Source organism: Lemur catta, chromosome 4, assembly GCF_020740605.2.
Source record: "Lemur catta isolate mLemCat1 chromosome 4, mLemCat1.pri, whole genome shotgun sequence".
In the NCBI taxonomy this organism is placed as follows: domain Eukaryota; kingdom Metazoa; phylum Chordata; class Mammalia; order Primates; family Lemuridae; genus Lemur; species Lemur catta.
The window spans coordinates 57,916,218-58,059,481 of NC_059131.1; the positions used below are offsets into that span (position 1 = coordinate 57,916,218).

The 143,264-nt window shown below is 45.0% G+C and overlaps 2 protein-coding genes across 4 annotated transcripts; both read left to right on the forward strand.

The window, feature by feature from the left end:
* The first annotated feature begins 12,476 nt into the window (after nt 1-12,476).
* On the forward strand, nt 12,477-76,436 carry HK2 (hexokinase 2). Of its 2 annotated transcripts, XR_006734745.1 has the most exons (19): nt 12,477-13,003; nt 35,032-35,194; nt 50,419-50,567; nt 54,843-54,962; nt 55,952-56,047; nt 56,640-56,739; nt 57,031-57,214; nt 59,738-59,893; nt 61,249-61,482; nt 63,126-63,430; nt 64,653-64,801; nt 65,045-65,164; nt 68,338-68,433; nt 68,906-69,005; nt 69,099-69,282; nt 70,443-70,598; nt 71,808-72,041; nt 73,888-74,238; nt 74,358-76,436. XR_006734745.1 is itself a non-coding variant. In XM_045549937.1 (18 exons), the coding sequence occupies exons 1-18, from the start codon at nt 12,941-12,943 to the stop codon at nt 74,030-74,032; spliced, it is 2,754 nt and encodes a 917-aa protein (XP_045405893.1). In that variant the 5' UTR covers nt 12,477-12,940; the 3' UTR covers nt 74,033-76,436. The 2 variants fall into 2 exon arrangements, 1 of the variants encoding a protein (XP_045405893.1); XM_045549937.1 differs by having other exon boundaries at nt 73,888-76,436.
* A 48,431-nt stretch (nt 76,437-124,867) lies between these two features.
* On the forward strand, nt 124,868-132,663 carry POLE4 (DNA polymerase epsilon 4, accessory subunit). Of its 2 annotated transcripts, XM_045549939.1 has the most exons (4): nt 124,871-125,135; nt 125,605-125,689; nt 126,354-126,395; nt 132,340-132,663. In XM_045549939.1, exons 1-4 carry the CDS (start codon nt 124,923-124,925, stop codon nt 132,351-132,353), a joined length of 354 nt encoding a protein of 117 aa, XP_045405895.1. In that variant the 5' UTR covers nt 124,871-124,922; the 3' UTR covers nt 132,354-132,663. The 2 variants fall into 2 exon arrangements, with proteins under 2 accessions (XP_045405896.1, XP_045405895.1); XM_045549940.1 differs by lacking the exon at nt 126,354-126,395 and having other exon boundaries at nt 124,868-125,135.
* Nucleotides 132,664-143,264: the final 10,601 nt, after the last annotated feature.

Genomic DNA, 143,264 nt, shown 5'->3' on the forward strand with positions numbered 1-143,264 from the left:
ACATTTTTTCCTCGAAGCATGTATCACAACTTGTAGCACACATTTATTTGGGTTTTTACTTTTTTAATGTCTGTCTCCTCTGTAGACTATACACTCCATGCAGGTAAGGATCATACTTTACATGTTAATTACTGTATCTCTGGGCTTGATACAATGCTTGGCATTAGAGATACTCCATAAATTCTCGTTGACTGACTGAATGACTGACTGAATGAAAGAAAACCTACAGGGCAAGGGGAACAGGGTCTTACAGGCCTAGATAGGAATGAATTAAGCAGTGATATGACACTAATTCTGAGAGAGCTCCAGGCTTGCGGGCATGGCACACAGGTGCTTCTCTGGGAGGCCCATCTGTTAAAGCTCTTAGAACTGTGTGCTGATGGTTCTTTAAGTGGGGATAAATATTAACACACTATAATTATCCTGACTGTGAACTCAACCTGTGTGGTCCTTGTTGAAGGTCTTATCTCTGGATATAATCACCAGACACACAAAGTGAAGACAGATCAGAATTTTCTGCCTTTCTCCTTCCTCCGACACTCCTGCTCCTCACCCTGGTATTTTTTGCCCTTTCAAGCGTCTGTGCTCTGGCTTCACTATTTATTTTTTTGTTTCTTCCTTCTCTGTGCCCAGAAGACTGCCCTTTCCTTTTGGCCCTGGTGTTCCAGAGAGGTCTTAGGCATTCTGGCACTTGACTTGGGATGTGACTGCTGAATCAACCACCCATGTGTTCTTGTCTTTCTTCCTGGTCTTTGGACATCTCACCTAGAGAGCCCTACTGCCTGCCTGCTCCTGCTGACAGGCACAGGTGTCCACCGCCCAGCATGTCACCAATGCCCACTCTCTGAGGCTGCATGTAGCTCTCTCTCAAGAGGGAGGGAGAGCCATTTCTCATGCTCCGATGGATAAAGACAGAACCCTTTCTCCGTAATCTCTTTCTACTTTTGTTTTAAACTTTTATGTATACAGTCAACAGAAATTAAAGCCACAACTCAGGGGACACCACAGTTACTGCTGGAAAAACTATACTTAATATATTAATACACATTTATTTATTATTATTCAAAATTTCATTACATTTTATCATGATGAACATACTATAAAATTCAATGAGTATGAAAGGTAAACATGAAATCTTAAGTTTCCCATGCCCATGCCACCCCACTTCCCCTCTGAGTTCCTCGAATAACTTTCTGCAGATCTTCTGTGCATTTAAAAACATGCATATAGCTGCACTCTCCTCCTCCCTCTACTTTTCCATTGTTCTGCACGTTGCTCTGTTCTCTGAACCATATGTTCTGCATCAGTAATCCAAAAGTGTTCTACCTTTTTATAGCTACATAGTATTTCATTATTTGGAAAAATCATAATTTGAATGAATAAGATGGCATATGTAATTTTACACAAAGCATATTTGAGAGTAAATTCCTAGAAATCAAAGGATATATTCATTTTTAATATGATAGAGGTTGTCAAATTGTCCTCTGAAGTAACTTACGAGAATGCCTGTTTCCATACATCTATACCAACACAGTTTACACTTTTTTTTTATTTTGCCAATCTATAAACCGAAAAATGCATTTTCATTGTAATTTTAATTTGCGTTTCAAATTTGATCTGAAGCATATATTCATATGCTTAGAGCATTTAAATTTCCTTTTCTATGAACTCTTCATATTCTCGCCCATTTTTTCAAATGGTATTTTCTTAATTTGTAAAAGTTATTTATATTTTAAAGAAGTTTGTTTATGGTGGGTTTATCTTGAGGAATTAAAATAGTTTTTAATGTAGCTCAATTCAGCTTTCTTTGAAGACATCTGGGTATTTGTGTGAAGCTTCTGAAAGCATTAATTGGAGGTTATTACAAAAATTCTCCCATGAATTTTTCTAATTATTTTTTTACATATAAATCTTTGTTCCATCTGGAATTTATTTTGTTATAAGCAGTAAGATAAGAATCCAAATTAATTTTTCTTCCCAGATGGTCACCCTGATGTTCCAACACCATTTATTGGTTAATCCCTCTTTCCCCTGCTGATTTGAAAAACCAGAACTTTATCATATACTGAATGCCTCCATGTCTCTCGGGCTGTTTCTGGGCTTTTTATTCTGTCCATTGGTCTGTCTAGGCATATCTGGCATCGTGCTTTAAACTCTTTAATTCTGTTATTGTGTCAAAGGGGTGACAACAGTTTTTTAGGCTAGTGTTTGGGCTGGTGTTGGCAGCTGGCAAAGCTCACTGGGCCATATGGAGGCTGAATCCTTAACTCTGGCCTGAATAACTCTTCCTTCAGTCCAGAGCCAACTATTCCAAAACGGGTTCTGATACTTTTAAGGAGCACTGGGCTGGGGACATCTAGACACCACATCCTGCTCCCATTTAGGCCCCACAACCACCCTGTGAGGTACTGTGTTATTTGGATTATTTTGGTTTTAAGAAAAAGAGACTCAGTGAGGCTCACAAATATAGGAATACATATCCCTATGGGAGACATGAGTCTTAGCCATTTCATCAGGAGAAGCCACACCACAAGGCCTCATAGAAAGATCTCTAATTTTTTTTAATTGCACATGATTTATTTAATTTAAAAACATAAGCATGCAAAACTGATTTTACAAGCTTGAAGACATGTGCATTTAAGGACCTATATCAAATATATTAGAATGCTGGCCTAGGACGAAGGCTGGGAAGGGGAAGGGTACAGGTACAAGGGTTGGAGGGTAAAAAATGAAAATGAAAAGAAATCAACTACAAATAGAGGGGCTTTGCCTGGGCCAATGAGAGTGTGCTTAGGCATTGGAGAATAGCGAACCACTTACATCTGAGGCTCTTTAAAAAATTAAACGTCAAAATGTAAGACTCCAGATATGGGGATGTGAAAGAGAAGCAGGAAGTTAGATGGAAGAGAGCAAACCCGGGACGCCATGGGGAGGAGGTGGAGGAGGAGGCAGACGGCTGGAGGAGCCCCAGCACTGCAGTATTGTATCAGTCAGGACAAGACAGCTCATACTGAAAGAACAGTGGCTTAAAACTAAAAAGGTTTCTTGTGTATACTACTTGATGGAGACTCTGCTCCATGTTGTCCTCCCTTAGAGATCCAGGCTGACAGAGGCTCTATCTCGGTGCTTCCACGATAGCCAGAGCTCAATTTCTTTGTGTGCACTTACTGAATTTTTCACTGGCCAAAGCAAGTCACATGACCACATCTAACTTTAAATAGGATTGTGTCATCTTACCATGAACTTAGAGGGAGGACTGGAAATATTTGGTGAATAGAACTACTGATCACCACAGGTAGTGACTACAGCTTATAGGGATATGAGCCATAGGATTAATTAACCTGATTTTCAGTGTTAGAAGAGAACTCTAGGACAGAGTCATGTTGGCTCACAAATCAGCTGATGTCTGTCTACAGGGGTGGGGCGGGGTGGCTGGGTGTCTGAGTCCTGATGACACCAGCTGTCTGCACCTGTTCTGTAGGCATGAGTTAGTCCTCAAGACCTTTCCAAAGGTGTAGCAATCAGAAATATATACATACATACACAATCCCTAGGAGGGCACGTCAACCCTGATCTTTGCCCGAGAAAGCTGGCTTTTGTAATTACTGATTCTGTTTCAGTCCAAAGAGACATTGGATAAATAACTGTCTCAGCAAAAAACAAAGAACAGGGATATATTGTTCCCTTGGATGTTTTAGTGGATACTTTAATCTCAACTCCCAGAAGTCCCATGTCTCCTGGAGATATCAACCAGTGTTGCACATGTGAGCAGCTGACCCCACATTTTCCCTGACGGCTAAAATTCTACCAATAGTGATGTCATATTTTCCTCTCTGATAAGATTTAGAGAAGCAATTTTGCAATGTTCTTGGACCAATGACCAATAAGTAAGTGTCCTGTGGCTATTTTGAGTGCCAGCCTACTAGTTAGGAAGAAATATAAATATTTGCAGAAATATTATGCAGAAATATAAATATTAAATAAAGAATGTTAGCCTCACTGGCTAACATGGAATTGTAGATCCATATATTCTGCTATGATTAGACCACCAATTTGTAAACTGTCCGTCTGGGTTACCCTATGTGTCACCCTATGTGACAATTTGGCTAAGGAGATTATGGGGAAAGAACACTGCTGAGGGGTTTCAGGAAAAGTTTTTCCTCATAAAAAGAAATACAGGAGGAGACAGTTCCATTCTCTTTCTCTGGATCTTGTTTGTGGTGGAAACCTGGGCACTGTGCAGTCGTCTGGCCACCAGTTTTAAGATGACGCCAACTCAGGGAGTGAGGCAGAGCCAAGAGGTTCTCAGAGAAGTAGGGCCAGAGCTCTGACGCATCAGCCTGGAGCCTGGCCCGCTGCCGGGCAGCTTTTTATTTGAAACAACAAATACCCCTATTGTTGGAGGCAGGGTGTTCTGTTACTTGCATCTTGCATCTGAAGCCATCCTAACTAAAGTCATTGGGAAGACAGTGGCACAGAGAGAGGAGCTTCAGTCTGCTGGAGCTGCCACAAACGGCCTGGCTCATTCCTGCTGGGACAAGTACCTTCCTAATTAAAAGCAATACGTTGCTCATCAATAAAGGGACCAGGAGGTGAGGAAGTTTACTTGGGTTTTTGGCAAGTTCATAAGAAGGAAACTGAGCTCCCGCTGCCTGCATGAGGCAGGAGATGCTGCTGGTGCAGGAAAAGATACAGGATCAGAGAAATGCACAGGATTAAACTGGTGCTTAGAGGGTGGAGGAGTCAGATTTAGATGCTAAGACAGATTCAACCGATCTCCCAAGCCCTGGAACCAAAACACCCAGAGATGCTAGAGTCCTGGTATTTACCATCGGCTGAACATTGGAATCACCTGGGGACCTTTAAAAAATACTGATGCCTGAGTCTGCGACCCCCAGAGATTCTGCTGTAGTTGGACTAAGATGTGGCCTGGGCAATATTTTTTTTTATTTTTAAATTTAAATTTTTGGTGTATTCAGGTGTCTTTACTCCCAACTCTTTGCGCTTTCTGCTCTATTGTGCTGCCTTCATGCTAGTAGATTCTTTTCTTAATTTAATTGCATTTTTCTTGAGAATAGATAATACTTGCACCTGTTACAAGACTGTACATTAAAGTCTCTCTCCATGCCTGTCTCTCAGTTCCCCAGTTCCTCTACCTAGAGGATAGTTTATGGCTATGCACAAGTATACATTTATTTTATTTTAAGTTACTTTTTATACACCAGTGGTTACTTTCTATGCACATGATTCTACAACCTGCTTTTTGACTTAACTGTATCTTGCAGACCATTCTATATTAATACTGAGAGCTTCTTTGTTTCTTTTTATATGGTGGCCAAGTAACTGTGTGGATGTGTCCTACTCTACCTAACCAGTCCCCAGAGGATAGAATTGAGGTTGGTTCCAATCTTTCTGTGGCAAAGGATGTTGCAGTGGGTATACCTAGCATATGTGGGTATACCTGTAAGAAAAATGGGATCACTGGGTCAAGGGGCAGGTGTACTTGTAATTGATAGAGAGTGCGGAATTGACCTCATGGAGGCTGAATTCTCCCACCTGCAATGTATTTGTCCATTATAATAGTGAACAAAAAGACAAAATGCCTAGGAACTCAAACTGTACAAGGAAATCAGGAGACTAGGATAAGTAAAGATGCTTAACAGTTCGTCATGAATTTCATTTCCTCTCAGGGAAATCTATTCATTTTAAAGAGTGCCTCTTTCCCCATGGTAGGGTGTATCATTATTTGATTTTTGTCCAGCTAAGGGGCAAAAAGTGGTATGTCAGTGTATTTTAAATTTGCATCTTCATTATTCTGGGTGATGTTAGTCATCTTTTTATATATCAAATAGCCATTTGTTCTTTTCCTGTTAACTGTCTATCTGTGTCCTTTATCCATGGGTTGGATTTCTTTTTCCTAACAATTTGAAGAATCTCCTACAGTAGGAAAATGAGCCTTTTGTATTTGATATATATATTTTTGTCTATTTCTGTCTTTTGACTTTGCTCAATAAAGACTCTTATGAATCTTTTCTCTTAAGGCATTTAGGTTTTTAGTCTTTTTTAGAAATGACATTACCAATCAAATATTCAAAAAGCAAATGAACAAGGTTTTTGTCATGGTTTGCAGGAATTTGAGGGTTAGCCCTACTTGTTTGCTTTTCCATATCAATATTAGAATCAACCTGTTTATTTTTTTAAAATCCATTATCTTTAGGTGGATTGCATTGACAATTTACAGATTAACCTAAAAGGAAGTGATATTCGTGAAGCACTGTAGGCCTCCCTACTTTTTCTAGTTTTCTTCTGAGTTCCTTGACCAGTCAAAGTTCCCAGGAATTTTATCTTTTTGTTCACTGTCATAATGGCAGAAAATATGCCATTAACGTCTATTGATTTTTAATTCGGCATCAGGATTGTTAAAGGCTATTTAGGTGGTTCTAACAGAGTGAGTCTCCAAGAAGCAGGAAGGGAGGGGTACCCTGGGCGCAGGTGGCTGTAATCCAGCAAGGAACATTTTGTCATTGATATTGTTTAGAATTGCCAACCTATGGTAATTTTAAAAAAAATAGACTGACTAAAGGTTCTGCTATTGTTTATAAGTTCTCTACAGCAAGGCACACCTCACTGCCTGTACCAAGGCTAACTGCCCCCGCCCCTTGGTACACCCTGTTCCGAAGAGCAGCAAGGTTGAGAAGCATTGTCTTGGAGTCTTCCGCCTCTCTCTACCCATCATATTCAATAACTTCTCATGTTCCATTCAGGCTACTTCTTATATTTTTCTCACTTCTTTCCCCTCTTCTCTGCCCTTCTGCTGTAAGGCTAGTGGAGGCCTTCAGCATCCTTTCTCAGGACTCCGGTTTCACTCCCCACCAATCTGCCCTCCAAATTGCTTCCAGCCCAGGCGCTGTGTCTTTAAGCCCTGATGGGATCCTGTTACCTACCTCTCTTTCAGCTGAGCTCTGTCTACGTGCCCAGCCTCCTCCCTGCTGAAATCATCTCTCTAAACCAGAGCACTGTGTTTCCATTTGGAACAAACCAGTCTCTCCCATGTCCTGGAGACTCCACATTTGCCGTTCCTGCCACTTGGAACTTTTTTGAATCCCTGAGTTCTTATTGCACAGAGGACTTGATATTATGGGCAATGGGTTTAGAAAACTGGTATTCAGGATCTCCCAGGTACCAGGCTCTGAACTAAAAGTTTTGCACATGCCATCCCATGATCTCCACTTTGTTGAAGAGGAAATCAGGGTTCAGAAAGGCACAGGACCACGCTGTGTTCCCATGCGAGCCTCAGCATGCCATCATGTCCTTCTCAGGCAAACTGTTCAAGGGAAATACATATGGCCCCATGCCCATCAGGATGAGAGGGTCAGACACATCAGCCCTCATATTTGGGATGGCCTGGGAGGGAACCCCTGGCGATATTCCATAGTGGTCTTTTCCTTATCTACTGCGACACTGAATGCATCTGTGGACAGGTGCTAGGTTATAGTTTGTGTGTGAAGAGGATGAACTATTCAGTTCCATGTCAATTCATTTCTAGTCAGTTTTCCTGCCATCGATTTGCTTACTGACTGCTTTCCCCCTAATTTAACTCCCATTGAGTACAGATGTCCTATTTTTCAATCTTTTTTGATGTATTTTGGATTTTAGAAAGCCAGTTTGTTCAAGGACATTCTTAACTTCGCAGTGTAACACATTCAATGACTGTTAAATGTAGTCGATGTTTATCAAGCTTTGGGATTTTCCAGTCCCTTTGAACATCTTTCTTATGATCTGGGATGTTTCTACCTTATGAATCCTCATTCTCAGAGCTCAATTTCCCAGCTTTCCTTGCAGCTAAGACATGGGCATGTGATCCAAGTTCTGACAACCAGCTACAAAATGTCAGTTTGGAAGTAGACAGCATAAAGATGGAGGTGCTATGCAGAATTCTGTCTATTCAAGAGTGCTGAGAGACAGACATCCAGCTGTCAAAGGTGGCTGTGGCCTGTCCTGGCTGTAGCATCCCATGCCCAGCTTCAGAAGTATAGTCAGAGATGCCAACCCAGTGGCCATAGCAATAGCATTTCCACTGGCAGAGTTTGATGGTAGAACTTGGGCATGATTTCTGGTCAGCTGATCTCTGGCCATCCTGAAGATCCTGCAAGTGACTTAATATTCTTCAATGAACTTTTTTATTCTGGGTAAACTAGCTTGAATGGATTCTGTTTGCAACTTGGACAGATAAAAGGAGGTTGTTGTGTAAACTCGTGGCTTCCATTTTTCTATTTTAGCTGCTGTTCAAACGCCTTTCTTTCCCAATCCCTCAAATTCATACATTAGAATTGAACTATGAGACAAAAGGGATTATCCAGACCATTAGGACCCAATTTTAAAGATAACACGATGTAAGGAGTCATAAGTATTTACACTCAGAGCAGACCTACCCTCAGTCTTAATCTTTTCTGTGTAATCCCATCACTTATGATAATGCTGCAAACTTGGTAAATCCTAATTAGAAAAAGGAATATTTGGCAGCTGGAGGTCATTTGGCAAAGTGGTCTCTTCCCAGGACAGCTTCCTGAAGCCCGGTGGCCAGGCTCAGATCAGTCCTATGTGAGACCAGCGCCAGCACCAGCCTGGCGTAAGATCAGAAACCTGGCATTTGCATCTGTCAGACCACCCGTGGCCGACTCTGGCCTGTGGCTCTGCCTCTTCCTCCTCCACAACTCCATCATGTATAGAGATGCAGACACGCTGGCTCTTATTGATACACTTTTCTATACCGTAATATTGTTTTATGTGTTAGCTTTACATCTCTGACTAAACAGTTAATCCCCCAGGGGCAAGAACCACATCTTGCATTTCTTTTTGTATTTTACTCTGAGCAGAATGTCCTGAACATTGTAAGAGTTTAATAAATACTTGCTGATTGATTTCCTTCCTGAAGTGGTGGAGTATGAAGTACATGGCCATCTCTTCACTCTTCAATATGTGTGTGTGTGAGAGAGAGAGGAAGAGGGAGAGAGATATCTGAAAATTAATAAATAATAAATTCCAGACATGGAGTTTAGAGCCAGAAAAGTCAAAGAAACAAGCCACAGCCTGTGTGGGTATCTCCCGTTGGTTTGTCGTGTATGAATTGGAGTCTGGAATACCTACTCCAACCACCTCCCCGGATTATTGAGAACTTCCTAAGAGATAATATGTACTTAAGGCACCTTGTGATTATTCTCTAGTCTGCATGAAATAGGACCAGAGAGGGGAGTGGAGAAGAGGTACTAAAAGTATGGTGTTGAGAGGGAATCATAGCTGACCTGACCCTTCTGGCTTTGGTCCCACCTGCCTGGGGATGACGGGTTTTGTAGCACTGGGCTATTGAATTTCCAAGTGTTTCTAGGCAGCAGGCATCCCTCGCTCCTAGCCAAAGTCATCAATTCTATCTCAGACTTCACAACATCTAAATCTATATAACCCTGCTTCACCCTCATCTTGGCTTGGGACCTAGTCTTATCTCACGAGTTCTGCCTCTTCCTGCCTCTGGTCCCTGATCTCTTGTTCCCCAACCACATGGAGGGCAGCTATTGCCCCACAAAAGCAAATCGGATTACACCACTTTCTGCTTTCAGAATCTCTGTTGGATATCTAACACCGATGGTGTCTCTATATCCAAAGAGGGAAGCCCAGTTATGAGGCTGTGGCAACCAGGTGAGAGATACTCAGTTTGTGAACTAGGGTAGACAAAGAGGTGGGAAAAGATTTGGGAAATAATATACACTCCCTTTCTATATGCACATGTATTGCTATACAAAATGTGAACAATAGTTATCTCTAAAATTTATTCTATTAATTCATGTAATAAATATTTATTGCATGCCTGCCATGTGACAAGCACCATTTTAGATACAGAAAATATGAGAGAACAACATAGACACAGACCCTGCCTTCATGTGGCTGACATTCTACTGAAGAGAGAAGGAACATATAGAGCATAAATAGGAACTCTATCAGTGCCAAGTGATATTGACTTGGGGAATACTTGAGATAAATTGGTGAGAGGAAAGCCCTTTGAGGAGGTGACATCTGAACTGAACCTCAATGAGAGAGTCAGCTGGAGCCAGGTCTGGAGAAGAATATTCCAGATAGAAGCAAAAGGATGAGCAAAGGCCCTTGGTTGGGAAAGAGTCTGGTGTTTTTGAGGAAAGCATGCCAGTGGGAATGCCGAGCAGTACTGGGGAAAGTCCTGTGGGACAGAGTGGAGAGGGAGGCAAAAGACTTAGTGGTCACACCCAGGATTTTGAATTTTCTTCTAAGATTGGAGGCCATCAAATGCCTTCGAGCCAGGGAAAGACATAGACTGGTTTACATTTTAAACAGGTCAGTTGGCTTCTGAGTGAAGAGATTGTAGGGGTCCAGGGGAAGGGAGGCAAGCATGGAAACAGGGGCCCAAGGTAGGACACTGTGGCCTGGGCTGTGGCTGAGTTGTTGGTGGCATGGATAGGAGGTGTCCAAGGACAGGAGAGAAGTGGGCAGGTACAGGGTCTATGTTATAGGCAGAGGAGATCGCTTGCTGATGGAGTGACTGGATGTGATGGGGAGGGGCAGGAAGGAATCAAGGATGATTTAGGGTGGATGGTGATGCCATTTGCTGAGACAACTGGGAAGGAAAAGATTTTGGAAGAAAAGTTGTGTTCAGCTTTCGACATATTAAGTGTGCAATGCTAATCACTTCAGTGGAGGTGACAAATGGCAGTTGGAGAAACAGGTCTGCAGCTCTGGGAGAGGTCCTCACTGTACATTTACTTTTGTGAGTCATCAGTGTGTAGATGATATAACAGTCACAGGGCTGGGAGGGATCACCCAGGGACAGAATGTAATCAGTTCAGCCCGGAATACCCCTGCACTTACGAATAGAGAAAACAGGGTCTGAGGAGCCTGGGGAGCGAGGGTAGCCAGAGACCAGCAGAGCGCACCATCCCTGCTCTGACTGAGGAAGGTGTGTCCAGGTGGAGGAGGTGATCGACTGTCCCCAACATCCCTGACAGGCAGAGTAAGACAAGGGCAGGGAAGAGAAGTGAACACAAGATTTGTCAACATGTAGGTCCTTGTGGTGACTACGGCAAAAGCAATTTGGACCCAGTCCTGAGAAGTACAGAGGAGGAGGGGTGAGGATGTGTATCTGGCAAGGGTACATAGCTTTCAAGAAGTTTGCTGAGAGCCTGTTTTTGTTTGGTTTTTCCTGTTTATCCGTACATTATTATTTTTCAACAACAAGCATTTATTACTTGTATAATAAGTGTACACACATTGTGGATAGTACCTGCTGTTTGTGAGAAAGAGAAACTCCTCAGTAGAATGAGGCAGACCTTCACCTTCCCTCCATTGTGACCTGTTCAATGACCAGGCTTATCATTCTCCGCTGGCATCAATCTTGTGTCTGCCAAAGCCAGTATTTCATTCTTGCCATCTATCTATCTATCTATCTATCTATCTATCTATCTATCTATCTATCTATCTATCATCTATCTATCTGTCATCTATCTGTCTATCTACCTACCTATCCATCCATCTATCTATGGAGCCTGGTGCCAGGCATTGCTGTGGCTGGGGCTCCCAGTCGTCTCAGCATTTGTAAGCCTCACCCCACCCCATCCCACACACATCCAGGCTGAGCCAGTTACACACTTACGATCCACCCCGTTTCACCCAGGCGTCAGTCCCAGAGCTGCAGACAATGCTTCTCTCCTGTCTTCTTCCCTGGCTCTTAGAGCGGCGGGATAGAAAAATGGAGAAGACAATAGAGCCTTAAAGTCAGACGGACATGGTTCTTTTTTCCCAATCTGCCACTTATTAGCTGTGTGACCTTGGGCACGTTTTTTTAACGGCCCGGTGCCTCAGTTTCCTCACTGTAAAACGGGGTTAGTAAAACCCACATCCTATCAGTGCTGTGTAAGTTAAATGGGCCACTTTCGTATTGCCTGGTACAGAGTAAGCAGCAGCTAAGGCGTTCACTTTGCACGAGCGTTGCACGGACGCGTTGTGCCACAACAGGTAAGAACTAGGATGCTTCAGACTTGTGACCGGGCAGTGGGAGCCCCTCACATGATCCCAAGGTGCCACATGGTGTCTCTCCTCACAGGGCGTGTGCTGGTCCAGTGACCAGTTTTTCCAGTCACCTCACACCCCGGGTCCGCGATCACGCACCCCCTACCCGTGGCAGAACCTGACGAGGCGGTGGCTCATGCGCCTTTCCGCCCCAGCCTCTTGCCACGGACCACACGTCCCATCCCTGGCGCCCGGCCCCGCCCCCCGCCCCGGCGCGCCTCCCCAGCCGGCCGGCTCGGGTGTCTGAGCGGCCGCGCCTGCGGGCCGTGCGCGCTGATTGGCTGCACGGCGGCGGCGGGCGGCCCGCGGGTGCACACACCCTCCCCGCGCAGCCAATGGGCGTGCGCACGTCACTGACCCAGCGGCCCGCGAGCCGGCAGCCCCTCAATAAGCCACATTGTTGCACCAAACTCCAGCGCAGGAGTCCCGGGCCGCCGCTAGCAACGCTGTGTCACCCAGCTAAGAAGATCTGCCGGCCGGAGCATCGCGCGTGGGCGCTCCAGAGGTCCGACCGCCCTAGTGGAGCCAGGCTGCGATTCTTCTCAAGTTGAGCCTTAGTGATCCCGTGGCTGAAGTTAGCGTCTTGACGTGGGACAACCGGACACGTCGCCGGTAGTGATACTTAGGAGCCTTCTAGCAGTTGTGACTCCAAAAACCTGTCTCTAGAGATTCGAGACCCTCTCCAGCCGGGCGCGCCGTCGCCGTTAGCCTTCTTTGTGTGCCGCCCGGACTCTCGGCTCCCGGCCCGGCCGCCAAGCGCGGATACAAAGCGGTCGCACCGTGCCGCCCGCCTCCCCCGCACACACTCCAGCCTCCGTTTCCCAACTCGGCGCCGTCGGGCCGCGACAAGATGATCGCCTCGCATCTGCTCGCCTACTTCTTCACGGAGCTCAACCATGACCAAGTGCAGAAGGTAAGTCAGCGCGGGCGGGGGCAGTTGGCCTGCTTCCGATAAAAGTTGAGTGGTCTCCGGGACTCCCCTCCTCTACCCTGCGGGGACCCCCTTCCTCCCCATTCCGGGCCGAGGACGCGGAAAAAGTCTGGGTAGCCGGGAAACTCGTGGGCGCGAAGAGCCACGTCTGCTAGGCACCCGCCGGGCGTGTGTGCGCGTCTGAGGCGCCGGGGCTCGCGCGCCGCCCGCTCTCCCGCTGCCTGCCATCCTGCGCGCTCGCGCTCTCTCCCCCTCCCCCTTTTTCTCTGGTTTCTAGAGGGGCGGGTCACCCGGCACGTAGTCCGAGATCGCTGGGTCCACGTGGGAGCAGCCCCCCTTCTGCAGCCGGAGTTCCGGCGAGAGCACGTGGGGAGAATCGTGGCCGGGGAGAAGGCTCTGCTGCCGCGTGGAGCTGCCGGGCAGCTCCTGCGCGCTTAAGGACCACGTTTAGGGGACAAACCGTTCCCCTTCTCGTCCCTTGCGGCCCTGGGGGGGTGGGCTTGAGGAGAAGCCGACAGGGGAAGAAGGAAAGGGGGCAGAGGAACTCCTCCCGCCGCGCCCCCTTCCCGGAACTGCGGCGCCCGGAACTGAGGGGCGTTTATCCATCCGCCCACCCCAGATCTGCTCCGGGACCTCCCCGCCTCGCGTCCCCAGGGCCAGCCTCCGGGTCGGGGAGGATTTTGTTACTTTATAGTTTGCTGCTAAGTTACTCAGAGAGGGTCAGCACCTCATTCCCAGATTCCTTGAGAGTTTTGTCGTTCGGAAAGCGCGCTTCTTCCCTGCCCTAGGCCCCGACCTGTCGGTGCCCACCTAGCTCTCCGCAGCTCCCGACACCGGAGCTCTCGCCCCGCCGGGTCATTTACATAAGAAAGCGCCTAGGGCTCCGCGGGGAACTTCACTCTCCCTGCCTCGGGGAATGGGGGTGGGGATGGGGCCGGGCCGGGCCGGGGCCGGGCCTGGGCCTGGGGCGCTCTCAGAATTCAGTTTCTGAAATGCCCAGGATTAAGGGATTGGCTCACGGCCTGAGCCTCAGCTAGGATTTGAGGGAGAGGGATGAGCTGGGGAGGGGCGGTGGGGTTGTTTTAGAGCTGTGAGGCAATGACTGAGCGTTGCTCAATTACATGCTTGAAATTTCAGTGTCTGGTGGGAACACATTTTTAGGAAAATGTCTTGACATTATCGTTGTGTGGGGCAACCTGCCCGTATTCCCATTCTGGCGGTCCTGAGGGCAAAGGAGAGGATGACGGTTACCATCTTGATATAGTGATGGCAGATGAGCCTCCAAATAAAACATTGCCCAGCCTCAGAATGGAGGAGGGAGCAGAGGGCGGCTGGTTGACTTGAGGTTTGCCATGTTTGTCAACGGGCTGTTACTCTCACTCATTCCTGGGATGTGGCTCCACACTTTAATTCAGTTTATTTAAAAACGTGTCATTGAGCTAGCAGAGTCTTGGCAACTTCTCAACTTCCAAGATTAACTCTTAGGGAAGGCTATCATATCTTGGCAAGTCCCAAAATACAAGGTGGAGGATCCATCGGGTAATCTTAGCAAGGTCTTCTCAGTTGTATATCACCCCCAGGACATTTGAATTCTTGTATAAACTTACTGTTCCCCACCCACAGGAAGACACTAGGACTGGAAACTCCGTGGAGGTTTATCACTCTCTGTCTTGGAATGGGGGTCATCTCTTTGGTCCCAGAGTGGAAAGAGAATTAGCCAAGGTATCTGGAAATGAGTTCTAATCCCTGTCTGTGGTTCATTAACCCCAGACCCCTTAGTCTCTTTGGACAACCCATATCTTTTTGTAAAATTGGGATGATAACAGCAGTCTTGTCCACTTATGGGCTTGTGATGATTAAGCACAACAATGTGAAATCATTGCTCCTGTCAGCTTCTTTTCTCTACCCTTGCAGCCACCTTTCAGCCTGTGGCATGTCCCTGAGACACGTGGTTGTATTTCTTCTAAGTTACCAATGGGGGCAGAATTGAATCAGGCCTTTAACTCACTAGGTGTCAGAACCTGTAACTTACTTAGGCTCTCGGCTTTGGTGAGCAAAGCTGCTGGATTCCAGCTGCAATTAGATAGTAAATGAGAATCAGAATATCTTGAAAGCATCTTTCTGAGTTGCTGCTGGAGGGAAGATTTAGGAGAGAATGATGAAGACTGAGTTTAATTTTACAGTCTCTTGAAAAGGCCTTTTGATTTGGACTCTTCTGAAATCCATTTGTGAAAACATCACCTCATATATTCTGGGTTATGGTCTGAGGACATAGAAGGCTTAGGTTTAGCTGTCCAGTGGGACCACTTGTCTCCTGATGGACAAGCACAGTGTTTCGTGGCATGAGAGATGAGAATACGGGGTTATTTGCTCACCTTTTGGCAACTGACACTTTGGAATTCAAGAGCAAACACAGCATCTACTGTGTACCTGGCTCTTAGCCCTTTACATGTATTAGCTTATTTGCATTCACAACAACCCCACGAGGTGAGTAGGATTGTTATCAGCATCTGTGTTTTACTGGTGAAGAACTGAGGCCTAGAGTAACTTGCCCAGGGTCACTAGCTTTTTTTGTAAGAGCTGGGGGTTTGAAGCCATGCAGTTGGCTCCAGAGAGCACTGTGCTCTTGACCACATGCTGGGGAACATTAGTGGGCTCTTAGGCTCTGCCTGTGTCCACTCATGGATGCTGGCAGCACCCCCACCCATTATATGCCCACAAATGGAACTAGCTGTCCTGCTGGTTTGATCAATGGCACTAGTTAGTACCCTCTGGCTATTCCAGCTGAGAGCCCTGGATTCATTTTCACCAACTGTCCCTTCTGACTTGGTTGACTGGTCTCTGTGCTACTTCAGAGACCTCTTAAGGATTTCCCTGTTTCTAGTCTTTCTTGAGCCAGACTGGGTCATTTCAGAAGGCTTCTACAACTCCGCATTGGCCACTGAATGCCCCCTGATGCTACCCTCATCTTAGCCTCACCTTCCTCTCCAGACTTGCATTCCCCAGAGACGTTAATTGCCCTTCCTCTGTCATGCCTGCTCACACTAGGTTCTTTATCCCTTGCCCTTTCTGCAGACCTCAACACTGCCTGGCTTTTCCCCACTTAACCCTTTCCAGCTCAAATGCTATCTCCTTTCTCAACCTTCTTTCTACCTCCTTCTGCCCTTCCTGTGTGTCCACATTAGTGCACTTGAACCATGCACGGCATTTGTTTCATTCCGTCATACATTAGAGTTGGTAGTTCTCAGTTTGGGTTCCTTCCCTAGGACAAGGAGTATCCTGGCTTTTTGCTTTTGTCACCACAGTTCCTGGCCTCTGGCGAGTTGCTTTGTGATTGCAAGAATGAAGGAGCGAGGGCTGCAGGAGGTGGAGGAGGCTGATTGGCACCTGGGGGGAGGCTGGTCCTGGGCTAAAGGGATGGGGTGGGTGGGTGGACATTAGAGGGAAAGGCAGTTCTCAGGGCGCTTCCTTCATCCGAAGCATGGTCTGAGGCTGATCCTGAGGGGCAGAGCGAGGGAGAAGAGTTTCTTGTCCTCCAGCAATCGAGGCTCAAGTCCTGCCTGAAGAGATAGAAGATTTTTTTTTATTAATTGAGGTAAATTAATATACAAGATACAGGATTTTGTCTCTTAAGAATGAGGATCAGGGTTAACCACAGAAGTGAAATGAGGTGTGTACCCCTTCCTTTAGCCATTGACCAAATTGTTTTAACACAAGTAGGCTGGTGACATTTTTACTGGAATCTTGTAACATAGATAGCTCACTTACGTCTTCAACTCTGGACTTGAGGGGAATATCTTGGAAGCCAAGATTCAACAGAACCCCCAACAGTCAAGGTAGCCAATAATTTTAATGTTTTTCTGAGAGCCTACTATAGAGGCAGGGCCCTCTGGGTGCTATGCAAGAAACAGAAACTAATAAAACTTTTTGTTGTCTGGAGAGAGATAAGACTCCAGGAACAGATAATTTATGGCCACTAAGTCAAAAGAAGGTGTATTACCATGGGTGAGTGGGGAGTTAGTGACCTCAGAGAACATTTTGGACACCTATTGTGTGTCATTAATCTCTAGATACAAGATTAAAGTGTCAAGAGTAAGCTACAGATTAAAGCCTTAATAAGACTATTTTTATCTAGGTTAATTTTCACTGGGGAAACTGACATTGACAGGGACAAGTACAATTTTGTCTCATTTGTTCAACTTATAAAGTGTTAGTATCCTTATTATACTGTCCCTTGCCCTGCTCAGAAGACAACTGATAGTAGTAGGAATACCTTATAGCTTTTGCTAACCATCCATTTTTTTTATATTGCTAAACTTCTGTTTCAGAGAGTGCTAAGAAGCACTTTTTTCTTTACCTTTGAATGAATTGAAATTCCCTCTGAAGCTGCCTAGCCAAAGCTAACGTTTTATTTTAAACATCACTTTTCAAAGTTGAACTTTTCCAGCACCCTGGGGAGTTTGGGGTTAGTTGGGAGTCCTTTTCCAGGGGGCATCAGAACAGCACAGACCAGAAAGTCACAATGTGACAACTGTAGTAAGGAGATCTGATGTACTGAAAGAATTTGGGAGGCCTAGAAAACTGGCTTCCTTTGTTCAGATACTTAGGTTTAAAAGACCAGCTCTTGATAAGAGGTTCCTCATTATCATTGTTGAGTTTGGAAGTCAGCAAGTTTGGTTTGTTTTCCAACACTGTATGTTGTCTGCTTTTGCCTTTTCAAAGCAGTGGGGGTGAGGGGCAAGTCAAATCCCAGAGTTTGCTGGATGCGTCTTAATAGCAGTCTTAATAGCATGCTCACGCTTTCTTGCACTGGAGTGGCTGTTTCTGCTTATTTCTAAAGCAATTTTCTCCAGCTTTGGTGCTATTGACATTTTGGGCCAGATTTTTTTTTTTTTTTTTTTTTTGAGAGGCTGTCCCAGCCTTTCAGAAACAGCAAGAATTTGCACCGTATCCAAATTTACAGGGGCAAAGTCTGTGTTTTTAAACTCTTCCTTTAGGGCAGTAGTTTTCAACTAGGAGTGATTTTTGTCCCCCAGTGGAATTTGGCAGTGTCTAGAGATATTTTTGGTTGTCACAGGCAGGTGAGATGCTAGTAAGTAGAGGCTAGGGATAATGCTGAACATCCCACAATGCTCAGGATAGCGCCCCCCACCTCGCCCCCAAACAAGGAGTTAGCTGACCCAAAATGTCTATAGTGTCGAGGTTGAGAAACTGTTTTAGAAGACATGGTCCATCCATCCATCCCCTACCCCCTTCAGTTTTCAATTGTATCTCTTGGCCAGGCACGGTGGCTCACGCCTATAATCCTAGCATTTTGGGAGGCCAAGGCAGGAGGATTGCTTGAGCTCAGGAGTTTGAGACCAGCCTGAGCAAGAGCAAGACCCCGTCTCTACTAAAAAATAGAAAAATTAGCCGGGTGTGGTAGTGCACGCCTATAGTCCCAGCTACTCAGGAGGCTGAGGCGGGAGGATCACTTGAGCCCAGGAGTTTGAGGTTGCAGTGAACTACGATGACACCACTGTACTCTACTCAGGGCGACAGAGTGAGACTCTGTCTTAAAAAAAAAAAAAAAGTGTATCTCTCATGGTCAGACAGCTAGTTAGGAGCCCCAGGTGGGACCAGAGCCCTCAGTCTCAACAGTGTGCACGGCAGGGGACAGTCGTGGTGGGAAATGGGCTTTACAAATGATGATTAAAGGGGAGGTCTTCAGTCCATTGCAGTCTCTCACTGAAGGGCCAGTTTCCAGGGGTCAGGAGCCAGTTGCTGTTTCTCTGGTCTCAGCCAAAAAAATGGGCAGTGCAAGTGCTCCAGGAAACCAACGGGAAAGAAGTCTGCTCAGTTGTCCTCAGGAGATGGCACCCTGGCTGTGCTGGAGTTTCCATGGATGCTGGGCATCCGCTAGGCTTCCAAACAAGGCAGGCATGTGAACTGGCAGAACCTGAGCTCAGAAGCTGCCCTGGCTAGGGAGCAAAAGAGAGGGGCCAATGACACCCACTGAGGGACAGTCCAGCAGTTATTGAGACAGGCTTCTCGGTGAGATGGGGTCAGGCTCCCTGGAGTTGAATCCTGGCTTGCTGCATAACAAGCAGTGTGAGCTTGGGCCAGTTATTAAACCTCTTTAGGCCTCAGTTTCTTCCTCTTGTAAAATGGAGAGATTGTTTAGATAATACTTTAATAGGGTAGTTGTAGTGATTAACGAGAAAGAGAGTTAATATATGTGAAGCTCTTAGAACTGTGTCTGACATATAGTCAACACTTTATGTATTAAATATTGCTACAGATGGTTCCCAACTTATGAGTGTTCAACTTAATGGTTTTTTGACTTTATGATGGCGTGGAAGTGATAGAAATTCAGTAGAAACCATACTTTGGGTACCCATACAACCATTCTGTTTTTCACTTTCAGTACAGTATTCAATAAATTACATGAGATATTCAACACTGTATTATAACATAGATTTTGTGTTAAATGATTTTGTCCAACTGTAGGCTAATGTAAGTGTTCTGAACACGTTTAAGGTAGGCCAGGCTAAGGTATGATGTTTGGTAAATTAGGTGTAGTTAATGCATTTTTGACTTATTCTTTGGGATGTATCCCCACTGTGAGTCGAAGAGCATCTGTCCATAAAGAAAGACACACTCTTAGATGCCCTCCTTCCTTGTCCATCTGGACAGGAGCAAAAAGAGACCCTACTTTGACTTGGATAATTCCCAAGGACTCCTTTTAGGGTGTGTGGGTTCAGGCTCATTTGTGCTGTCTGTCTGATGTTGGATTGGATCAGAGGACAGAAGGCAGAAGGCTGGGAAGTTCCTGAAGCCAAGGAAGAAGGAAGTGTCCTCGCTGCCCCTTTCAACTTGTAAAACCTCCTTTCTGGGCATAGGAGACTCATCCTCGAGCTCTTCCTCTAACTTGCTTTTGCTTTCCTTCTGGTCCTCTGGGAAGTGCGGCCCGGCCCCCCCCACATTCGAGGGTCTCTGGGACACCTTGCATATGGGTAGACCTTGGGTTGAAGCATCCTCTTTGAGATGCCATGAGAGAGACAGCAGTGCTGAGTGATCACAGCATTGAAACTCCTCGCCAGAGAAACCTAACCCAGCCTCCCCTCAGTAACTTCCCCGAGGAGGGCAGAGGCTTCAAAGGGCAGTTGCTGGGCTGCCTACTAGGGAATTTTTCTTCTGCTGTGGAGTTTGCCACTTAGGTACTTGCTCCTCCATCTTCACCTCTGCCCCACACTGTGGCTTCCCACTGGAGAAACCGTTCATGGTGCCCTGTGCTGCGGTCACAGGACCAGGCCATGGTGAGTTTGGCTCCATTGATCCCTGGAGTGTCACTGAAGGGAAGAGCCACTCTCACCTTTTTTTGGCACATGGGGTGAGGTTCCCTGAGCCTCTTGGGCCTGAGCAGAGAGCTCTTTGCTGCTTATATATACAGACTCTGGGCTGTTGAGTGTGTCCCCTCCTGCTGACACCGGGGTGCCCTGGGTTCTGGGCAAGGCCTAAGGGATTGTCTGTGTGGGACCCCACACTCTCTACTCCTTGAACAGCCTTTGTCTTACCCGAGTCAGGAGGCTTGGCCCTTTTTCCTGTGAGTAGAGAATCTCATTTTCCCTGATGTGCCATCTTCTTCTAGGGGTGGTCATACATTTTGTGCTTTTGTCTGTGGATCCGGTAAGCATTTCCTAGACATTCCTTCCCTGGACAGACATTGGGCAAACCTCATTTCAGAGTTAACCAGCAGAGTAAGGAGCCCTGAGGCCCACCCACCTCCCACCCACCCAGCCTTCCCACCCCTCCTCAGCATTCCTGCCCTGGAGGCCTGGAGGTGGTCCCTGTTCTTAAAAGGCCTTATTCCCAGCCTCTGCCTTCTGGCATCTCTGTATTTTCTGATAAAGGAATGAAGCCAGATAAACTATCTAGTAGCTTTAATTAGGGTTAAATGAGGACATTTGAAGGTGCCACTTTTCCTTCTTTCCTATTTGAAGGACCTCCTCTTCCTGCTGCCTTTCAAGTTTTCCTGTCTCTGGCCGGTCGGACTCAGGGACGCGGGGAGGAGGCTCTGGCGCGGGGTGCAGGACTGAGCTGATCCTGCAGCCCGGGGTCTTGCGGGGGAGGCTGAGCGGGGTGGCTGTGGTCCTCCGGAGCTCTAGGCTGATTTGGACGCCGTGAAGCTGCTGCACCCAGCCTTCCACAGTAGCCTCCTGCTGGCCCTTCTCAGCTTAGGGAGAGCTGCTCCTGAGACTCGGGGTTCGCGCTGCCAGCTACCAGCGCCTCCGCGTTCCTGCAGGATCTGGTGCATCCTATGGCGTGGCTGACAGTCTCACGCTGCAGCCCTGCTCAGCCACCTGCATGTGGGAGTGGGCCGGAAGATTGTCACCCAGCCTGTGCATGGCCAGAAGAACCTCTCGCCGTGCTTTGGTTCCGGAGACTTCTTTGCTGCCCACAATTTCAGTGACTGGTCGCGGATCAGGAGGAGTGAGTTCCAGGAGTTCCGCGCCCCCCCGTCCCCCCATCCTTCAGCAACTGGACTCCCAGGCCTGTACCTCTAAGAACCAGACAAATGAGGAGAAGGAGCAGATGGAAGAGGGGAGGCTGAGCGCAGTGGAAGTGTGGGGATACAGTCCCCTCTGTATGTCATCTCCCTCAGCTCTCTCATGGGGGCCAGCGTGCTGCCCCTGGGGAAGTCGACCTTTTACAAGAGACTGCTGCTCTACTTCCTAGCTCTGGTGATTGGAACCCTCTACTCCAGCGCCCTCTTCCAGTTCATCCCTGAGGCTTTTGGTTTCAACCCTCTGGAAGATTATTATGTCTCCAAGTCTCCAGTGCTGTTTGGTTGCTTTTATCTTTCCTTTTTCACAGAGAAGATCTTGAGGATGCTTCTTAAGCAGAAAAATGAGCATCACCACAGACATAGCCATTATGCCTCTGCTGCCTTCCAAGAAGGACCAGGAGGAGGGCATGACGGAGAAGCTGCAGAGTAGGGGTCTGGACCACACAGTTCCTCAACTCTGCAACAGGGAGCTGGATGGCAAAGCCCCATGATGGATGAGAAAGTCATAGTCATAGTCTCTCTGTGCAGGGCCTGCAGGCTTCCCAGAGCACCTGTTACTGGCTAAAAGGTGTCTGCTACTCTCCCATTGGCACTGTGGCCTGGATGATGACCCTAAGTAATGGCCTCCACAATTTCATTGATGGCCTGGCCATTAGTACCTCCTTCACCGTGTCATTTTTCCAAGGCATCAGCATCCTCTGTGAGGACTTCTTGCATGAGCTGGGACACTTTGTCATCCTGCTCAATGCTGGGATGAGCATGCAGCAAGCTCTCCACCTTCCTTTCTGCTGCTGCCATGTGGATTTGGCCTTTGGCATTCTGGCCGGTAGCCACTTCTCTGCCAAATGGATTTTTGCGCTGGCTGGAGGAACGTTTTTGTGTATATCTGTGGCTGATATGTTCTCTGAGATGGATGAGGTCTGCCAAGAGAATGAAAGGAAGGGCAGCATCTTGATCTGTTCATCATGCAGAACCTGGGCCCTCTCCTCAGAACTCTGGCTTCAAGGGCAGCTAATCTCCAGGTTCAATGGGTGAATTGATTTATTATCACACTGATCATGTGAGATTCTTTAGCCACTTTGGGGAGCCAATCTCTCCAGAAGCCTTTCTCAGTGGTGCCCACAGCTGCAGCCGAGGGGCCATGTTCGCAGACTGATTTGTGTGCATGACTGACAAGAGTACTGGTTCATTGCCAACACCTGTCTTGCACAGAAAAACTGTCCACTGTCAGTAATTAAAAACAGCATCTGTTTTGTTTTTTCTTCTTGGGAAGCATCCCTCAAATCAGGAATATTCTTGAAAAGAACATGAGCAGGAAAACTGCTCTATAAGTTTTTTTCCTTATCTTGCCTATTGACTTGGATAGATTCAAGAGTAGGTTGAAGAAGGAAGAAAACCTCAGTGATCAAGACTCTAGACTAAATATCAGGACTGATATTTAATCCTGATAGGATTATGGTCCAGTTTTAGCAAAGAACCAATTCCTTAAATGTTGGAATCTAACTTTTTATATTATTATTATCATCATTATTGTTTCAGAATGATTCTTCATCTTTTCTGTTTTATTTTTCTCAAACTGCTTTCAGGAACTCCAGAAAATAACACTCAAAGCTTAAGACTCTGGAAAGTTTTGCTTTACTGAACTCACATTGATGTATTAAATTGATAATTTTAGCATTCCCTATAGATCCTGTCATTCCCTAAAAATACCCGTTGTCTGGGAGTAGAATAAGTTAGAGTTTCAAGTGTAGGAGATGAGCTCAAAAATTTAATCTTTAATACATTGAAAAATAAAATATGAAATAGCAGCCTGCTTACCCTGTTTGTGCACACCTATATTAACTTGAGAAATTTCCTTTCATAGACAGCTGCCTCAAAAAGAAACTGTCTTTAAACTGTAATTGGAGCAGAGGTCAGTCCCAGTCAGAGTTTAGGAGGGGTGGAGACACTCAGATCGCCAGACTGATTGTAAGTTGCCACTGGCAACAGATTTGCCTTATGATTTGGAAATGTGGCAATTTCTTTTTGATTTTTAAGTGTTTGTACGTATTAGAAGTCTAAGTCAAGTCCCGAGTTGTTCTGAGGAATTTTTTCACCCCTGGCTTTTTCTGGATGGCCCAACTCCTACTAATGTTTGCAAGGAAAGTATGTCCCATGCAGGATCCGTAAGCCAGGGACAGGGGCTCTGCCACTTCTCACCTCGCCACTGGCGGGCAGGTTGCCACTGTCCTCACCTCTAAAGGTGTTTTGTGTCTAGTGTCAGCCTGGAGCTATACCTCACTGGTTCTTCGGCTTGAGTTTAAAAAAAAGATTTCCCTGTTTGGGAACCTAAGATCTGTTTTTAGTAAGTTGTCTTCCAAAAAGAGATGGTATATGCTGCTTTTTTTTTTTTTTTGAGACAGAGTCTCCCTCTGTTGCCCGGGCTAGAGTGCTGTGGTGTCAGCCTAACTCACAGAAACCTCAAACTCCTGGGCTCAAGCAATCCTTCTGCCTCAGCCTCCTGAGTAGCTGGGACTACAGGCATGCACCACCATGCCCGGCTAATTTTTTCTATATATATTTTTAGTTGGCCAGCTAATTTCTTTCTATTTTTAGTAGAGACAGGGTCTCGCTCTTGCCCAGGCTGTTCTCAAACTCCTGACCTTGAGCGATCCTCCCGCCTTGGCCTCCCAGAGTGCTAGGATTACAGGCGTGAGCCACTGCGCCCGGCCAGTATACTGCTTTTAAAAGAAGTCTGATTTTTGCAAGAGTGGTTAGGATTTTATTGTTCATATTTCCTTTTACAGTTCTGCAATTTCATCACAGTAATTTTTAAAAAGTAACTCAGGTGTTATGAGCAGAAATTAGAAAAGAAAATTATCTTATGTGGACTATAAATGTTTTATTTGCAAGATTAAATAAACCTATATTCTATAAAAAAAGCTATTATAAATAAAGCTATATTCTATAAAAAAATACAGAATATAGCTTTATTCTATATGTCCCATCAGCTCTGTTTGTGGTAACTCAGGCCACCCTCAGGCTGCCCGCCAGTGTAGGCACTATTATTATCTATTATTCAGATGCAGAGGCCGGGCACAGAGCAGGACAGTTCCTTGCCCAGGGGAAAAGCTGGAATTCAGTCACAGGCAATGTGACTCTAGAGTGGCTGCCTTTAACCCCCGGCAGAAAGCTGCTCAGGACAACTGTGTTGTGTTTCAATTTATGGGGTTATGAGTCAGGTTTCAGCTGAGAATGGACCTTTGGGATCATGTAGTCCAAACTCTGTATTTTGCAGTTAAGGAAATCAGGTGCTGTGTACTAAGGGCCTAGCCCAAGCTCACATAGGGTAAGCCCCAGATCTGGAGCCCAGTTTGCCAAACCCTATCATGTTCCCTTTAAATGCCATTTGTGGACTTTCATCATTTAGGTATGGGTTCCCGAAGAACAAAGGCAGAATTTGCCTTGTGGGCTAGAGGGACCCTGTAATTTCTTGTCCAAACTGGGCCACTTTTGAAAGCGAAAGAAGGCACTGTTAATAGTTAATGCCACTACCACTGGTGTAAACTGAGATTGTCTCAGGTAAGCAAAGGCAGATGGGTGCCTTGCCTATGAGGGGTGTGATCTTGGGGTGGATGGGTGGGTGGGGCAGACTGGGAGGGTCTGGGTCTGGGACATGGAGCAGAGAGACAGACCCAGAGGGATCTGGTCCAGCAGGTGGACAGTTGGCAGCAGACAGGAGTGAGGGGTTCAGATGCCACTGTGAGGCAAGAGGCTCAGGGCCAGATTCTGGTCCCTGGCAGGGCCTGTCCAGGGGAAGGCAGAGTCTGACCTCAAGGGAACCTAGTGTACTAGGCAGGGCAGCCAGGTAGATGGGGAGGAAATGACGCTGGTGCCAGGATCCTGTGCAGTGAGGGCACAGGCCTGAAGAGCAAGATCAGACACAGCACCTGGTCAGTCTGGAGTAGCCAGCTCTTCCCCCTTCACCAGGCTACTCTTCGGTCTCCTCTCTTTGGCATTCCCGTAGCTGCTGTGTGTAATCATACAAAGGGTTCTTGAGCACCTACTGTATCTCAAGTACTGAGATAGCTGCTGGCATCACAAATTTGAAGTTGGGTACGTGAGGTCAGTGCCTTTAGTCCTCTGGGACCAGTGAGGACGAAAGACACAGGTGTCAAGTGCATGTCAGCACTGGCTGGAGAGAGGCCATTTGTGCTGGGCCCTAGAGGGCGAGTGGGAGATCGTTAGGTCAGAGGAGAACATTCTAGGCAGCAGGGCCAACACACACATGTTTCTAACCTTCGGAAGACAAATACTCCTCAGATTTGAATTGATGTGTGTGATTTAAATGATTGCAAGTCCTTATTTTATTACAGTTAAAAACCTGCCTGCTGTCTGCCCTTACTTTCAGTTTGCAACATGTTTACCTCCCTCCCGTAGACCGAGCCCCTTGCTGGCAGAGGCTGGTGTCTCCTTTCTGCTGGTCTCCCCAGCACCCAGCCCTGGCACACTCGGTGCTCAGTCAGTATCTGCCCGTGAGTGAACTGTGCCGGGGGTGCGTGCATCTGGGATGTATCACTGCTGCCCCGCAGTCAGAACGGAATGTCGAGGACAAGGACTCCAGGCCGGGCACCCCAAATGCCCATCTCCTGGACCCCTGACAGGTGCTGCCGCCTGAGGTCTGCCTGGCTGTAACTTGATGCAGCTGAGAGTGAGAACTGGCAGAACAGGAAACCCTGTGACTCACAACGGTGCAACAGGATCCTGGAGGAGTGGCCCGTATGTATGTCTCCCTGGTCGGCTCCACACCCCCCAACCCTGCCCCAGGCATGTGAGTCCAGGGTGCTCAGAGCCGGCATCTCCCTGGGGTGGCATGGCAACCCCCAGGAAGGTCCTGCTTGTCGCATTTCAAGCAAGTGTTGTAGCACAGTTGTTACCTTTGGTCAGCAGGCTTTCTGAGGACAGGAGACCTAATAAACTCACGTTCCGCTGTGTGTCCCCCGCCCCCAGCTCATTTTTTCCCTCTGTATCAGAAACATCTGGCCCTGCCTTGGCAACTTTACAGGATAAACTTGTTGCTCATTGTACAGCCTCAGCCCTCCCAAGAGGAGTCTGTGAGGGCATTATTATTAATGAGGTCACTGACAGCAGTCGCCTGGCTTTCCCCAGATGGGCACACCTGTGCTCCAGGTTAGGGCACTCGGCTGGCCACCGGATGTTGTGGGTCCTGCCAGGGATGAGGCCTGTGGTTGGGGAAGCTTCTCTAAGCCTCAGTTTCCTTGTCAAAGATTTGCAGTAAAACATTGGCAAAGGAATAAAACAGAAATATGAAATTCTTGAGAAACTATGTTGCAAGCATGTGTCAGCCCGTAGAGTCACTGGAAGGCTGTTTGTGGCCAGATTTAAATTATGGATTTCCCTCTGACTCGTCCTCTCTTGACCTCTTTATCCCCTTTGGCTCTTTGGCCACATGTAGTAGGTAGACTAGAAGCAAGTCTGGGCCACCTGCCTTTTTTGTTTCTATATTTTATATATCTATGTTTGAGACAGCATCCCGCTCTGTTGCCCAGGCTAGAGTGCAGTGGCATCATCACAGTTCACTGCAACCTCAAACTCCTCGGCTGAGGTTGGGTGATCCTCCTGCCTCAGCCTCCCAAGTAGGTGGGACTACAGGTACACACCATCATTCCTAGCTGATTTTTCTATTTTTTATAGAGACTGGGTCTTACTATATTGCTCAGGCTGATCTTGAACTCTTGGCCTCAAGTGATCCTCCCACCTAAGCCTCCCAAAGTGCTGGATTACAGGTGTGAGCCACTGCACCCAGCCTTCCAACTTCCTTTTAATTAAAGTTTAATACATGTAGAAAATTGAACACACCAAGAAACCACCACCTAGATCCAGTAACAGCTTATTACCAGTACCAGCCCCATTTTCTGGCTCTAACATCCTCTTCCCCTACTCACCACCACTAAGTGTCATCACTATCCTGACTTCTACAGTGTAGACCTGTTTTTGTACTTAATATCAGTGGGCTCGCACAGTACGTCCTTTTTGTGTCTGGCCTTTGTCACACAATGTTATACTGTGTTGTGAGATTCACCTGTGCTGTTGCATGTGGTGTTAGGTGGTGCATTCTTTTTGCTGTGAAGTATCTCCTGCACTGCTCTGTTTTGATTGTGGTTTATTTAAAGCAGATGAGACAAGTCATAAGGCCCTTGACACCCAGAAAACACAGTCCTTCTTAAATTTCTTTCAAGGAGGCCAGTTTGGAGCATTGGCCTAATATTCAGTAGACCTGGTTGTATCTTCAGTACAAGAACATGAGTGTTAAGAAAGCTGAAATTCAATCAATTGGTTCACTTGGGGTCTAGAAGCTAAAAGGTAGGAATTAGCTAGTGCTCATCTGGTACTGCCTGGAAACAGGTTCTAGATACTAAATCAGAAATATCCCAAGACTAGAGAAAGGAAGTTCAGCTCTGCCTCAGGTGTCTCTGCATCCTTTGCTCTGATGCTTCTAAGCTTGTGGAGTCACTTTCTTATCCTATTTGATCACTTGAATTCACCCTTCGACCAGGAGGGTGTGTCATGTAGAAATGACTAAGAAGCATTTGCTCAATCGTGTATTATTTATTTTCTGCCAGCTTACTAAAAGGATTTGGTGATTTGGTTCAACTTTCCGTAAAATGATTTCTAGAACAAGAGTCATCAAGTGGGTGGGGATGATTGTAAAAACAAACAAACAAACAAAAAACTTGACAGAGCTTTGAGCTTCCTGACAGTCAAGGCAAAAAGGACAGTTCTCCTTGAGTCAGCCATTTTCATCTCATTGGTCTGTAGCAGGAAGCACAGTGTGTCTGGGCAGCCAGACTCTCTCCTGGCTGGGGAGGGAAGTGTTAGTGAACAGCACAGCAGCTTGACACAGTGGGGTGGTCTTCATGGTCCTTCCTTCCTGTGATCCCTTAATTAAAGGTTATAGAATTAAACCTTACTAATAAGAAACATTTTGTAGGCATCTAATGTAATGTAGTGAGATGAGTAGCTTTCTGCCACCTGGCATTGATAATCTTCCACAATCCTGGGCTTGCCCACACCTCCTGAGCTCTCGCTGTTTCCAGTTCCACGTTTATCCACTGAGATGTCTTAGCCCAGAAGCCATCTCCCACGAATGCCAGTCCCACAGACCACTTAAGCCTGCGACACTTCCAACGGCTGCCTTCCGCTGTGCTTGCAGTTCTCACCTGACAAGATTCATCCCTCCGTGCATTCCAGAGGCACTTGTTGGTGTCTAATATGAGCCAGGTCCTTTGCTGTCTTATTAAGTCCTGGAGAGCAGGGATCTTGATTTCTTTAAAACATTTTTTTTATTGTGAAAAAATATACCTAACAAAATTTACCATTTTAACCATTTTTAAGTGTATAATCCAGCAGCATTAAGTATATTCACATGGTTGTGCAACCAACACCACTATTTGTCTCCAGGATTTCTTTTAAAATTATGTTTCTGGGCACTGTAGAGCTTTGTATAATTGGTGTTCAATAAATGCTATAAGATGGGAGACGCTGGGGCTGCAGCAGTAGTCAGGGATTCAGGGGTTGAATGATATGAATCTTACAGATCTAGACTTCCTTTCCTTCTCTACTTCCCGTTTAAACCTCTTCAGGTACTGAAGGTAGGATTTATAGTCCTTCTTATAGAAACTGTCAAAGTTGGAATATTGCTTTCAATTTGATCAGGGCCAATTTCGCACTGGGACCAGTCTGTAGGCCTTGGGATCCAGGCGTTGACCACCAGCCATTCAACTGGAATTGGCCTGCAAAAGAGATGGGCCCTTCTGGGCCCGCAAGGTTGTCGTTCACCTGGGTGATCCAGATTCTAGCCTGTACTGTGTGACCTTGGCCAAGGCTGCTCCCTGTGGGGCCTTAGTTTCTCTGAGATCCCTTTCTGGCTCTCCCCTCCAGAACTTTCCTTCCTGGCTTCCCCATACCTGGCCAGGGCTGGGTCTGACCCACCCTGGTCAATGCCCATTTTGAAGTGGAGCCTCTATAAGGGTGACCTTTTGCTCTCTCCACTCCTCCCATTGTTACTATGACACAATTTGCCCTCCTTTTCATGCTGGTCTGGAGGAAAATGCAGGCACTTAAGGGGATGGGTGTTCACGGCTTCTTGTTTTGGGCTTTAACTTATAAAGAGGATGGGGTGAATTTCTCTTTGGGGCTTGCCCTGCCACTACCCTCAATTCTGTAGGGGAAGCCGGCGTGTCAGACTGGTGTGTTATGGGAAAAACAAAAATGGCCAAAATTGCCCAATGAGGAAGTTTTAATCTCACCATTGCTAAATAGATATCAACTAAAACTGCTATCGCTTTCTGCCTAACACACGCCCTCGCCCCCCAGGCAGGCAGGCAGCAGCCCCGTGTCTGAGCCAGGCTTTGCCCTGGCCTGCCTCTGACGCCCCAGCCTGGAATGCCCCTGCCTTTCCTCTCTCCCAGGTGGGGACGTAGAGAGAAGCGGCCTACACGCACACACAGAGAGAGGAGGAACAGTTTGGGGAAACGGGCTGTGCTTTGTTAACCTGAGCATGACTAAGTAGGGTTGAGAAATGTCCTTGATCCTCCGAAGGTGCCACTGGGCAGAGAGAAGTCTAGAAGAAAGAGGTGGGGGGCGGGGAGGCTTTAAAGGGGCCGATGTAGAGCTCTCCCCTTGTCACCTCACTTATGCCGATGACTGCTGTGTTCATCCCGAGGTACACTGAGGAAGCCGGGGCTCAGCTGGAGAGCGAGTCACCTGCGCAAATGCTACAGCTGGTGTTTCTGGTGCCAGAGCCCTCACTTCGCCACCACTAGCTGCAAAGTGAGGGTTGGCCTCAGTGATTCCACTCCAATGGTTTCCAGCAACTTAAATCTCTGAACAACAACAAGTGCAGGGTTTGTCTTTATAACTCCTAGCACCCTGGATCAACACAGGATTATTTCACTGGGACACACTTGGCCTCATCTCGTTTAACTACTGACTTTCAAAGACCCTGGGCAGAAAAGTGGTATAAAGGACCTTAAGCAGTGTTGACCAGAACAGGGCCCACCATGACCACATTGCTGTCACAGTGGAAACCTGCCCGAGGACAGGGGAAGGAAGATGTTGGCACTCCCAGGCCTAGAGGTGTCGATTTGGTTAGTCTGGAATGGATCGTTGGAATTCTTATTGTTTTTTAAAAGCTCCTCATGTGATTCTGATGTGCAGCCGAGTTTGGAAACTCTTACCACACGGGGCAGAATGGAGATTAGGCAGCAGTTATCACAAAGCAGATTTATCTCTGATTGAGGAAAATCTTTCAAACAACTAGAACTGACCAACAATGGAATTTAGAGAAATAGTGAGCCTCTCAGGCTTGGAAGCATTCAAACCTAGGCCAGATGACTATCTATTGGGTGGGGGGAGACAAACTAGACAAACTCGAATGCTATGTTCAGTGGGATTTTGCCCCAGGGGCTTTTCCTCTCTAAGAGTGAATATTTTTTAGCTGTAGTCTCACTGCTGTGTATACACACGATATCTCCTAAATAACTTTGTCCCAGGACTTTGGGCCCGGTATTCCCTCCCTCCGGCTGCACTGTGGCTGAAAGTTGGCAGGATTCTGAAAACCGCATTCACTTCCTTCCCAACTCAGGAAAACTGTCTTTCTATGGCAGCTGCTTTTTGTTTCTGACTTCTGTTTCCCTTGGCTACCGTTCACTCAACACAGCAATGCCTGCCAGGGCTGGGTGGGCACCATTGCTGTGTTTAGGAAGCTGTGACATTAGGTGATTAGTAATCCCCACCTGAGTGGCCCTAATAGGTTGGGTGGATACATCATCATGCCCAGGTGCTGTCCACTCCCAAGCTTTGACCAAGGTGAAAGAGGGGAAGTTTGGGCCAAGGTACTGGACTTGGCATTTTTCACAGTTGTTTCATATCCTTTCTCTTGGTCTCCTCCTGTTATGGAAAGGAAGCTAAGGCCCTGGAGTTGTTCAAGAAACCACAGGGTCAGCAGGGGTGCCACCCACACTAAGAGGGGACATAGGACAGGCAAGGGGGCGTGGCATTGGAGCCAGCAGACCTCTGTTGAACCCCAGCTCTACCCCTCACCGCCCAAGTGACCTGTGAAATGGGTACAGAAGTTTTACAAGAAGACAAGGGAGAATAAGTCAGTAAAGCTGTAGGATGGCGCCTGACAGGTAGGAAATGCTTGATAATTGTTTAGCGATTGCAACTGTCATCATTGTCATCGTTTTCATCTGTCATTGAACCCGTGAGAAATAGTTATAATCTACAGGGCAAAGGGCAGCATGACTTGAGTAAAAGGGTGACTTGATTCTTCTAGGGTTAAGGATGAGAAGTATCTGAGTGGATTTCTAACACTTGTAGCCACTCAAACATCAAAGATAAACTAAGCTGGCTGCTGTAGGATTTGTTCTTTTGTGTACATGACCTGCTGTTTCAGGATGAGATGGTGGAGCCTTTTAATGAGGCAGGACAGGACAGGACGGGTTCAGCTCTTCCAGATGCCCAGAGCTACCTGTGGAGAATGTGTGTGGGAGGGGTTGAGGGGGTCAGTGAAGCTCTTGGGACTCTCCTCTCTTTGGGAAAGTAGCAAGGTGGGAGGACAATGTCCAGAGACATGTCTGCTGCCCTCTGACCTGCTCAGCCAGCCCTGTGGACCATGCTTTCCACTGTCTGCCCTTCGTGTCTGTGTTGGGGGATGACTGGAATTGAAGATGGCCTGTTAATGGGCATGGCCAGCTTGCATTTGCTGCAATGCAATTTGGCCTGTAGAGACCCTGCTGTAGTCCAGCAGAAAAGGGGCAGTCATTTAGCAGGGTGTACAGGAGTACAGGTGAGCCCCCCTGCTCCGTCAGTCCCAGCTCAGCCCCTGTGTCTGTGGGACTCCGCTCTGCAGGATGGAGGGGCTGGCTGACACTACCTACCTTAGCGGGCTTTGTGAAGATGAAATGAGTTCATGGGAGCAAAACCTTGGGAAGAGGGTCTGGCAAAAGCAGGAGGCTTGTAAGCGTTTGCTGTTATTACTGCTGCCCACGAGGGCATCTTAGGCTGGATGTGGCCTGACATTGGCCTCTGGTTTGGGTGGCCCCGGAATTTGTATATTAGTGCCAAGATGTTCTAGTTATGACATAGTGTTCCTGGGACAGTCAAGGTGCCATTGGATCTGGAGTGGGAGGACTCTGGGATTGTCAAAATTGCCCTGGCCCTGAGGTCACCAGAGATGGCTGGACACTGATACTTCACTAATAGGGAGGTGGCTTGTCTGGTGTCAGGCTGATGAAGCTCCATCTTTTACCTCTGGAGCAGCCTCAAACGTCATCATGGGGAAGGCACCCTGGCTCTCTGGTGTTGCAGGAAGCAGAGTTCAGTGACCTTGCTTAGGGGGTGGAGCCCTGGGAGACTGAGGCAGATTCAGAAGGACAGTGGGCTCAAAGCAAGTGAGGCACCAGGAGTCGGAAATCAAACAGAAGGGACAGTTGGATTCTTCCTGATTTAGACCTATGGACTTAGTCTGAAGTGGTTTTTCAATAAATGCTGGCAGGGGAATATGGGGGTGTCTTCATTTCTGTAATTCCAAACCCAACATGACAAGCCTGGTCTCTCTCCAGGCTGGAGGAGGGAATGGAGAAGTGGCTGGGGACCTGATTAGCAGGAGGAAGTTGCCCCTCCACCATTCTCTGCTCCTACTCCGTCCCGCACCCCTCATCCCAGGTGAGAATCGCATCTCTCTGTGTTTAAACCCTTGGCAGTTGTGGAGGAGCTGATGCTGGCTTCCAGCTGCTTGCAGCACTTCCCCCAGACCTTGGCCTTTCAACTTTTGGGATCTTAGAAGAGGGATAAAAGATTAGTACTGGTCAGGATGCTTGAAATGGTCTGAGGAGGGTCAGTGTTGTTATTCTACAGGGACAAAAATAGGTCCAAAGAAAAGAGTTTGCCCCAAACTCTGTTAGGAGATAGGATACAGCCTGGAAAGGAGAAGATGTGAATTAGGAAACTTTTCTCTTTTACTTTGTCACAAAGGAGGACACTGAGTTTGTTTTTTGTTCTTAAAGTTGTGCCCTTTGGAGGGCTGAGATATCAGAGCTGGAAAGAGCAGCATCCCTTCTAGTGCCTCAGTTTGCTGACATGGCCGGGAGGGCCACGATGCTCACAACTGAGGGCACAGCTGGGACCTGGCCCAGGACTCCTGATTCTCTATACTCCTGCACCCCTGCTGGCCACAGCCTTCTCTGTCACGGACACTGCTGCTGGGAACAGTGACAGTGTGGGAACTTGTGTGCCTCCTTGGATAAGTTTCCATCAGACCTTTTCCTGATTGGAGAAAACTGGGATTATCCATGGCCAAGGCAGATGAGAGCTTCCAAGAAGGAAACCATCTGAGAGGGGCTCCTAATGCTTCTCCTTCTCCTGGTGTTAAATCTGGGACACATTCATGTAGATTTATGTTGAAAACAAGATCAATGAATGGCTAAGGAGTGTTTCCACCACTGCTGAGCACAGGAGAGGTTGTGTCATCATTATATAGAGCCTGTCCTATGTGTCCGGTGCTGTGCTAGGTTCTGGGGATGCAAAGGCGAACACATAGACATCATTCTTCTAGCCCTTGGTGCTTATGGTTTGGATATTACTAAATATATATTTCCAAATTGTGGATGGTGTTGTGAAGGGAAAAGTTCGAGTGCTTGGAGTAACAGGGAGGCCTGACTGTTGCGTTTGGGAGGATCAGAGGAGGACCCTACAGAGAGAGGCTTGAAGGATAGGCAAGGGACTGGCGGGGCAGGCAATTGCAGGACATTGAGGAAGTTGGGGAACTGAGCCAGGGATTGTAGTCTGCACAAAGAGTGCAGATGCATGACAATGAGGTTAGGAGGTGGGTAGGGGCCAGATCATGTAAAGCCTCGGAAAGATTTCCAGTTTTGTTCCAATGGGAAGCCGCTGAATTGTTTTCAGCGTGAATCAGCAGAGTCTGGCTGGGGTGGAAAATGGATGAATAGGTAAAAGTAGAACCTGGGATTGTGTGAGTCCAGGTAAGAGGTGGTGGCTACCTGGCCTAGGGTGAGGGGCAGTGGGATGGGCGTGACTGGCCATGTGAGGTGTGTGGGGAACAAGAGATGAGGGTAATGACCCTGGTTCCTGGGATGTTGTCACAGGTATTCCAACTCGACCATTCTGAAAAGAACTTTCCTCTTCTGATAGTCCTTTCGCCTATCTGTACCATTCTCTAGACAAAAAATTAAACCTATTTTTATAATTTTAATTTTTAGAGTTTTTTTTTTAAGACAAAGTCCTGTCAAATCAATTCCTGTTAATGATCTTTAATAAAAAACTTCTATCTACAACAGATTTTATTGTTTTGAAGGGCCGAGTGATGTTCCATGACGGGGACCTATAACATCATTTGTTTACCCCGTAGGTCTTTACTCTTGCTTTCCTCCTCTTTCAGGTTGACCAGTATCTCTACCACATGCGTCTCTCTGATGAGACTCTTCTGGAGATCTCCAAGCGGTTCCGCAGGGAGATGGAGAAAGGGCTCGGGGCCACCACCCACCCCACTGCATCAGTGAAAATGCTGCCCACCTTTGTGAGGTCTACTCCAGACGGGACAGGTACTGCACCTGGGGGGTGGCGCCGGGTGCCCCATTACAGGAGGGTGGTTTGGTTGGCTTTGCTCAGGGACCCAGGAAACTATGCATCAGTGAAGCTTCCTTGGTTTTAAGCCTCAGAAACCAGCCAGGGAACTGAACGGAAGGCTGTGGGATAGTGTAGACAGCAGCCTTGGCAGTCCAGGGAGAAGCACTTCTCGTCAGCCCCACCAGGACATTGCTGCAGTCATTTGTTTTCTACCCATGTGCTGAGAAAGGCTGCTGGGCTCAGTGTGGGGTTTTACACAGTGGTGGTGACCAACTGGCACAAACGTGCCTCACAAGGTCACGCAGGGTGCTCTTTGGCCCACCTACACACGCCCCAACTGGCACATTCTATAGTCACGCTGGGGAAACAGTGTTGTACAGATTGTCTAGATTGTTTCTTGAACCCCATGAAAAACGTACTGGAAGTCTGAATAAACTTGGGGAAAATGTGAAAAGCCACAGTGCATATTAAGGAATTAAAGGCTCTGAAGTCCTGCAATATGAACCTGTTAAGCTTGGTTTAATCCCCTTATTTGGATACAGAATCCTAATTTCATAGTGAGCCACCCAGAAAGTGATTTAATTACGGGGGAGAAAAGGGTTATGGTGGATATTCAAGTCAGAAAAGTGCGGGTTAGGGCCAGATCACAGAAGGCCTTGAGTGCAAGCCTAAAACGTGGAGTCCTTCTTCAGTAGGTGCTGGGGAGTGAATGCAGGTTTGTGAGGGGGTCTGGGCAGAACTGTCTTGGGGGTGTTGCATCATCAGCAGTACCTGCGGAGTGCAGGGACGTGGGGTGGGTGGGGTGGGTTATGTGAGGCTGGTAAAGCACAAGACGTGGCCCTGGTGGGCAGTGGTGGGCAGGGGAGAAAGGATTCCAGGGTGAGCCCAGCTGCCTGGGGATGCACACGGTGTGTCAGAGCTCTTGCCCAGCTTGTTCCATTTAATCCTCACACTAGGTGCCTCTGTTTTTGAGACAAGGAAGCCTTGAGGTCCGTGAGGGCTAGGATCTGGGGGTAGCTACTCACATCTAGAGGGCCAGGGAGAGAGCCCAAGGGGCAGCTGCCAGGGCAGTGGAAGGACCAGGGAGCACAAAGCCCGGGAACCTGAGGGAGGTGAGGTCTCCAAGAACCTGGCTGGTGGCTGGCGAGGCATCTGTAGAGGAGTCGTGGGGAGGGGTTGGGGGAGGGCTTGGCTCAGGGCATGTTTATGCACCTTGTGCCCGTGCTGTTTCCACATTTGTGTCCTTGGAGCTCACCTCTGAGCGTCTCTAGGGACCTGGTTTGCCTGACAAGACTTTGTACAATTCCTAAAATAAGTGTTTGCAGAAGCCTTGGGACCCAGCCTGGACCCATCACTGAGGGTGTGACCTTGTTAGGATTATTCTGAGTGTGTGTTGCAGCCCTTCAAAGAGCCCCTTGAGGCGAGGGGCCTTTGTGTGCTCTGGATTGGTATGTTTGCTGCACCCACCACTCCTTCTGACTGGAAACCACACCTATTTCCAGTGTTTCTATTTGACATTCTGATAAATTCTCTAGCTCCTGAAGGCCAGGGCCTTGTCTTTATCTCACCCCACACTAGCACTAAGTACCCTAAATATTTTCCAAATACATTTTAAGGACTAAGGGCTTTTCTGAGCACCTGCATATATTAACTCATGTGCTTTTCACAAAACTCTATAATTAGGTACAAATTCTATCCACATTTTTTTAGATGAAGAATTTGAGGCTTGAATGGTCAAATAACTTGCCCAAGATCACACAGCTGATGAGAGGCTGAGTCAGAAATCAAACTTGTATATGCCAAAGTTCAGGCCTCAAGACTACCCCTGGCGCATTGTATGTGTGTGTGTTTGTGCGTGCATTAGCCTGTGCACTTAGCACTGGAGCACAGAGCAAATGCTCAACTACAATTTTTTGAGATGAGTTTTGGGATGCTTGTTTAGCCTGTATTATAAGCAGATGAATAAGTTTGTTAATGGAGAACTAATTATGGCATAAGCTTTTTAAATTCTCATTGCTTTTCTGAGATTGGAGGCACAGAGACCCCTCTCCCCTGTGAACTCTTTGCTGTACATTTTGGGATGTTTTATTTATGTAAGCAAAGGAAGTGGCCCCTGGAGTAGTGGAGACCAGACTGCAGGAACCTGGCCCCTAGCCCCTCCTTCCTCACTTGTTTGGGGACCGGAGGCGAGCACCTCTCCTCTGCTCTCTGGGACTTTGTCTTCTCCTTTGTAAAGTAAGAGGTTGACCCAGCAGTTCCAGTATTCTGCACATGTACTAGAACTAGTGTGCTAGTATATTTCCACAAAAGCTTTTGAGATACTGTAATGAAGGAAAAAGCCTTAATGTCTATCAATGGTGTCTTTGTCTGTTTTGTGTTGACATCAAATAATACCTGGGTATTTTATTAAAAGGTTAGGGCTGGGTGTGGTGGCTCATCCTAGTAATCCCAGCACTTTGAGAGGCTGAGGTGAGAGGATCACTTGAGGCCAGGAGTTCGCAACCAGCCTGGGCAACATAGTGAGATCCCGTCTCTACAAAAAATTTTTAAAAATTTGCCAGGCTTGGTGGCACACATGTAGTCCTAGCTACTTGGAAGGCTGAAGTGGGAGGCTCTCTTGAGCCTAGGAGTTTGACGCTGCAGTGAGCTATGATCACACCACTGTACTCCAGTCTGGGTGACAGAGTATGACCCTGTCTCTTGAAAAAAAAAGGAAAGAAAGAAAAGAGGTTGTTTGGCTTAAGGTTCTGCAGACTGTACAAGAAACATGGCACCAGCATCTGCTTCTGATGAGGACCCCAGGCAGCTTCCACTCGTGGTGAAAGGGGAAGGGTAGTTATTGTGGGCAGGGATCACATGGTGAGAGAGGAAATGGCTGTGGGCTTTTTAACAACCAACTCTTGCAGGACTAATAGAGTGTAAACTCACTCACCACCCCACCCCACTCCTGCCCCGGGGAGGACATTAATTTAGTCATGGGGGATCTGACCCCATGACCAAAACACCTCCCATTAGACTTCACTTCCAACATTGGGATCAAATTTCAACATGAAGCTTGAGGGGGACAAACATCCAAACTATAGCAGATGGGCACAGTCAATTAATGCAGAAGACAAGAGTCCTCTCCAACCCATTACAAAACAAGAGCCATAATATTATGTGAAGTACGATCTCATTTTGTAAAACAGTTAAATGTATTTGTCTGTATTCACATTTGTACATTGTGTATACATATGTGTATGTACAGGTGCATAAAATCTCAAGGATATGCACCAAAGTACTAATAGTGGTTATCCTGACACTTGAGGTTGGCAATCTGTAGTAAAGTGGAAAATATGTATATATGACAACTCAGCAATTCCACTTCCAATTATATACCCTGAATAAACTCCCATATGAATCCCAGGAGCCATGGTCCAATAACATTCATAGCAGTGTTGCCTGTAATGACAGCGTGTTGGAAACAGTTTAAGGTATATTCATGTGATGGAATACTCTATAGCACACATTATATAAATGAGCACATGTATAAGGATACCTTTCAAACAATGAATGGAAAATGTTACGGGAGGACATGTGTCTTATGGTAATTGAATGTAAATTTTTAACAGTCCCTCAAAGCATTTATCTACATTGCTTATGGACACAGATACACACATCATAAGGTTATTAGGATATAAACTGGAATGTGTACACCAGGTAACTGATAGGGGTTATTTTCAAGTTTGTTTTGCCTGTTAGGGGTGTGAGTTTTGGAATGTGGCAATGGGGACCGGTGACTCCCAAGTCAATACAGACTTTCAAAAATAAGAATCCTCCTTTGTCCCAGGGAAATGCGGAGAGGAGAGCCTGGGCCACACACAGCCTGGGCTGCTGCTGCTGCTGCCTCTGCTGGTGAAGATGAGTCTGCTCAAAGCTGCCTTTCCCAGAACCTTTCTCAGCCCATTCGTTTTCCAGCATTTCTTTTCAAATCTGAGAAATTAAGCCTCAGAACTAAACTCTGATCTAGAGGGACCTAATCCTTAAATCAGTAGCTTTGTTACTTTTCTGGACTATGTCTTCATGGCAAGAAACACCTACGTATAAATATTTATATTAAAATGAAACAGAAGTTTCAGGGACCCATGTTTATTCTTAAATGTGATCTATTATCTTTTGTTCTTTAAGAAAGTTGCTAGTCAGAACCTACTAAATGTTTTTCAACTTGCAGTTTGAAAGCTGCTGCCTTAAATGGTCCTCAGCCCAGTCTTGTTCTACACCGGCATTTATGAAATTGGCTACTTCTTGCCAGGCATGAAATGTGTAGTTTCAGAGTGGTGTGGGGTGAGGGGTGAAAATCAAAAGTCTAAATGGGTTTGAATTCAAGCTGTGTGCTTCAGAATAATCTGTTGATGCTGTGATCGATCCTGTTTCCTCATTTATAAAAAGAGGAACCGTCAGAGTTGGTTCTCTGAGAATTAAGGGAGAATCAGATATGTGACTTTCCCACGTATGCTATAAACACACTCCTGCAGCCACAACCCACCACTGCAAAAGGCACACTCAGTGCCAAATTTACTGAAAAAGGGCGAGTGAGCCTCCCAGGTCCTTTATTTTTGGGTTGATTAGTGTGGAGGGAGGTGTGAGGGTTCATCCCATCACCAGAGGCCCTGCATTTTGTACTGAAGACCAGGCCCTGACTCTTATACAGGCCCCAGCTATCTAATGGTAATAAGTCCTGGTCGAAAATGTAGGAGAGACATCAGGAATTTTCGGGCCATTCATTTACGATGTAGGCCTTCATTAGACTGGTGAAAAAGGAACGTCTATGTTGTGGTTTATGGATTCTCTGTAAGAAGGCAGGGAAGTCAGCAGCCACTGAGCCCGTGGCGGCGAAATGTGCAAGGCCAGTTCTGAAGTTCCCGTGCTTCATGACTGTATGGACTGTACAGTGTGAAGGAATGTAGTTGTCATAGTTAAAAGTGCAGTAGGTATAAACAGTCCAAGAATGGCTTACTCAGATGACTGAATTTGGTGTCAGCCAAAGTATGTAAAAAATGGTCTTTATTTGTTCTTTTGCATTTTTTCCCAGTTTTAAAAATGTTGACAGAATCCTGTAGCAAATATCCGTATTTTACTAGGTTTGTTTTCTCACACCCCTCTATCCCTCCATCCATCAGTCGGTCTTGTTTTATTTGATGCGTTGCAAAATAAATTGCAGAAATGAGTTCATTTCAACTCTAAAACTTCAGCCTACATATTACCTAGAGTTCATTAGTTGCTCTTTTTTCTTTTGATGTAAGATCTACATGCAATGAGATGACAGGTCTTAAGTGTATCATTTGATGAGTTGACAAATACATATACCTGTTTAATAATATCTCCACCAAGATAGAGGACATTGCTGTCATCCCAGAAAGTTCCTTTGGGCCTCTTCCCAGTCAATCCCTGCCCTTGACTCCCCGGAGGCAATCACATTCTAATATTCTCCACGTATATTAATATTGCCTGTTTCAGCACTTCACATCAATAGACTCATACAATATTTATTTTTTATGTAAGTCTTCTTTTACTCATGATAATGTAGGATTTATCCATGTTGTGCCTATCAGTCGTTCATTCCTTTTGGTTGCTGATTCCATGGTATGATTGGAATCATATGGCATGAATATTGATGGACAACTTCCACTTTTTGGCTATTATGAGTAAAGCTGCTATGAACATTCTTGCACAAGCCCTTTTGTGGACACATGTTTTCATTTTTCTTGGGTAAACAACTAGGAGTGGAATTACTGGGTCACAGAGTTTGGTATATATTTAATTTTTAGAAAACTGCCAGACCTTTCCCCCAAGTCGTTAAACCGTTTATGCTTTCACCAACAATATATGAAAGTTCTGCATGCCTATTCGCCTCAAATTATCCTCACCAGTATTTGTTGTCTGTTCCTCCTTGGGTTTTTTTTTTTTTTTTTTTGCAGTGGAGAGTTGAGTAAAGAAAGCATTCATTTGTATTTGTTGGGAATCACACCATCCTGACCTCTCTGTAGGCAGCCCTAATCTATGTTACGGCTGCTTATGGGACTGGGGTACCAGCCCCACCCACAGTTCTGTCAGGCCCACCACACACATCACAGGGGGCTGGCTTTCAGAGGACAGTTCCATCTTAAGAGAAATGCAGGAATAATTAATTGACACATTTAATGAGCACCCACCATGTCTGTACTAGGCCGTTTACATAAATCTGTTTTAGTCTCCATAATAAAAGCCTTACAAGAGAGAGATTCTCACTTTAACAAAAAGGCAGCTGAGGCTAAAAGAGGTTGACGGTTGCCAAGGTCATCTGTGGTCAGATGGTGACAGTGTTGGGATTTAAGTGTAGGTAGCCCTGACGCCATGGCCATGAGATTCACAGTTTACATTGGCTCATGTTGAACAAACGTTTCTAGGGCAAATCAGATTATTATCTTTTAAAATGGATCATAAATATGAGTTAACTTTGTACCAGTAAAATAAGCTCAAGTACAAGCTGACTGAAAATCTACAAGTGTTCCAGCCTCATGTTCTAATTTAGCAATGAAGTAGCTCTGTGGCGTCTTTACTACCCACTTTGTGTTGGCAAGATTGTTTACATATAACTATGTCGTATAAAGCAGAGAGAGGGTGAGGCCTTGTCAAATCAATCATTTGATCCTTCTCTACTTCCGTGAATTGTGAATTACTTTCATAGGTGAATAGAATATATCCCATCTTCTAGCCAGAGAGTGGGGAATGATGATGGTGATGCCGACAGTGATGATGATAAAAACTGTAGACTTATTAAGTGCCAGGTACTGAGCTAAGTGCTGTATTTGAGCTAGCTCATCAGTTCTCACAGTGATCTAATGGTAGGTACTCTGAGCCGCATTTTACAAAAAAGAAGATAGATTTAGCAAAGTTAGGCAAGTTATCCAAAGTCACATAGTGGGCAAGTGGCAGCATTGGGATTTGAACTCTGCCAGAAGCATGGCCAACGGCTGGGCCCTTAAGCACATCATTGGTGGCGCATCTTATGTTTATCTACCCCTCACACTGCTAGTGCGGATATATATTAATTGTGCTTTTAGTAACTCAGGCCTAGCTGTTCATTCAACAGTCCTCCCGGTCCTCTGTGGGGCAGCGGTGTGCTAAGCTGCCTTGTGCCCTGCCCTGCATTTGAAGAGTGAAAATTGTGCTGGAGAGATAAGGCCTATGCAGACAAAACAATTAGAGAGCGATATCGGGCCATATAATGCAAGCACATGATATGATAAAGGGAGACGGGGCTGGGGACAGGTTGCATGGAGGCTGGTTAAACCCGAAAGAAGCCCTTATCTTGGTTGCTCTGCGTTATATCAACAGCCATGCAGGGGAGTCATATACAACAGCTAGTGGACAAGCAAGTTAAGTGGTTTATGTGGTGTGGAAGATTGTACTAACAGATAGCCTCCATATAGTAGATGGCATTTACACGCGTCAGGCACTGCACTTGATTGCACTGAATCTTGACAAACTCTGTGTGTGTGTGTGTGTGTGTTTCCCTGTGTTCTGGGTGTGGAGGGGAAGTGCTGGCTAGAAGAAGGCTATTATTATCATCCTCTCCCTCCCTTTTTTTTTTCCAGATGAGGAAGTCTGAGTATGAGATTACTAAAAATTACCTAAAGTCACATAGCTAATACATGCTAAAAAGGGATTTGAACCAAGGTCTACCTTCCTGAAAAGCTTAATCTACTCAAAACCGACACAATATTGAAACAGTCATGTTTTAATCCTTTAAAGAGAGGTTTTGCATCTGTGGGGCTAACGTGTCACCTCTCTGTGACCGGCATGTTTTGAGCCCAAGAAACATTTATTTCCTGAGTAAAAAAAAGCACTTACGACACTTCTTTCCAAAGGTGTTCTAGGACCTTTGTGGCACTAACCATGTGTTTTATGTGCTCCAGTCCTTTCCCTTCAATTGGAGCAGCTCTATTTTTCTTTATTTCCACATTTTGACATTTGGCATACCAATTTTGTTTGGAAAAAAGCATCCTGTTGCTTAAAATGGTTTGAAAACTAATGACGTAGAAGATCAGATTACCCCATTCCTTGACTGTACTAGACACCAGCATTAACTGACTGTGATTTGATACCTTAAACAACGTGACTTACTTCTTTATTGCTGAGCTATTGAGTGGACGCTGACGTTGCAGTGTAATGAAGTAACTGGGATCCGAGAGCTTAAAAAGAAGTTGCCAGATGTAGCAGTGATTGTGGTGCTTCCAGGTACATGGGAAATACATCCCTTGAGACCTGTGTCCGGCTGGATTACCTACCCAGGACCTGGAGATTTATCTCTTCAGTCCTCCTCTCATTTGGAGTATATGCCACACATTCTCAGAGCAGTCCATTGCTATGTGCTAACAGGAACTTGAAATCCAAAGGAAGAAACAAGGTCTGCTCAAGCCACAGCCACTCTGTAGAGGAAGACTGAAATGTTCAGTGCAGTCACCTGGGGCCACTGGAAATGCTGTTGTAGGGCAGTAAGGGCCAGGTCCCTTTGGGAGCATTGGAAATGGATGTGGAATTATGGATGTGTGTCTTTGACCACCTCCAGGTTCAAGGCTGCATGCCTCAGGCATTGAGGGACAAGCAAGGGCTGGAGGCTCTATGGTCAGATCTAATATAGTCCAGCCGTCCTGATTTGCCTGGGTCTCTCCCAGTTTTAGCATTGAAAGTCCCATGTCATAGGAAACCATTCTGTCCTTGGCAAACTGGGTTGGTTGACCACTCTACGTGGCCCTGGAAGCCAGGCCTTCCTTGCTGCTCAGGTATCACAGTAGCCTCTAGCTATCTCTCTGGTGCTAGACCTGCCCTCCATGGTGCTACTAGAGCCCTTTTGAAAACACAGATCTGACCCTGAGAACCCAGAAGAAAGTCCTTGGCAATGGCATTTGCTGTGTGCTTGTAGCCATGTCATGTGAGCTCTATGTTATAGCTGCTCTGGACATGCCATTTTTGGCAGCCACAAATCAGTGACATCTCATACCAAACCTCTGTCCTGCTTTACTGGACAACCAAGCATGCCATGAACCTCCACACCTCTATATATCTCCTTCTCTTCTTACTTACCAAGTCCTGGCTGTCTCATATTGCCTCCTGAGAAGCCTTCCTTGTCCCAGCAGAAATAATCCGTTCCTTCTCTAATAGCTCTTATCATGGTACTTGCTCTCTTTCTGTCCTTGGCAAGTCAGGGACTGGGTTGTATATGGCACCAAGCAGCTGAGAAGCTTTTAGTAACTATCTTCAGTGCTCAGTGTTGAAACACTAATTACAGAATGGAAAGTATTTTGTTAGAAAGTCCTAGAATGAGTTCATTTTTTGATTCTTTTTTTTTTTTTTTTTTGAGACAAAGTCTCACTTTGTTGCCCAGGCTAGAGTGCTGTGGCGTCAGCCTAGCTCACAGCAACCTCAAACTCCTGGGCTCAAGCAATCCTTCAGCCTCAGCCTCTCGAGTAGCTGGGACTACAGGCATGTGCCACCATGCCCGGCTAATTTTTCTATATATATTTTTAGCTGTCCCTATAATTTCTTTCTATTTTTAGGAGAGATGGGGGTCTCGCTCTTGCTCAGGCTGGTCTCGAACTCCTGAGCTCAAACAATCCGCCCGCCTCGGCCTCCCAGAGTGCTAGGATTACAGGCGTGAGCCACTGCGTCTGGCCCATTTTTTGATTCTTAAAGTAATGATTTGCAAACATTTTTTGAAATGAATTTTTTGCAATTTTGGAGGCATGAACCATATTCCCAAATTTAAACCAAATTAAATCTTATATAGAATCTCGCAGAAAAGACATTTAGAAGCAGAGAGAAGGAAGAAAATTGGAAGTGAGGGTGCAGGGGGTGAACTGTACCTTACTTAGCCAACCTTAACCCTCACGAAGGACAGACCTTGCCACCTTCAAGGATCTCGAATACTGGGAACATGTGTAAAACCCATTTGTTTAAAAAGGGGGCTCTGGAGCCCATAGTTCTGAAGAAGTCCATCTGATCACCCTTCACCCCGGCCCTGCCACTTCTCAGCACAGTGCCTTAGATGAAGGGGCACTGCTGTTTAAAAATATAAAACCAACCCAAGTGCCTGTTTGCAAGTCACTCTTGGTCACTCTGGTTGGCGCACTGCTCCGAGCTCCTGATGAGAGGAACAGGTGGTGATCTATTTTAATTAGTGGCAAGTACCTAATGATTGAAAATAGACCCTGCTGGAAAATTCGACTGGCCCTTGCCATTCACCCTTCAGAAAATACACAGGCATTGTTAGGTACCAGGCCACTTGTTAATACATGCTTTTAACAGTGCTGGAGTGATGACTGTTCAAATAAATTACTGATGTCACTTCAACTACGATGACATTGACTATCCTGTCCAGGCGGTTAGTCAAGGGCTGTTTTAGTCCTCAGCTTTTCCTTGTGACAGGTGAGTTCCCAGGAGAAATTGAAACCCCTTTATCTCGCTGACCTTATGTGCCTGATAAGAGCCGAGCTGAAAGTGGGCAGAATGGTAGTCCAGGCTGGGAAGTGAGTCAGCAGGCAAACTCCGCCAGGGAGAACCACTCGAATCTTAACTGTTGGGCAATTGGACGGGAGGTGGCACAACTCAATACTCCCGCTGCAGCTCCGCTTAGCTGCGGGCCAGCACCATTTCCTTGAGTACCTTTTTCTTCTTCTAGTAGAGAGTTAGTGCCCCTTCTCTTTTTTCTTACTTCATTTTGATTTAATTTAATTTTATTTTTTAGGTAGGCGAGGGGAGGCTTTTAGTGAGGAGGATCTTCTGCAGAGAGGACTTGGAACTCTGTGGTGAGGTGGAAACGGAGGTTTAGTATAATTGTGAGACAGCACTGATTTGTGGCCACCAAAAAACGTCTGCATCAACAGGCTTTAGCAGGTCACAGGTCCCCCTGGGGAGAAGGGTGAGCCACCCCCTGCCAGTGGGTGTGTGTCTGCTACCTGGCTCACCCATCCCTCCACTCCATATGGAAGGTTGAGTCTGAGGGGACGTGGCCATCCAGGAAGCCCAGGGGTGGTCACTGATAAAGATTAGGGCACTTTTGCTTTCTTGCTCACCACTTTATGGCTTCCAGGAATCAGCCACGAAACATGTGGGTGGGGTGCAGAGGGATGGCCACAGGTTTTGGAGTCAGATGGACCCTTGTGTGACCTTAACTGAGTGACTCAACTTCTGAGCCATAGTGTTACTTCCTGTCACTCAGGCTAACTCGGGGGCTGCCGCCACCTCTAGGTTTTATGTTGTTGGCATTGGTAGTTAAGAATTCCCTATTTGAGGATTTATAGCTTTCCCGTGAGCAGCCCCATGGCTTCTTGCAGTAGAAAGTTTGGCTAGAGCCCGACCTGGATTTGAACCTTGCTTTGAATTACTTGACCTGAGCCTTGGTTTTCTCATTTGTAAAACTGGGATTGTAATGCCTAACTGGGTCATTGAGGATTAATGAGATAATGTTTATAAACCAAGTGCCCATTGCTAAGTTTCTCTTCTGCTAAGGACACCTAAATATTGGGCCTTCAGTCTACTAAATCTCTCTCACACCTGCCTTTGTCTTTTCGTTGTTTTATTACCACGATAATCCAGACGCAAGTAAGAAAGTCTGCACTCTGCAAACATACAATCAATGCAGTTATTTTCTTTCATATACAAAGAGCTCTTTTAGATTATTAAGGAAATACGGATATCTTTCAAAAAAACAGACAAAAGACACAAATAGACGATTCACAGAAAAAGGAATTCAAAAGGCCAGTCAACATTTCAAAACGCTAACTTTACTCAAATGAAAGAAACTAAGTTTAAAAAATGAAATATCACTTTGACCTAGCAGGTTGGCAAAGATTAAATACTACACAACACGGGACGCTGGTGAGTGAAGTGCACCTGATTGTTTGAGTGGAAACTGATGCAAACGTTTAGGAAGGTAATTTGGCAATACTCTCCAGCTTGAAAACACACATCCTTGGAAACAGCAACGCAAACCCTTTTTTTGTGGAAGATATCTGTTACAGCATCCCCTGTATTTATAAAATAAATGTATCTGAGGACGCCCAAGAAACCCTAATAGTGATTATTTTGGGGATGCAGAGAAGAAAGGAGATATTTGCTTTTCATTTTGTCTACTTTTGTACTGTCTGAATTTTTTAACCAGGTACTTGTATTTTATTATTTTTAAAAAGTTAACATTGTTATCCAGAGATAAAAGCATGCTTAACAATTAAAGAAACCTTACCTCTCACCTGGTGGTCTCATGTATAAATCCTAAAATTGGCTCGCAAACATTAAGCTTAACAAACGAACCATCAATGAACAAATGCAGTATGAGATGGTTTCTTGGCTTGCCTCAGATACTAACTATAATTACTCAACAGAATGTTCTCTCTGGACCTTACTGGGTCTTCTGCCGTGTGGCTTTGTACTTTCCTAAGAAACCTGCCATAGGCATGTTTGCTCGCCCCAGAGCCTTTTCCCTGCCCTGTTCAGTCTGACTGTCCCGTGCCCGTAGATGCATGTGTCTTTCATGCCCATCACACGCACTCTGCTCTGGGCTTCCGGAGTGTCCTGAAGGTTCACAGTGGAGGTAGATCTTGAGCCACCGGTAGCAGCAGGGAGGGTTTGGAGTGGCTGAGAAGAGGAGCTACACAACCACACAAGGCAATGACAACAATAGTGACAATGACAGCAGCTGTTTATTGATGGCTTCCTGTGTGTCCATACATTCACATGTAATGTAGTCCATATTTCATGTGCGCCTCGCAGCCTCTGAGAGAAGCACCTATGGGTGAGGTGACATGCTTAGAGAGCCCTGTGAGGTGCCCACGCCCCACAGGTAGTGCAACAGCTGAGCTGGAATTCGAAACGAGGCCTGCCCACTTGTTCTGAGGTCCAGCGCTCCCTGGGGGAGGTGGGGATTAGGAGAGGGGGTCCATCCACTGTCCAGAGGGGTCACCTCAGGATTTCTGGAGTCACATGCTAGGCTTGCTCCATATCCTGGACTGAGGAGTCTAGCCCATGGTTTTGGTACCTGTGGTCACATGTGCTTGTAGAGGAGGGTTTCGGAGGAATATCTGTTCCAGAGGAGTCCTATAAGCAAAGCAAGGGATGACGTTCCTTCCTGGGAACAGAATTACCAGCAGTAATTTATTATTCGTGGTTTCCCTTCAGTCCATCCGAAAACACTACAAAGCCACCATTCTTGATGGAGCCGTGCCCGTCCAGTGTGTCCAGCTGGGCTGGCCTCGCCGCCTCAATCCCCCGTGGCCACTGATTCAGCGGATCGCGTGTGTCCTGGACTTCAGAGCGCTGATGAGGCAGTTCATCTTTGATTTCCTTTTCATCCCTCATGACAACCACCACGTAGCGTTTCCTAGAATCTGGCTGAGGTCCCACTACCAGGGAAGGCACAGAACGGAGTGTCTGGAAAAGTCACCCCTGGCCACGAGGTGGGGCAGAATCACCCCAGACGGGGGTGACATTGCTCTTGCCAGCCGGCAGCTGTAGCTAGTGGCGGGGACTGCCTGCAGTCACCGGGTAGGGCATGGAAAATCAGTGCCCCGAGGAGGAATGCTGAAGTCACTGGAGCTGACTGTAATGGCTTTTCTTGGACAGGTTTTCTGCCATCATGGGCTGAGGAGACTCAAGTGTTGGTGCGGGCAGTGTTTGCTGAGAGCCCGGAGAGAATACATCTAGTACTTACTGAGTGTGTCCTGAGTTCTCGGGACAGTTCTGGGTGCTTGAGGCACATTGTCTAATTTTTCCCCTCACGGCAACCCAGTGAGATAACGATATTCCCATTTTAGAGATGAGGCAGCTGAGGCTCAGGAACTCGTCTGAGCTAAAATGTAGGGGGATTCTGATGTAGGCCCCGAGCCGGTCTCCATCTGCCACAGCCCCCAACAGCTGGTTGTGTGGACGTCTCTGCTGGATGATGTCTGCCCCAGGTTTGCCCCGTGGACGCTGGGGACTGTGGGTGGTGGTCTCAGGGAGTTGGGAAGATGTGGCTTTTTTCAGGGCCTAAGAGCTGGATAGAGGTGCTGGGGGGACCTGGGCACAGAATAAACCTTGTTGGGTCATTCAGTTGGAGCACTTCCCTGACCCTCCAGCCATCCTGTGTTTCTTGAGTGGCAGCCTCCCATGGGAAAGGGGCTGAGTGTTGACAAACATGTCAATAAGTGAACCCCCTGGGAAATTGCCTTCTATCCCTAGAGAAGACACGTGGCAGGGCAGCGGGGAGCCCGCGTGGGGTGCGCCTTGCCTGCCCCACCAGCCCCCCGCCCTGGCTGTGGGCTCTGTGCCTCTTCAGCACTTTCATTCTGTGTCACACAATGGGGTACTTCCCTGTAGCCGGCTGTATTATTGTCCAGAATCTGGATGTTTCCTGTCTACACTGCTATTTCCTGGAGGGAAGGAGCTGTACCTTCCTGGTGACACATGAAGATCTTGGCCCATCTGTGTCTGTGGCTCCTTTTTGGAGTCTCCCTCTTCCCCTGTCTGGCCCCCTCACGGCTTTGTGGCTTGTCCGCGTGGCCCAACTCCTGCCTTACACACCCGGGGTCAGCATTGTCTCGCATTCTAGTGAGCCTGAGATCCTTTTTTTGGGAGGCACTTGTTTGTCTTATTTGCTAGGCCTCTTAATTATAGCCAGTAGAGCCAGTAGGACCCCATTCTACTCATCACAGGACCCTCTGATCTTGCTGTGGGACATTGCCATCATAGCATGCACTCATTGGAAAGTAAGTTCTGTACTGCAGTCATGATTTGGCAGAAGGCCCAGGGCCCTCGGGCTTGTAGCAGCTTGGAACAAGCTGGGGGTAGAAGGAACAAAACTGAGGCATGGACCCCTGGCACAGGCCTTGCTGGGCCCCAGGAGCTTGGTGGGGGCTTGCTAAAAGCACTTAGGAGATAATTGGCTCTTGTGGGGGTGGGGTGAGTGCCCCAAAGTTGGAAGTGAAACTGTCTCATTGTTGATGTATATTAGAAAAGTAAGATAAAAGTGCTTGTTGCAGAGAAAATCAGACAATATATAAATGTGTGTAGAGACAGGCAAACCCCATGGGCCACAGACGACCAGTGTCCGTGGAGGGACCAGGGTTTTAAGTCTTGGTGGGTCTCCGAAGCAGTTTGACCTTCTTGTCTTTCCCGAAACTAATAGTGGTCCTTTTTTCTGCAGAACATGGAGAGTTTCTGGCTCTGGACCTTGGAGGGACCAATTTCCGTGTGCTTTGGGTGAAAGTGACAGACAATGGGCTCCAGAAGGTCGAGATGGAGAACCAGATCTATGCCATCCCTGAGGACATCATGCGGGGCAGCGGCACCCAGGTACGGCCCCTTTCTGACACTCGCACAGCCATAGGGATCCCTCCCAGCTGGAACTCGGGCTATTCCCCCCATATTTCATACCTAGCATGAGCTCAGGAACACAAGGAGGGAACGGAGGGGAAACAGTAAGATGCTAGGATAGAATCCAGTAAGATGCGATTCCAGTGTTGTCACATCTTGGGCCCCAGGGCTTGGAAGAGGCAGAGCCCTGTGACTCCTAGTCCGCTGTTCTTTCCACCACGCCAGGCCACCTCCTGGGACAGGAATTTCTGACCCTGAGTAGAACACGTGAGGGAGATATTTTTAGATCTTTTATTTGTCTTAGAGGGGGTGGCCCTGAGATAAACCTGCTTTCCTTGTTTTAATGGCTGGGGTTGGTAAAGGGAGGCTGGGTCCCTGGAACTGTGGGCATTTTAGCCCTCCTGAGGCTGTGACATGGCTCCAGTGTAGTGTCAGGCAGGGTACAGAGGGGAGAGGCTCTTCCCCTGCCCCTGCCACAGCTGTCCCATGCTGCGGTATTGAAGGGGTCGGGCCTTGTGTTCTGCCAGTCTGGCTGTGTGGTTCTGGGCAAGTGATAGCACCTGACACTCTCAGTTTATTCATCTGTAGAGAGGGATGATAGTACCTAGATTGTGGTGCGGATTAGAGGAGATGATGCCCGTTCTGTACTCAGTTTGATGCCTGGCTCATAAACTAGTACTCTTGCTGTTTTCCACAGGGAAATCTGCTTATCTAATTGCATCTTCCTACTCTGCTCTCAGTTTCTGTGACCGGCACTTGCGTTGGCAGTTGCGTCATTGCCCATCATGGAGGATGTGGTCACCTTTTCTTCTATCCCCCACCCCTGGCCCCACCCCCTAGATTACAAATATTTGAGAACCAAGTAAACAAAGACAAAACCAAAAAAAGTACCTAAAGTTTGGCTATGATTGTGAAAAAGACTTGCAACATGATGATGTGTTAGGTGGATTTTTAAGTTTCTTATGTGAACAAGACTCTGCGTGCATTTTTATCCCATCTGTGTAGCCTGTTGCTCGTATCTCAACACCGTGAAGGGCCCAGGGACTTTGCAGTCCTTGCAGTGTCCTCCCCAGAGCCTGGCAAGGGCTCGAGTTCCTGCAGACAATGAAGTGTGTCTCTGCCAATGGAGAAAGAGAATCCATTTCAAACATTCAAGATGTGAGTAAAGTTTTACTTGAAAAACTCAACCTTAAAATCTCTCAAACCTAGTTAGAGGGTATAAAGAAAATTACGTCTATTCTCCATGCAATACATAAAGAAAATGTTCTAGTTCAGATTAAAAAAAAACAACTATGAGACCCACCTGGAAGAAACAATAAAACTATTGGGACATTAGAAAAATGTTGAATAAATGGAAAAATGCTATATGAAAATGAAACAGAAAGAAAACTAGAAGAAAATACAGGTGTCTATTTCACTCTAAGGAGTAGAAAGAATACAAGATGCCTAAAAAGCAACAGAAAACACTTCTAAGAAAGGCTAGAAGTTCATAGTGGCTATTTTAGTGGTGGAATAATGGTGCCATTTTTCCTATTTTTTTCCATTGGTGCCATTTTTCCATTTTTTTGGTATTAGGTATCAATATTTTAATTAAAGAAAAACAAATGGGTTTTAAACTACAACTTAGTTAAAATCAAGACCAAAGCCAGGCATAGTGCCATGTGACTGTAGTCCCAGCTACCCAGGAGGCTGAGGTGTGAGGATTGTTAAGGCCAGGAGTTCCAGGCTGCAGTGCGCTCTGTTTTGTGCCTGTGAATAACTACTGCACTCTAGCCTGGGCAACATAGTGAGACCTTGTCTGTGAGAGAAAACAAAACACAACACAACACCAAATCACCAAACCCCAAACTGCAAAGGTCTCTGAAGAACTGTGAACCTGGGCGGTGGGTCCCTGGGTGAAATCCGTCTTCTGGCACATTAACTTCCACTGAAGAGAAGTGTGAACCTGACTAGCAGCCACTTAAGATTTTAAAAGTGTATTTTGTGGGAGGGGAAGACTCTCAGAGCAGATTCTCAGACCAGTATGGAAAAGGCACTGTTCTAACTTCATAAAATGATGCCCTTTGAGCCTTTTTATGACAGGAAGGTGTTAGCTCTTTCTCTCAACATCCTATCCTTGGGTCCTCAGCAAACAGAAAAGGGGATGATCTTCCAATCCAAGGAAGCAGATGGTCCCCTCTTCTCACTTCCAATAATGCGTTCTTTGAACCCAGCACTGGCCAGTGGAACTTTTTGCAGTGATGGAACTAGTCTATATCTGCCCTGTGCAATACGGTAGCCACCGGCCACCTGTGGCATTGAGCACTTCAAATGTTGCTGGCATGACTGAGGAACTGAATTTTTAATTTTTAAAAATTGTAATTGAAATAGCCACAGGTGGCCAGTGGCTACTGAATTGGGCAGGGCAATATTTAATGCCTCTTCTCTGTCTCTGCTGTCGGGAGTGTAAGTGGGAAGGGAGCAGTACTCACGGCTGAGTGACGGGAAACAATTTTGCTTTGCCAACTTCTAAAGGCCCCTCCCCCCATCTCTGATGACTCACTTTGTCTCTTTGCACAGCTTCTACAACTTCCTTTTTTTGGATAAATACTATCTGTACTAAAGATCCTTTAGCGTACCAGGAAGAAGGTGCTGGGAATTTGTTTAATATACATATCATATAATTTTGTCTCCGATCAACTTCCTGACAGAACAGAGCTTGCTTCATATCTTCCTATTTACATATTAAAATACTTGACTTCTGCTCAAGGGAGTTGGCTCATGTGCCTTAGTGATCCCCAAGGTGGTAGAGCCTTGTCCTTCCCAGCCCTTATGTTTTGGTTTAAAGGGTGAAGTTGCAGCATCAGCTGTGGGTGATTTGCACGAGATCAGACGGGGGACAGAATCGATGCAGGAAGTTCTGTGAGAGTCAGCCACCTTCTGGACTGGAGCGGTCTTCTCTTCCTAGGTCCCTCCCGCTGACTATACCCCAGGGCATCAGGGGAGCCAATGAGCCTGCCATCCTCCCTCCCCCAACCTCTCAGTTCCTTTGTATATGCAAATACTTTTTGTGGTTTAGTGCAGTGGTTTTGAAACCAATGTCTGGATCATCTGGAGGGCTTGCTGAGGGATCGCTACCCCCCCACCCCTGAGTTTCTGCTGCAGTAGGTCTAGGTGGGGGCCCCAGGATATGCACGTTCCCGGTGATGGTGGTGTGGTGGTGATGGTGGTGTGGTGACGCTGCTCCTCCAGGACAACACTGTGGGAGCCTGTGGTTTAGTGGAATCTTCCTTCTTCCTGGAAAGGAAAAGGAGAGTTCTCCTCTCACACCCACCTTGGCTTTTAGATTTTGCCCCCTGGTCAACCTGGCCCTTGGAATCTGCCCAGTCTATTTGGCCTCTGCTTACGTTTTGCACCAGAATGCCCATGGCCTTGGCCCCTAGGCATCTGGAGGGTCACCACCTTCTCTTTGAGGGTACTGAGTGGGCAAGAAGGAAGCCAGGAGGTCGTGGGCGTGGGGGCCGGTGGGAAGCCTGGCTTCTTGTGAATACAGTCTTTCTAAGGCTCGGGAGCTGCTCGTGACCTGCTCAGCGTGGTCATGGTTGGGAGGCTGCCCACCCACAAAACTCTATTTATTCTTCAGTGCTCTTCATGGACTCACTGGGTGTTCTGTTTTGAAGTCAGAAAACAAAGATAACTTCTTTGAATTGCCCCCAGGAGATTAGCTTTCTAGAACGGAGAAAAAAATATAAAAGTTACTTATTTTTGTTAAGTTGGTTCACAGAATGCCAACAGAGAATGTTCTACCCCCTCCCCCAACCACAGGAGACAGGGATGCTAAAATACTTCTTGGCAGTGAAATGGGCTGTCCTTTCTGGTAAGTTAATCAGCCGGGCATCCTTGTCAGCAGGGTTCTGACAGGGCCACCCAAGGATGTTCTGTTCCCAGGGCATGCAATGACTTTCTGATTAACGTTGGCCATGATTTCCCCTTCCTTGCAGGGTTATTTTGACAGCGGTTTGGGTAAATGGTCTAAGTGGCAAACCACATTTGATGAGTACTAATTAATGTTAATCCCTTATATGTATTGAGTCTTTTACTCCTTTTGGTAACTCCTTGAGGGCAGGTCCAGTTATCATTCCCATTTTGTAGACGAGCCAATGGAGACTGCAGAGGAGAGATGGATTTCACATATACTGAACTGGTTACTTTCAGAGCCAGAAATCCATGCTCTAATCCCCTCTCTGCTCCTCTTCCTGTGTCGTGCGCCCTTAGCTATTTGACCACATTGCCGAATGCCTGGCTAACTTCATGGAGAAGCTGCAGATCAAAGAGAAGAAGCTCCCGTTGGGTTTCACCTTCTCGTTCCCCTGCCACCAGACGAAACTAGACGAGGTAAGATGGGTTCTTCAGACACTTTTCTTGCTTCACTCTTGGGGCTGGGAACACTGGGAAGGACTTTGAGCCACCTGCCGCGGGGTTGGCTGTGGCTCTAAGGGGTTGTGCAGATGAGGCTCTGTTCTTCTGCATGACTGTGTGTGTGGGGGGGGCGGTGGTTGTGGGGGACAGTGAAGAAGTGTCAGAGAAGGGTGGGGTGCTCTTCCTTACCCTCCCTTCCACACATACTGCACAGTATCCTTATCCCATCCAGAGAAACAGGAATGAAAAATCAGGAACTCTCCTGATGTAAGGTGTTATGATAGAGACCCTTGGAAGAAATATTCTTGGGGAATTAATGATGTGAGGATATAAGTATAGTCGTGTGTCACTTAAACGGGGATATGTTCTGAGAAATGTGTCATTGGGCTATTTCGTCATCGTGTCAACATCAGTGTGCTTACACAAACCTAGATGGCACAGCCCGCTGCACACCTAGGCAGTGTGGTATAGCATATGGTCCTAGGCTGCAAACCTGAACTGAGTACTGTAGGTAACTGTAACGCAATGGTAAATATTTGTGTATCTAAACATAAAGGTAATGCACTGTACCACAGTGTTATGACAGCTGTGACATCACTGGGCAATAGGAATTTTTCAGCTCCATCATGATCTTCTGGCACCATGGTCATATATGTAGTCTGTTGTTGACTGAGCATCAAGTTATGCTGTGCATGACTGCATCTTATTTTGGCAGTTTTATAGCCTCCTGATTCCACTTCGTGGCAGCACTACATCATGAAGGAATCATCCACTTAATCTCCTTTCCTGGTCTTTGATGGGCCTGTATTCCTCCTTCCTGGGCTAGTCAGGAAGCAATACCCAAATTCAGTCATGACTTCAGGTTGACCCAGTAGCAGAGATCTCTGCTAATGCTGGCCATTTGAGGAGTGTGGTCTGAGTTTTAGTTGTGGGAAATCAATATTCATTCCTTGGTCCTTTTCTAGAGTTTCCTGGTCTCCTGGACAAAGGGGTTCAAGTCCAGTGGAGTGGAAGGCAGAGACGTCGTGGCTCTGATCCGCAAGGCCATTCAGCGGAGAGGGGTAAGTGGGGTGGCAGGAGCCTGGGGTCTGAAGTCTTTCCTTGTCTGTCCTTGACTCAGCAGGAGAAGCTTTTGTGGAGCTTAAGGAGAGGTTTTCTTTCCTTTTTCCTGCCATGCTCACATGAACAGGTGCCTTTGGGGTTTTTAGATTATTGCCATGGATAAATAATCTTAGCCTTGGTGCAAAAAAAAAATCTTTAGTCCTTAACCTGAAGAGGACTTGAATATCATGTTCAAGTAAGAAAGTTGGAATGATGTTGACATGAGGGTGGAATGGGGCAGAAAGAGGACAAGACAAAGATCTTATCTCAGGAGGAGTTATGGGGAGGGAGGGGGAGGGGGGAAAAGAGGAGAGGGAGGAGGAGGTGAAGGAAGATGAGCAGTGGTGCACAGCCAGTGTTAGGGAGGTTGCTGATGTTTGACTAGTTCTAGACCCAGATTCCTAGTTCTAACCTTCTTGGGCTCTGAGTCGAGTTAGTAAAGGGGCAGCTCTGTTGCACTTGAGCTGTGTGTCTTGCTGCCCTTTCTCCATCTTCACATCTGTCACCCTTCTGTGACAATGAAGGTCAGAGCCCTCCTTGTCATCCCCACAGGACTTTGATATTGACATCGTGGCCGTGGTGAACGACACTGTTGGGACCATGATGACCTGTGGTTATGATGACCACAACTGTGAAATTGGTCTCATTGTGGGTGAGTGAACACTGGGCACAAGGGCTGATACTGGCCAGCGCATGGGCATGTGGGCTGGAAAGGAAGAAGGGGACCATGGCCTGGTGTTCCTTTGTCCTTCACATTTGAGCATAATGGTGCAGTCACTTTGGAGGGCTGAGCCAGGCCTCATGGAGCTGGGGGTGGTAGAGGATTGGGCCACGTATCCAGATTGCCAGGAGTTTGCAGTGAGAATTCCAGCCACCCCGGGCAGTCTCAGGGCAGTGATGTCGGGGGAGACAGGAGTGCTGAACACTCCCTTGCCTTGGGCAGGCACAGGCAGCAACGCCTGCTACATGGAGGAGATGCGCCACATCGACATGGTGGAGGGTGACGAGGGGCGCATGTGCATCAACATGGAGTGGGGGGCCTTTGGGGACGACGGCGCGCTCAACGACATCCGCACCGAGTTTGACCGGGAGATCGACATGGGCTCGCTGAACCCTGGGAAGCAGCTGTGAGTGGCCCCTTGCTGTGCGGGTGCACTTGGGGGCGGGCTCGGGCACTGAGGTTGGGGTTGGCCAGGGCCAGGGGTGGGTTCTTTACAGTCTTCCATACCCAAAGGGTTGCCAAGGTGCCTGCTGGTTGGTTACGGGAATATTTGTGACTGTGAGTTGCTGAGAGGGCTCTAAAACAGAGCTGGTGGATACAGCAGATTATAGCTAATAATGTGGCTATGTCCTTCAAAGCACTCATTTTGGAATTTCCTATTCTAAGTCTAAGTCCCTGCTCTTTCTTGCCACCTTCTATTTGTGAATTGCCCATAGAAACTGTGAGCCATGTAAGAAAAGCTGTGTTGAGATGGCCAAGATTAGGGTCTCTGAAAGCTCCGTTGCTGTCCAGAGGACAGGCCATCACAGTTGGCTGCTCATGACTGGCCCACGGGGCCCTAGGGCCTTCTGCCCCAGCTGCAGGCAGACTCACGGCCCATGGAAAAGCTGGCTAAGGAGCTTCCTTGGCCTCCTTCCTGGACCTGTGGCCCAGCATGTCCTTAGGTGGATAAGAGGAGGGGCTGCAGTGTTTTGGACCCTGAATACTATATTCACCAGCCTGTCTAGACTTAGTTTTTAGTTACTTTGTTTCTTACAAAACATTATTTCACCCTTACAAACATTTATCAAATGTCCCCGTCAAAGATCTCGAAATAGAGATTGCTGCAAGCTCTGAAGACAGTTGCAAAATGTTTTGAGCAATGCAGTATTTCTCTGGTCTTGTTGCTATGGTTGTTTCAGGACAGCTTTTAGCGCAGATCTCTACTTGGAGAGGAGACTCGAACCCTATAAACCAGGTCAGTGGTGGGTAGCCTTTTTCTTTACAGGCAAGTCCTTGCTTTCTCAAAGCATGGTTTATTTATTAAGTCACAAGCTCTCTCACATGAAACGTGCGTCCTTTACTTGAACTTTCTTAGGAACATACTGGTTGTATCTGCCATGGGTGCTGAGAGGTTTATGAACTGAAAAACCATTCACTCAATGTCTACTTCCATTAACGAGGCACACCCAAGTCATTCCGAGGAACCATATGTCCTTTGAAGTGTCAAAAGACAAATTTACCGACCAGGACATGACAACACAACCCTGGCTTAGCTTAGCCTTAGATAAGACAAAGGCTGGGAGGACATACACCAAATTGTTGGCCATGGTAGCCCTGAAGTCATTGCAGACAACCTTTTCCCTCTCTAATGTGTTTCTAAGTAATTATCTTCTAAATTTGACTGGAACAAAGTATTTTTAAAACTGGAAGACAAACTTATAAAAACTTATAAAAAAGCACCCATGCTGTGGAGCCCCATGGCCCCAGGCCACTCCCCCCACCGGCCACAGAACCAGCTATGAGGAGAAGATGTCACAGACAGCGGAATTCCTCACTGTTGAAGCCAGGCCTTGTGCCTGTGTCGGTGCGTTAACCCTGTGCCCTTAGCAGTTTCGCAGCTCTCGCTTAGCTCTGATTCTGCCTTACCTGGCCTTGGGGCTTGAGCAAGTCACTTCCTAGGGGCCTGGGTTTCTTGTCTGGTAGGTGATGGTGGAATCCCTTGCACACCTCTGCTCTGGGCCTCCTGGCTGTAGCCCATCCTACTTAGTACTGGCATGCCCGGGTGCCCATCTCTCTTTAAGACCTAGATCCTTTCTGAGATACCCAGAAATGGGCCTTTTTTGACAAAAAGAATTGCCGGGCTTGGTTTCCTCTGTCACATAGTCCTAGCCAGAAAGACCAATTTCTAAAGAAAGCAGTACCACCTAGTGTTGAAAAGTTAAATTACCTGACTGCCCTCTCAGCATGGGGGCCTGCCTCTGCCTTTCTAAGACATGCCTTTATCTTGTCACCTGCCTGCTCAGAAGTGTGTTTCACTCCCAGATTCCCAAGACCTGACATTTAGAGTCCAGAACTGAGCTCCAACTCACCTGTCCCCACCTGCCCTTGTAATCTTGTCCCCACATCCCACTGCCGCAGGTTGTCTTCACACTGTGTTCTCTGGAATCCACACGTAGCCTGCAGGGACCGGCAGTGTGAGTTGGTGAATTGCTAGGCCTGTGCTCCACATTTCATGAGACTGACTTTTTCTCTTGTAAATAAATATTGGCACTCTATGTAAGATTTTATTTTTAAAAAGCGTTTCCTTGCTAGAGAAGAATTTTAAAAATCACTACCCTATACATAACTTACTTTACCTAAAACCCCGGCTGTTCCAGAATGTTCCCTACTCCCTGGATGTTTCATTTGGCTGCTTAAAACCCATTCTTTTCCATGGTTCAGGGCTCACCAGCCTGCAGGACAACCCAAGCCTCCCAGCTCCTCCAGCCCCCTTGAGCTGTCACTTCTCCCCACATTTCATTCCTGGTGGTGGAACAGTTAACCCTGAGTTACACACCAACCGCTAAAGTACGTTGAAGTCTTCTGTGTGTGTACCTTTCTTCCGCAGGGCGGCTGTGAGTTCAGGGACAGTGGGGGCTTTATATCCCTGGCCTGTGTCTCCCTGCAGGTTTGAGAAGATGATCAGTGGGATGTACATGGGGGAGCTGGTGCGGCTCATCCTGGTGAAGATGGCCAGGGAGGAGCTGCTCTTCGGCGGGAAGCTCAGCCCGGAACTCCTCACCACGGGCCGCTTCGAGACCAAGGACATTTCAGATATCGAAGGGTGAGTTTCTAGCCCTGCCACCTCTATAGTCACCGAATCCCCACAGGGTAGACAGGTAGTTGGGGAATGAGGAAGTGGCACTGGTGTTCGACCCTTCAAGCGTAGACTGCAAGAGAGTCTCGCACAGCGTGGACCATGGGGGGCTTGTGGCTTCGCTTCACTTACCAGTCTCCACTCCTGTCGACTTTGAGTGTGATTACTACCACCGTGCCCCCAGTGCTGGGAACAGTTGGCCTCCACATGCAGGGACCTGGGCCATGACACTGGGTTCAGGGCTGGAGGCTCTCAGAGGGCCCTGGAATGACTCCTTTGCATCTGCCTCCTTTCCCTCTCCTGAAGCTCTGACATCTCATGCCCTGTTGCCGCTTCTCAAAAAGATCTCTGTGCGGGCCCCTGCTCCATAGCAGAAAGGTCCTCGGATTGTCCAGAGAAATACCTACCCACTTAGCTGTACTCTAGCATATAGAGCCACAGCCTGCAGTTTCCCAGTCTGGCAGGGGTAGGAGTGAGAAGGGCCTGACTTTGTTTTTCAATTAACAGTATCCCCAAAGTCAGGCCTCGTTTGCTGTTCTTGAGGTGTCTGCTTTAGGATGAGGCGTTCCTGTTGTTTAGGGGACCAGATGGGTGGAGAGGAGGTGATTTTGGTGCCAAAAGGAACAGTGAAACAGTTTATATGACTTTAAGTGGAAACTCTTGAAGGAACTGTGCCTATTTGTTGTTAACCCCAGGGTGATGCCAGTGCAAGTTTGTGAGACATTTGGTTCCCCTGAGAAGGGTGCGGGTGTCACAGCACCAGCCCTTTACCGCCTCCTTTAGACACAAGCTAAAGCAGCACCAAGTCCACGGTGAAATGCAATGGACTGTGCTTTAGGGAGAGGAAATGGGTGGGGCCCCAGCTGGGTGCACATGTTGGGAGGTCGTCAAGGGCAGAGACACTGTCTACCCTAAGACATAAGCAAATGTAGCACCACACACACACACACACACACACACACACACACACACACACACACACACACACACACAACTCAGAAAGTAAAGCACCAAGAAGAGGGCCTTGTCCTTACATGGCACATGCACAAGAAATGCTAGTTTTTCTCATCAGGAAAAGGGGATGCCTGTGGGGTGAGGCAGGGCAGCTCTGCTTCTGTGTGTGTGTGGGGGCGGGGTGGCTGTGTTATGCTCTGCCCCCACCACTCCTTGTTTCGCCCCCACGGGCGGGTGAGCAGTGGAGAGGGATTCTGCTCGCTGCTGGGTGGTGGAGTTGGCTGGAGCTGAGAGGTTTCCTTGCTGCCCCCTACCCCTGGCCGCAGCGGGTTAGACACCTGCCCATATGCTGTCTTTCTGCTTCCCAGGGAGAAAGATGGCATCCGGAAGGCCCGTGAGGTCCTGGTGCGGCTGGGCCTGGACCCGACGCAGGAGGACTGCGTGGCCACTCACCGCATCTGCCAGATCGTGTCCACGCGCTCAGCCAGCCTGTGCGCGGCCACCCTGGCCGCCGTGCTGCGGCGCATCAAGGAGAACAAGAGCGAGGATCGGCTGCGCTCCACCATCGGGGTCGACGGCTCCGTCTACAAGAAGCACCCCCAGTGAGTTGGCGTCCAGGCCCGGGGGTGGTGGGGCTCCCAGAGCACCTGGGGACCAGGCTCTGTGGGCCAGCCCCGGTTTGCATTTCTGGGGTGATGTGGATAGACCATGGCGTTGAGGATCCTGGTAGAATAAAAGTTCCCACCTGGGCGAAGTGGCAAGTGGGAGGGTGTCACTCCCACTGGCACCGGTGGAGGTGACTTCCGAAGGCGACCTATGACTCGGGCTCTGCTCCCCTCAGAGCTCCCTGGCTGCTGGGCGCTCTTTTCACCACCCTCTTTTCTATGAGCTAATGTTTCTCTTGTCACTCTCTCCTGATTCTTGGCGGTTCCTGCAGGTGCTCTGTCCTCTGCCAGGGGCCACCCCAGCCCAGTAGGTGACCAGCCTCTCTGGCTGACTTTGGCACTAAATTGATCCTGCCCTGTCCACATTTTGATCCCTTGGGTCATATGTACCCAAATGTTCAAACTGGGACCTGGAAGACATCTCTCTAGTGTGCCCACATATTTTCCCACGTGAATGCCAGGTCACTGTGCCTTCATTAACTTAATTTCTGGGTGCAGAAGGCCTCAGCCCTGAGATTTCCTAATCCTAGCCTAGTGCTTCAAAAAACTTTTTTTTTTTTTTTTTTTTTTGGAAAAGAGTCTTGCTCTGTTATCCTGGGTGGAGTGCAGTGGCATCATAGCTCACTGCAACCTCAAACTGCTGGGCTCCAGCGATCTTCCTGCTTTAGTTTCCTGAGTAGCTGGGCCTACAGGTTTTCACCATGATGCCTGGCTAATTTTTCTATTTTTAGTAGAGACAGCATCTTGTTCTTGCTCCAGCTGGTCTCAAATTCCTGTGCTCAAGTGATCCTCCTGCCTTGGCCTCCCATAGTGCTAGGAGTACAGGCATGAGCCACCCCGCTGGCCTCAAAAACTTCAATGTGCACACGAATACCTGGAGATCTTGCTAGGAGGAAGATGCTGATTCAGAAGGTCTGGGGTGAACCTGAGATCTTGCATCTCTGACAGCCCTCAGGGAGGCTGGCAGCCCACAGACTGCACATGGAGTAGTGAGGCCCCGGAGACCACACCTAAAAGGTGCCACCATTTGGAGAGTTTTTTGCTGAACATAACCATTGTCTTTAGCTGTCCAAATACCTTTGGGATCATTGGCAGAAACTTGTGACAGAGAAGCCCAAGTCCAGGAGAAGAGCATTTCTGGTTTTTCTATTTTGGGTCTTTCCCAGGACAGTATCTAGTGAAGTGACGGAACAAGAAAAGTAGGTGGTATGGATTCCACTGGGCTGCTCCAGCCAAGGGGCTGATGGTGCCATGTATTGCAGAGGAGCTGGGGCTTGTGGGCCAGCTTGGTGAGGAAGGAGGGCTGTGTGACTGCATTCAGAGGACAATTCCTTGTTAGAAGGGGTCCTTTTCTTTCAGTGGGGGGTGGCCCCAGCCAGGGGGATGATCACAGTTGAATATCTGAGTTTTCACAGTGACTCCTAACTTGGGAAAGAGAGAGGAGAGGATGTTCAGGGCACCATCTGCTCCTGTAGGTGCTCCTGGCACTTGGGCTGAGGTGGCGAGCTGCTGTCCCCTCCCTTCGCACCACTGACCCTAACCATGGACACCTATCTCTTACCCCATCTGGGCGACTGCAGTTTTGCCAAGCGTCTTCACAAGGCTGTGCGGCGGCTGGTGCCTGACTGCGATGTCCGCTTCCTCCGCTCCGAGGATGGCAGCGGCAAGGGTGCAGCCATGGTGACAGCAGTGGCTTACCGGTTAGCCGACCAGCACCGAGCCCGCCAAAAGACCCTAGAGCCTCTGAAGCTGAGCCGTGAGCAGCTCCTGGAGGTCAAGAGGAGGATGAAGCTAGAAATGGAGCGAGGTCTGAGCAAAGAGACGCACGCCATTGCCCCTGTCAAGATGCTGCCCACCTATGTGTGTGCCACCCCTGATGGCACAGGTACGTGCGGGTTGCCCCCGGCTCACACCATGGGCCTCTATCCTGGTGCTGATGCCCTGGGGAGTCTCCCTTAGCGTTAGCATTGAACATTTGAACCAAGCATGTTTCTTAGCTGTATGGGTAGGGAATTCTAGTGTTCGATAAGCTCAATCAAGGCATTCCTCTGCTAGAATTGAACAATAACAATAGTCCATATTTGTTGATTGCTTACTATGTGTCAAAGCACTTTGTGCATATTAATTCATTTAATCTTTATTTTAAAAGATTAGTAGTTAATTTTGTTTATTAACAAACTGCTATGTCTGGCAGAAAACTGAGGCACAAAGATGTTAAGAAACCTGCCCAAGTTCATACAAATAGAAAATGTTGGAGCTGGAGTTCAAACCCAGAAATTCGGGTTCTAGAACCTTTTCTCACAACCACCACATTGGTCTGGATGGAGGTTAGCAAACTCTAGCCCACAGGTCAAATCTGGCCCACCACCTCTTTTTGTAAATAAAGCTTTATTAGTACACAGCCACACCCATTTGTCTGCACATTGTTTACGGCTGCTTTGCACAACCATGGCAAAGTTGAGCGGGTGCAGCAGAGACTATGTTTACTGTCTGAGCCTTACAGAAAAAGGTTTCTGACCCCTGGCATAAGTCTTGCAACCTAAGACATCGTGGTCGTTTCCCAGTCAGAGATGACAGTGATGAGCAGGCCAGTGCAGCACAGCTGGCACAGGTTCCACAGACAGAGACTGGGATTTGGTGCCCTCCGTGCCCGTTCTGGTTGTATGGCTTGGGCAAGTGACTTAGCCTCGCAGCCTCACTCAGCCAGGCCTCAGTCATCCATAAGCAGGCAATGAAATGCCTCCCTCATGGCGCAGCCTAAGGGTTGGATGAGGGGGTTCTCATTTTAAAAGATTTTTCTTCAGTTTCCTTCAGAGAGCTGGATTCTGCTGTTACTTCTTTATTCTAGAATCTAATATAAGGTGGCTTTTAATTTTGGATGAGTAGTGTTTGGATAGTTTTTTCAGTGTACTGTGCCAGCATTCCCCATGGCCTGCAGAGCTCTTTGTGACTTCTGAGACCCCCCCACTTGAGAACCACAAAGGAGCCAGCCTGTCCGGGGCTCCAGGGAGAGCCCCATGTAGGGGAAGCTGCTTAAACTCTGTCCCTCTTTGCTGTGGTGAGGCGGTGGTGCCCCAGCTTCTCATCTTCCTGGGTTTATTTTCCAGAGAAAGGGGACTTCCTGGCCTTGGACCTTGGAGGAACCAATTTCCGGGTCCTGCTGGTGCGCGTGCGGAACGGGAAGTGGGGTGGAGTGGAGATGCACAACAAGATCTACTCCATCCCGCAGGAGGTCATGCATGGCACTGGGGACGAGGTGAGGCAGGTGGCACCTCTGGGAGGGCTCCCAGTCATTTCTTGCCTTTGGGGACAGTGCTTTCTCTGCTTGCCTGAGACTTTGGGGAGGGCTAGGTGGGCCCAAGGCCCCAGCCTGGTCTTTACATAGGTTTGTGCCTGAGTTTGCATTTCTTCTGAGTGGAAGCTTGAGCTCCTTCAGGCCCTGCTAAGGGCAGCCTGCCGCGGCCAAGCCCCTCCTTCAGTGCCCGACTTCTCCCTGCAGCTGTTCGACCACATCGTCCAGTGCATCGCCGACTTCCTTGAGTACATGGGCATGAAGGGTGTGTCCCTGCCGCTGGGTTTCACCTTCTCCTTCCCTTGCCAGCAGAACAGCCTGGACGAGGTAACAGTGCTTTCCTGCAGGGCTCTGCTGTGGGTTACTGACTGTAAACCAGCCGAGTGTGGAGGAGGGGAGAGAGCTGAGCTGAGACTAGGGAAAGAAGGGCATGAGTGACCAGTGGTGGGGAAGGGACCCTTGATGGGAGTGAGTGAGTCAGAGCTGGTGGTGGTTAAGGAGGTTAGCTCAGCCGTAACAGTCTTTGGGATGGTGATGATAATGTTACTCAAAATATTGATAACTAACAGTTTTTTGAAGTACTTACTTTATGCCAGGTACTACATTGGGCATCCTATGTGCATTATCAAATTTAACCCTCACAGCAACCAGATAAGATAGGTGTTTGTACACCCATTTTGCATAAAGGAAAGTGAGATCTACAGAGGTGCTGGGTATCTTGCTCCAGGTCACACAGCTTGGAAGTGGCCAAGCCATGATTGAATTCAGTTTCCTGATGCTTGAGTCTGTGCTCTCAGTTGTGCTGTGCCTTGTTATGGGCTTGGGGCTTTTCCACTTCATCTTCTGTTGTTTGGATGCCCTGGCTCCTCTCTGGTCTCACCCCCTGCAATTTGCCTTGGATGAATGAAGCAGGAGGGCGGAGAGCTGGCGCTCCCGGGCGTTCTGGACACGAGTGCCCTGAGAAATGGAGGAGAACTGAGCAGGCAGTGCTCGGATCTGGGCTGATGATGGGTGTGCCCTCTGTCTTAGATATCAGAATACTGTTATTTAAGCAGTTGTGTCTCCGTGTCTCAGTCACGTAGAAGCACACATACACACTACAGGTGTGTAGTATGCTGTGGGTGCAGTTGCCAGGGACAGAAGGCATGGTTCCTGCCTTAGATGCTTGCAAACGTCTAAGCTGATGAAGCGAGCTCAGAAGAGTGAGAGCTGCTGTTTGGGATGTGGCACCAATGGGGTACTGAAGCCTGAGGGACATGCAGTGAGGTGTTAGTCTGAGCTCATACCTGGAGGACATGAGCAATACTTGGAGCAAGGCAGAAGGAGTTGATGGGGAAGAAAGGCAGGCAGGCCTGGCTGGTGTGGAGAAGGGCCTCTGGTGGGAACAAGTCACAGAAGGGCCAGGACAGAACAGAGGAGCCCACTCCAGTGATGGGGAAAAGCCAGCATTTCCCACTGGGTCCCTGGAACACCAACCCTCGAGTTGTCCCATGGAGCTGTGTAAATGCCTCCTGCTCCTCCCCCTCTGAGAGTTCAGTTCCCCACCAGTATAATTCAGTGCTCACTGGTCCAACTTTGCTTTAAGCTTTTCCAATTCCTTTGTCCAACACGTTGTTTTTTTGGAGTGTTAACACATTAGATTTTTGCATTTGCATCAATTTGGCAGAGGATATTATCAAATGTGAATAAATATTTATGTAACATTTAATAGAATATTAGTTATAGCAAAGATGTTAAGCAACCTTGTTCAATAGTTAGGCAATAGTTAAATAAATTGTTAACCCTTTATTGCCCAGTATCAGCTACTAGTTATTTGGAAGAAATTTCAATGATATGGGAAAATATTGGTGGTATGACTAAAAAAATTTAAAATTTATAATCTCTCTTCCATACACAACTGGTAAAAAAAATTATAATCTCTCTGCAATATAGAAAAATATAATAATATGATTAATGGGAAGATAAAAATATAACACTCCAGTCTATATCTTTCCAGACTTCCTACTAAAATATTTTAAGCAAACACCATCTTATTTTTTTATGCCAACATGTATATATCTTTATTTATATATTTATCAGGTAAACTAGAAGGCATGTTAACTGTTTCTGTCTGAATTGTAGGATTCCAGGTCATTGTTTTAGATTTTATTTTATGTTTCAAGTTTTTGTAAGGAGTGTGTGTTAAGTCTAGAATCATAAAAATTAAGAGGAAATAAAGCAAAGACAGTTCTGTCTGTTGGCTCTGGTGAGCTTGTCCTGTCGGTGGTGAAATCCGCGGGTGCAGAGGGGGCCCAGAGGCCTCCAGCTGTGTTGACAAGCTGCTGACCTTGGGCACGTCTCCCCAGCTGCAGGGGCCTCTGCTCGTCTTATCATTCAGGCTCACCTGAAATAATGTTATTTGAACATTCTGTAAACTTTAAATTGCCAAGTACAAAATTTTGTCCGAGATGTGTAGCTGACATATAGACAAGAGGGATGGGTGAAGATACTCACACACTTGGCCTGGCTGTGGGTGTGTAAACCAGCACTCCGAGGGGACGTACTTTGTTCTTCTGACTCTCCTGGGATCTGAACATGGCACGACACATCCAGGTTGATGTGAATGAAATGCCAAGCTGATGGGCATGAGCCACCAAGCAAGGCCTGGAGAAGCCATGCCAGTGGGCGGTAGTGAGCACACAGCCCACTGATGGAGGCTGACCTCTTGGGTGAGGGACCCAGGAGTCCTGACACTCATTTCCTGATGGGCTATTGCAGCAGGGAGGGCACTAGGGAATAACCCAAAACATCTCTCCCACATTGAAAGCCATTCTGTGTCTGCTCCTAGAGGGCCCCGGGACATGGTTAAGGGCCACATTAAAGACGGGGGCCCACAGAGGACTCCAGGGAGGAGCTTGGGGTGCTTTCCCCACTGAGAGACATGGGTGGGGGTGAAGCCTAGCTGTCACCCCCGCTATGGGCAGGGCACTTTTTCACCGGATACTGGAGTCTGAGAATTAAGAGACACACACTGATGCTTCTGCTACAAGTGAAGGACAAGGACCAGACAAACTGCTTAGCCCAGTGGGGAAGCCGAGCATATAGAAATAAGTCACCTAGCAGGATGGCTTCATGGTGCCGATGAGCCCATTCATCAGGTCAGCGGCCTGAGGCTGAGTCCTGCTTCTCTCCTCCCAGCTGTAGGCCTTGGGCAAGTTACTCCAGAGCCGTAGCTTCCTGTAAAGGAAGCATGATAATGATAAATGTTCCACGGGTGCTGTGAGGATTAAATGCTGTAACACATGGGCTGTGCTTAGCCCAGTACCTGGTGCACAGTGGCTGCTCAATAAATCCAGGCAAGGACTTTAGAAACAATAAACTCATTTGTGAATGAGATTTTTGGTGACTCCAGGGAACCTGTCTGAGCTGTAAGGTTGAGAGCTGGAAGCATAACTGGGCCCCTAGGAGTGACCCAGGCACCTTTCTCTGATGTCCTCTCTGTGCTCATATGTGATTTTTAGAGTATCCTCCTCAAGTGGACAAAAGGCTTCAAGGCATCTGGCTGCGAGGGCGAGGACGTGGTCACCCTGCTGAAGGAAGCCATCCACCGGCGAGAGGTGGGAGAGCCGTGGCACGAGGCCTGATGTGTCAACTCCCTGGTGCCTCACGGGCTCTGGGCATTCAGAAAGTGGCATCAACATTAACTGCCATTGCATTGGGTAGGGGGAAGATTAGTCATTCAGCAATTATTGAGTGTCCCCTGGGTGTCAAGCCTGCTTTCAGCACTGGTTGTTCAGAAGTGGCCACAACAAAGTCTTGTTCTATAAACAAATTAGCCTCTGACCTAAGGGCTATGGAGAGAAATGGAGTTGGGTGAGGAGAGCAGATAGAGTGTGTGGGAAGGGGCACTCTTACATAGCACAGCTGGGGAAGGGCTCTCTGAGGAGGTGGCATTTGAGCAGAGACCTGGATAAAATGAGCCGTGGCGTATGACATATAGTTTACATACATATAAATCTCCCTGGCAAATGTCTGCAAGGAAGACACTGGGGCTCACTTGGGACCGGGCATCTGCTTCTGCCCTCTCAGGAGTTTGACCTGGATGTGGTTGCTGTGGTGAATGACACGGTCGGGACCATGATGACCTGTGGCTACGAAGACCCTCACTGTGAAGTGGGCCTCATCGTTGGTAAGGACCCGACAGGCCTCCCCGCGGGGGAGGCACCGCCTTGCTGGGTGTGGGGAGGAGGGCGCCGAGCCAGGCCGGGTCCTGTGTTGGCAGGCACGGGCAGCAACGCCTGCTACATGGAGGAGATGCGCAACGTGGAGCTGGTGGAAGGAGAGGAGGGGCGGATGTGCGTCAACATGGAGTGGGGGGCCTTCGGGGACAACGGCTGCCTCGACGACTTCCGCACGGAATTTGATGTGGCCGTGGACGAACTTTCCCTCAACCCCAGCAAGCAGAGGTAGGCGCCCAACCGCGCGCCGCCCCGCCATGTGCCTCCCAGAACTGGACTGAGTGAGCCGAGCCCCTACCACAGGTCTCCCGGGACGCCGCTCCTTGTGAGGTGTAATTAACAGAAGAGGTGTCCTTGGAAGGAGTTTCTTGTCAAATACCCTGGGAAGCTCTGCGTTAGTAAATGTAACAAGCAGCTCCCACGCCAAGGACTGGGACAACAGGCTGGAGAGTCCTAGAACGTAGGTCTGGGACTGTGAGGAGAAACAAATAGAAAGTTGAAGCCCCTGCTGCTACCAGGCTGAGCAGCATTGCTGGGGTGAGGCAGGCGGGAGCAAAGCCTCTCTTCCTCCTTCACCCGGCGTCTAGCGCCCTCTATTGTCAGACCCGAGCAAGGGGCCAGCCCCAGCTTCACAGAGAACTCAGACCCTGTGGATGGTGGGGGTGGGGGTCTGAGCTGACAGACAGTAGCTTAAGATCTAACACACTTCCCACTAGGAAGGTATTGCCTGTGGTGTTTCCTAACTAGATTAATCAAGGGCCTTAGTTCTGCAGAATACACTTTGCAAAACATTTGTCTAGAATAGAGGTCACAGACTAAGATGCCTCTAGGGGTCAGACAGGCAACATTAATAAAGGAAGCAGGCCGGGACAGGACAAGTTGGGGTGGCTGTGGGGTCTTGAATGAAGCTAGGGACCTTGGCTCTTTTTTTTTCAAGACACCGTGCAGGGCCTAAAGACCCTTAAGCCACTGCACAGTCATGTTTAGTTCTAGTGGCCACGTCAGGGGTTCTATAGTTGGCACTAGTTACTTGAGTAATAATGACTGTGTCCAAGAGAATGTGTGCTCAATGCCTAGTGAACTTAAGTATTAAGACTCAGCATCCTGGCCTACTAGGAATGTGGTTGAGTTTGGGTGTGTGTTCCTTCTTGAGGGGTTGGAAGGCCTTGGAAAGGAAATGAGATCCGAAGGTAAGGCCAGTCCCAGGGAGCCCTGTGGGCCTGGGGCAGCGTGGTCAAGTTTGCTGAGGGTGGTGGCTCAACGTGCAATGACACCAGGAATCAAGCAGCGTTTCCTTTCCCACCAGGGATGACCAAGCTGGCCTGGCCTGTCTCAGCGTATCTCACTACCTCCCTACTTAACCTCCATGAATGTTATCCTCGTTTCAGGTTCGAGAAGATGATCAGTGGAATGTATCTGGGCGAGATTGTCCGGAACATCCTAATAGACTTCACCAAACGTGGGCTCCTCTTCCGAGGTCGCATCTCAGAGCGGCTCAAGACAAGGGGAATCTTTGAAACCAAGTTCCTGTCTCAGATCGAGAGGTGAGAGTTTAGGGCTTTAGGAAGGGTGGGGCTATGTCCTCCCTTTTTTCTCATGGACAGTCAGACTGAAGGATTTCCGTAGCTCAAGTAAGTAAGATCAGGGTGTGGCTTATACAAAGATCAGTTTCGTGGCTAACACATTCATGTTTATAGTGTTTACTTGAAGCGCCTTATGGAAAATTGTCATTTTAAGGGCGAATATATAACATTCTCATGAAAGATCATGCTAAGCATGACATGAGGCCATGCAAAGTGATATTGTTAGGTTTATCAAAGGTAGAAAGATACCTGCTCATAGAATGTAAATTGAAATGCACAGAATAATTAAACCATCCACACTTGGCTTGAAGGTCCTTCCTAACTGCTGGCTGCAGTAATCAGGCAGCCAGGATTGAGTGAAGGTTAGAACATCAGGCAGTATAGAAACATGCCATGTGGCGACTCATTAGAGCAGAGCCTCCCTCCTCCACTCTAATGGCAGAAAAGTCTGCTCCAAACTAGAACGGTGAATTTCAAAGCCCTTTAAAAATTAATGCTGTGTCATTACTCTGAGGGCATAGTAGAACAGGAACTAGACAACTGGCATGAGTGGGCCCCTTGGGCGTCTGCCCCAGTGTATAGGAAGAATCTGGTCTATGTGTTTGTGTGCAAGGAGATCATTCCAGACTTCTAAAATAGTTCCCTTTATATAATAGGGTTTATTTTCTTCCTACAATTTTATTTACATTTGTTTCATAAATAGCGCACAAGTAGAATTCAGACCACCCGGGGTGGCAGAGTAGAAATAGAACAGGAGTTGATGCTGCTTGGTTAGTGCTTGTCCTGGGGACCCGTGAACACTAGTGAGAGAATGGACATGAAAGAGCTTTGTAACTAGAAGCTGACACTGTCGTTGTCATTATTTCCAAATGAGTGGAATACACAGTGAATTTCCTTCTGAGTGTCCATTTTGCGGTGGCAATGCCCCACCTTGTGTGGGGAGATATTTCTTTGCATTCCTGTCACCCTCGGGAAGAGTCAGTATAGTCCAGTGGGTTGAACACTGGTCTGAGTTTAGGGACGGGAGCCACCTTGCAGGGTGGGCTCCTGGAGGGCCAGAGCCCATGGAGCCTGTCCTGATGAAGGTGCCAGGCCCTGGTGTGGTGGGCCACCAGGCCACCAGCCCTCTCGCTGCCTGACTGACCACTCACCGTCTCCCTCTCGCCCCAGCGACTGCCTGGCCCTGCTGCAGGTCCGAGCCATCCTGCAGCACCTGGGCCTTGAGAGCACCTGCGACGACAGTATCATCGTCAAGGAGGTGTGCACCGTGGTGGCGCGGCGGGCAGCCCAGCTCTGTGGCGCAGGCATGGCTGCCGTGGTGGACAAGATACGAGAAAACCGTGGGCTGGACACTCTCAAAGTGACAGTGGGTGTGGATGGGACCCTCTACAAGCTCCATCCTCAGTGAGTGCCTGACCCCAGCCTTCCCTGCCTACCTTCCTTCTCCCCTGTCTCCGATCTTTCCCCTTTCTTTCTGTGCTTTCTTACTTTATAGTGAATTAGCAGCCATTCCAAAGAGTGTACACAATGTATATGTTGCAGTTTAAAGGTGAATAGGCAGAAGTAGGCCTGAGTTTTACTCTCATTATTGGAAGCTCCTATGAGCCCCTCCCCAACTGTACCTCACTTACCCCTGCCAGGGGTAAGTGCTGCGTTGAATCAGTCCCTTGCTTTTCTTTTACCAAGTATATCTAGGTGTGTGTCCATATTGTTTAGTCTTACTTTTTAACTTGCCATACATAGAATCATATGGTATCTCTCCTGTGACTGGCTTTTCTCACACAATGTGTGTGTTTTGAGATGCATCCACATTGAAGCATGCACAGGTAGTTCATTAATTTTTGGGGCTGTAGAGCATACCTTTGCGTATACTGTAGTTTATTCTATCACTGATGTGATATTTGGGTTATTTCTAGATTTTGACTATTACCAACAGTGCTGCTGTGAACATTCTATCAAATGTACGCCAGAACTCTGGAGCAAGACATTTTTCTACAGTCTAGAGCAGGAGTTGGCAAACAGCAGCCACAGACTGTTTTTGTAAATAAGGTTCTACTGGAACGCAGCCATGCCCATTAGTTCCTGTATTGTCTACAGCTGCTACCTACAGCAGCAGTGCTGTCGCGAGAGACCACAAAGCTGACAGCATTTACTGCCGGCCTTTTATAGGAAAGGTTTCCTTCACACCCTCTCCTCCACCCCTAGCGTGGGAGAACTACATTTTCTTTTCTTTTTGCTCTTTTCTCTCTTTCTTCATCTCTCTTCTTTTTTCTCCCCTCTTTACCATTTCTCTGCTTTCTTCTTCCCTCTTTTGCATATATTTTGAATAATTCATTTTGAAGTCAGGAAATGCCCCAAATCCTCTCCCCCAGAAGCCTTTTCGGCTAAAGATTAATGAAAGAGTAGATCCATGCCTTGGCCCAGGCAGTGGGCACAGGAAGGAACGGAGGATGGAGAGTCCATGACTGAACTTTACCCGCTCTTGCTAGGTTTATTTCAAGGAGGTAAGAGTCTCTCCCAGAGTCTATCCAGTTAGTGAAAAGGGAACTTCAGAAATTTTGAATTCCTTTTCTGGATGGTCAGTGTCACTGTGCAGATAGGAGCCTTGATCCCAGATGAAGACTAGGATGGGGCCCTGGGACTTGGCATCCTCAGCTTCACAGATGGGGAGGGCATCCTGACCCTGCTGTGCTGGGTGGATGGTGACTGTCTCTTTCTCTAGTCCCATATGGAAAGGATCTGCAGTCACTGTAAGGTCCTAACAGTAACTCTGTTAAGTCTGCTCCTTTTGCCTTCAGTGACACTTTGGAGTAGATGTGGGTCTGTTGTAAGGCAATACCCCTGGAAAATACAAAATCACATTCATGAGTCTCAGTCCTCCCCTCTGGAGTTTGTGAACAGATTGTGTACCTCTGCAAGGCACACTTATGGCTTCCATGACTGTTGAACTTCTCTTTTACTGATTAATTTTAAGAGCACAATTTGCAAGAATTGCGGCCTGCCAAAGTTGAAGCCTAGCTCCCCCAATTGCCAAATGTGTGTATTGGGCAATATTACTAGCGTCTCCAAGCCTTGGTTTTCTGGTACATAATACATAGTAAATGTTTACTACATTGTGACTGTCATCCTTCTCCTCATCTTAATTATTCCTGGGTTTCCAAGGATCACTTCTTAGGGTCTTATTTCTGAATGCACAAATTAATCATGACTAAGACGATCTTTTTCTTTGTCTTCCTCCTGCCTTTTCCAGTTTTGCTAAAGTCATGCACGAGACAGTGAAGGACCTGGCTCCGAAATGTGATGTGTCCTTCCTGGAGTCAGAGGATGGCAGTGGGAAGGGGGCAGCTCTCATCACTGCCGTGGCCTGCCGCATCCGTGATGCTGGACAGCGATAGAACCTCTGAAATCGGAAGGGACTTCCTCTGGCTCCCCCTCCTTCCTGTTTTAAATTACAAGGTGTCATCCCCTTGTGTCAGAGACAGATCCCTTGGCTTTTCCTTGGCAGAGAGGACCCCATCAGGCTGGGTTTTTTTCCTCTGCCTATACTCACTGTAGAATTTGGTGCCTGAACCTTGGCTTTCCAAGATAAACACAGTTTGAAGTAAGGATTTGTTCACAATGGTCACAACCATTCCCATTGTTTCTCTTAAAACTTAAGAATGTTAACCCTTAATAATTAATTCCCCTGTCCAAATTCCATGTCCCTGTATAATTCTACAGGATGGGGACATTAATGAAGATACGGTTGCTTCACTTTGGAGCCTGAACATGACATTTCTAGGCGTCGAGCATCCTCCAGCACAGATGTTGACACTGATTCTCCCATCAGAGATCTGGGAGGTCTCTACAACACGAGCCTCATTCTCCTGCAGACAGATTGTGGGGGTGTGCATGGAGGGGACCATGGATATCCATGTGGCAGCCCCTCTTCAATCTCATCTACCAGCATTTGCCCTGTGGATTCTAGCATCGCTGTTTCTGGAATCAAGGAATCCTGCATCTGGGCACTGAAACCAAAGCCAAGAGTCGGCACATCCTGCAAGTGGGCTCGTGGCCGCATCTCACTGTGGATGCACGAATCATCCATGAGCAATGGACCTTTGGGAGAGGGGGAGCTTTTTGATTTGTTTTTAAAATTTTCCCTGCAAAAGCAGAAACACTGTATTTTCATTTTAATTTATATTTGAAATTTATTTAGTTTATGAAGTAGGTCTGCTCCTTTATCTTGACATGTAATGGTCAGTTGTACGTAATGTATTTATATGTTAATTTGTTATGTAAATAGATATGCAGATCTTGTCTGAATTGGCCTCATTAGTACATCAGTGTAGTTTAAGGGTGGAAGGTGAAGATACTGACTAGTTACTAGAAATACCTCATTCACCTGTGGGAAGAGAAGAGAAGCCTCTTCAGGGTGAGTGATGGCAAAGTGGTTGCTTTCTGGCTCCTCCTTCCTCAGTCTTGGAAACGTGAGGAAGGCAGGGACAGAGACAGAGGCTGGGCCTATGGGCTGAAGAAACCACAGTGACTGGCTGCTCTGTCTAGAGACTTTCCTGGGGCAATATTACATGGGATGTTAACCAAAGGAAACCAAAAGAATCATTTCAAATAGACTCATTGCTTAGAAATCTTTATTCTTAGGGCAGTCAGTAGTATTTTAAAGCTTTGTTACAACATAAAGGAAACCACCAAAAAAAATTTTTTAAAGTTTTTTCTAAACATTGACAACAAACCAAAACAGAGTAAGTAAACAACCAAACAAAAAAAACCTCAGGGATGACGTGTTTGGTGTATTTGTGCCCTCCTAGCAAGTTTCACATTGGGTTTGTTTTGTAAATGCTTTATAAGAATTGTTGTCTATGCGCTTCCCTAGGCTGAGCTGGCATTGGTCTGCTGACCTGTTTTTGTGGTTTTTATACACAGTATTTATTTTAAACTATTGGGAGGGGTGGGAGTGGTGTAAAACTTTCCTACCCTACTTTTCAAGAGTGCAGTTAATTCTGAATCTGAAAGCCCAGTTCTGCCCTGGAATACGCACAACCATAGACATTAAACTTGGATACTATGTGGTAAAGAGGAAATGGCCTTGTAACACTAGTAAATTAGATACAAGGATCAAAACAGAAAGATGGAAAAAAAACTCATGACTGAATTGCACCCAGTTTTTGCACATTTATCAAACTTGTGCTGAGAACAGTGTCTATGTGATTTTTGAACAAGATTAGGTATAAATAGGTGAAAACTGCCCAGATCCCTTGAGAAGCACAGAGGGCAGAGGGGCTGGTCCTTCTTGTTTGTTCCAGTCTCCCTTTGCAGTCTGGTGTAGCTCCTCTGCCTCTCCCACGTGCACTAATTGATGCAAACTGTGGGTGACTCCTGGGGGCTTTCATGTAGATTTGTGGATCCCTAAAGGACTCCCACAAAATAGGGATGGATTTTAACTTAAATTTTAAACTTGAAGATTAGGTACTATCTATGAAATTACACATTTTGTTTTTAAAGGTAGAGATGTATGGGTAGCTACTAAAGATGTGTTGTTGGTTTCCAAAAAGGAGCACTGGAAAATGCATTTCGAATGTTTGTGTTCCCAGAATTAGGCTGGCAGTCCCTTGATGACGCTGCTTTGCTTGGTGTAAATACAGTGGATCTCAACCTTTGGGGTGTGCTGAATAGCAGATCATCTCAAATCCTTGAGCACTCAGTCTAGTGAAGATGTTGTCATTATGTACAATAAATACCTAGTTTAATTAACTATGTGATGTTAACTATTATTAATAAATTTTAACATTTTCCAAAATACTCAATGTGTGATTCATGAGCATTTTCAAGAGTACAGTCATCTTTTGCCCACGTCAGTACTTCCCAGCCAGTCTGATGAATAATGAGTGTCTTGACTTTGAGTGTATGTGTTTGCGGGCATGTGGCCAAGACTTGGCCTGATCCCAGATATTTCTCTTCCCAGAGACTCAATCCCAATAGAACTAGAAGGTGGCTTTTCCTGGGCTGCCTTTGAGCCCCTAGATTGCAAGCAGCATGGCTAGTCCTGCAGTCCACTGTTTACACAGCTTGGCTGAGATGTAGCATAACCCTCCAGGGCTCGGCTGGTCTTGGTAGGCAGATGTGATTCACATTCAAGACATATAGCCCTTGTGTGATGGTCCAAAAAACACTTGCCTCTGTCTTCTCCCTACCAAACTCTCCCCTCTCCTTAATAAGCAAAACACAGATCTGAGGAATAAATTCCTCAAAACTACCTAGTGATAGTCCACTGACATTGTCATGGCCCTGCTTGACAATAACTGAGAGGAAAATCACCAAGGCTAAAAGGATAATAGAGATAGCCAACAGGTGAAGGAAAAATTAACATTTGACCCATTTTTTTCTGATATCGAAATGGTGAGATTATGGGAGCATTTTCATACATTATTAGTGGAAGTGTAATTGGTACAACCCATTGAGGAGGAGAAATGGGCAATATGCCACAAAAGCAGATTTTTGTATAATTTTCTAGAAATTTGTGCTGAAGACATACACATGTTAGGGACTAAGATTTAGCTTTAAGGGTATTAACTATTGTATGGCTTCTAATAGCTAAAAAGAGAAATTGTGCCTATGTAATAGATCTGCCTACACTGGATCAGGTCCGTTCCAGTTATTGCAAACATTTTAATACAGTGACTTGTTTATGCAGGGGGTGGCAATGCTGAGAAGGCAAACAGGACAGAAGCAACCCAGAGATTTAGAAACATTAAGAAAAACAGCTTCCATCCCCACTGGCTGGATCAGAGTTCCAAAGCTGGGGCAAGAGGTTCGGTTGGCGGGGCAGGACCCGGGAGCGCAGAGCAGGGTGGGTGGTGAAGAAGTACTTTGCCTTGGCCACCTCCCCCCACTTGCTTTCTGCAGGATTCCCCATTGGCCAAACCTAGCAGGAAGCTGGGTCGGCACAGGGAGCCTGGGAATGGAGTGTCCTGCGGTCCACAGGGCAGGGCAGCAGGGAGCTGAGCAACCGGCAGGCACCCTAGGCGACCGTTATGGTGGCATAGAATAATATTTAATAATAAAGAAAATGTTGATATGTTGCTTTGTGCCAAAAGTGTGTTATAGAACAGTATATTATGATCCTATTTTTGTTAATAAAATGATGTGTGACATAGGAGTTGTGATGCGTTTCTCTGAGTGCCTGCTCTGTCTCACTGACCTGTGCAGAGGCCTCCGGGCCCTTTCTCAGCGGCTCCCCGCGGGTGACCCCCCCCACTGGGTGCGGCTCCCCCAGCCCGGCTCAGCTGTGTCTGCCAGGCTCAGCCAGGCTGCTGCTCAGCACAGGCTTGGTGACACCCCCCCTCCCTAGGTCACGGCTGCCCCCATCTCCCAACCTCAGGGAAGAGCTGCTCTCCCATTTCCCACGGGGGGCTCTCGAGAGGACATAGACCCTTAATTCTCCACAGGCAAGATGTTCAGAAGAGAATTTTCTCAGTGTATAATTTAAAATGGGTTTCTGCACTGTGAGGCCCTCAAAGTCCTGGACTGCCCGTGCTCATGGGCTTCCCTCGGGCTGCTGCAGCCCAACTCCCACCTCCTCTTTGGGGTTCCTCACCATGGGGGGAAGCCGTTCCCTTTGCTGGGGATCAGAAAACAATGCCCCCCAAATATAGTGCTTTGACGTGCTGAACTAAAGCAGCAGCCTCAAGGGCTCTCTGACCCTCCCCCTCCCCCTCAAACTCTCAACCCTCTGTCCCTCCCACAGCACAGGATGAGGCTTTTCTCTGATACTCTAACTGCATGAGGACTGGACCCACCAAGGAGAACACAATAGCCTTCCATCCTCTCCCTTCAATCTCATTATTGCAGAAGAGAAGACTGAGGAATGCAACCACCCTTGGACAGACTTTTGTGCAAGATAATGTCTGCCTCTCAGGCTTATTCAAATTCCAAAGAGAATCATTGACAAGTTAATTTCTGTCTGCCACAGTACATTCATTCTTCCTAATAATCATTTACTACCACTCAAAAAAGTCACATTTTCCCCATCTCTCCTTTCCCTATGAAGATGGGTATATAAGCATCTGGACTTCATTGGGTTATTGGGTAATCATTCCGCCCACTGACTGCCCCGTGCCATGCACATTAAAATAAAGTTGTATGACTTTTTCTCCTAGACATCAGCCTTTTGTCAGTTCATTTTCAGCAAACTTTCAGAGAGTGAAGGGGGAAGCTTTCCCTCTTTGCCCCTATAGATTTGGCGCTGAGAGCCGGATAAAGCAAACCTGCTCTCCCCTTCTGGAAGCCACAGCCAAGGAAGCCCAGGGCCTGACAGACTGGCACAAAGGGCAAAAATGTCTTCCTAGTCAGATTCCCAGGTGTCTGTGGAATCCAGTTGAGCAGACAGTAAAAATCGCTGTGTGTCTCTTTTTCCTATCCAATTTCAGATTAATGGGAGAAAAGCCTTTGTATGGACTAGCCCTAGGTTTGGTGACTCTGGTATATTTTTATCATGGGGGCTGCATCTTCTGCACCTATTTTAAAAACACCACATATGTCTGTAGTCTGCTAAACCTGGAAAGTTGCCTCTGGGACTTTTCACAAAAAAGGATTATTGGCTTGAGTTCCTTATGGAGTAAATAAATTGGCTATATTTAAAAAAACTTTTTAAAGAGCTCTCAAAATAGCTGTCTTCTTGGTACTTATGAAAAGATATAAAAGAGATATAGCCTTAGAGATTTCTTTGACAGGATTAAAAGAAAAACAGATATCAGATTTAAAACAAAATTAAAATCGTTTTAATGCACAAACTGCCTGCTTTGGATTACCTTTGGGATTTGTGAAGAAGGCACTATTCTGTGGTCTGGTGGTTATGAATCAGTGTTTTTCCTACTACAAACAAGGTTCAATTCCCAGTCAGGGAACCAGTTCCTTGGAAATGTTAAATCCTTTGACATAAGAGGAAAAAATGGGACACATTTATGAGAATTAGATTAAATTATTTGTTTTGAGTTTATATTTGTATGACTTGACTTTTGGAGGTACCCATTAGCCTGTGTCATCCTTTCTTCCTCCATGGACAGCTTTTGATTTTCTGTTGGTATTTTCCATCTATCAGGTCACATGGGTTGTTGAGTCTTTGGTACAGATGGCGAGCTGAGAAGTTGGGACTCCAGGGATTATGGCCAGATGGAGAAGTGGGTTATACCCCACCTCTTTTTCCCATCTAATTTCAGATTAATGGAAGAAAAGCCTCTGTATGGACTAGCCCTTGTTTGGTGACTCTGATATTTTTATCATGGGGGCTGCATTTTAAAAACACCACATATGACTATAGTCTGCTAAACCTGGAAAGTTACTTCTGGGACTTTTCTTTAAAAAGAATTATTGTGCCCCATTTGCAGCTAGTGAAACTTTCCTTTCTTTAAGCTGTCATTGGGAGTAAGCTAGAGCTTGAAACATTTGCAGGTTTTTGCTCCCTCTTTGGAGACGTGGCTAAGGCCATAAATGGCTTCTTGGTTTTATTCTCATGTGTGCTTATTTCTGAGTTATTTGAAGGTATGCCTCTGGCTTATATTTAGAGCATGGTGGCAACGCCTCCTCCCCCCCACCCCACCCCACCCTCATCCCCCGTTTATCTTGGTTTCTTTACCGGCTGGGGGAGCTGAAGCCATGAGCAAGCGGGGCACCCCTCCAAGGCACAGGGGGAAGTGCTGCTCTTGCAGCCGCCAGCACCGATTCCCTCAGCAAAGGGCCGGCTGCTCGCAGGACAGAAAGTTTGTTGCTTGTATACTTAAAATAACTTTTAGAAAAGACCTATATGGTCAAAAGGCAGCTTAATTAAAAGCTGATATTCAAATGGGTTTTTTTTGGATCCTATTTCTCCCAGGGGAATTTCTTAGCTGACTAAACCCTTGTTTTTCAAACCCCTGCTAACTAGAACTTTATTGGCCTTCTGGAAAACTTACAAACTCTCTAAATTGGCTCCTCCAAGACATGTTATTCTGCTTACTAAACTCCAAATGCTTTTCAAGCTCATTTGACTTTAATAAATCTCTGATAAATAAAGTTAGTTTAAAAATTGTTGGTAAAATAAAATAGAAATGTTCTTTAAAATTGTCAACATTAATTCAGACATTTTTGCCTGGGTCTACTGGTAAGACAGATTTATGCTGTCTCTACTGGATGTTTTAAGATCATAAAACTTGCTTGTGTGATGGTTTTGATACTTGCTTGATTTGTCTGTAAGCTAAAGTTGTAGGGGCTGGCTGCTAGACTCCTCTGAAACCTTACACACATCTTGCAGTGAGCTTATGTCTTTGGTTTTGAGTCTCTGAATTCTGAGGTCTGGATGGGTGGCCATGGTGAGGACTGGGACATCTGTGTCTGCAGCCCAGGGCAGAGCCAAGCCCAGTGTAGCCCCATGCTCCCTGCTCCAACTCTGCCTCCTGGCTGTGCTGGAAGAGGTTGGATCCTCCAGGCGTGGTCTTCACAGCTCTGTCCTCTGTCCTGAGCTCTGCACTCACTGTGTAAATCTGGGACCTGGGCAGGCCCTGCCTGTCAGAGTCATCCTGGGTGCCACATGTGTACTTGGAACCCAAGATGACTGTGGAGGAGCACACGAGGGGGGGGGGAGGTGCTGTGTTCAGTATCTCAAAGGCCTTGGTTAAAAGAAGACTGGCTGATGTTGGGTTCGCCTAGTTTTGCTTTTTCAAAACAAAAAAATAACTTAAATGGCTAGCTTTGTTTTCCATGAATAATTCAAATATAATTGTTAAGAATGAGTAAATTAAGTAAATGTAAATGGGATAAATGTTTATAAATAAACTTGTCATAGTTTCAAAAATCTCTTCAGTCAGTAATTTAAAATGTTAAGACCATGTTATGTTAAATTAAGTAATAGATAATCATAAAATGTTAGAGTCATTTTTAAGTAACTTAAAATACTGAAACATCAATTATTAAGCAGAAGTTATATTCTTTGACATATTGTTATATATGGTATAGAAAAGCAAAATATATCTGGATCTGTTCATAAACATAAAAAATTGAGGAAACATCTTTCTAAAAATTATGAAATGGTTTTCATCCACAAATACTGATATAAAACAGTTCAAAATTACTTACTTCATAGTTTTTCACTAGAAATTAAGGCTACTAAGGGTTAAAATGATAATTAATATGTGTAATTAAAGCTACTAGATATAAGAAACAATTCTGTGTATAGAGTGTATGAGGAAAGTAAGATGTTATAAGACATGAAGATGTGTTTTGTTGAGGAAAGGAATGATTTTGTCTAGGTGGAAGTTATTTAAAGGTTGTTTCAGAACAAATGAAAAAAGGGAGAAATAATATAGATGAAACAGAGTGGATATAAAAAGTTTAGAAAAGAAAGAGAATGGAAAAAAATTGTAAGAGGTTATGAAAGGTTTATGAAAATCTTATCTTGTGTGATCAAAACAGACTGAGATTGGATGGATTTGTTAATAAGATTTTATTAAAAGTAGCTTTGATGTTAATGGTACACCTGATACAAAAGAAAAATTTGCTTTTCTTTTTAAAACAAGATTTTCTTATATTGATACAAAATCATAAAAGATTTTGTTCACCTTTTGAATAAACTACAAAAAAATTAAAAGAGGGAAGAGAGAAAGAAGTAGAATCTATGTACCTCATGCTGTCTTTCTTAGGTCTTTTGATTATATGCAAAATCAAATATCCTGTCTATATTAAAGAGTAAAGATTTTTGCTTTTTGAAATATTTTTATTATTACTTTGGCTAAATGAATGACTATTATTTTACAGTGACCTATTTTAGTGATCAAGTGTTTTAAACTTTTGACATATTTGACAGGTCTCTCAAAATCAAATTCCAAATTCTAAATTAAATCTTTTTGACATTGAACAACCTTTGGACATTCCAAAAGGACCCCTGGATGCCCAAGAGAGACAAATTTGGCTAATTTGGTATGTCAAAATCATACAAGAAGCATTGCCAAATAAGAAATGATATTTAACTTTCTTTGAGTTATATTTGTATGAATATGTTGTTAATATGTGTCCAAAAATTATGCGAGATTCCAAAAATTCTGATGTCTTGGTATATGTTATCAGTCATAATTTATGCCTATTATGTTAAATTGTTGTAGGCCACAGAAAATAACCAAATTTTCTTGTCAATTGAATCTTTAACCATGATGATTTTAAGTCTTGTTGTCCACAGTTAATTGCTTTATTCTGATGCATTTTTTTCCTGAAAGCTCTTTGCAAATCCTAAAGTGTATCTTTAAGGAGGTTTATGCAAAAGACTGCTACAAATACTCACATACAGGTTTTTGAGAACTTTGAGATCATACTATTGGACTGGGTAAAAATAACAGAACTCTGAGGAAAAAGAATGAACTTACAAAATTGCTGATCTAACATCAAGCAAAACAAAAATTGATTATGTGGGACTGACTGTACATGAAGGACTAAAATAATTTTTATGACTTTTTTTGTCTGAAGCATTGCTGAATCTTTTTATATTTTGATTTCCAGAGTTAATAAAACTTTTTTCTCTTAAGCTATCTATTGTTTTATAACAATTTGGTAAAATATACTTTTGTCACCAAAATTGAAACTTTTACCTTTTTATCTGGCTCCTCTAGAATTTGGAAACTATTCATGAAGCCTATTCATAAAATAAGAATCTTATGACAGTATATTTATTTGCATAAGCTCGATAAGAATCTGTTCTCTTTTCTAACAAGATGCAATTAGAAACACTGGTTGTTTTACTAAGACTTTGATTGGAATGTCATATTTTTGGGTATGACCAGATAGCTTTAAGGAACGGAAGCTGACTTTATAAAGCCAAAAGACTTTGAAAAAGATTGGCCTGGTAACCTGGATACGTGGTTCCTTTGTAGGGTTCCTAGCCTTGCAGTAAGTAAAGAATGTCACTTTCTGACAGGCCCAAGGATCTCAAGGTATTCGGGGGACCTTGAGAAGTAAGAAATTCACCTCAATACTACAGGTATTACAGACACAGTCTGTTGGTTGAGTTTTTGGCTTGGCTCCTTAGCCTTTTTAAAAGTCTAATCTGGCCAGGTGTGGTGGCTCACACCTGTAACCCTAGCACTCTGGGAGGCCCAGGCAGGAGGATTGTTTGAGGTCAGCAGTTCAAGACCAGCTTCAGCAAGAATGAGACCGCTGTCTCCACTAAAAATAGAAAGAAATTAGCTGGGCAACTAAAAAAAATAGAAAAAATTAGCCAGGCATGATGGTGCATGCCTATAGTCATGGCTACTTGGAAGGCTGAGACAGGAGGATCCCTTGAGCCCAGGAATTTGAGGTTGCTGTGAGCTAGGCTGTTGCCACTGCACTCTAGCCCTGGCAACAGAAGGAGACTCTGTCTCAAAAAAAAAAAAAGTCTAATCTGAAATTCCTTACGAAAAGTTCCAGCAAAGCCAACTTAAAAAGAGACTATACGGTAAGTCACCATGCTTGTAACAGAGGGAACAGCCTGAAAAAGGGTAAAAATGTTTTACAAGCTGTCTCTTTAAAACCTCCACCATTCCTGTCTCAGGCCAGTGGTCAGGAGGGGTAGGGGAATGTCCTTTGTTCTTGGTACCACAGGAGGTGGCTCAACGGAGCTGTCCAGGTAGAGGTCATGAGATTGTCTTCACTGGAAATGGGACAGATCAGAACCATCAACTACAGTTAAACAGCAATAGCATGAAGTTGAAAGCTGTCCCTTTAAAAGCTCTATGTTTCTGCTTATAGTTAGGAAAATGCTATTTTAAGACAGGAGTCCACCTTTTACTTATTTGACAGCAAATTCATAAACCTCCCTTTATTTCTCCTCAAACCACTTGTCCTAGTTCTTTAGATGCAGCCTAGGCAACAAGTGCTGCACTTTCTGTAACATTCTTGGTAAACTTATGTAAATAATCAGACCAAAGACTAAATACATTTTGAAAACAAAGTAGTCTTACCATGATTATCTTTAGTAGAAGTGAGGTGACTGGAGATAGAAAAATTATGTTTCAAGGGAAAATCTATAGTATGCTCATGATAAGATTTTAGCTCACTGTTTTTGAGCTTTTATTCTTTACCTGCAGTTTGAACTGGATCTGAATTTCTTATGGTTTCCTCTAATACCCGGCTCTAAGTCTCTAAATTAATGTTTCCGATTTTTTCCCCCTGTTTTTCTGGCTTGAAACCACTAAAAATTAAAACTGCCTTTTTCCTAAGGCTTTAGCTAGTCAACTTGGTTTTCAAAAAAGAAATTACCTCAACAGCTTAATACTTTGTACACACAAACTGCAAACCAGAAAAATCTGTCAGATTGCCACTAATCTCAACTGACTGCCTTCCAAACTCTAAAGAAACTAGCTTATAGACTACTCCAGACATTAATGTTTGTTTTTCTTCTGTTTCCATAGAAATGCCTCTTATTAAAGATCTGTTCACATAACTCATATGTAGAGGACTAGCTTTGAGATTCCACCTACAATACCATCTTCTAGAATAAAACACAACTATTTAATTGGACTGGTCTATTCTCAGGAACAGGAAACTGGTTGATTGGGATCCTTTGCCTCTCAGCACTAACTCAATTTTTTCCTCCATAACTACCAACTCAACTTTTAATACATTAATATAAAACTTCTAGGGACATTTAATACAGGTGAATGTTGGAGCTCAGAAAATGATTCCCCAAAATATGGCACTTTGACATGCTGAACTAAAGAAGCAGGCTCAAGGTCTCTCTGACCTTCCCCTGCATCCCCCAGTCTCTCAAAGCACAGGATGAGGCTTTTCTCTGATATTCCTTCATCTTTATAAGGACTGGACCCAGGGAGAACACAATTGTTCTCCATCCCCTCCTTGAAATCTCATTATCTACTGCAGAAAAGAAGACTGAAGAATGCAACCACACCTGGATGGATTTTTTCACAAGGTAATGTCTGCCTCTCAGGCTTATTCAAATTCCAAAAGAATCATTTACAAGTTAATTTTTGTCTGCAGGGTTCATTCATTCTCCCTAATAATCACTTACTACTCCTCAAAAAATCACCACATTTCTCTCATCTCTCCTTCCCATATGAAGAAGGGTATAGAAACTTCTGGATCTTGTTGTATTATTGGGTAAATCATTCTCCTGTGACTCCCCATGTTATGCATATTAAAATAAATTTGTATGCCTTTTTTCTCCTGCTAATCTGCCTTTTGTCAGTTCATTTTCAGCAAACCTTCAGAGGGTGAAGGAGGAAACTTTCCCTCTTCACCTCCGCATCTTCAAACAAATGGATGGTCTGCACCCAAGTTGTTTGCACCTTGGAAATTGCTTTTCCAGCTTCAGCCAAGACCATTGAGCGCTTTTTCTTTCTTTGTTCTTTTGTTTCCTTTAGTTTGGGCTCCAGGTGCAGAAGGCTAAATTACTCATACTCCTTCGTTCAGGGCATTTTCCAGTCTTTGCACAAACCCTTCTTGCTTTTTTATTTCCTTATTCCCTTTTATCCTCATTGCCCATTCTCCACTTACAATTAGCAACTATGTTATTGTGTTTGATATGCAACTTATTTTTATATATATCTTTATGGTGCATATATTGTTTCATGTGCAAGATTTTTTTAATTTACAAAATGCTATTGGTTAAAAGTCTCTTCCCCCATCCCCCATTAAGCACCATGCTTTTAAAGACCCATGGATGCTGTTATGTGTGCATCTAATTCATTACTTCCAGTTGCTGCATAATACCCCATTGTGTGGATGTACTATATGTCCCCATCCATTTTTTCCATGATGGACATGTGCATTGACTCAACTCCAGCTACACAAACACTGCAGTGAGTATCTTTGCACATGTTCCCGTGATCATCTGTGTAATAATCTCTCTGGGCATCTACCCAGGAGCAGGATAAGCTGGATCACAGAGTGTGCATTTGCTTCATTTGACCCCAAAACTCCTAGATGACTCTCCTTAAAGGCTGCCCCAGCCCTGATCCCACCGGCAGCAAATCTCTGCTGCTAACACGGGCATTATCCAGCTCTTAATTGTTGTTAATCTGCGGAGTGTAAAGTAAGATCTTTTGGTTGGTTTAATTTACATTTCTCTAATTACTAGGGGTTTGAGTGTCTCTTCATATGTTTCTTAGCCTTTTGGACGTTCCTTAATTGCCTTTTCATAGTCATTGCTAAGTTTTCAACCAGATTTTTTTTTTTCTTCCTGATTTGCTGGAGTTCCTTGTTTAATCTAGACATCAGCCCCTTCTTGGCTTTAGATATTGCACGAATCTTCTCCCAACCTGCTAATTTTGTCCATGGTGTCCTTTGTTGACCAGGAATCCTTTCTTTTGGTGTAATTAAAACCTCCCAATCGTTTTTGCTTTATGGTTTGTACTTTTGACTTTTCTCACCCTTAGACCACTAACATAGTCTTCTGTTAATTTTATTTACAGGCTTACTTTTTACCTTAACAGATTAATAAAATCCTTAGCAGTCCATCCTTCTATATAATATTAGGTAAGGTCCAGTTTTACTTTATGTTTTTCATGTTATTAATGACTTACGTATTTCTTACTGATCTGGGATACTTTTTCTGAAATATTCTACGTTTGCCAGGGTCTGTTTCTGAGTGTTCCTTTCTGTCTCATTGAACTGTTTTGTTTGTTCTTGGGCCAATAACATATTGTTTCTATTACTAGGGCTTGGTAGTGCACCTTACTACCTAGTGGGGCTCATCTTACTTCTTTCTTTATCAAAGCTGACTGTGCTATTCATGGCCCTTTCCTCCTCCAGGTAACTTTTAGAATAAATTTATCTAATTTCTGAAAAAATTCAGCTTAAATTTTGGTTAGAGTTGCAATGAATTGACTGATTTGGAGGATAGAATTGACCTTTAACATATTCACAAGAGCATAGAATTGTCTCTCTGTTTATTTTATAAAATCTTTTCTGCCTTTTATCAGAGTTTCTTTTTTGAGGCAGAGTCTTGCTCTGTTGCCCGGGCTAGAATGTTGTGCTGTCAGGCTAGCTCACTGCAACCTCCAACTCCTGGGCTCAAGGAATCCTCCTGTCTCAGCCTCCTGAGTAGCTGGGACTACAGGCACACACCACCACATTTGGCTAATTTTATCTATTTTTAGCAGAGACGGTCTCGCTCTTGCTCAGGCTGATCTCACCTGACCTCAAGCGATCCTCTGCCCTCGGCCTCCTGGAATGCTAGGATTACAGGTGTGAGCCACTGCGCTGGCCTATCAGAGTTTCCAAGTTTTCTCTATAGAAGTATTGTGAAGTAAGTTAATGCCTGGACAGTTCATAGTTGCTGTGCATGGTCCTTGATTTTATTATATTTTCTGGTTGGTTATTGTAGCGTACAGCATGATTTTCCAACCTTGGCATCATTGGTATTTTGGGCTGGATAATTCTTTATTTTTTGCAGGGGAGGTGCTGTCCTGTGCATTGCAGGGTGTTAGCAGCATCCTTGGCTTGTATCCATCAGATGCCAATAGCACCCCAACCCAGCTGTGACAAAATGTCTTCAGATACTAAATATCTCCATAGAATTGACCGCCAATATACAGCACACCCAGTAATTTATCCCAAATATTGTATGAGACGAACTTATACTAAATATTTTTTCTTGTTTATCTGATAGTTAAATTTTACCAGGCATCCTATATTTTTATTTATTAAATTTGTCAACTGTACCTGAAGGACAAATTCACTCCTGATTGAAAACCACTGGTGTAGAGAAATGTCAGAAATTTTTGTAAGTTGATCTTATTTCTGATAACCTTGTCAAATTTTATTATTAGTTACAATAGGTTCTTTGTTCTGTTGATTTTTCTATGTAGCATATTGTCTACAAATAATGTCAATTTTATCTCTTCCTTTCCCTTCAATTTGCTAAACCTGTTTTTCTTTAATCTTTTCTTACAACATAGGTTAAGATCTCCAATATTAAGTTATACAGTAGCAGTAATAGTGCATTTTTGTCTTCTTTCCGATCTTAAAGGGAATGTGCCTAAATTTTGTTGATGGAAAATCGAAATTCTGCCAAAATATTGGAAGAGGTTTATTCTGAGTTAAATATAGGTGACCATGGCCTGGGGAGCACAGTCTGACAAGGTCCTGAGAAAATGCACTTGAGACATTCGGGTCATAGCTCTATTTTATACATCCATAGAGACAGGATCACAGATAAAACTATCCATCAATACATGGAAGGTATACATTGGTTCAGCCTGAAAAGGTGGGATGTCTTGAAGTGGGGGCTTACAGTCACAGATGGGTTTTAGGAATTCTTTAGTTGGCGATTGGTTGAAAGACTTAAGCTCTGCTAAAGACTTAGAGTCAGTAGAAAGGAATGCTTGAGTTAAGATAAGGGTGTCTGCTATCTCAGGTGATGCTATTGCAGAGTCAGGTTGGAAAGTAGGACACATTATACTGCATTAATAAAAGGCTCATTTTAATGAGATTTTATGGTTTGTAGGTCATGACTCACCAGGCCTCTTAGAAAGGAATTTGGGCAAGAGAAAAAAATGGTCAGAGTTCAGTCCTGAATTTTCTCCATCTGAAAAATGTTTGCTATAGATTTTTGGTTCCAATTTAAGGAATTTCTTTTCCATTCTTAGTGTCTTAGCCATGCAGGCTGCTCTAACAAAGTATCATAAATTGGTGACCCATAAACAGCAGAAATTTCTCCCAGCTCTGGAGTCTGGAAAGTCCAAGATCAAGGCACTGGCAGATTTGGGGTCTGGTGAGGGCCGACTTCCTGGTTCATAGAAGGCATCTTCTCTCTTCATCTTCACCTGGTGGAAGGAGGAACTATAGTGTTTTCAGCCCCTTCTAGGGGCACTAATCCTATTCATAAGGGCTTTACCTCCTGACCTAATCACCTTCCAAAGATTCTTCCTCCAAATACCATCACATTGGAAATTAGATTTCAATAAATGAATTTGGGGGGGACACAAACATTCAGTTTATAGCACTTAGTTTGCTAAGATTTTTAATTATAAAGTCTTAAATAGCTGTTGAACTTTATTAGTGGTATTTTTGCATCTATTTAATTAAATGCACTTGTTTTCCTTGTTTAGTCTTCACTGTGATGAATAACATTGATACATTCTCCTATAAATTTTCCTTGTATTGCTGGCATAAACCATATCTGATTTTTAGCACATGGTTAGATTAGTTCGGCTGATATTTTATTTAGTATTTTTGCAGCCTCTTTCATAAGTGAAATGGACCTGTCATTTTTTGATTTGTATTGGCTCAATCCAATTTTGAATCAAGGTTACATTAGCTTCATAAAAAATGCTGGGCAGTTTTCCCACTTTACTAAAATAATTTGTGATGAGATAAAACATTATTTGTCTGCTGAAAGTCGGGTAGAACACATTTTCAAAACTCTGGGCCTAGGGCTTTTGGGAGAGCAGCTATGATTACCATTTCAATTTCTTTGATGCTTGTTGGTCTATTCAAGCATTCTATATCTTGGCATTTCATATTTCCCCAGAAATTTACCAATAATGTCTAGGCTTTCAGATTGTTTAGCACACAGTTGTCCATAATCTTTTAAAAACTTTTCTTTTAGAAAACTTCAAACACATACATAAATATTAATAGATTAATGAGAACCTTCTGCTTCAACAGTTGTCAAATCATGGCCAATCTTGTTTCATCTACAGCTCCACCTACATCTCTTCATAATACCGTGAAGCAAATCTCAGACATTGCATCATGACACATGCAAATGCTCCATTTGAAATCTTCCAAAGATAAGGACTCTCTTTTTCAGCCTATCCGCAATGCCATCACCTCCTCCCTGAATAACAAATCTTCAACACCAAGAAACTCCCAATCAGTGTTTAAATTTCCAGTTGTCTCACAAATGTCTTTTTTTTTTTTTTGTAAAGTTTGTCATTTGAATCAGAATCCAAACAAAGGCTACACCTGCACTTGGCTGACCTGTCTTTTAATCTCTCATAACCTCTGTTCCCCTCTAGCTCTCCATTTTTTCTCTCCTCTGAAGAAATTGGGTCATTTGCCTAGACAGTCCCATGATTGCAACTCTAGTTTGACACGTTCCCCTGTCCTCTGTATTCCTGTAAATGGTAGTTAAATCTCTACTCTTGATCAGATTTAGGTTGGATATTTTGACCAGGCTATTTCAAAGAGGTTATTGTTATTACCTTATTCTTTCATCTTTATTGCATCTGTAATTGTTTTTCCCCTTTTTCATTGTAGATTTTATCTATTTGCAATTTCACTTGCTCGCTCCTTTTCTTAATCAGTGTTGCCAGAATTTTATGTGAGTAATCTTTTCAAAGAATTAGCTTTTAGTTTTATCATTTTTTCTGGGTTCCCCCCCCACCAACCCGTCTCACTTCATCGATTTTTGCCCTTATTTATTTTACTTTCTTGCATCTTGCATTTGCTCTGCTGCTCTTGTTCCACCTTCTTGAATTAACGGTTTAATTTGTGTTTGAAGTTATGAATGTCCTTCTATTTACTACTTTAAGTCCCATATATTTTGATACATTGCCATTTCATTGGCATTCTAAGTACTTTTTAATTTGCTATATATTTTCTTTTCTTACCTTTAAAAATTTAATATTCTCTTAATTATTTTCCAGCAATATGTTTTATAAACCATTCCTTTGTTATTTATTTCGGATTTTTTTTGGCATTATGGTCTGAGAATATGATCTGTTTTATACTGATTCTTTGTAATTTACCCATTAGCCCTTTACAGCCTGGTATATGGGCAATTTTGTAACACTTTTATATGTGCTTGGAAACTGTTTTCTCTGGTGTTGGGCATAAAATTAGAGAAAGAGAGAGGGAGAGGGACAAATATAGAAGCAGAGTGACTGTGGGTATATTCCAAAGCATTAACAGAAGTTATCTCTAGGTTTCTTGATGAGGAAATTACAGGTAACTTTTATTTTCTTCTTCTTGGACAGCAGTAGTCTTTACTTATCTGTTTCCAAACATTTTTGAAAACAATGTCAGAGATTTCACATGCCCTGGGTGGGTAAGAGGAATGGTGGACAAATGGTCACATGTGCCATTGCCCATCCTCTGGGTGACTCACCTGCCCTTCTGGGCCTGCAGTCCTGCTCTATAAAATGAGGAGATTTAAGCTCCCTCTTAAGTTGAATATTTATATTCTGTTATTTATAAACTCCATCGGCTCCTGGTATAGTTACCTAAAAATCCTGGGGACACGGGAGGTGGTCCAGGCCCTCAGGTGGCAGCATAGCCGGACATCTCACAAACCTGGCCCTGGAGGGAGTGCATAATCCAACCCGTGGGCGGCCAGGGCTGCAGCCTTTCTCACTGCATTATCAGGAGATGATGTGGCCTTTTCCTTTCTTTCATTTAGCAATAAACACATTTCTTTCTCCCATCATGCTCTGTTTTCCAGGCTGTAAGCCCATTGCTAGGGAAAGCAGACAAAAAACATGCCAATTGGAGCATTGAAATAAACAGAAATCAGTATCCTTGGCAGTGCCTGGACTTCAGGCCTGTTGAGGGACAAACGTGTGATCTGTTTTATTAAATGTTTTCCTTCTTAATAAGCAGTAGGAAATGCCAGAACCATCTGCAGCCGCCCTCTGACCCTGGGACTGGGGAGGGTGTAGTACTCGGAGCAGATCGTGTTTCTCTTTTCTGATTGCTCAGTCATGGCAGCATTGTTCTCACCCGGGCTCCAGAATCGCCCCAGGGGAGCAGCTCCACTTTTTACACAGGCAGACCTCTACTTCTGAAAGGATCAAGAGGCCCCTTCCCTGGCAACTCTCTACATATTTCTAAGCCCCAGATATTGCCCTAAGGCCATTTTCCTGTGCTCCACAGAACGAAAATATCGGGAAAACGTTTGTGCATGTGTATTATTCAGTTTATATACATCATGCATGAAGCGAGTATGCAGTTGCTGCACAAACTCTCGGATGCAAGAAATGTCACAGTGCTGAAATCCAGTTAAATCTCGTTCTGCGTCCTCCCTCACCAGGGATGAGGTGTGCGCTATCAGGTATTTCCCGGGATAAAGCTGGAGTCCCTGGGGGCAGACACAGGCCGCAGCCCCCTGAGAAAGGGCCTCCAGTCTTCAGCGTATTGTGGCTCCTTGATTTCCGGGCCCAGGTAGCCTCTTGGAGAGCTCGGGCACCTGCCAGCCCGCCGCGGCCCTGCGCACTGGTACCCACCAGGCCGCTCACCGCACACCCGCCCAGACCCTGCTGAGAGATGGCGCCCCTGGAGGCGGCCCTGGGCACTGCATTCGGCAAGTGCCCATCGCTGTGCTTATCAGCAGCTCCGCCTCAGGCGCGCCCTCGTGTGGCCACATGTGGGAACTGTCTCATCTTCAGGAAGCATCCCAGTGTTTACGTCCGCATTATCCGCGGTCCTGAAATTGAAGTCTGGGCTTCTGATTCAGCTGGAAGATGGGAGGCTGCTCCTGCCTTAGACACTGGATGGATCTTTTCCATTTAGATTCCCCCAAAGAAGCAGATTTGAGTCATGTGTGTTTTCTCTGTTTCGTAAGCTACAGACAATATTTTAAGGGAGAAGAGGAGAGGAGGAGGAAGAGAGCGAGGAGGAGGGAGAGGGGAAGTTGCTAAGAAGGCTTGTCGACTCCAGAGGATGCGTGTAGCAGAAGCAGGGCTGAGGTTGGTGCAGGGAGAACAGGCAGAGCGCTTCATCTGGCGAGTATGTTCAGGGCACTACCATACCCACCTGACTCCTCCATCACCCCCAGTGCTACTGTGTCCCCATCCTGCACAGATCCCCTCCAAAGCTCCAGTCTAGTGCTCGGGACAGCTGTCTTAAAGAGATGGCCAGACTTCCTAAAGCAACTGGTCCACACTGGGCAGTTTAGAAGAAAAACCACAATTGTTCAGGTTTATTGTAAACCAATAATTGAAATTCTCTCCGTGAATGCTGCAGTGAGGGCAGAGATCAGGCTGGCTGTGGAGAAGATGCAGGCTCTGAAATGCACACCTGGACACCCCGGGGCTCGGGCTGGGATGCTGCCAAGGGCCTCACTAAGCTTTGTTTGGCATCTTGCCGAACACGGAGACTTCTGGGTTCCCTGGTGTTTATGGAAGCCCATGACTGCTTCTTTCTCCCCCCTTATATTGTTTCTTCATCTTTACGTCATTGTCCCTTCCAGCTTTCTGGAATAATATTCTTGCTTATGGTTCAATGCTGAATCGTGACTTGTCTGTAAACTGGATGAGGCATACCTTGCAGAAGACTAGGAAGGGACATTTTAATGGAAGAGCCTGGGTCAGGGTCAAGCTCTATAAAATTTCCCATTGGCAACACCTCCCCAGGTGTGGTGGGGGCAGGAATCAACACCACCTTCCCCCAAAGGCTAAATGAGAAAGTCCACTGTTGCTGGGCAGAGGCAGCCCCCAACAGGGGGAGTCCAGTCCTCTGTCCAAAGGCCCAGTATCTGCTTAGGGTCAATGGGAGTTCACTTTACATGACACTTGATTTCATCAGTCAGTGCTGCAAACATCTCCTTCCTGGAGGCCTTCCATTTCGAACAGCCCCAGCATCCTCAGATAGCTCTGTGCTTTCTTTCCTTGATCTAATCCTTCCCTCCTCTCTTCCTCTCAACCCTTCCCCTGTGCACCCTGGAACTCCACTATCAACAAATCACCCCAGATGTGCAACCTTCTCTCCAGATATTCCCTCCTCTTCCTTGCCTTAATTCATTCAGTCATTCAACAAACATTAGTTGAACAATTATTAGGACCACGATTTTAGATGTTTAGCAGTGAACAAAATAGATAACCCCCTGCCGTGCATACTAGTAATGAGAGAATGAATACCTAGTGTACATTATGTCACGCGTGGTTAGTATTATAAAGAACAACAGAGCAGGGTAAGAGCAGCGAATGATGGTGTAGGCGGTGTGGCTATTCTGTATAGTGAAGAAAGGCCTTTCTGATAAAGTGAAAAATGGAGCAGAAACCTTAGGAGATTTGGGGGAGAGCCATGTGGCTGTACTGGGGAGAGCTTTCCAGGGGAGGTGAGAGTAAGAGCAGTTGAGGAACAGAGAGGACTAGCACAGCTGGGCAGAGTGAGTGCCCAAGGTGTGGAGGAGGTGGGGCAGGAAGGCTGGAAGCCGAGTGGTGCAAGGCCTTGCAAACTGTGGGCAGCCTTTTGGATTTTGTGCCAAATGAAAAGAGAAGCCACTGGAAATGATTTTTTACCAAAAGAGTGCCAAGCTCTGAGTTACATTTTAATTTTTATTTATTTTTAATTGTTCTTTTATTTCAGGGCACTGGCTCCTATGGGTGCTTGATCAGCCCACTCTCTTCCCCATAAACATATCCCTGTGTTGTTTCATTTTATTTCCATGTTAGTAATAATAACAAGTCTGGTAGACCCTTGGGTGCCAATCACAAAGATCACTTTGGTTATGTCAGCCTTCTTGTGTCTGCATGTGGCTCCTCTAATCACACGTGTCTCCTTCAGCACACAGAATGCAGCTCTGGGTGGCTTCCCCCAGCCACCTCCCACGCCCACATCCCACAGGGAGGGGCCGTCCTTGCGAAGGGTGGAGCAGTCACTCCAAGCTCCCATACCCTGGTGTGAGCCCTGGCTTAGGTAACCGGGCAGCTCTTCATTTCCCCAGGTGGTCTGCACCCTAGCACAGCCTTTCCAGGTGCCTCATGGCACAGTGAGAAGTGCCCTGGGAGAAGGGTCCAGGGAGCTACAGTTTATCTCAAACTCTGCACAAACCAAATTCGGGCCTCCCTTCCTCAGGTTCAACACATTTTGTTCTAGTCACTGGAGATGCGGTGGTGACAAAAGAAAATTCCTGCCTGCATAAAACATATTCTAGTGGGGAGATAGACATTAAGCAAATTAAACTGAATATATACTATGCCAGGCAGTGACAAGGTGTATGAAGAGAAATAAAGCAGGGTGGGGAGTGGAGGAGGTGGGCAGAGTGTGTGTGTGTGTGTTTGTGTGTGTGTGGTTTTACATTAGGGGTTCAGGGAAGGCCTCCATGATGCATGATGAGGAAGTACTTGAGCAGAGACCCGAGAACTCCTTGTGATTACCTGGGGAGAGCATGCCAGGCAGAAGGAATGGCAGGCCCTGAAGCTGAGCACATTTAGTGTCCTAAGGACAACGGGGTCCCCTGTGGCTGCAAGGGAGTGACCCAAGGAGTAGTGGGCAGAAGATTAGGTTCCAGGGGGGGCAGGCTGTGTAGTCTCAGAGGTTGCTGTCAGGACTCTGGCTGTCACACTCAGGCACATGGGAAACATCTTTGGAAAGGTTTGAGAACAGGAGCAACATGTTTAAAAGAATCTCTTGGGTGCCGTGTGCTGTGTGAACAGTAGTCTGGGGGTGGGGGTGGCAAGGGCAGAAGACGGAAGTCCAGTTAAGAAGCTATTGCAGTTACCTAGGTGAAAGATACTGGTGCTTTGGAGGAGCTGTTAGAAGGGGTCAGATCCTGGATAGTTTTTGAAAGTCTGGCAAGGTTTGCTGGTGCATCACATGTGCAGAAAAGAGAAAGGAGTTGACATAATGTCATTGTCATTAGAGCTGTTCACAGATATTTTGGTTGTTGTCTTTTGGGGGCACATAGTAGGTTTGCATTTCCCACCCTCTTTTAAGTTAGGTATGGCCATATGACTTGCTTTGGCCAACAAAACATAAGCAGAAGAGGTGTGCATGGCTTTTGGGCAGAAACATTTACCTGCAAGTGCAAAACCCCACAATGTGCCCCTTCCCTTGTCTCAAAAAATGTAAAAACCTTTAGCCAAGAAGGAGCCTTGTCAGCTTGAGAGCCTACGTGAACCTGGGGAGAGAAGCCTCCTACCAACTCAGCTTGCACAGAACAAAAACATAAACCTCTGTCATGTTAATACCCTGAGATTTGGGGGTTCTTTGGAACTGCGGGGTCACCTAATTTACACTGACAAATACAGGTAATAGTATGAAAGAATTTGTTCCGAGCAACTGGAGGATTAGGGTTTTCATTTCTTGAGATGTGAAAGGGTGTGGAAGCAACAGGTTTGTGGGGAGGGGCTGGAATTTAATTTCAGACCCGCTAAATTTGGAATTTGGAGCTATTAGGCATCTAAGTGCATGTGTTGCGTCAGCAGTTGGATGTATGGGTCTGAAGTTCAGAGGCGTGGTCAGGCTGGAAACGTGCATTTGGGAGTCGTAAGCATGAGGCCAGGCAGGCTCACGCTGGGGAACGGAGTGCAGGGAGAGATGTGTGTAGGGAGCCTCGGCCTCTCCAGTGAAGAGATTTGCCTACGTGGAAAGCTGCTGACCCGCCACCTAAGATGAGGACTCTCAGTGAACCCTGGGACTTGCAGTGTGGTGTGATTGGTGACCTCAAGAGCAGTCATCGTGGAGTTATAACAATGAAGCTGATTGAAGTGGGTTCAAGAAAGAACAAGAGGAGAGAAAGTGGACTCTGAGTATAAATAACTCTTGAAGAGGGTTGATGTAATAGAATGGTGGGGGTGGGAGATGTGGGGTCAGGGAAGTTTTTTTAACGTAGGACATACATATGTCTATGAGAATGATTCGGTAGAAAGACAAAAAAATTGTTCACATACGTGAGAGAGGGACCAGCCGACGAAGTGACGTCCTGGGGTAGCCACAAGGGCGGGACGCGGGGCACAGGCTGAGGGGCTGCACTGAGAGGCCCGAGGCACCCACCCTTCCCAGCGGGCGGCAAGGCAGAGCCACGAGCACAGACTCACCTGCCTTGATGTGGCGCTGGGAGCTTGGGGGCTGTTCTAGATGATGGATAAGGCTTTTCTCAGGTTTAAAAATGTATTATCTCAAAAACAAACTTTTCATTATCGTCTTGTCTTCAGCAGATCCAGACAGCCATTGCATGCCGTTGACTTCACCTACTCAGTGGGTTTTGTCTCTAGAGCCCACCCTAGTCGGTGGGTGGCTCCTTCAGCCCAGTCCTGCGGGAGATCCGTGCTGCGCAGCTGGCCAGCTGGGGTTTGGATGCAGCTTGAATCCATCGGACAGTTGGTAGCCACCTGTTTGGGGGCCGAGTGAGAAGTGACTTAAGCTGTTTTTTCCATTGGTAAAATCTGGATAATATTAGTACTGCCCCATGGGCCCATTTAGAGGATTAAAATAAATAATGAGTGTTAAGTGACGGTACTTCCCTGGCACACGTGCGCTCCAGCCGTCATTGTTTTCACCCATTCTCACTTCCGCGTTTCAGGCTGAGCTTTCTATAGCAGGTCTCTGTGTTAGAACCTCTGAAGCTCCTCGCTGCCCTCGGGATCAGGTTCGAACTACTGCACCTGTCAAAAGGCCTCGGCAGTCTGGCCCCTCACTTCTTTTCCCGCCCGTGTCCCAGCACTGCTCTTCCAGGTTCCTCGCAGTGCAGGCGCCGAACTCGCCGTTCTCCAACCCGTGTCCTTCCTTTTCACTTCTACGATTGTACAGAGGACACACCGCCCTCCCCCGCACTGCCGCCACCCCGAGCCCAGCGAAACCCTGCCCATCCTTCAGATGTAATGTGAGTAGTGTTTTCCTGGGTACTTCCCTGACCTCCTTGGGGCACCAGTGGTCCCCGGCTGACCCCTCCTTGGCCCGGTACCTGACTTCTAAGTTTGCCTGTCTGCGCTCGCGCCATGCGTTCTTGGGGAGCAGGGCCCCGGTTTAGTTCCTGTCTTCGTTTTTGGTGCCTAGAACAGCACCTGGCACTGATAAACGTCATAAGGAATGACTGCGTCAGTTACTCCTTCCTTAGTATCCATCTTTCCCAGCCTTAGCGTTGCGCATGGCGTTATTTGTGGATGGTCTGCCTTCTCCATCACGGTGAGCGCCGCGGGAGTCACCAGAGCCTATCACCCAGCACTGGCTTGAGAGGTTTTTAATGGATGGAACAGAAGTAGCGGACACCTCCGCCGCCGGAAAGCCTCGTGGCGTCCCGCAAATCTCGAGGGGGCCTCCAGGTGGCGCCCGCCGCTCGGAAGTGCGGGATGCGGGGCGCGGGGCGCGCAGCAGCTCTGGCAGGCGCCCCGGGGCAGGTGCGACCGCGGGATTGACGCGTCGTCTCCTCCCGCCGGGCGCGCAGCCTGCGTCAGGCGTGCTGTGTCCTGGTGCTCTTGGGCCTCCCCGCACATATTTTAGGAATGTTAGTTGGGGAGGCGGAGGGGGCTGCCGCCTACTGGTGCCCCTTGAGCGACATCTAAGCCGCAGGTGCTAGCTGGTGAAGGAGTCAGTTCTCTGCTGGAGGCTGTGACAGCTGCAACACGCGCACACGCAAAATATTATCTATCATAATAATAACAACAAGTGCGTGGCATGTCCAGCACTATTCAATATACGTTAACTCAAAGGTTCATAATAAGATAGTAAAAATTAAAAATTTGCATTTTATAGTGAGGAAACTTCGGTGCAGAGGTCGGGTCACTTGGCCAAGAGGGCCCATTAGCAGTGGCCACAGGGGGAGGATGGGCAGGATTTCGCCGGGCTCAGGGTCGGGCGCCGTATATCGTCTGTAAAATCCTAGAACTGAAAAGGAAGAGGAGTGCGCAGACTCCTCCTTGTGCAGCCCGCCTCCCCCTCACTGTCCAGCCAGCCAGCCAGACACCATTTATTAAACACCTACTATGTGCCAAGCACCTTGCTTCGTGCTGGGCATGCGCAGCTGAAAGATAGTTAATGTCTTCCTTCCAGAAGCCTCCAGGCTGTCAAGGAAGACCAAAGTGGTTGGGAGGGCAATGTGCCAAGTGGCAATGACGGACAGAGTCCTAGGTGCCCACGGGAGGAGCTTGCCTGATCCTCCACTGAGCTCTGATTTCTTTCTGTTCCCCCTCCACAATGCTCAACCGCTCCAGCTCCGTGTCCTTCTGGCTCAATCTCACTTCTACCTCCCCTCCAACTCCTGGTGTCTGTAAGACCTGCAGAGGCTAGACTCTCTCCTTTTCTTCCAATACATCAATCCTCTACCAACTTTGCCTCCTTCTCCACCCGTCCTAGAAGCCATCTAGGGTGACACCTTGAACCACTCTCTTGCTGGCCCTCAAATTTGCTGTCTCTTTGTAAACACCTGCTGAGGAATCCCCCAGGCTAGATCTGCTCTCTCCACTCCTGCACCTGGGATGCTCAGGGCTGCCTCAGGGATCCACACAGTTGGCAGGAGGGTGCCAGGCAGGACCAGATACGTGATGTGCAGGGCTCAGTGTAAAATGAACATGTGGGGCCCTTGTTCAAAAATTTTAAGAATTTCAAGATGGTGATAGCAGACAGCACTTTAAGCAAGTTCAGGGCCCTTCTAAGCATGGGACCTGACCTGTGTGACCGCACAAGTCACAGCCCCCTGAAGCCCAGCACCAAGTCATAAACATGACATGGCCCCCACCTCCCCGATCACTCTGGTGCCCCAGACTTGTGTCTCCCCTGTCCTCCCTAGTGGCCTGCCACTAGCATTTTCCTCAGCCACCCCATAACATCCTGGTCTGGAGAACATTCCCTCCAGCTTCCCTTGCCTATGACACGCTTTCTCAAGTGGAGGAGAAAGACTGAAGTTCCCACCAGTGTGCGAGCCACGTGGACCATGTGGTGTGGTAGACAAAGACCGAGAACCTCTGTCTTCAGCAATCCCCTTGGAGGCTCGTGTCCTCAGCTGCACGTGGGACCGGATCTAGATGTCAAGGGAAAAGCCAGCATGGAGAAGGAACCAGCAAGCAGGCTCCTTCTGGCTCTGACTGATTAGGCACTTTGCCTGTGTTCCTGGATCTAATCCTCTAGGGGCCTTTTATCTTCCCTGTTTCATAGTTTTAGAGATGAGGAAACAAGCTCAAAAAGGTTAAGCTTCTTGCTCAAGGCCACTTGGCTAGTAACAGGTGGCAGCAGGCTTTAAGGCTAGGCTGGTGTGAGGGCAAGGTCCACCTGCTTTTCCCCTTAAATCTCACTTTCCTAAGGAGCAGAGCGAGGTCTTGATAGTTATTCCCCAAGCAAAGCCAACCGTTCCTGCCCTCCTGTCTCCTCCACCACCATCGCACTGATTATCTTCTGGGGACATTTAATCTCATCCTTAAAAACTGCCAAGTGGACACTTCTACTCACTGATAATAAAAAAATACCCAGCTTTTCTGGAAGAAAAAGTCACTTGGCTGTTCTCTGACAATCCCTTCTCAGTTGAACCTCACCTTTGTATCTCGCCGAGGAGCGGGAGAGGATTCCGTCCCTCTCTGCTCAGCACTTGCCCCTGGCCCCCTAGCTCCCGAGGCATCTCCCATCATTTCTTCCCGTTTGAAACTTTACCACCCGCTGTTCCTGGCTCCAACAGCGCCACCTGTTGTCCTGTCTTACTTCTTGCCCCTTGCTTCTTGATCTTGCTTGGGCCGCTGCCCCTCCCAAGGCTGGTGAGAGTGGTATTTAGGGGACACTTGGAAATGAGGTCACTGACCAGATTCTTGATGTTATTAAGGAATTTTTGTTATCTAGGTGTGGTAAAGGTATTGGAATTATATATTTTAAAAAGAATCTTTTTTTTTTTTTTTTGAGACAGAGTCGCGCTCTGTTGCCCAAGCTAGGGTGCCGTGGCGTCAGCCTAGCTCACAGTAACCTCAAAGTCCTGGGCTCAGGTGATCCTCCTGCCTCAGCCTCCCTAGTAGCTGGGACTACAGGCATGCACCACCATGCCCAGCTAATTTTTTCTATATATTTTTAGTTACCCAGCTAATTTCTTTCTATTTTTTAGTAGAGATGGGGTCTCTCTGTTGCTAAGGTTGGTCTCAAACTCCTGACTTCGATCGATCCTCCCACCTTGGCCTCCCAGAGTGCTAGGATTACAGGCGTGAGCCACCACGCCCGGCCAAAAGAATCATTTTTAAAAGGTATCCCTTGAAATATTAATTGGTAAAAACAAATGACATTTGGGATTTGCCTCAAAATAATATTGAAGAGGAGAATAGTTGGGAGTTGACGTTTGCTGAACCTTGGTGATGGGTACATGGGGGTTCATGGTACTACTTTACCTACGTTTGCATTTGTCTGAATTTCTCCATAATAAGAAGTTTTTAAAATATAAAGCATTAAAATGAAGGACAGTAAGAGCTCTGTGTGCATGAGAGTAAGGATAGGGTGGGCAGAGCTGGGAAGAGGCCTCAAATTGATGAGAGCAGCAAGGCAAATAAGATCATATTTCTGTTTTCCTAGAATTTGTAACCAGCTGCAGCTTCCTCCCCTCTGCCCTGTCCCCACAGCCATCAGCCCCAACTAGGAACCTGTTGTTCATGCCTGGGGCCCACCTCCTCTATCACATCTTGCTGGAATCCCAGGGTCTTTGCAGGCCTGGCTGTGCCCCTTGGGCTTCTATCTAAGCAAGCTGTGCCCTGGCAGCTTCCGTGGCTGTGGCTGCTCTTGCCCTCTCTGCCGTGGGAGCCTGCTGCTGAGTGCCAGCCCTTGACCTTGGCTTCTGCTGCTTCCTGCCCAGGCAGAAGGTGGTTCCTTGGGTTGGGGCTTCAGAAGGAGGCTGACTCCATGGTGACCCCCTTCCTTCTGGGCTCTGCTCTGCCCAGGTGGCCTCTTTTGTTCTCTCAGGCTGCAGCCCTGGGCTGTGATTTTATTATAGAAGACCTGCCCTGGCCCTGCCTCTCATCCCATAGGAGGAGAAGTTCATGGGCCACGTCTATGGCCCAACCAGGGCCAGTCCTCCCTTTAGACCTGGGGTCCCCACTCCCCGGGCCATGGACCAGTACCAGTTTGTAACCTGTTAGGAACCAGGCAGCACAGCAGGAGGTGAGTGGTGGGTGAGTGAAGCTTCATCTGTATTTACAGTTGCTCCCCATCCCTTGCATCACTGCCTGAGCTCCGCCTCCTGTCAGATCAGCGGCAGCATTAGATTATGCATTATGGTTAGTTGTATAATTATTTCATTATATATTACAATGTAATAATAATAGAAATAAAGTACACAATAAATGTAATATGCTTGAATCATCCCAAAACCATCCCCCCACCCTCTCCACCTCCCTAGTCTGTGGAAAAATTGTCTTCCATGAAACCGGTCCCTGGTGCCAAAAAGGTCAGGAACTACTGCTTTAGACCATGCTTAGGTACCCAGAACCCAGAATCCCCTGCCCAAATGCCCCAGCCTCTTCCAGGGCTGCATAAGCCTCTTCTACCTGTCCTGTCTGTGGCGAGCTAGCCAAGGCCTCAGGGGCAGCCGAGGGCGGCTGTTTCTAGTAGGCTTTTGGACAGAGTTTGGACATGTGGGCTGAGGTGTTTGTTCAGTGCCTGCTGGTGGAGTTGGGGGTGAGAAGACAAGGTGGGGGTGCTGCCCAACTGCCTCCGCTTATACTTTTGCAAACGTTAGGGACAGGTGTGGGTGTGGGGTCCACTGGGAAAGGGAAAAATACTATTCCTTCCTTCCTCCTGAGTCCCCCCTTTCCCTACACTTCTTTTCCTCTAGGATGGATTGAAAGGCTTTTTTTTTTTTTTTTTTTCAGGAAAACACACCAGGCAACAAATGAACAAAAAATAATACCCTGCACTATACATACCGACAGGCCCAACCCTCGCACCCAGAAATTGAGCACTCAGCAGCCACCCTGCCCACATGCTTCCCAAGGGATATTCTTAAGAGGTTTTTTTGGTAGGGCTAGCTTTTGAAGGGACAAACGGGAACAGATATTTGCCTCAGGCTGGTAGGGACAAAGGATATCATGGAAGAGGAACCCAGTGGAAGTGAGCCTGGTTGGCTCACTTGGTGGCTGGCAGCTTGAAGGACTCTCCTTCTAGGACAAGAGTTTTTAACCTGTCATTCACTGCAGAACATCCTCTTCAAACATAAGCTAACCTGGAGACCCGATATGAGAAACAAATGTTAGTGGCACCATTCTGGCTCCAACAGAACCGGGGGCAGGGTTACTGGTGACCTGCCCACTTGTGCCCAAGGAAAAAGTCAAAAATGTCCAGATCTAGGGAAATGCACAGGTTTGATGAGGGAAGCACAGGTCAGGGTGCATTAGATTGTTTCAGACCCTGGGAGCATAAGCTCAGGGACAAAGCGAAAGCAAAAGACACCAGTGCTGGATGCTTGGGACAGTTTCTCATTCTCATGTGGCAGTGCTAGCACACACACGCAGCTACCTCATGTTACCATTATTTGCCTTTAAATAAGATAATGTAAGAGCTCCTTGTACAGTGTGAAGAACTGAGTAAACATGCGATGGTTTCCACCAGTGAAAAGTGTGGGTGTTGGGCCTGGCTGTTCTATCTCAGGGCCTACCATCATCATTTCGTTCAGACTCCCTGTGCTGGTTAGGAAGCTGACGTCTCTCAGTTCAGACACACTTGTCTATACTCTACTCTGTGATTCTGGAGCTGAGACTCTGCAAACCACAGTTCTCTGTGGCCAGCTGGCACCATGCTGGGCTCCATCAGTAAGGAGGGACTGCGTGTCCACAGGAGGGAGCAGGGACTTGCTGCCTCTTGTCCCTGTGAGCAACACCTCAGCAATGACTCTTCACCTTGCCATGACAGTTCATCCCAATAGCAATTGGTTCTGGTTTCCATCTTTTCTTTTCTTTTTTATTTTGAGACAGAGTCTTGCTCTGTTCCCCGGGCTACAGTGCCATGGCATCAGCCTAGCTCACGGCAACTTCAAATTCCTGGGCTCAAGCGATCCTCCTGCCTCAGCCTTATACGTAGTTGGGACTAGAGGCATGCGACACCATGCCCAGTTAATTTTTCTATTTTTAGTAAGGGGGGGGTCTCACTGTTGCTCAGGGTGGTCTCGAACTCCTGAGCTCAAGCAATCCTCCCACCTTAGCCTCCCAGAGTGCTAGGATTATGGGCATGAGCCACCGTGCCCAGCCACCAACTTTTTTCTATATTCTCAGCGCCAGCCTCAGAGATACTAGGCACTCACCCCTCCTTGGACGTCTGGGTCCCAGCTTTTCCAAGCTTCTAAGTTATAAAAACCTCAATATCTTCCCAAAGGTGGAGCTGCTTCCTGCAGTTACTGTCCATATGTTTACCTTGATATTCCCTTCTTGTCTTTTGAGCCTCCAAGACCTTTTTACCCAATTGCCTAGATTAAATTCTCTCTGTTAACATTCAAGTGTGGTTCCTGTTTTCTCAACTAGACCTGACTGATACATGTCCCTTGGAAGCATTGCCTGAGAAGCACATAAGGGTGTAGCCTTACCTTGCTGGGCTGCCCCAAGGAGCCCAGTCTCAGAAACCCTGCCAGCAGCCCCAACAAGTCAAGCTGTACAGTGAAAGAACTCTCTCCTCACAGGAAAGTCCTCTAATCTAAAGCAACAGTTATAAACAAACTAACTCCAGGAGGGAGGGTTTAATTTGAGAAAGCCAGTAGGGACCCTCAATCTTTAATTCCAATCAAAACTGTCAGAACTAGTCATCATCAGAGCCATTTAGATGGCCCCAAAGCCACCGACTACCCGGCTGCTATCCTGTCACCGAGGAAACCGCAAGTTAGTGAATAGGGCCCCCAGGAACCATCCTGCAACTCAGTTGCCTGGCGAGTTTGTCATTACGGACTCTGCTGAAGTGCAACATCTCTTGCAAGAATGATTCTCTGAAACATCTGCCTCAACCCTTCCTCCCATCTTTTGTTTCCCAACGAGAGAATATCCTCACTGCTGAGGGAGACGTGTGCTGGCAGGCATGACAGGAGCAAGAAGAGTCACTTGTTTACTCAACAACAGATGAGGTGGGCTGTCTGCTGCACTGGCACCAGAACTTGCGTTCTTCGGGCACCTCCGCCCACTTTTCCAGGCCCCAGTGGCTTCTGGTTCTCTAGGTCTTTGATTGGTGGTCATTGTATGCCCACCCTCCCTGTGCAGCAGTTCCAGGACAGCATGTAGCTGCCCTTTCCTTTATCTAAATTAAAGTTGTCATCACCCTGCAAATGATTAAACAAGTCCCCATTTTATTGATCACTGATGACTTCAAATGTGATAAATTCATTCACTTATTCAATCATTCCACAAATATCCATTGAGCACCTCCTGTGGGTCAGGCACTAGGCTAGGCAATGAGGTTAATAACAATTTATGGGTGGTGGATAGAGCAAATGGACACTTAGATAGGATGATCAGGGAGAGAAGTTCTAAGAAAGGGATATATCAGCTATGTTTCAGTTGTGTATTGTTACGTAACAGACCACCCCAAAACTTAATGGTTTTAAACAATGACAGTATTTATTTTGCTCACAAATCTTCAATTTAGGCAGGGCTGAGTGTGGATGGCATGTCTCTGCTCCACCTAGCATCAGCTAAAGATGGGAATTGGAATAATCTGTGGGCTTCCTCAAGTACATGTCTAGTGGGAGATGCGGGCTGATGCTTGCTATTGGTAAGGACCTCAGCAGGGTCTGTCAACTGAGACATTGCATGTAGCTGCTTGGCTTGGTGTCTGGGTTCCAAGGGTGAGCCTCCCAAGGGAGAACCAGGGGAAACTGTATCACCTTTCTTGACCCAGTCTTAAAAGCTACACAGAGTCACTTGTGCACCATTTAATTCACCAGAAGCAAGTCACTGAGGCCAGTTCATGTTCAAGGGGAGGGGAATTGGACTCCATTGTTTTATAAGATAAAATCAAAGAATTTTTGGGTGTGATTTAAAACCACCACAAGCTATGACCTAAAGAAATTATTGGAAAAGTATTCCAGAAAGAGGGAGGAGTATATAGTCTCTGAGGGTGGACAAACTTGGTATGTTCAAGGACATGAAAGGCCAGCAAGACTTGAATGCAGTAAGCAAGGGGAGAATAGATAAGATGAGGTTAGAGGTGGGCGGAGCCTTATTAGGTAGTTATAGGAGTTTGGATTTTATTCTGGGTGCAGTGGGGGCCATTGAAAGATTTATATTCACGTCACTCCAGCTGCTATGCAGACAATGGATTGAGGTGAGATAGGAATAGGGAAAAACAGGACACTATTGGAGTGGTCCGGGAGAGAGACAGTGATGGCTTGGACAAGAATTGTAGGCATTGGAGAGAAAGAGAAGTAGATGGACTTGAGAAATGGTGGGAATAAATGAACAAATCTCCTAACAGACCAAATGTGAGAGAGAAGAAAGGGAAAGCAGGTAACAAGAAAGACTCTCAGGGTTTCGGCTCAAGTGCCCATGTTCATAGTGGAGCCATTTTCTTTGACTGGAAGACTAAGGGAGGAACTCGTTCATGTGGATAAGATAAAATCCAGAGTCTGTCTTTAGGGACACCAAATTTAAGATGTTTATGAGATATGTGGATGGCAAAGAATAGACAGCTGGATATAAGAGCTTGCAACTCAGTGGAGAATTTGGGACTTGAAATATAAATTTGGGAATCCCCAGCATATGGATGATATTTAAAGCCACGGATCCGGATGAGATCATCCGGGGAGAATCTAGAGTGAGCAAAAGAGTGTGAAGATTGAGCTCTGTAAAGGGTAGCTTTAAAGGAGACTGAGAAGGAGTGACCAAAAAGATAGGAGGGAAACTAAAGCATTGGATGTTACAGGAACCAGAGAGGAGACTTATGGAGATGGAGTTGACAAAGAAATAATTGGTCTGAATGACACCTAAGGCTCTGAATTTCTAGGATTTTATGAATATTTTGAATCCCTTCAAGCTGGAAAGTTCTGTGGCTCTATTGCATCTTTGGGATAACAAACTTTCTGAAGAATCACTGGATCTCTTCGAAGACTATAAAAATAGATTCTTTTTTTCCAAATTTCTACAATGTGGAATTTAGTGTCTGGGCCTTACAGTGATCATGGGGTAAGGTTAAGTTCAGAACACAAATGAGGGCTCCTGGAGGGAAGCTAGGGCAACACTGTAAGTGGCAAAATGTGAAGGGGGTGGTCTGATCTCCTCTTCTGCTAGGGCTGGCTCAGCCATAGCAGATCCCAAGGGGCTGGGAACTAATGGCAGCTCCTGTGTCTAGACATGGACCTATGTGGACCACAATCCTTGTTTTCTTTCATTTGGGGGACTCTCTGAACCTCCACTCCATATGTGTGATTGACCTGTTGCCTCAAGAAACTCTAAGATTTACACCAATGGAGTTGTCTGAGGGCAATGTGACTGGGCCCTGGTCTGGGAGGGCAGCCTGGCAGATGGATTTGTTCCTGCTGGCTGGTGCCATTGTGTGAGACTGGGACACTAGAATGGTGCTGACACACTGCTTTGGGGTGATTCTTACATCAGACTCAGGATGAGTTCAGGGCACTGGACTACTGATAGTCCATTGTCAACACCTGGGCTCAAGCTGTATGTCTATGCCTCTGCTCTCACCTGTCCATGTTCCACCATGGTAGCATCCCTAATTTGCAGCACTCAAAGACATGGGATGGTGGCATGCCTCCTTTACCCTGTATACCCACCTTGCTGCTGGCACCCAGGGTTGTCACCACACCCCCTCCTCAGTCTCTGCACCACACATCAGGAAGTCCTCCAAGGGTGGCTGTGTCTATCTCCTCTGTAGGCTTTAAACATCCTTGCTTTGCAATGCTAACAGGCTTTTGGAAGTCATGTCTTTCCTCCAAATGATGTGGCGATGCTGTGCTTTCCCAGGTTGGTCTTAAGCTGTGCTCAGCAAAGAATGGACATTCCTTGTGTGATCTGTTTTTCTTGCTCTGCCCATGTCTCCTTGCCTTCCCTCCCTGTTGGTTGTAGTGTGCAGAAGAAAGTGTGCAGGCAGCAGTAAAAGAGATCACGTTCTAGGAATGTAGTAATTATGGTTTTAATGAACTCAAGAGAATACGTGGTTGGAAGATGTGTCGCTTTATGTTAACACTATAAAATTCCAAAGGAAAAATGTCTTATCTTTCACACTTTCCTGCACATTCTGGGTAAGGCTTGCATTTCTGGTAATCATTAGCAAAGTACAGAAACAACCTTTGAGAGAGCGATTGGATGCCAGTATTTGCAGGCGCCATGATGGATAATGCAGTGTCATCAGCAATGATGCAACCAGCATTACACAAATGGTACCAGAGAACCACAGAGGCAAAAACCAAAACCAAAACCCCAAACTGTATTGTTTCAATACAAACAGGTTCCAAAGAGCCATGACATTGTGAGTGATAACAACGTTTCCGCTTTTTTCTCACGATAAGAGATGAAACATTAGTCAAAAAAGTGTGGACAGATGTTTCCTGGATCTGCACAGGAATAGCTGGTGTCTGGAATCTCTGAAGTTTCTTCAGGTGCAGTGATAGAACAGTAAACAGATATGTAAGTGCCTCTTCTCTAATGATTATTCTAAATATTTACTGACAAATGTCAATATCTCACATAAGCCCATACATTGAAATATATTTTTAAGTCAAATTGTTTAGATAGACAAGGGCCCTACAAAAATATTTTTCCAGGGCTTTATGTACTAGGAGTGACCCTGGTCATCTGTGATCTTGAAAATGCTGTCTCAGCAGCCTGGTGATGATAATTACTTTACTGGAGTAAGTGCAAAAGGAGTGAGAAGAGAAAAATTGGAAACAATGAATATAGACAAGTTTTTTTAAAAAGACTTTTGCTGTAAATAAGAGCAAAGAGAGGAGGCAGAAGTTGGTGGGGTCTGTGGGGTCAAGAGTGTGCAAGGGTGTGGTGTTTTAGATGTATTCATGTATTCTGATAGGGATGGTTCCAGGGTTGAGGGGGAGAATTGATGGTATAGGAGAGAGGGAGGAATGCCAGAGGGATTTTCTTGAGCAGGCAAGCAGGCAAGAGTGGATGGAAATCGGATGGAGAGAGATAGAGAGAAACCTTGACATCTCAGTCTCTCAGCTGGTGGGAAGGCAGAGTGTGTGGGTGCAGACACTGCTGGGTGTGTAGGTGTGGTGGTGAGAGCTTGCAGAAGTTCTTTCCTCAATGCTCCTATTTTCTCCATGAAATAGGAACCAAGGACACCAGCAGAGAGACTGAGTGGATTGGGAAGAAGGTGCTGTATAGGGTTGAGGAGTGAGGAAGTGTCAAACAATCACTTGGGTGAGCAGGGGAGTGAGCAGACCAGGGAAATGTGATAGGATTGCTGGCCACCTCCATGACCACTTGAGACTAATGACAAGACCAGTCAGACCAGGCAGTTAGGTGGTTGTTCTTGATTTGTTGTTGTTTTCTCTGTCCACATAGAGCCACACTGGTGCCAGTGTGGAATAGACATAGAATTTGATTTAACCAGGATTGGTGTGCTGGTTATCAATCTATTGCCTCTCGGTTCCAAATCCACCTTCATTGCTTGCTTGTGATGTTGGGACGTTTCTCCTTGGTCAGCTGGCATGATGTTAACACGCTTCATCAGTAGAGGAGCCTGGAGGAAGAAGGGCTGTTCCCTGCTTTAGTGTGGTTTTTCTAGGCAGGCTATTGCACTGCACAATGGCCAGGAGTATGCCTCCCCATAGGCACACGCCCTACTCCTGGGGCCCTGAAAGTTGAACTGCCAGCAAGTCCCACCAGCAGGCCCCTTAGTGACTTCACTGCCCAGTGAGTCATGGCTGTGTCCTCCCAGCAAGGTCTGGAGCCCAGCTCCCATGGTGCGGGTGCACTTCCACACTCATTCCATCCTTGGATGCTGCCTCAGCCCTGGTGGCTGTTCTCTCCACATGCTAGTTCTTTATTTCTCAGATTGCTCTTCACCCCTTAGTAGCCAGTTCTCTGTTGTAGTTAATCATTTTTATATTAAACTTTCTCCATCCAAATTATAATGTGGTTTCTGTCTCTTAATTGGATGCTGATACAGTTGGGGCTTTAAGAGAGAGGGAAGAATTGTTGAATTGATGTTCATCACTTATTTCTTTTCACTTCTGTATTTTTATTGGTCTTACTCCAGTAGCACATAAACTTGTTCAGATGTCTCCTACCTGAAAATTAAACAAAGTAAAAGTCATACTTGGTTTCTTATCTGCCTTTAATTACTGATCTCTTTACTTTTACAATCAAGTTCCTCAAAAGAATATATTCTAAACTTGTTGTGCTAGAATGGATATTGTCCCCAACTCCACACATCCCTGTCCTTCATGTGACTTACCCATCCTTTCCGAAGGGATGTGTATATCTCTGCTCCATTGATTTGGGGCTTGGTCATAATTGCTGCTTTGATCCAAACATGGTTGGAAGTGACAGAGCACCAGTTCTAAGCACAAGATTTATGAGAAAAGGCATATTTCAGTTCATCCTTCCAAAGCTTCTGCTCTTCATGAGAAGAGCATGCCCCAGCATGTGGCTGCTCCTTAAGCCTGGGACTCAGAATGAAAAGACAGGTGGAGACCAGTGGAGGGTCTGGTCTGTGGGCATGGCTGTGACCACTATCCCACTCTTTTTCCTGGGACCATCTTAGTTTCAGGAATAAAGAAAAGCAAAAAAAAAAAAAAAAAAAAAAAAAAAAAATTCCCAGATTTCATTAGACTTTCAAAACTTTGAGTCTTATTCATATTAATCCTTAGTTCCTAAGAAAATGATTTTCATATACAGTAGACACAAAGGTGGCACATTCTCAATGAAGTGACAGCCAGGGATGAGGGAAAGGCCATTTGTATGAAGACTTCAAGGGTCCTGGCATATCAGGCCAGGTATTCAGAAGTCCTGTTGCATGAATAAAATTGGTGGAGAGGATATTGACACTGAGATCAGGCCCTGGAGCACTAGTGTATTAGTTTGCTAGAGCTGCCAGAACAAATCACCATAACTGGTGGCCTAAACAGCAAATTTGTTGTCTCATTGTCCTGAAGGCTAGACTTCTGAAATCAAGGTGTTGCAAGGCTGCCTCCTTCTGAGGGTTGTGAGGGGAAGATCTCTCCCAGGCCTCTCTCCTTGGCTTGTGGGTGGCCGTCTCCTCGGTCACATGGTGTTCTTCCTGGATGTGTGTCTGTCTCCATGTTTCTCTTTTTTATAATACCAGTCATATGGGATGAAGCCTTGCCCTAGCGACTTTATTTTAACTTAATTACCTCTCTGAAGACCCTATGTTCAACTAAGCTCACATTTTGAATTACTGGGAGTTAGGACTTCAACATGAATTTTTTTGGGGAAAAATTCAATCCATAACAACTAGGATTAATACTCCTGAGTAACAAGGGGAAATCAAAGCCCCTCCAACATCTGGGGTGGGAAGAGTATTCTGAATAGACAAGGAACTCTTTAAGGAAGAAAAAAGCTGAAGTTCTTCTAGCGCAGGTTCTGTGTGAATTAATTCTAAGGTCCCAAGACAGGGAGGAAGATAAAGCAAAAACAAAAAAGATGTATCACTGAAGGAGATATGTTCTGCCAGCTTCCAGCTGCAGCAAGAGCAACAGGTACACAAGCTCCAGGGGCCAAGGTTGCCCTGGTTACCATGTTGGGGGCAGCAGCAGAGGCACAGTATGTTGCACAATCAGAGAGACACAAGCATCTTCTACTGATGCTCGTGCTGCGTAGCTTTTCAATCCTGGCATTTTTTTTTTTTAAATCTCATTGGAGAGCTCTGTTTATAGGTTCAGCTGAGGATTAGGTTATAAAGGAAAGAAAGAAAATCAGGAGGGACGCAGTAGATAAGTTGGTGGGAGACTGTGCCATTCGATCTCTGGTTTTTGACAGTGGACCACCCAAAGAAATGGAGTGGGCAAAGAACCAGGTAGGCAATCTCATTTAATCCTCCCCAAAGGGTTTTTCTTGGCTTCTTCTTTGTAACCTTGACCACATTGTAAATAATTAATTAATCACTTGCCATTATTGATGTTTGTTTACCCATCCCTGCCCCCCAATTTCTATGTTGAAGCACTACCCAATGTGACTGTATTTGGAGATAGGGTCTTAACAGAAGTAATTGAGGTTAAATGAAGTTATAAGGGTACAGCCCTAATCCCGTAGTATTAGCGTTCTTATGAAAAGACACAACAGAGTGCATGCTCTCTCTCTCTCCACCCCCTCTTTGTCTGTGTGTACAAAATGAGAAGGAGGCTTTCCACAAGCCAGGAAGACAGCACTCACCAGGAATCAAATTGGCTGACACCTTGATCTTGGACTTCCCAACCTCCAGAACTGTGAGAAATAAATTTCTGTTGTTTAGGCCACCCAGTCTGTGGCATTTTGTTACAGCAGCCTGAGTGGACTAATGTAATTGATTTAAGTTATGTCTTCCCCATTAGAAGGCAGAAACCAAGCATCTCTATTTCCCAAATATCACCAGTTCCTGGCATAATGGCTTGTACATGGCAGGCACTCAATAAATATTTGTTGAATGAATGAATGATTAGCAAATCAACAGCAGGGTAGGTATTATTATCTTCATTTTAAAGTGGAGAAAATTGATAGCTATGAAAAGATAATTAACACTTACAATCTAGGGACACAAATGGCACTTCCTTAACCAAAGTTAGCTGAAAGTAGACCAGGATCAAATAACATCTTTAGGCACAAACTACATTAAAAGTTGCTTCTTAGCTGGTCCATGAGGAGGTTCATATTTGCTTTGATTTCACTCTAGTGTCCTCCTTCTAACCAGGATTGGAGATTTGTCAATCCACATCTGGTTCTTTCCCTACAAATTAATGCTCTCAGAGTCAGCAGACAGATAAAAAGCTTTGAGGAATGTCATTGCCAAAGGCAATGTGAGGATTGTGAGTATATCAGAGGATGAGCATTTGTCTGTCTCCTGAGAGAACTCACAGGGTGGTACTGTTTCCATACAGGGTCTGGTCTCTGCCCTGCAGGTTTAGAAACTGGATCTGTCAGCACACTGAGTGTGGATCTATCTCTCAGTTTCAACTCTAATTAATTAAGTTCCTAGAGCTGATGCATGAAACCAGAATGTCAATTTGTTGATTCACAAGAGGACTGGAATGGCCTCTGTGTCTGGAATACTTGTCTCCACATGGCTTGCACATTCTTTCACTGAAGACAGACCTCCAAGGAAGGCAAATTATCAGAAGGCATTGGGATTATTCAAAGCACCATCTCCAGTGAGCATTTCTTACATGGGCACTGTGGATGTTCACTATTCTCATGCTCCCGTTTCTATGCTTTCTCTGTTTGTAGATAATCTTCAACTTAATTACCACTTTTTGATTTTTAAAATTGGCTCATTGAGTACAGTTGACCCTTGAACAATGCAGGGGTTAGGGGCACTAACCTCCACCCCCTGCACAGTAAAACATCTGCTTGTAACTTTTGACTCCCCAAAAACTTAACTACTAATAGCCTACTCTTGACCAGAAGCCTTACTAATAACATAAATAGTTGATTAACATGTATTCTGTATGTTATATGTATTATATACTGTATTCTTATGATAAAGGAAGCTAGAAAAAAGAACATGTTATTAAGAAAATTGTAAGGAAGAGAAAATATGTTTATTATTCATTAAGTGGTAGTGGATCATCATAAAGGTCTTCATCCTTGCCGTCTTGCCATCTTCATATTGAGTAGGCTGAGGAGAAGGAGGAAGAAGAGGGGTTGGTCTTGCTGTCTCAGGGGGGGCAGAGGCAGAAGAAAATCTGCATGTAAGTGGACTTGCACAGTTAAAAATCTGTGTTGTTCAAGAGTCAACTGTAATATGATTCATAATGTGGGACATTCTACAAGGACATTGTACATTAACATTTCAAAATGTTAATATCAAGTAAAAAAATGGGTGGACTGTTTTATCAAAAGAGTAATCCCAATGAAATACAATGCAAGAAACTTGATTTGGTCCAGGTTAAAAATAAAAATTCAGGTATAAGAGATATTGTTGGGAAAAAGGTAGAAAGTTGAATAGGGACTTGTTATTAAGTGACATTATGGAACAATTACTAATTTCATTTGGTGTAATAGTGGGATTTTGGTTGTATAGGGGACTGTCTATGCTCCAGAAATGTAGGCAGGGTATTTAGGGCTGAGGTTACAATGTCTAAAACTCACTCTAAAATGAAATGAAAATTATGTCTATCTATCTATGGAGAGAGAAACAAATATAGAAAAATGTTAGCAATGCTGAATATAGGTGGAGAGTAAATGAGTATTTATTTTACTCTTCTTTCATTAGGAAAATCTTTAATGTCTGTTGAGCTCCGATAGCCTAGGGTTTGATGTAAAGCATAAATGAGCTTAATTTTGTGTTTGTTCTGCCCTCTTAGGTAAAAAGACATACCCTTCAGCAATGGCCAACAAAGGGCATCAATTTGATAAATAGTTCATTGATATCACTGTTTCTTCTGCATGTCTTCTCACTGATATTTAAATACTGAGCCTAAGTTTTCTATGGGCATGCTTAACGACTAAATGATAACTGAATTTTAAATTAATCAAACTGACTAACCAGTAAGCATTTATTAAGAAACTCCTTTGAAACTATCTATCTGTTAGGTACTGTAGGAGCACCAAAGAAATAGGACATCGTCTGTGCCTCAAGGAACATAGTGTTTTGGGGAAGACCCAAGTGGTATATACAAAACAATCAGGGAAAAACCTTGGACCTTGAAGTCCACCGGGATTTCCAAAAATAGAGAATTGAAAGTCACTTGGCCAGGACAAGCCTGTGGAGGAGCTGGCATGAAGAAAAAAGCAACTCATTCCCTTCCTGTCCACCAGTATTTGATTTATGTGTCTGTACTTAACTATATTTTTTTGTTTAATTTCCTTATCAAAATCTGAATGTCTTAAAAAGCAGACAGGGGCAGGTCAGCAGGGGATGTAAGGTGGGAGGGAAGTCAGGCAGGGCCAGGGTTTATGCGGGAGCTGCAGGTGAAGTGGTTGGGCAGGGGAAGGTCAGTTGCAGTGGAGTGACCAACAGTGGATGACCCAGGCAGGAGCCATGGCCAAATGTTAGAAATCACTATTAAGAAGTTGTTCCAGGACCCAGGGCAGGGTCAGAACAAGAGGTGAGTTTAGCTATTGAGGCTCTGCATCAAGCACCAAGGTTAATTCCCAGGGATGCCAAATGTGCCTAATAGGAAATCTTTCCAAATCTTAAATATTGGAGATGGCTAGGTATAGTTCCTCAGTGTCAGGGGCTGTGTTCCCACTCTTTAGCTCCACTCACTGACCAGGTCCGTGAGCAGTGCTGTGGGCCTCCTGTACTCACAGCTTCATCATCTCCATTTGCTCTCTTCCCCCATAAGATACCAGGACACTCAGAATCTTCCCTCTCATCAGACATTTGGGTTTTGGGCTGGGTCTCTGGGCTGAACTTTGACACTCTAAGTGTTTGAAGACTATTTTGAAAGAGGTATGAGAAAAGTGGGGCCAATTTTTGTTAGAACATTGATCATCTTGAATAATCCATTCCTCCACTGCCATGGGGATTTTTTTAAAAGGCAAATATGATCTGTACCAATAAGATCTCTTAAGAAGGTAGAATTCGAGCAAAATTAATGCTCACAGAATTCTGATTTCAATATATTTATTAATCATATTTCTCCTACACACGTACATACATACACACAAACACCTGCACGAAGAGTTCATAGTGACTAATCCAGTCACTACTGCAGACTCCGGTTTTAGGAAAGTGTGAGACAGTGTCTTCAAGGGTAGTAGAGATAATTTTCCTCAAAGATACTCTATTCTCAGAGTCCCAAAGTCAAAGAAGTTTGCACAGACCCCTCCCTGTTAAGGTAATTGTCTCCGCATTCATGTCTGGCAAGATCAGGCCATGTTTGCTGTTATGATGATTTGAAATATCAACATCTTGCATGGCCTGGTCTAGTCTGGAAGAAGAGGAGGTGTGTCTTATCTCTATGGCCTTTGATTTAGGTTGGCACATTTACTCACCAGGCATGTGTTCTGGTACACAAAGGGAAATTTATACCCTCAGTCACGTTTTGTAAACCATTTCTCCCTCTTTGCAGTCTTATTATGATGGAAAAATTTTCCTTTCTTTTCCAAATTAATTTTATTCTTATTTTTTAAATTACAAGAGTAACATACATTCATTATAATCAGAGAGATAATGCTAAGATCTGTAGAGAAAAATTTAATAATCCCTGTCTTCCCTAACCCTCTCTCTTCCCACCCCCCCGAGGTGATAACAGATGTTAATAGCCTGCTGTGTACCTTTGCACATCTTTCTTCCTCCATGATGTCCCTACAAACACACAGATACACAGGCTCACACACACAGTGTGCGTCCAGGGGTCTGAAGTGGCTGCAGGAATGGATTCTTCGTCATTAGGGTGAGAAAATGATAAGACAAAACAAGTCACTCTTGAATTTCTGCCTCCAGGGAATTCGAAGTCTTCCATTTACATTTCTAATAGACTTTTTTTTAGCATTGTCTTAACAGTCCCGAGACCATATTACCTTGAAAAGGTAAAAATACAGCCCAAGAAGTGAAAGCGCTTTCCTCTGCCTCAGACCAGAGAAGGCTGCTTTAGCTCTGCCACTTCTCACTAGACTGGGCAGGTGAGCAGTGACTCACCAGGATTTCAGCATATATTAAGTGTCAAATAGAAACAAATATTTATTTCTATTACTAGAGCAACAGAAAGATAGTAGAAGACTGTATTTTGACCAGAGGCCTGGAATCTACCACTTTGTGAATTAGCTAAGCAGCCCCAAACATGAGCCAGCCCAGAGCAGTGTAAGGTTTAAAGGCAGTAGACAAGGATACCACACAGGTTCTGTAAACTTGGCCTCCCAGGCTGACATAAAGTTAATGGGCACTGGCAGGCATGCTCCTTGCTGATTATGGGGAAACCATCCAATTTGGCTATAGTTTTGGATAGGGGCTAGGTTGGAAAGTCAACTGGAGCTAATGGCAAAGCTTCTTCTTCTTTCTCTTCCCCCTCCTCCCCCTCCTCCCCCCTCCTCCCCCCTCCTCCTTATTTTTTTGAGACAGCAGAGTCTCACTCTGTTGCCCAGGCTGGAGTGCAGCAGTGTCATTACAGCTCACTGCAGCCTCAAACTCCTGAGCTCAAGGGATCCTCCTGTCTCAGCCTCCCATGTAGTTGAGACTACAGGCACATGCCATGATGTTGGGCTAATTTTTTCTCAGTTTTTTAGAGACAAGGTCTTGCCATTTTGCCCAGGCTGGCCTTGAACTCCTGGCCTCCCAAAGTGCTAGGATCACAGGTGTGGGCCACCACTGGGCCAAAGTTTCTTAATTATGGAATAAAGGCTAGCTCAAAGTGTCTGGAGGCTTGAGCTGAATGCTGAGACTCTTGCTTTCACTTTCTCTGTGCTGGAGCTTGCTGACTTGGGGAGACCTCCCCAGAGAACAGACGCTGGGGGACTGCCTTTGGTGGCCCTCAGCTCTGGGAAATCAGTCAAGCAGGAAACCTGCAGGGTACACAGCTCAAAGGACCCACCTAGTTTGTGCTATTGCAGGATGTTAGCTTTTGCAGTCTGTACTTTTGACGTTTAATTTTGCCTTTCTTTTAGCCTGTGATTCTTTGTTGTCTTTCTAGTACATTTTTTTTTAGCTGATGGTATTCTTTGCCTATTTTGTCTTTTAAACTTCAGTTTTTTAATCTTTCATATTTTGTATTATTATTTTATATTATTTATTCTTACTGTTTATTCTGCTTCTTAATCTTTCTGCTCTTTTATCTTATGGTCATGACAATGGTATAATTTTATTTTCAGTAAGCTCCCTTTACTAGCATTTATTTCCACATAATGTTTTATCTGGCTATGACCATAACTATGTAAGGGGACAGAGAAGTGGGGCCACAAATGGGAGGATTGTGAAGAGGGCTCTTGGCAGAATAAAGAGGAAACCTTTCCACCCCTCCATCCCCAAGCCCCCAGGCCTTTTCAGCAATGGAAACTAATGCATCTATTTTCTTCAAAGTTGGATTCCTTTCACCAAGACCCCTTGACTTTGTTATTCAGTAGATCCCCAGATTGAGGAAAATAGCATCCAGGTCCATCAACGAGGCATCTGAACTACTGGAACTTCCGGCAGCATCTTGCCGCCCGGCTGGCCTGGCCGGGAAGGGGGAGGAGGCCCAGGGGGCGTCCCCAGGGCTGTGGAAGGGGGTCTGGCGGGACTGCAGCAGTCACAGCTGGCAATTAGTGGAGGTAATCATGTTTGTAATCCTTGAGCTAATGGTATAGCAAGACTGTGAATTTGTTCATAATTAAAGTAGGCGAGAGAGTTACCAGAGGCAATGAGACAGGGAAAACCACAGGAGGAAGCCGCACAGGGACTGCAGGAGTTGAGTCCCCTGCGGCCGCGCGTCTAACGTGCGGTGACGAGGTGACCCTGCTGCGGCCTGTGGGGTGACCCCGCAGTGAGGGTGTCCTCTGAAGGGCGGAATCAAGCTCCGCATCAACTTTTGGGGAAGTCGGGTCCTGTCATGGAAAAGGGGACAGGAGCGGTCCCCAGGCCGGCAGCAGAGGGAGCTCCCAGCTGTCGCCTGCGAGGTCTGACATGAGGTGAGGCGGGGAGGCAGCCCCGAGGGGCTGTAATCAGATTATCCAGCTTTATGACATTCCCTGTTGTCGTTTCCCCCCAGATATCTTCCAAGACTTTAGTAAAATGCTGCTTAAATGTTTCCTCTGGCCAAGCACGCTGGCCCACGCCTGTGGTCGCAGCTACTCCGGAGGCCGAGGCAGGAAGATCCCTGGAGCCCAGGAGTTCAAGGCTGCAGGGAGCTGCGATCCAGGCACTGCATTCTAGCTTGGTCTGCAGAGTGAGACCCTGTCAAAAAAAAAAAAAAAAAAAAAAAAGTTTTCCTGTGTGACTCAGTTGTGGTATTGAAGCTGTTTCTCAAAATAGGTCTGTAGATGCTTTCTTGAGGGAGTGAGTGTTCCGAGAGAATTTTCAAATTTTGTGGTTTTGTTTTGAAGATAATCTTAAAGGAATTACATTAAAACGTTTTACCACACTATTTTAGTGCTCAACGCTGAGTTTGGTGCCAACTGAAGAACAAATAACGTCTTGGCATGCTATGGGAATACAGATTTTTGAATAGAGAAAGGCGGTGGAAAAATTGTTCAATTTTTATAGCCCAAGGTAGGAAGGGCCTTCTCAATTCAAAAGACCCTCTATCATAGCAGTGGCATATTATGTCTAGAGCAGAATTATTGTGAGACATACCAACTTGAACTGTTGTTCACTAGCAGGAAAGAAACAATAAGTAATTTTTATTCAGTAGTATTTTTAATGTTAATCTTCAGTATTGTTTTTTATTATTACGTATTTATTGGGATGCACTATTAAATTTATCAGTCCCTTAAACTAATGGATCAGTAATTAAAACGAGCTTATTACCAAAAAGGATAAATTCTATGATGACATGAAGAAAGACTTAAGTGATGGCTTCAATATTGTTCAAAAGTCACAAGAATCAAGTGGACAGAAAGTGAAGCATGCAATATACAGTAGCTCTATTTAATAGTAGCTCTATTAAAACAAACATCAGCAATTTAGTTCCAGCAAAACATCATCCATCACATCGATGTTCTCAATTTGAACTCTAGTGGTTTTATATGTTTGTTTTTAATTTGCAGCTTTGCTTGAGTTTTAGAGTGATTTAAGAGTTATATGTATGGGAAATTTATACCTACTTTTATATTTGTTCATTTTAAAGTAACATAATAACAATGTTGATCAACAGCAGCATTTTATGGCATTTTTTTCTTTTAAATATTATTCAAGCCTAAGAAATCTGTTATCGAAAATTAATGGATAGTTCTTATGTCTACTCTTGCTGTCTCAGGCTAAAGGAGTCACAGCACTTCTTAAGGCTGGGGTTGGGGTTGAGGCAATTAGAGACAGGGAAAGAAATCGGGGATGAGTTAAATATTTGTGGACCAATTCATCCTGTCCACGTGGATAATTCCCCCTTAGTCACAACCTTTGTGAATTTTATTTTATTTTATTAAGAAGCTGATTGTTTCCTTAGGCCTTATAGGACACCTGAGTTCTAAGAAAATCAGAGGAGAGTTCTGTTGGCAAACCAAATAGAGTAGAAGTGCAAATTGAGGTAGGCATAGAAAATTAGAAATTTAGGTTTATGGAGATGAGATGAAACTTACGCGTGTCACAGACAGGGTCAGGGAGAATGCGTTGAACAGGTAGGCCATTGCACAGTAACACTACTGCATCCAGAAGAGTCCGTTCCACAATATCTGCAATACATTGTATGTGCAACGTGTGTGTATGTGTGTGCATGTGCCTGTGTATTCATGGTGAAGGTCCCCAGAACTTTGCCTACAGGTGTGTGTGAGCTGGTAGATGGGCTGTCTGTATGAATGGGAGACCTCTTTCCCCAAAAGGGTTTGTTCTGAGGCTTCCTTTCAGGTGTAAGTTCAGATGTATTCTGGCGTTTCTTTGAGGTTGGAGACAAGATCCCATGACTGATTTTCAAAACTGTTGCTTTCCATTACAATCAAATTTTGGAGTGATTCAAGGTGCCAGTGGAAGGTCACACTCCTTCCACCACTGTTTATTTCAGTCCTGTGTCTTGGTTGTTGTAAGCAAGTGGATGGCATGGAGAAGTAGGTCTTGGTCAGATTTTATCTGGGAAGGGTGAAAGACAAGGTGAATTCACACAGATGATGTCATCGGAGAGAGAATGCCAGGGATTATTGGCATTTGTGACTCAGATAGCCACTTTCCAATATTGGGGAGAGTTAACATTTATGTAGAAGAGGGCATTGGCTCTCTTCACTGCTTGGTGCTGATAAGTGTAAGTCTTGGTGTGCCAGAGGATGACTGACTGATGCTGTGAGCTGCCTGTAGTTCCTCTGTGTGCTGGTCAGCTGCTGGGTGGTAGTTCCCCCATATACAGAAATGTACTGCGGATACTGTGGAATGGACTCTTCTGGATGCAGTAGTGTGGTGACAGTGCAGCTGTGTTACTGAGCAATGGTTTACCTGTTCAATGCATTCTCCCTGACCATATCTGGGAGTGATGGGTGGAAGACAGGTGAACTAGAAAATGGAGAGGCTTTGAGTAATACCTTCTAGAATAAGAATACAAATTAGGATTTGAGGTTTTCCTATTCTGTGTTCTTATGACAACCTGTAATTTTCTTTTGTTACCTGTAATAGTTTGTAATGACATATTTGTATATTTATTAATTCCTATCATTTATCTTGTATTTTAAGCTATATAAGGGCAGGGATTGTAGCTACTTTTACTTACTGGTGAATCCCAATGGCTGGTATAGTGCCTGAGAGAGAGTGGGTTTTCAACAAATTCTTTAAGAATGACTGACTGCTATTCCTAATTAGAAGTTTTAGTTATCTATTGCTGTATAACAAATTACCCCAAAACTTAGCAGCTTAAACAACAAACATTTATTATCTCACATTTTCTGTGGGTCAAGAATTTGGAAGTAGCTTAGAGAGGTGGTTCTGGCCCAGGGTCCCTCATGAGATAGCAGTAAAGATGTTGGCCAGACTGTAGCCATCTGCAAGCTTGACTAGGGTTGGAGGATACACTTCTTAGGTGGTTCATTCACATGGCTGCTAATAGGTTTCAGTTCCTTTGGGCTTTTTCCTCCATTTAAAAAATGGATATGTAATTCACATACCATAAAATGGACCCCTTTAATGTATACAATTCAGTAGTTTTTAATAATTTTACAGAGTTGTATAACCATTATCACTATCTAATTTCTAGAATATTTTCATCCCCTCTAACGGAAATTCCATATCTATTAGCACTTACTTACCATTCTTCCCTTTCCCCAGGCCCTGGCAACCACTAATCTTTCTGTCTCTATGGATTTGCCTAATCTGGACATTTCACATAAATGGAATCATATAATATGTGGCCTTTTTGTCTGGCTCCTTTCACTTACTATGTTGTCAAGGTTCATCCATGATGCAGTATAACAGTACTTCATTCCTTTCTATGGACAAATAATATTTCATTGTATGGATAGACCACATTTTGTTTATTCATTTATAAGTTGATTGACATTTGGGTTGTTTCCACTTTTGTGTGTGGAGTTTTTGGCCTTTATTGTCCTATTTATTCTGCTTTTCTGCCACTGAAATTTGAAGACACTAAAACATGATTCCCTTTCTAACACCTTTTAGTGCCTTTCAACTGAAGCTCATCGTCAGGAAGTCCTGTCTGGTCTAAATAAACTCTTGGTTAGTCATGGTAAAACCAGGGAGAGGAGGATGGGACTGGGCCAAGTGGTAAAACATTCAAGTGATGAGGAGAAAAAGAGGCACTGGGGGAAGAAAAGGGAGGGGAAAAGGAGGAAAGGCAGGGAAAATATGAATAACTAAGAGAAAATTGGGAAGAAAAGGGGATTGAAGAGAGAATCCTCCAAAAGCCAACTTGACTCAGTCTTCCTGCTCCCACTATGGTCAATTCTTATTGTGTTGACTCAGAATTTAGGCCAACTTTGGGCTTCACTACTTTGAGATTGCTGGAATCTTGCTCCTGTGAAGTGTTCTAGTGCAGTGTGACACACGAATCTGGCCATGTTTTTATGAGTTTTACGTGGAGCTTTCCCCATGTAAGTGTTCACAAATGTAATCTGAAGAGGACTCAGGACTGAGATCCTAACAGAGGCTTGGGTTACATTTTCAGTGACTTGTACCCACTTCTGAAGATATTAATTTCAGGCTAACACTCTTATTCTATAGTGGAGCCTCTCTCTGCTAATTCAGTGTTGGGGCTCAGAACATGATACCCCAAAGTATGGTATCTTGGCATGCTGAGTACTTTGAATTGAAGAAAACTGGAAAGGCCTCAGAATCAAGGTCTTTCTGATCTTCTCCTGTCCTCCTGTCTCCTGCTGCTCCTTGGAGCGAGTCATAGAAACTGTTAGGGTGTGAAGTCCATACTCAGGGGGAGAAGGAATTCTCAGACAATGAATAGGATATATAGAAGTAAAAGTTTATTTATTTTCCTAAGAAAGAAAGAAAAAGAAGAGGAAGAGAGAGAAAGAGAGAAGGAAAGAGAGAGTGGCCACAACACACAGAGGGAGGAAAGAAATGTTGGGCTGAGAGGAAAGTTGCTTGGTGCTTTTAAAGGGTAGAAATAGCATTTTTTCCCCTCTGCTTTTCAGGGGACTGATAACAAAAGTGGCTGTAAAGCTGCTGTGTTGGCTTTTTCCATTTCTCATGTAGCAGATTGATAGCAGAAATTAGTTTCTTCTTTCTTCTTGATAGCAGGACGCATCTGGTACTGTCTCTTCTTGAGAAAGTGGGGGAAGCTTGCAGTTCTACTGTCCCCCTCAGGAACTTTTTCAAGGCTGAGAAAGAACTCAGAGATAACAAGTTAGGCCACGTGTGTTTTAATTAAACGAAGGGTAGCTGTGTTCTGAGTTTATTTCTCTTACTTTCTGTTCCATAGTTTATTTTCCTCTCTTAGATAGGTTATTAGTAAGACCACACTTAAGAAACTACAATTCCTCTTCCCCAAAGAAGGTTATAGAAACCATGGGTCTTCATTTTTGAAGGTTCTCATGTCATGTAAAGCTTTGATTTAAAAAAGTTGTTATGCTTTTCTCTTGCTAACCTGTCTTTTGTTATAGGAGCCTCGGCTGTGACTCTTACAAGTAGGTGAGAAAAAGTATCACACCCCTCTGTCTACACTAAATGTATTAATTTAAAAAGTTACTTGTTATAAAAATGTTATTTATGTTAACGTGTATTAATTATTTTAAATCGACATTTTTCAAACCTTATTTTAATTTTAATACAATAAATATTGTTATACCCTACAGAAACAAAAGCTCTTGGGGGCCATCATCCTCAATAATTTTTAAGACTGTAAAGGGATCCTGAGTGCAAAGTTTGAGAACCAATGCTCTGACACAACCTGTGTCTGAACAAACATGGATGCCTCATGCTTGCCGCAGCGTCAACCTTTCAGGCTCCACGACTTTTTCTTGTGGTTCCCTCTGCCTGGACTGAACTTCCACCTCTGCCTACCAAAAATCCTACCCCTCCTTCAAGAACATATAGAACTGGTTCTCCTAGAAGCTGGCCCAGATTTCGCACCCTCCTGGGCACGCTCTCCCTGGATACCGGGCCCTCGCAGCAACATCCAGGCCTCCCGCGGACACGGACACGTGCCCTTCTCAGCCTTAGGTTAACACTCTGCATTGACGGAGACTCTCTCGCGGGCAGGGTCTAGGTTTTTCCAGACCAGGGCGATCCTCCCATCACCAGCCCGGCACAGCCATCACACTGGCTAATTAAGAAGTGGTGCCTGGTCTCAACTAGGTCGGAGGGGCTCCAAGAACCACCACCGAGTCAGCTAGAGCCCAGCGGTGGCTGGGCGCGGCGGAAGAGACCGTGCCCTGTCCACGCCTGCAGGGCTTCCCCAGAGCGCCCTGTCACGCAGGGGCGGAGCCACGCGCCGAAAGGGCGTGGCCTCCAGCTCGCGCGGGAAACGGGCCTGCGCCGCCTGCGCGCGCACAGTCGGCGGCCGCGCGCAGCACGCTGAGGGCTGGGATGGCGGCGGCGGCGGCAACTGGAAGCGGGACTCCCCGGGAGGAGGAAGGACCTGGTGGGGAGGCAGCGGCCCCGCAGCCCCAAGCCCCGACGAGTGCGCCCGGGGCTCGTCTCTCGAGGCTGCCTCTGGCGCGAGTGAAGGCCTTGGTTAAGGCGGACCCCGACGTGACGCTAGCGGGACAGGAAGCCATCTTCATTCTGGCGCGAGCGGCGGTGCGACGGGAGCCGAGGGCACGAGGGCGGGCGGGGGAGCGTGGCGAGGGGCGGGGCCGGCGGCGGCCTGGGCGGGATCCTGAGACCGGAGTGTGGACCCAGCTGCGGGGGGCGGGGAATCTCCTACCCCTAGGAGTTGTATTGGTTTGTTAACACATCTGCCTCTTGTTAAGGGCCTGGGCAACGACTTTAATTTTCATTTCCAATGCCTAACACAGAACTTGTGGGAGTCTCTAGTGAGTGAGTGGAGTTGATTTAAAAGTAAGGAAGAGGGACGTGGCATTCTGGTCTACTGGAGGAGAGGGTGGCCGAATCCACCTTCCTGAAGTCCGGGACCACCTTAGCTTCCAGAACATCCCCGTGCGCCTGAGCCTCCCTTCTCCCTCCCTCCCCTGACTCGCAAACCGAAGTGCTCACCTCCTCAGTGTGCTATAACACATTGTAAGAACTCTGCTTGTTTGCTTCACAGGAACTGTTTGTGGAGACCATTGCAAAAGATGCCTACTGCTGTGCTCAACAAGGAAAGAGGAAAACCCTCCAGAGGAGAGATTTGGGTAGAGTGGCACTGGGGTGTCTGGGGGCAGCCAAGGGAGGGCTGGGCTAGGCTTTCCCTTTCCTTCTGGTCTGAGAGGTGCCACCGGGTCTCCCCCATGATGTTTTCTGTTGGCTTGCCACAATGTCAGAAAGCCCTACCTTTATAGTTTATGCTTTGGGGGCCTGGAGGGGTGAGTGGTGGGGCAGAGACTGAAAGGTGTCTGGGGGTTGCCAAAGCTGACCCTTCATACCTTCTGCCATATTGTACCAGAAAAAGACATTTTTTTTTTAACCTAGCAAATGGGGGTTTGATTTCTGACTGGTAACCCTCACAAGCTTTCACATACTGTATTCTCACACTCCCTGTTATATTGCTATACTCTTCTCTGATGACTTTTAGAGCAAAGAGAATAAATAAATTTAGGAGTAAGCTAGGGTTGTCAGAGGGTTGCATCCTTCCTGCCCCCCTGTTGAATAGTATTTGCCTAGGCTTTTCTTGCTGTAGTAGAGAGACCAGTGAGAGTTGGTGGTGGAGTAGAAATGGATCTCAAGACAGCAAGGGCTGCATCTTATAAATCCCTCATTTGTGTAAAGCCTCATGCCCTTCACTGTGTGGATTGTGGTGTTTGTGGACTGATGTCCGTATGACGAGTCAGTCAGGTCTCCCTTTACCTTGTGTTTCAGATAATGCAATAGAAGCGGTGGATGAATTTGCTTTTCTGGAAGGTGAGTTCTCTATCAGTCGGCAATCGTTTCCACCTGTATTTTTCATGTTACTGACGTGAGTTCAAAACCTTATAAAATGGATGTCTTGTTCTTGTGTAGGAATAATTCTCTCTCCCTACTTGTTATTAGGATAGGAAAAACTAACTTAAGCCTAGTCAGGTTGAGTTTCCTTCTTGGGGAATCAGAATTTCTACTGGAAAATTGCTAACCATAAAGCAATGGGAGGGACTGTAAAGACCCTAGTCCCTAGTGGCGTTAGATAGATTGAAAAGTTTGATTCCTACTTTGGTTTCCATCCCTAAATAAAAATCTTGCCTCATTATCATAATGTTAGAGGTCAGAAACAATTGTCAGCATTTAAAGGGTTACCTCTTGTTCCTTTTTCATCAACAGTCTGTGTAAAATGATGATTTTGTTGCAGTGAAATTCTGTACTTGCCTGTATTTATTTGTTCTTAGGAGTCATGGATTAACTTGGGCACTAAAATTTGTCATTGGAATAGTAAATATTTGAAATACCTCTCTTAGAGGTATTAGCTACCTTCTCTCAGAGCTACTTCTACTTAATTCCTAAATGTGATCAGCTTACTCTTCACTACACATACAGTCATGTGCTGCTTAATGACTTTTTGGTCACCTGACTAAATAGATGATGGTGATCCCTTAAGATTATAATAGAGCTGAAAAATTCCCATTGCCCAGTGATGGAGCCGTCTTAACATCATAGTGAAATGCATTACTTTTTCTATATTTAGACACACAAATGCTTACCATTGTGTTCCAGTTGCCTACAGTATTTCAGTACAGTAACATGCTGTGCAGGTTTGTAGCCTAGGATCAACAGGCTACACTATATAGCCTAGGTGTGAAGTAGGCTATACCATCTGGGTACACTATAATGTTTGCACAATGGCGAAATCGCCTGAAGATGTGACACATTTCTTGGAATGTGTCCCCGTCACTAAGTGACACATGACTTTATTTATTTATTTTTGAGACAGAGTCTCACTCTGTTGCCGGGGCTAGAGTGCGGTGGCGTTAGCCTTAGTCACAGCAACCTCAAACTTCTGGGCTCAAGCAATCCTACTGCCTCACCCTCCCAAGTAGCTGGGACTACAGGCATGCGCCACCATGCCCGGCTAATTTTTTATATGTATATATATATATATATATATATATATATATTTAGTTATCTGGCTAATTTCTTTCTATTTTTTAGTAGAGACGGGGTCTTGCTCTTGCTCAGGCTGGTACATGACTATATTTTGATTGGATAGCTTTGCAGAAGCCATGTGTTCCCAATTCATTCTCACCTTTACCCTAGTATGGTGTTCCCATTACCTCTTTCAACCCTTATTACCCTCAGAAATCTTTTTTTGATTATTCCACTCTTTTTCACTCCTTTGTTCTGCATCTCCATATCAACCTAGGCCCCTGGTTCTTTGATAGATATTTCTTAAATGTCTTATTAGATACATTCTGATGGCCAGCTTCATACCTAAATTATTGAGTATTCTCTTAATTTGTAGATCTTCCTTTAGCCTCTGTTTGTGTGTGCTCATTTTTCTTAAAGATAAGTTTTGTTAGTTGTCTACCTAAGTCATGGAGCTTCTTGTGATGGACTCCCTGTAAGTTCCCCAGTCAAGTATTTTTGGAGCCTACTTTACCTGTTCATTTTTAATTACCAGCTTTTCAAAGAGACGAGCGATGTGTTCAAATTTGTATTTTAAATACATAATACTGCTGCTCTGTGGAGAGTTCTTATGCAGTGTTCCATTCTAGCCTCTACCATGGCATGGTGCTTGGCTTGGATTTTTATTAAATGGTCATTTATTGAATGGTTGATGTGTTCATTTTCCTCCTCTGCTCTAATTATGTCTGTAATCGAATCTCTCTGCTCTGTCTTGCATTGGTAGGTCTGAATTTTAGCCATTGTAGTCCCTGTGGATTCAGTCTGTATTATATTATTTTGTACCTGGTAAAATAAGTGTTCTTATGTCCTTAGATGTGTATGGCATAAGCAGATAAAATTTTTTTTTTTCCATTTTTAAGCAAGGCAATACATACCCATGCTTAAAAATCAGATAGTTACCTAATGGCTTATAATGAAGTCAGTCTGCTGTCCGCCCACTGTTTTATTGCTTCTTTTTTTAGCTTTTCTGGTGGTAACTTATATTCCTAACTAATGTATTCATCCCTTGATTTATCTGTAGACATTATGTATTGACTTCCTGCAGTGAAAAATTAAGATTTGGTTAACCTATAGTATCCTATAAATTCACTCCCTCCTTTCTGATTTTTGGTAGTTGTAGCACTAGTTTTAGTTTCTTTTTTACCTTTATAGTTTATATAACATATCAAAATATCTTTTATTGTTGTCATACAACCTTCAATGTATTTGTTGACTCCCTACTTTGAAAGGTATGACTATTAGTACACCTATCCCCTCCTTTCTCCCTTTCAGCTCATTTCTAGCTCCAGTTTGTGTTGTTTATACTAGTACTTTGATATGGTCAAGGCTGGTAATGTTTATATCTTAGCATAATTAAATCTTCCATATTTTATCTATGGTCCATTGTAGAAGTTGAAAACCAGTGCTGTGAATAGTTTTCCCCTACCCTCTGTCCCTTAATCCCTCATTCAGGTCCCCTCTCTACAGACAACAGTTACTAGTTTCTTGTGCAATCTTCTGGATGTCTTATGCAAATATGTTTGTATGTGTGTATATATATTTTCTAAGTCTTATGAGATGTAACACATTTGTAAAGTGTGTGCTATAAATGTACAGTCAATAAATAATAAAATGAACACTCTTGTAACCGCCATCTAGGCCAAGTGATAAGATATTGTCAACCCCCAGAAGTCCTACATAATGTTCCTTCTTCATCTGTTCTCATCCCCTTTCCCTGTTCCCTGATGTTTTTGGTAATTACTTGATTTTCTTTATAGTTTACCACATGAATATGCATCCTTAGACACTAGGGTTTAGTTTTTTTTTTTTTTTTAAGTTTTTGTAAATGGAACCAAGCTATATTTATTCATTGGTCATCATCTGTCCCATAGCTGTTTTAATTTAACACATTTATGAGATTCATCTGTGTGGCTGTGCACAGCTCTAGTTTGTTCATTTTCTTTGCTATATGGTAGTACCACAACTGAACAATTTTAATGTTGATATTTGGGTAACCCTTTCTTTTGGCTGTTATAAACAATTTGCTATGAACAATCTTGTACGTTTTTCTCTAGGGTAGGTGTGCATGTGTGTATAAAATATATAAAACTGCTGGATCATAGGATATATAGGGTGTGCATATCTCCGTCTTATGCAGGTGGTGCTGAACTTCCTGTGTACCATTTCACATCCCTACCAGCAGTGTATGATAATTCCCATTGCTCCTCATTCTCACCCACACTTGGTATTATCAGAGTTTTTGGTTTTTAACAAGCTGGTATGAATGTAAATGATAATTGTGTAGTGATTTTAATCTGTATTGCCCTGATAGCCAGTGACATTAAGCACCTTTTCATATGCATGTCCATTTTTGGGGGTGGGGTGTCCTATTTTTCTATTGGATGTTTTGTCCTTTTTCTTGTTGATTTTTAACAATGCTTTATATGTTTTGGTTAAAAATCTTTTCCAGTATTTGGGAAACATATCTTTTCCTGGTTTATGGTTTGCCTTTTCACTCTGTAGAAGGTTATCTTTTGATAAATATCAGTTCTTAAGTAAAGGTATTTAAATGTATCAATTCTTTTCCTTTGTAGCTGGTGCTATTTGTGTCCTGTTCAAGAAAATTTTCCCTGCTCCAAGATCATGAAGGCATTGTCCTATATGCTAAAATCAAGAGCTTTGTCTTTTATAACAGTGGAGCTGACTTTTTGTATATCGGGTTGAGTTTCATTTATTTCTTCATATTTAGATGTCCACTTGTCCATGTCAGTATCTCACTGCTTTGCATTGTAACCTTTGATAAATTAAGACTGTTTCTGACCATTCTGTTCTCTTCCATTGTCTATTTGTGTATTCCTACATCAATACCACACTCTCAATTATGGTAGTTTAATTTGAGGGAGCAAGTCTTCCTACCATGTTCTTTAAGTATCTTGGCTATTTTTAATTCTTTGTATTTTCATGTACATTTTAGAATCTGGTTGTCAAATTGCACAAAAAGGGATATAAATTGGTATTGCATTGAATCCATAGATTACTTTAGGGGAGTAATCTTAACAATAGTGAATCTTCTAGTTTATAAACATGGTCTACTTTTCCATTTATTTAGGTTTTTAATGTTTTTTAATAAAATCTTTTACCTGAAGAAATCTTGACATACTTTGTTAGATGTTCTCTAAGTACTTAATATTTTTGATGCTATTGTTAATGGTATCTTTCTAAAGAAAATTTTTTTCTAACTGTTGCTGTATGTAGAAATATAATTGATTTTATAAGTTATAAAGAGCTAAGGAAAATGCTTATTTATTTTATTTTAATTAGAGAAAGGATCTCACTCTCTCACCTAGGCTAGAGTGCAGTGACACCATCATAGCTCACTGTAACCTTGAATTCCTGAGCTCAAGCAATCCTCCCACCTCAGCTGCCTGAGTAGCTAGGACTACAGGCATGCGCCACTATGCTTGGTTATTTTTTTTTTTTAATTTAAAAAATTTTTTGTAGAGGCAAGGTGTTGCAGTTTGCCCAGGCTAGTCTCAAACTCCTGACTTCAAGTGATCCCCCTGCTTCAATTTCTGAAGAATTTTATTTAGCTTTATGAGTTGATTTCAGCAAGAACTTGCCATTATAAAAAAGACTAATTTTTTCCCCCAATTATAGGTATTTTTGCTTTGTTTTGTTTTTCTTTTCCTTGAATGTATCTCCAATACATTTTTGTCTCTCCTTTCACTGTGTAGACTTTCTTCAAATACCTGGTGATTTTCATTCTCTTAAGAATGAAGGAATAAGAAGGCTGTTTGCAAGGGGGATGTGGGGGTGGATGGTGGTTGTTGCCCGGCAGCTTTACTTTAGGGTGAACAGAGGTCGGACCAGATGTTATGCTGGGGGTACCCAGGGCCAGAATGCAGAAGGCTTTATTGTGAGGAGCTGGCATTTTCAGAAGCTGCTTTAGTTTTCTCCAGATAGTCCATTTGGTTCTTTAGAAGAGAGCCGTGACCTTTTTTTCCAGAATGTGGTTTCCAAGTTAGGTTTAAATGCGTGCCTTCTGGTAGTGTTACCTGTAGGAAGGGTTGTAGGGAGAAGCGAGCAGCTGTTTCTCATACAGACCCATGGGTCATTAACCCATTTTTTGTCTTGAGTCTCTTTCTGTCATTCCTGGTGACTGAGTCTGGAGCCTCCCTGTGGTTCTCCTAGACATGCAGACCCCCTCCTTGGCTGCAGCTCCCTCTGTGTTCATTCTAAGCTAAGTTTTCCTCTGCTCTATTTATAAACATACTTCAGTCAGATTTCTGTTATTCACCTTTTTGTTGAAATCCCGTAACTGCTGCTGAGCCCCTATCCTTTGTTGTAGATTTATACCTTTTAAATCCTTTTTCCTTTTGAATGGAATCTTGGGTAGGGGGTGCAGACAAACTTGTGGGCTCAGTCCCCTGTCTGAAACCGGAACTTTCTAAAAAGATTATATGCTCTTTACTATTTTGTATCACTCAGTCTCCCCTTATATGGTCTTCACAAATGTTCATTGACAACAGCTTCTTAGCCCTTCTCTTACCTTTAATTCTAACTCTCCAAACCAGCATGCTTAATTCCTAACTGCCCACTCCCTGTAATGACATGTTTCTTCCCAGGGATCTATTGGATAGATATTCCTCAAAATTAGTATTTTGGTCTTAGAAAACTGCTGCCAAAATCAAAGCCCCTTCTGCTTTCACATTGTCCAGTTTGTTACACTAATCCGCAGGCACCTTGCTTTACTGACTGTTCTTTGTATGTTCAGGTACTTTGGATTGATTGCTGAGCCGGGCAGTTTTGTGAGCCTTCATCTGCATCCTTCAGCTCATCCCTCTCTATGGGCCTCAGCTTTGAAGAACAGAGTCTTTGCACTTACAGACACTCTTCCTATTCTACCTTCACCTACACCGGGATAAGCAGAGATCTCATCTGGTAGCTTTTCTCTACAAAGTCTTCCACTACTTATATCTGTCTTCCATGTTAGGCCTGGATGCAGCTGCTGCTGTTTGGAGCAGAGATGAAGAAATTGTTCTGCATAAGTGGCTTATGGAATAACGAGGACCAGAATAAAGGTCTTTGGTCAATTTTAGTCTAATGTGTTTTATAATCTTGCCTTTGTTCTTGCCCCCATGACTGGAGAGCCACCAGGCCTAGTCACAGGCATTCCTGATCTTCCCTGCCAGCATTCTAAACTGCAGTCCTTTCATTAATTTTGTTCTTCATTTTTCCACCATGTCACCAGAATGTGGTTCCAGAATTTACAGAGTGCCACTGGTGCTCAGGAGTTCAAATAAATGTCCTAGATTGAAAATCAGTTAAATTTTTTTTAACAGTTTTAATTATTGAAATATTCACATACCATACAGTTGACCACTTTAAAGTGTACAGTTCAGTGGTATTTCATGTTTACAGTTACATGCAGTAATCACCACTGTCAATTTTAGAACATTTTCATATGAGTAGAATCATAATATATGGTCTTTTGTTGTTTTTTTCACTTAATGTTTGGCTTTTTTCACTTAATGTTTTTAAGGTTTATCCAAATTGTGGCAAATAATATATAAAATTTATTCTTTTAACCATTTTTATTATAGTTTGGTGGCATTAAGTACATTCACATTGTTGCACAACCACCATCATTGTCCATCTCTAGAATTTTTTAAGTCTTCCCAAACTGAAAGTTCATACCCATTAAACAGTAACTTCCCATTCCCCCACCCCTCAGCCCCTGGCTAAATTTTGGTTTTGAGGAGAGATGTGGGTGACATATCAGGAAGGAGGCAGAGTACTTAGAAATTTGCCATTAAGGAAAGCAGCAGGAAGTCTCGGATAGTGGTTTTTAAGTATTTTGGGACTTTGGATCACTTTGAAGATATAAAGGCCATAGGGCTTGCTCCCTAGAATGGTGCACAGATGCTCAGTCCTGTAACATTTTAAAAATACACTTTATTTTAGAATAATACTAGACTTACAGAAAAGTTGCAAAGGTAGTACAGAGTTCTCATCTATTTCTTACCTAGTTCACCCGTTGTTAACATCTTAATGTTACCAGCTATGTTTGTCAAAACTAAGAAACTGATATTTATATTGCAATATATGCTAAATTCCAGTCTTTACTTGGATTTCACGAATTTTCCCATTGATATCTCTTTTTTGTTTTAGGATCCAATCCAGGTTACTACATTGCATTTACTCGTCTCCACAGCATCCTCTGGTCTGTTGTGGTTTCTCAGTCTTTCCTCATTTTTCACAACCTTGACAGCCTTGAGTAGTACTGGCCAGGTGTTCTGTAGAGTGTTTCTAGACTGGGTTTGTCTGTTTTTCTTGTGATTAGTTAGTCCCATAACTTTGCACATAGTTTCAGGTGTTACACAGTCCCCAAAGGCCCTTCCATAGACCTCCTATTGTCGAAAATGGGAATTTAAAAGGGCATGCTCAAATTTTAGGTTGCAGCTCATTAGTGGGCCAAGAAATTAATGTGGCGTGTTGCCACCAGCATTTAAAAATAATATAACATCAGAGTGTTGAATTTAATAGGGGTACTTTTTGTTTCATTTACATGTGTGTATGTATGAGGTCATTGTGTAAAATGTATGTGGTAGGCAGATTTTTGGCCCCCCATGACCTCCTTCCCCCTGGTGTTATGCCCTCGACTATGTTACATTATGTGGCAAAAGAGATGTTGCAGATATAATTAAAGTTACTAATCAGTTGACCCTAAAGTAGATTATCTGGGATTGTCTGTGCAGGCCCAAAGTAATCACATGAGCCCTTTAAAACAGTTTTCTCCCAGCCAAAGGTATAATAAAAGCGGAAGTTGTAGAGGTGCGGCAGAAGAGGCTATCAGAAAGATTCAAAGCATGAAAAGGACAAGACCTGCTGTTGCTGGCTTTGAAGGTGGAGGAGGTCGTAAGCCAAGAAACATGGGCAGGCTTCAGAAGCTGAGTGATGATGGATAGCAAGGAAATAGCTTTAGTTCCACAACTGCATGGAACAGAATTATGCCAGTAATTCTGGTCCTTGGAAATGGATTTGCAAGCCTCCAAATAAAAGCCCAGGCCAGCGGACACCTTCACTTTGGCCTTGTGAGACCCTGAGCAGGGAATCTAGCCACATATGCCAGACTTCTGACTTCCAGAACTATAAGATAAATAAGTGATGTTTAAGCTGCTAAATTTGTGGTAATTTATTATAGCAGCAATAGAAAATAATATGTATTTCTTACTGAGGATCAAGGTAAAAAATACTGGAAAATATTACTGTGGTGGAAAGTTCTCATCCTGCTGCTCTCGTTACCTCATATCACTCCCTTCCTGAGCTTTCTCTTATCAGTTGAGTGGGTTATTCTAAAGTTTCTTCCACTCGACAGAGTTTACTTTAATGAACTGTATAGTGTTTTCAGCAAAATTCACGTCTTATTCTACAGCTCTATGAGTTTTGATGAATAAAATCACCACCACAATCAAGGTATAGAACAGTTATATCACCACAAAAATCCCTTCCTACCCACACTATTCCTGGCAATCACTAACCTATTTATTGTCCCTATAGATCTGCTGTCTCCAGAATGTCATATAGTTGAATCATATAGTATGTAGCCTTTTGAATCTGGCTTCTCTAGCATAATGCATTTGAGATTCATCCATGTTGTGGGTATCAGTGGTTCCTTTTTATTGCTGAATGGTGCGTCATTGTATGGGATGTATGTGCCACAGTCTGTTCATCAGTTCCCCAAATGAAGGACATTTGAGTTGTTTCCAGTTATTGGTGATTATGAATAAAGCCACTGTAACATTTGCATACAAATTTTTGTGTGAACATAGTTTTTTTCCTCTTGGGTAAATATAGAGGAGTGAGATTGCTGGATCTTATTGTAAATGTATGTTTAATTTTTTTTAGTGCCAACTGTTTCCAAATTAGCTGTACCATTTTGCACTTATACCAGCAATGTTTGAGAATTTCCATGTTTTGCATCTCTGCCAGACTGGTATGAACTTAGAAAATTAAAAATTTTAGCCATTCTATAGGTGTATTGTGGTATCTCATTATGGTTTTAATTTGCATTTGTCAGATGTGTTATGCAAATCTTTTCCCCCAGTCCCACAAGACATTAAATTTGTTTTTAATCCTATAATTCTTAGCTGTTCTCAGCTCAGTTGGTGAGACTGTTATTGGCCTCCGAGTGGAGGTTTTTCCAGGTTCTTGGTGTTCATCAGGAAAAGAATTTCAGGATGCACCATGTAAGAAAAGCAAGCGACAGCATTTTATTGAAAGTGAAAGTACACTCACGGGGAGGAGAGCAGGCAGGCTTGAAAGAGAGCAGCTGCCTGAAGTGGTTTTAGATCTTTTGTAGTCTTCCTGATTGAAGGGGGGGGGGGGGAACGTTCAAAGCAAAGGGGTTGGCTTTTGCTAAAAATTTGGATAGTTATTCCTAGAAATGGGTTCCCCTCCCATTTTTCATACTTCATATATGGTTGTTTCAGAACTGTCATGGCAATTTCAAGGGTGGAGAAATTTTAAAACCACAATGTAAATGGTATTGTAATTAGCCAAAGTTCTTGTAAGGTGACAGAGATAGCTGAGAAGCCAGTTGAATCCAGTTCTTGCCTGAGGTTATCAGCCCCCTTTGTTTAAGGTTATTTAACACCTGTACCCAATCTTCAAGTCCCTGCATCCCATCTCAGCCCTGTCTCCTACTCTAATAAGACGACTTAAATGAGGCACCTGTGCCTTCCAGGGAACTCCTTGATTTTCATATTTTGGTAAAGGCCTGTGGAGGAGCAGGGCATCCTTGTGGTCAGCATCTCTTGTGGCCCCTTCTTCTGCCTCAATGTCTATCAGTCATGGGCTGATGGGTCAGAAAGGGACCCTGCATTCCCAGTATGTCTGGCTGGGAGTACTAGAGTGGAGTTTCCTGGTGGTGTAGATCATGTCTAGGCATGGAGAAAGGCAAGCTACAGAAACCTGGTGTTAGCTGTATGAAGGCCTAATATTTAAAAAGACTTAGAGCAAATTATGCCCCAAAATAGAAAAATTAAAAATTTGTCCCTGTCTCTTTATATCTGAACCAGGGATCTAACAATCAAGGCTAAATATCTCTGATCATCTTGGTGTTTAATGCATTTTTTTTCATTTTTCCTAACTAATTGGTTCAGAATGTTCTCTACATCATCTTGGATTTTTTATGTTCTTTAAAGTTTTATGTTTATTCCTCCTTTTCCATAGGAACCTAGTTTTCCCAATCAGATGTATAAAATTTAGGTAACTTGGGATCTTTAAAAAATAACATATAGTAAACTGTGGGTGTGCATATTTGGGTCAGGATGGTGGAGTGAATATGTCTCACAGAGTCACCCTTCTCTAATGCCTAGTGGTTTTTTGTTTTGTTTTTTGTTTGTTTTTTAGAGACATGGTCTTGCTCTGTCGCCCAGGCTAGAGTACAGTGGCCTGATCATAGCTCACTGCAGCCTTGAACTCCTGGGCTCAATCTATCTTCCTGCCTCAGCCTCTGGAATAGCTGGGACTATAGGCGTGAGCCACTGCACCTGGCTCTAATGCCTAGTTTAATAAATGAATAATTCCTCCCCCGTCAGGTTTATACAAATTAGCAAAATGTTTTACCTCAGCAATCAAACAAAGAATAGGGCACACTACAGTGCCATAAACTTCAAAACGTGGTGAATAAAGAAAGACATAGAAGATTCTGGAATTGAGAGGAAGTGTATCATATAGAAAGATTCCCAACTCCATCTTCCAGAAGTCATAACTGTGAGTCACCAAAATCTTAAGAATTCTTATGTTGTCAGTCAGGAGAAAAGTAAACCAAGGCGGTAGCTCCTTTTGTCTTTTCACTGTGGAGAAGTGGAAATGGTTCCTGAGGAGATAAGGGTGAAGCAGATGGATGCAAGGGGTACACGCTCAACTAGAGGATGTCCAGTTCTCCCTGAGCCAGCTCCAACTGTACCGTAAGCTCCCATTTGAGAGAGTATATTAGGATGGACATAGGAATGGTTTTATTCTAGGAGAGCTTTAAATCCACTTTAACAAATTTATTGTAAAGTAAATTATAATTATTATTAGTAATAAGTCACCAGTGATTTTTCTATCAACTCATCTGCATTGTAACTGAGAGCAGGTGGTCCATTCCAGGGGTTAAGGGTAGCCTTAGCCACTCCTTTTGGAGGCAGGAAGAGCCTTCAGGGTAGGGATGCTGCAGGTCTGGGAGATGGCTGCCCTTGTTTTGGGGTTCGGGAAGTACTTGACCTTAATTCCCTCTGGTTGGGATGTAACTTTTCTTTTCCATACTCATTGCTTTGAGTGCCTGTTCATTATTGCCTTCCATTAACTCAGTCATTAAAATACTCATTAGAGTACACTCTAGTATAGAAATTTATGCCTGAGTGACTCTCTTATCAGATTCTCAGTTCTTGCAGGACCAGGATGAAATTTTCATCTCAGTGTCTGGGCTGCATGTGAAAGGTGCACAGTAAATTTGGTGGAATGGACCTTTGGTTCCCTGCTATTTCTTCCCACTCTGCCATTTTCACTCAACCTGTCATGGGATTGTATCAGTCTTTATTTTTACAATATTATATTATAAAAATTTTCAAAAAGAAAACCCGATTCACCACCTAGATTCTGTGATTTAGATTTACATTTTTCTATAGACCAGAAGTCTGCACAGACTATCACTGGGATAAAAATTCCCTGGGGAATTTGCAAAAAAAAAAAAAAAAAAAAAAAAAAAAAAATTGGAGCCCCACAATCTCCCCTCAGGGTGAGGATGGTAGAGCTCCAAAAATCTTTAGTTTTTTTTTTTTTTTTTTTTACAAATTCCTCTCCTCCCCCATGTAAACTACAGGTGTAAAATGTCTGGAATAAGAAGTGGTGAAGGGAGAACAAAAACCCTACCCTTTTTAAGGTAAAAGGGGAGAAAGCCAGATTTCTTGAGTCACCTGGTGAGGGTCTTGGATCAAGGAAGGGACTGGATATAGAAAGATGCACACAAAGATTCAAACCAAAGGAGGGCCATTGTTAGACTGTCTGCAAAGCTGTTTTCCCCCCATATATCCAATGTACTTGTGTTTCCCCAATTATAAACACTCCTTGTCTGTGTAGTCCTCACGATACCTAGTGCCTGGCTCATGAGTCCTTAAAACATGTTTGTTGAACTGAATGATCATGAATAAAGTAGCCATTGTCATGATAAAAAGTGGTCCTAGAATGCTGGCATGTAGCCTAGGATTTAGAGGCTCCTACATTTCTGGGGCCATAACCAGCAGATGGAGGCAGGCTCCCCAAAGCCCTTGGTGAAGGCTGCCACATGTAGACCACAACTTGGTAGAAGTGCTCTCTTCTGCCAAATCAAGGTCAGGCTGTGGCAATTCTAGGAATTTCCTCTGAGTTTTCTGAGAAAGGACAATTATACTTTTCTATGAATTCTGGCCTGGAAGTCTCCTAGACTCTATTTAAGCAGTGTATGGAGTGTAATACACAGAGTTCTCAAATATCTTTCACTGCAGGCTATCTGAACCTCAGAAATGTGTTGTCCCTGCTTGGAAAATTTCTTGCAGTACAAAGGCAACATGTGTGAGCATCTGCTAAGAATACCATGATCAAGAGCCTTCTGCTTCTAATAATATACTCTAGTACACAAGCTGTGATGGGCTCTTCCCTGGACTTTGGAACAAGAAGTCAGAAGATTGCCCCTTGACAGTGGAACCTTACAGTCAAGCACTTCAGAGGCTACTTTGCTCTCAGACTCAACTTGACCCGATCAAATATATCTAAAAGAATGTGTCAATCAGTAGGGGACACTGGCTAGAGGGGAAAGTGAGGAAGGAGTCACAGAGGCAAATGTTGTTAGGGGCCATCCCTGCACTAGGTGAGGTGGCTAGAGCCTTAGCTAGTACCTCTTGAGTACAACACTACAGTCCCTTGTCAGCTTGCCCCATTCAGGTACTGTTCAACATCGTAATCATGTATACAGCTTCCTTTGTTTTGGGCCCACCTTCCCCAAGCAATGGTTTGATGCTGACCTGGCTTCCCATGTAGCTCAACCTACAGGGAGCGAAGGTGCTTATCACGGGGAGTTGGACCATTTCCATTCACTGTGATACTGATTTCTCTTTGTGAATGAATAGGGCTATTTCTGGCTGTGATTTATCTATCCGTGTTGCTTCACTATGGGGAGATGAGAGGCTGTGGTGGCCCTATGTCCTTGGTGTATTTCAGTCTTTGTGAGAGTTGTTCCACTTGTAGATTGCCAATTTGTTAAGCCAGGGACAAGCAAAGGACATAAGTAAGGAATATATTCTTGGTAAATTGTATACTGCCAGAAAATACTTTCCCTCCTTCCTTGTTTATTTATTTATATCTTTGGATAGTGAGGTTTTTTGTTTTGTTTTTTATTTCAAAATATTAAGGGGTACAAAAGTTTTTATTAGATGGGTACACTCTATAATGCTGAAGTCAGGGCTTTCAGTGTGTCCATCACCAGGAGAGCGTTCATTGTACCCAATAGGTAAGTTTTTATCTCTCACCCCCCTCCCAATCTCCCCTCTTTTTAGTTTCCAGTGTCCTTTATGTCTTTTTGTGCCCATGTGTACCAATTGTTTAGCTCTTACTTATTAGTGAGAACATGGGGTGTTTGTTTTTCCATTGCTAAGATACTTCATTTAGGATAATGGTCTCCAGTTCCATCCAAGTTGCTGTGAATGAAATTATTTCATTCCTTTTTATGGCTGAGTAGTACTCCATGGTACATGTACCACATTTTCTTTATCCACTCATGTACTGATGGGCACTTAGGTTGATTTCATGTCTCTGCAATTGTGAATTGTGCTGTGATGAACATTTGAGTGCAGGTGTCTTTTTGATAAAATAATTTCTTCTCCTTTGGGTAGATACCCAGTAGTGAGATTGTTGGATTGGATGGTAGGTCTGCTTTTAGTTCTTTGAGGAATTGCCATACTGTTTTTAATAGAGGTTGTACTAATTTCCAGTCCCACCAGCAGTACATAAGCATTCCTTTCTCTCTGCATTCACACCAACCATATCATTTTTTGACTTTTTAATAATGGCCATTCTGATAGGGGTAAAGTGATATCTCATTGTGGTTTTAATTTGCATTTGCCTGATGATTAGTGATATTGAACATTTATTCATATGTCTGTTGGCCATTTGTCTATCTTCTTTTGAAAACATTCTGTTCATGACTTTTGCCTGCTTTTTGATGGTGTCATTTGCTGGTTTTTTTTTTTTTGCTGTTTTGTTTGAGTCTTTATAGATTCTGGAAATTAGTCCTTTGTTGGATATATATAGTTTGTGAATATTTTATCCCATTCTGTAGGTTGCCTATTTAATATGTTAATTATTTCTTTTGCTTTATAGAAGCTTTTTCATTTAATTAAGTCCCATTTATTTATTTTTGTTGCTGCTGTATTTTCCTTTGGGGTCTTAGTCATAAGTTCTTTGCCTAGTCCTATATCTAGAAGAGTTCTTCCTATATTTTCTTCTAGAACTTTTATGGTTTCATGGATTAAGTCTTTAATGTATTTTGAATTAATTTTTGTATATGGGGAGAGATATGGGTCCTGTTTTATTCCTCTGCATGTGGCTATCCAATTTTTCCAGCACCATTTATTGAATAGGGCATCATTTTCCCAGTGTATGTTTTTGTTTGCCTTGTTGAAGATCAGTTAGCTGTAGGTAGATGGTTTTATTTCTGGGTTGTCTATTCTGTTCCATTGGTCTATGTCTCTACTTTTATACCAGTACCATGCTATTTTGGTTACTATAGCCTTGTAGTATAATTTGAAATCTGGTAATGTGATGCCTCTATATTTGTTCTTTTTGGTTAAGATTGCTTTGGCTATTCAGGCTCTTTTTTGGTTCCAAATAAAGCTTAGGATTATGTTTTCTAGATGTTGGTATTTTGATGGGAATTGTATTGAATCTGTAAATCATTTTGGGCAGAATGGACATTTTTAACAATGTTGGTTTTACCAATCCATGAGCATGGGATGTTTTTTTATTTGTTTGTGTCATCTACAGTTTCTTTCATCAGTGCTTTGGGATTCTCCTTGTAGAGAGATCTTTCACCTCCTTGGTTAAATATATTCATAAGTATTTTATTTTCTTAATAGCTATTGTAAATGGTATTGAGTTTTTGATTTGACTCTCAGCTTGACTGTTATTAGTATACAGAAATGCTACTGATTTGTGTACATTGATTTTGTAGCTGGAGACTTTGCTGAATTCATTTCTCAATTTTAGGAGTCTTTTGGCGGAGTCATTAGGGTTTTCTAGATACAGGATCATATATATCATTGGCAAATGGGGATAGTCTGAACTCCTCTCTGTCGATTGCGATGTCCTTTATTTCTTTCTCTTGCATGATTGCTCTGGCTAGGACTTCCAGTACTATACTGAATAGAAGTGGTGACAGTGATCACCTTTGTCTTGTTCCAGGTCATAGGGGAATGCTTTCAACTTTTCCCCATCCAGTATAGTGTTGGCTGTGGGTTTGTTGTATATGGATTCTATAATTTTAAGGTATGTTCTTTCTATGCCGAGCTTGTTGGCAGTTTTCATCATGAAATGGTGCTGGATTTTATCAAATGCTTTTTCTGCATCTATTAAGATGATCATATGGTCTTTGTTTTTGCTTCCATTTATGTGGTAAATTACATTTATTGATTTGTGTATGTTGAACCATCCTTACATCCCTGGGATAAAACCCACTTGATCATGATGAACTATCTTTTTTATGTGCTGCTGAATTCAGTTCGCTAGCATTTTGTTGAGGATTTTTGCATCAATGTTCATAAGGGAATATTGATCTGTAGTTTTCTTTTCTTTCTTTGTTTTTCTTTTGTTGTGTCCTTTCTTGGCTTTGGTATCAAGGTAATACTGGCTTTGTAGAATGAGTTGGGGAGGATTCCCTCCTCAATGTTATGAAATAATTTCTGTAGAATAGGTGCCAGTTCTTCTTTTAGGTGTGGTAGAATTTGGCTATGAATTTGTCTGATCCAGTGATTTTTTGTTGGGAGATTTTTTAATTACTGCCTCAATGTCATTGCTAGTTATTTGTCTGTTCAGGATATTTCTGTTTCTTCCTGATTCAGACTTGGGTGGTTGTATGTTTCCAGGAATTTATCCATTTCCTCTAGGAGAAAACACACACTTAAAAAAACTTTCTCATGGGAAATGATACAGGAGAGAATTGAGGCATTTTGGTCGCTGATGTTTGGGACACTCTTCAGACTGTATTATGCCCATATTTATACAATTCTGTAAATATTTCAATGTGTCAGAAGAGTTGGCAGAGGAAGAGAGAGGAAAGAGGAGCTGTAGAATCAGGAGAAAGTGATATCTCCATGTTGAGGGTGTGGGTCATTGTGGATCAGGTCTAAAATAATCAAAACACAGATGTCCAGTCTCAACACAGTGGAAACCATGGGGCAAGACAAAAAGCACTACCACTCACTCACTATTGTGCTGAATTATCTGGCAATGACCCTCCTAGTTTTCTGTATAAGAGTAAATTTAATTTGTTTTAACAAATATGTTCCAGAACAACGTTGCTTAAATAAAGTAGAAGTTTATTTCTCCTTTATGTAACAGTTCAGCTAGTTTTGAATAGCAGGGCTGTTCTCTTTCGTGGGGTCGTTCTGGGATCCAGGTTCC

What these genes read in the sequence shown, in the direction of transcription:
- HK2 (XM_045549937.1), top strand. Translation starts at nt 12,941, where the DNA reads ATGATCGCCTCGCATCTGCTCGCCTACTTCTTCACGGAGCTCAACCAT. An exon ending in ACCATGACCAAGTGCAGAAG is followed by an intron (nt 13,004 to 35,031) that starts GTAAGTCAGCGC and finishes CTCCTCTTTCAG; the next exon opens with GTTGACCAGTATCTCTACCA. An exon ending in GACATTTCAGATATCGAAGG is followed by an intron (nt 59,894 to 61,248) that starts GTGAGTTTCTAG and finishes TCTGCTTCCCAG; the next exon opens with GGAGAAAGATGGCATCCGGA.
- POLE4 (XM_045549939.1), top strand. Translation starts at nt 124,923, where the DNA reads ATGGCGGCGGCGGCGGCAACTGGAAGCGGGACTCCCCGGGAGGAGGAA. An exon ending in TCATTCTGGCGCGAGCGGCG is followed by an intron (nt 125,136 to 125,604) that starts GTGCGACGGGAG and finishes TTTGCTTCACAG; the next exon opens with GAACTGTTTGTGGAGACCAT. An exon ending in CCTCCAGAGGAGAGATTTGG is followed by an intron (nt 125,690 to 126,353) that starts GTAGAGTGGCAC and finishes CTTGTGTTTCAG; the next exon opens with ATAATGCAATAGAAGCGGTG.